Here is a 124,135-nt window from a genome sequence, read left to right as displayed (position 1 = left end):
CTACAAATCAGAAACCAACTACCTTGGAATGGTGACGTCATTTCAAAATTGTACAAGGAACGAGGTTCATGTCGATCGTGTTCGAAACGCCACTGCCTGCGAAAAATTCCCCAGATAGAACACTGCATGCCAATTTAATAATAAACATGAATAAGTGGTTGAGTGTAAATAGAATTGAAATGAAATAGGGTTTAACGTCCCACTGTTTTGCTCCGACTGGGCTAATGAAGAAGGGTTTATATGCCATATAATGTGCCACACTGATCAGCAGTGAATATTCCTCCGACAAATTAAATATTACAGAGATATTAGACGACTTTCGTAATCTTCTGTGAAACAGATTGACAATGTGCTATCAGGGGAATTTTGTCCGAACAGTGGCGCTACGGCTTATTGAATCCCAATTGTCAATGTTTCTTTTACGTGTACGCCAATGTGTACACAGGACCTCGGTTTTTCGTCCATCCGAGCGGCTATACACTCTCCCTTGCCAGGACTGCAAGGGGGCGGGGGGCGATGAACTATTTCGACCAACACCGGGATCAAACACGGGACCTCCAGCATAGCGAGCCAACGTCTTACTTACTGAGCCACCGCAGCTCCCTACACATGAATCGATGACGCGTTCATTTCCGTACCGATGGGAAATTAGACATTTTTTCTACCTTTATCTGTACATACAATATAATTGACAAATTAATTTACCCCACGATTTTCACGGATGTTTGGCAGACTTTAATATGTATTTCATTTTTTTATTTCTATCATTACATGGCAATTATTTCTGTCTCGTAAACCGAGATTCAATCCAGTAAATTCTGATTCTGTTTATTTAATATAGGAAATATAACGAAATTGGGTTTAGCGTCCGACGTTCTTGCAACAGTTGGTCTCATCTCATTGATGACGGGCATACGCCATGCTTTGTGGTATTGGGGTAATAATATTGCCTACTGTTATCGAATTCGAAAGGTGAACGTTTTTTTACATGCACATCCACGTGTACATCAGACCTAATTTTATCGTCCCATTGGAACTACTATCCATTGTTTCTTCCCTTTTGCGCCACTGACGAGGGGACACCACACTGAAAACTCGATATCGCAGGAATCGAACCTGCGACGATCTGGCTAGTGAGTCGGTGCCTTAATGAGCTGCCTTGTCTCTCAATTTGATATAGGCAGGATTTTTTGTTTAGTGAAATCAACCTAACATTTGAACGCGTTTTTGACATAAAAGTCCAGGGGGTGGGGGGGGGCTCACTTACGTCCCCCACCTCACCCACTTGCGCAGGAAATTTTTTTGAAAGACTGAATGTAAATGGTGCTTTGCTTACCAATTCTACAAAAACAACATAATAATTCAAGACTAACACGAAAAGCCCCCCCCCCCCCTCCCCAAAACCATCCGCACTCTCCAAACTAGTTTAGAACATTGACTACCATATTTGTTTCATATCACAAATTATATTAACACTTCTACTTACACTTGCCCGAGTTCTCGTCACTGTATGACAAGGGTGAACTAGTAAGGGACCTGGAAGTATCGTTGGCACTGAGGCCGTCGGTCGGTGGGTTGTGTTTGTGTTTGTGTGAGTGGGGGTGGGGTGGTTGAAAGGTTTCTGTTCTCGCGTAGTTTGGGGACCTTTGTGCAGGTAGTCTTGATTTAGTAAGATTGTCACACTCTAAATATTTACTTAAACACACATTATGCAAGAGCTAAATACGATTAGTGCAGGTCTTTCTTTGGGCCTGAAATGTTATATAAACTATTAATTAGACATTTATTAACATGAAAAGACCATAATCACTTCTCGAGGCCACCTTATGTGTAGGATCTGAATCCGATTTGCTGCTTAACACTCATTGACGATTTAATCCAAAACTGGATAATCGAGACTATGTTTTTTATCGTACCGAAAATTCAAACGCTAATATCTCGGTTCAGAGTAAAGTAATTTGACTGAAATTTTCAGCTGATTCCCTTTACATTATCCAGTTTTTAAGTATGATGGTGAGAACTGTCAGTTCTTTATCTATTCTTCCATAATGCCCCTTTAAGCTAGAACATACGTGCTTCTTCAATTAAGTCAGTTAACACTTGCCCGAATTCTCTCCCCAGGTACAGTACACGTGCTTCATCAATAAAGTCTGCTAACACTTTTCTGCTCGCCGTGTGTACAGGACTCGTGCTTCTTCAATAAAATAAGCTACCATTTGCCCGAATTCTCGCCTTGCGGACGGTACACGTGCTTTTTCATTAAAGCCCTTGCAACTAACAACACTTTGATTTGTTGCCTCACAGGCGCCACCCCTGTGAGAAGACCGTCTTAATTATCCCAGTTGGTGCAGAAAAGGATTCCCTAGTTTCGTCCCACTGCTAAAGACCCCTACCTACAAGCGAATTATTGATATAAAATTGAACCATGTGTTAGTCCCGAAAAGACATAGTTTGTGTTAAAGTAGCTAAGTCTCTAACTCAATATCATCCAAAATCTTCAACATTGAAAACACGATTTATTTGTCATATTAAATCAACATTCATGTTGTGATCTTACCGGAAAAAGATGGGCTTTTGATATCCAATATTTAAGACAAAATAAACATTTTACCATTGGTACACGAATCGTGTACCAAAATGCGCTTCAGCCCCAGTTGTATCAAGAGACTCAAGGGACGAGGCTAGACACATTGCACCAAATCAAACGGCGTATGTAGACTGGAATAACCAGACGCTAGAAATTTGCACTAGCTTGAGACTGCTGGCTTATTTCGCCGAACATAACTGATTTGAAATAGGAGTAAAAACGGAAACCATTAAATGTAAATCAGTTTATATACATTCATATTACAGTATTATATGCGTTGCGACCCACTTTTGTCAATTTCTAGGTCCCAAATGTTAGCGATTTAGCTCCTTTAAACCTTATCTCCCTCTCTCTCTCACCGAAGAAAGCTAGTTGATTTTAATCGCAAATTATAGAAGATCACGTGACGAGTGTATATAGACGATGTAAATGAATGGTGATATGTTTTGTCGGTGCTGGCTGTGTTGAGTTTGAAGGGGTGATATAAATAGCCTAGGTTTCAGTACTCTGTTTAAAGTTCAGACAGTCCATGTAGAATATACACGATGTTATAGAATCTTATATACTCGTGTTATAAACTTAATCTCTATTCCTATCTCACTTATAATCGTGTATTCCGACATTGCCAGGAACCATGTAAGACTATCAGGAACCGACTCTATAGTAGTGTAAATTCCATAGGTCTGGAGTACATATAAAAACGTTAGAACAAAGAAAGCACGCATTCTGAATTATGGGATAAGAAAATGATATCTATAAGAAAATGTAGAACCGCAGGAATACCAGGTAGGCCCTAATCGCAGCTTCACAAAGTGTAACCAGATTCGTTTCTTTGTTCATAAATTGGCGAGTCATTCAGATATAAATAACTGATAGTCATTTCACAAATAAATGGGACCTAGTATCAGATGTTCTAGCTATAGTAAACGTTCGAAGATTGGGTGTGAGTTATAGATAGCAAATTGGACAGGGATTACGGAAGTTTTTCTTTCTTTTACATTGTTAATATTAATGATACTCTTATTAGACTAGCAGGAATGTTATTGATAAATACCGGGAACTGTTGAAGGGTTAGCTCGTGCTAGTGTTTCTATATTCGTGTAAATAAAAGAAAAGAAACCGCGTGTGGAGTTGAGACTGTCTTACAAAACATTAAAAACATATGCAATAGTTACAGCCGGCGAATGTCGTCAAGATATATAAAGAACTAGCTTATATACAGAACTGTTATATTCTAATATTATCAAGACTGCCATGGGATATAAAAGCGTGCATTAAAACAAATAATTTCAAACACGGCAACAAGGCTACTAGTTTCAGTCAGAGAATGCATTCAGGCTTCGTGATATACTGGATAATATTATCAAGGAATAGAAACGTGTGTATTAAAACAAATAATTTCAAACACGTTTTTTAAAAACAGAAGATGAATGCGTTCAGGATACAGAGAGGTTCTTATAGAAGTATTTTCCAATATTATGTAGACCATCATGGAATAGAAAAGCGTGTCTTAAAACAAATAATTTCAAACACGGCTACTAATATCAGCAGGTGAATGCATTCAAGGAATAGAAAAGTGTGGAGTCCAGTTTGTCTTTAAAAATCATTTCAAACACGACTACTAATACCAGCCAGTGAATGCCTTTATGGTAAAAGAAACTTCACAAAGTTTTACCTTTGATCTGGTATAATATGATACAATCACGACGAACTGTCACTTTGATAAATAAATCTTAGAAATGGTATCGGGTGGTGTTTAACATTTTCCTATATAGTGGCGTATATCCGGATCATCAAAATCTCCCATTGGACACAAGACGTTCAACATGCACACCATACAATAATGGTAAGAAAAATTTAAAGTTTTTCAATTTCCACGTATTTTAATTGATCTTATTTTTACATGATCTTATTTATTGTAACTTGTAAATCTGTATAATAGTGTGCGCGCCAATAATTCATTTATTGTTTTCTTTTGAAACTATTGACCGTTTCAATTAGAAACAAAACAAAACGCAACAGAGCACATCACACACCACCACACAACACAATAAAACACAACATAGTAAAACACACCACAAAACACAACAGCACAGCACCACACAACAAACAATAGATAGTATCAATGCAATTATTCAAACCGATTACCAGCACCATGCACACCATATACCACCACATCGTAACACACACCACCACCACCAACATACACCCTCACAGGCATTTTAACTCAATTTCGCACCATTTCGGACAGTTGCTGCAATAGAAATGCCGACAACGGTTTATGGTCGGTCTTGACGTAAATTATCCCCCAAAAAAGTCCCAGTCCGAAATCCGTGTCCAAATGGGTAAAAATGGCCGCCAGTTTTGACTGGAAAATGCCAATTTGTATTCACTTATCAAAAAATGACCAAGTTTCGGAGTAGCTGAATCCATTTCCATACACTTTTTATACGCCCACATTTTCATGTGGACGTATATTGTCGTCGCCCCTGTCCGTCCGTCCGTCCACAATTGTTTGTGAACAGTCTACAGGTCACAATTTTTATCCGATTTCAATGAAACTTGAAATATAGGTTTATCACCCTAAGATCTCGGTTCCTTTCGATATTGGCATCTATCGGACCGTAACTTCATGGATTATGGCCCCTGATTGCACGAAAAATCACGTTTTTGGCTTGTGAACACTGTAGAGGTCACAATTTTCATCCGATTTTGTTGAAACTTGAAATGTAAGTTTATAACCCAAAGATCTCGGTTCCTTTCGATATTCGCGCATATCGGACCGTAACTTCCTGAATTATGGCCCCTGATTGTACGTAAAAACGCGTCTTTTGGATTGTGGACCCTATAGAGGTCATAATTTTTATCCGATTTAAAAAACCGTATTATTATATCCCCGTTAAACCCTAAGGACGGTCGAGTTCGAATTTCGTGAAAATCGGCCAAAAACTGACAGACAAAATGGCCGCCCTTCGTTCTCAAATAGCGTAAAAATATGGTATATCAAGGTTGTGGACCCTATAGAGGTCACAATTTTTATCCGATTTTGTTGAAACTTGAAATGTAAGTTTATAACACAAAGATCACGGTTCCTTTCAATATTCGCGCATATCGGACCGTAACTTCATGAATTATGGCCTCTGATTGTACGCAAAAACGTGTTTTTTTGGCTTGTGGACCTTATAGAGGTCATAATTTTTATCTGATTTAAAAAACCGTGTTAATATATCACCGTTACACCCTAAGGACGGCTGAGTTCTAATTTCGTGAAAATGGACCCAAAACTGACAGACAAAATGGCCGCCCTTCGTTCTCAAATAGCGTAAAAAATATGGTATATCAAGGTTGTGGACCCTATAGAGATCACAATTTTTATCCGATTTTGTTGAAACTTGAAATGTTAGTTTATAACACAAAGATCTCGATTCCTTTCGATATTTGCGCACATCGGACCGTAACTTCATGAATTATGGCCCCTTATTGTATGACAAATCGCGTTTTTAGCTTGTGGACCATATAGAGGTCATAATTTTTATCCGATTTAAAAAAACGTTTTATTGTATCACCATTAAACCCTAATGACAGTTGAATTCGAATTTCGTGAAAATCGGCCATAACTGACAGACAAAATGGCCACCGTTCGTTCTCAAATAGCGTAAAAATATGGTATATCAAGGTTGTGGACCCTATAGAGGTCACAATTTTTATCCGATTTTGTTGAAACTTGTAATGTAAGTTTATAACCCAAAGATCTCGGTTCCTTTCGATATTCGCGCAAATCGGACCGTAATTTCCTGAATTATAGCCCCTGATTGTACGAAAAATCACTTTTTTAGCTTGTGGACCCTATAGAGGTCATAATTTTTATCCGAATTAAAAAACCATATTATTATATCACCGTTACACCCTAAGAACGACTGAGTTCTAATTTCGTGAAAATTGGCCCAAAACCGATAGACAAAATGGCCACCCCTCGTTCTCAAATAGCGTAAAAATATGGTATATCAAGGTTGTGGACCCTATAGAGGTCACAATTTTTATCCGATTTTGTTGAAACTTGAAATGTAAGTTTATAACGCAAAGATCTTGGTTGCTTTCGATATTTGCGCATACCGAATTGTAATTTCCTGAATTATGGCCCTTGATTGTAGGAAAAATCACTTTCGTTTAGCTTGTTTTCTATCCATCTCTCGAAAATGTGGGCGTATACTGCCTGGCAGCCGCTGGTTGAGATTAGTTATACCACGGAGTCAATATTGGGAAATAATCCCAGATGGCGATCAGGGTTGGTGGAAAAATTCGAATTTTACAAAATGACCACATTTGGTGTCAAAATATACGTTTTGGAGGCAGCTGATTCAATTTTCAACACATTTTTTTTTTATCTTGGTTCACCTGGGTCAAAATATGTGGAAATCCCATTGGGGATTATCCCATTGGGGATTTGGGGAATAAGAGTAGACGAGTCTGCCTCAGATCTAATACGATGGCATTCATCAAGCATCAAATAAATTTGATTTAGGCGCTCTGGCCGACCACTGCTCACTACGGAAACAGCGTAGCAATGACTAGCAGCTATGACGAAATGGGCCACTTTCAGCCCACCGTGGGTGCAGCGTTGTAGGCGTGGCAAATTTATTTCACAAAATGATTCAAATGTTGAGACACAGCAGATGGATACAGTATCGCCTGTTTGTCAGATATGCAGTGAACCAGTGAAAATGACGGAAAGATTGGAGGCCGACAATAATGAACCCATTAAGATTCGTGCTCTAAGTTCATTAATGATCGGAGATAACAAGACAGAGTAAAACTCGGTGTAAATTTTGACAATGAGCCAAGTGCGTGCTAGGGCCTCCGAATGGTAGAAGCTATTTGACGTCTATGTGAGCCATGACATACCATACATTGACAATAATTTTTGGTTTAAAGGGGTTATGAATAACTCCTAAGGATCTGAACATGAACATAGTTAGGGCAATCAAGAACTAAACTACTTGTGAGTTAAGGAAAACCATCAACAGAGACTGGTATTCCTTACAAAGGATACCTGCCAAGTTTCATTCGATTCTGTCCCCTAATAACGAGGGGAGCGGTAGGGGTAGGGGGTAGAATTGAAAGTAGACTGACAACACCAAGAACGAGAAGACGACCAAGATACACTTAAAGCCAGGACAAGGAAGTTACTGGTGACAGATTAAATGTCAATAGAGTTCGTGGTGACGGTTATGCTAACCCGCAAAAACGTTCACGCCGCCCGTGGTGACGGTTATGCTAACCCACAAAAACGTTCACGCCGCCCGTGGTGCAATTTTCCTAAATACATTCAGATAAATAAATAAAACTCAGACAAATTAGTTGATTCTGAATATTATGGAAACATTAATCCGGTTGTGAAATCTATCCTGGAAGGCTTGCGTGGAAACCAGGGTCTGATTGAGCTTGTCTGGGGACCTTATATAATCGATGAAAAACGGACATATTCAGAACGTACATTGAGTGCGATTGGTTTGTAGTATCTCTGGATTTGGTTTGAACTAGAGAAGGGTAGCAGAAAGGGGATTCAATGTTTTCATTAGGGTGGGCATTTCTTTGAGTATTTCAGGTATCTCTGTTGAAATTCGAGGGAACGTTTTCGGAACATGGTATGAAATCTCATCAACCATTTCCAGTTCCTTTTGATTTTGCATTTATGAGGGCAGGGTAGTGTAGTAATATGTAGGGAAAGAATTTGTGCTTTGAAACATCTATGTAAAATAATATTATGGTGTTGATTAATTATTCAACCGGGTTAGCGCTGACCACCTTCCACGTCTGACAAACGACCCATGGTGCTACATATCCGATTTGGTAGCCGCGACAGGATTCGACCTTCAAGGGAATCTACATATTTGATTTGGTTTCCGTGATTAGAATCGACCTTCAAGGGAATCTAGATGAAAACATATTCGATTTGGTTGCAGTGCCCCGGGATCGAGTACCCTGGAAGAATTTGTCTAGAAGAAAACCCGTGAATAATCCAGAAACTAAAAGAAATCTGGCGGACAAATTGGTGGAAATATTCTTAATTGGGTAAATACATTTTTCCAAAAATTGAACATGCTTAAATTTGTTTAACAGACCAAATAATACTCATTAAAATTTAAATTATTAAATAAGGGTTATAACTTTAAACGTAGGATATAGGATACAAAATTAAGCGTGACATGTTAGTCCGGGAGCTAGGTGGGTTTTGTTCAACAAGGAAGGTGCGGAAGGTTTGGTATGCTAGTGGTGTATGGCTGGGTTAGGAGACCCCAGAAACCCAATTCTTAAGTTGGGTGTGGTAGGAGGAGCCACGCATAGTACCCCCCAAAATGGGTTTATTCAACATGGAAGGTGCAAGTTCCACTTCAATGGTATTTGATAGAGGAATGTGCCCTGAATTAGGAAATATAACTTAAGAATGGGATTTTTGGTGGAAAGGTCACTTAAGAAGAGATCAAAGGTCACTAATAAGCAATTTTTCAATTTTACTGAAAACGATTTTTCCATTTTCTCGTGATCTATTCCAAGTATATTGCACAAAACTACATGGACATTTTTGATAGTGCTAGGAGCAAAAATATGAGACATAAAATAAATAAAGTTTTAGCTAAAAGTATGAAATAATCTCACAAATAACGAAAATATCACACGACCCCCATCGGTAATTAAAATGTTAGGAAAGGCAAATGTCTTCATCAGAGGAAGCAGTGTCAAAGTCATCATCAGAGGTATCCTGCTCATATTGCTCAATGTCCTCTTCAACCAATGACCCCCGGAGTTCAGGACCATTAAAACGCATGATTTCATTCTGTCCTTCTCTCAACTATCTTCTGGCGATGGGTGCTGGGTAATTCCTGATTTATCAGCGTTTCCCAACATCTTTGCGACAAAAGATGTCCCTTTTGATTTGTAGTGAAACTTCTGATTCGCAAGGAGGACTCCTGCTATCATCGATGCCCTTTAGGTTCTCCAGAAGATTTTTACATCTTGCCTTTGGCCCTTTGCGTCTTCTCAAACACGATGTAGCGATATCATTCACCGTGCAGATGTATGGTGCTAAGCGAAAAGCAATCTCCTCACTCAACAGGCATCGCTACACCGTGTTTGTGAAGACGTAATTGGTCTACGGCAAGATGTAAAAATCTTCTGGAGAAACTGAAAAGGGCATCAATGGTAGTATGATTCCTCCCTGCGAAACAAAAGTGTCACTACAGATGAAAAGGGCATTTTTGGTCGCAAAGATATAGGGAAACGCTGATAAATCAGGAATTAACCAGCACCCATCGCCAGAAGACGGTATGAAATCTTATGGTTTAATGGTCCTGAACTATGGGAGTCATTGGTTGAGGAAGACATTGAGGAATGAGGAATCTGATGATGCTTAATTTGATGGAGGTTCTGGTTGATCAAGTCTTGACTGATATCTGCAATAACATGACATAGATCTATGTTTTAAATGACTCTTAGTATGAAGGAAGTGGGCGGTAATTAATCAGTCTTACTATCAGAGATCAAGAGGAAACTTAGCATTGCGGGCATATTGCACCGCTTGACACTGATTTTTTAAGGTTATTGGTCACATCTGCTGTTCTTAAGTTCATTTACCACCTAAATATTCATTCTTAAGTTAGTGGTTGTGAATCCTATGATCATTCCCTACATTTGACACCTTGTTCCAATGTCGCACCTTTCATGTTAATTAAATTTCTAATTACGGGTCATTCGGTGCAAACCAGCATTATTCTCTTCTTAAGTACACTGACCACCAGATATTTCATTCTTAAGTTGATGATAATGATTTCTGATATCATTCCGTACAATTTAGGCTTGGTTTCTCACTCGCATCTTTCATGTTGATAAACATTTTAATTACCGATGGGGGTCGAGTGATATTTTCGTTATTTTTGAGATTATTTCATACTTTTAGCTAAAACTTCATTTATTTTATGTCTCATATTTTTGCTCCTAGCACTATCAAAAATGTCCATGCAGTTTTGTGCAATATACTTGGAATAGATCACGAGATAATGGAAAAATCGTTTTCAGTCAAATCGAAAAATTGCTAATTAGTGACATCTGACCTCTTCTTAAGTGGCCTTTCCACCAAAAATCCCATTCTTAAGTTATATTTCCTAATTCAGGGCACATTCCTCTATCAAATGCCATTGAAGTGGAACTTGCACCTTCCATGTTGAATAAACCCATTTTGGGAGGTACTATGGGTGGCTCCTCCTACCACACCCACCACTGGCGCAACTTAAGAATTCGGTTTCTGTGGTCTCCTAACCCAGCCATACACCACTAGTATGCCAAACCTTCCATGTTGAACAAAACCCACTTAGCTCCCGGACTATGCAGTTTAATAATTTATTTAGGAATGTCAAATTGGAGTTATCTTAATTTAAAGTGGGCCTATAGTGAGTACGTCATTAAATTTTAGGTATCTCAGGAATAACAATAATACGGAATAGGGAATACAATACAGAATGAATGCTGTCTCCGAGTTTAGCAAGAACTGCAGAGCTAAAATGTAAAATTTGTGAGTGATTACCTAAAAATGTTTTTAGTTGGCGTTCTGCTGGCTCGTTAAAATTCGTGTTTGTGATGTTCATTTAGCTATTAGAGCTAATATGATTTTGAGACCCTAGTCCATAAGTCCAAAATCATGGTGTTAGCCAGGTATGGCTGAAATAAGTACAATGTAATTTAATCTTTGAGTATAAGGTTAGATTTCAATAAGAACAAAATAGAACCCTGTAAGTCGCTAATAGCGTTTAGGGAGTAATTAAAGAATAAAAAGGAGTTATATGACCTTTGAGTATAAAGGTTAACGTTTTGGCAGTATTGATTATTATGCCTTGTCAATCAAAGGTGTGTGTAGACATTTAAGATAATGACTCGTTGAATTTACGAAATTATCGAGAGTGTCATTGAATTAATGTACTATGATTTCGTATAGTGTTGCTTTAAAATGTATAATCCTATATAACTGCACGTGTTATTTTGTGTCATTAAATTGTTTGCTTTAAATTGTTCACGCCAGGTGGATTAAAAATGTGTAATCGATATATGTCGTCTGCTCTACAGAGTAAGTCACGTGACTTCAGTGATTAGTTGAATGAAACTATGAGGGTTGAGATATGCACTATGATAGAATAGGTAACGGCCGGCTTGTTTCATACATTGTTGTATTTGTTTTAGCTCACATACAAAATTAATGAGGGTAGGTCACAAAGGTGAGATTACCGGTAGTTGATGTTTGTGTAACTTTGATGATGTTTATACAAAACCGGAATTATAAAAAAGAAAACGCAATTATAAAATTGTAGATTACGAGTTAAGATCAAGAGGTCAAACTTAGTTTGTAGATTTATAATGTAATACTATTTTAGCATTCTGATGATTAAAGAGACACATCATAATTTATTAATAATTAAATACAGGGTTACCTTTAGATAACAGTAGGAGTAAATAATAAGATTTAAGAATAATAATGTTAAAATAATATTAAAATAAAGTTTTAAATTAAGAATAATTAATTCTTGGTCTGATGGCAATGACATGTTTTGATTTGACGGATGAAATGTCCCACCAATCATCACGGTAGAGCGAAGAAAGTTCTTGTGACTAAAGATGACCTCTGCTTCAAGAAAAGAAAAGAAATTATTATTGAGAATTGTGATAGTTGGAATAGACCAATAGAGATCCAAGAAGAAGAAATGATTTACCAAGTGAAACTGAACTTTAAGTGTAGTGTTATAGTATTTTGAAATTAGGACACTTGAAGATTTAATAAACAATTACAGTTGAGATTTTCTGTGTTTAAGTCATTGAATTGCAGTGTTTAGGACATTGAAGAAGTTTTGGAGAGCATTTGCATGCGATTTTTGATTTTTGTTTATGTGTTTTTCTTTGATGACTTTGTTTTATGATTTTATTGAATGGTAATCGTATAGTAATCCTAAATAGTTGCACGTTGCATGAATAATTATATAATTATATGGATGTTGAATTAGAAAAATTGAAAGTCTTCATAGTCTCCTAACTAATAAGTAGCACAAATCCTAAAGTAGGGGAGGTAATGTAGTAATATGGAGGGAAAGAATTTGTGCTTTGAAACATCTATGTAAAATAATATTATGGTGTTGATTAATTATTCTCCATTGCTAAGGTATAAGTTAATTCTAAAACGCAAATTCAAATTGGCTATGAATATTGTGACAATAACAAGACATGAGGTCTAAAGACAAAGAATAGAGAAATATTATGGCCGGAACAATAGCGTTTTCTTTCATATTGTTGATTCTAACTTCATAACCAAAAATAGAGAAAGTATGCTGGTTGTTTAGATACGTTAACGCAGTTAACATAATAGTATGATAGTAAACATGATGGTCATTTGCATTTTTTAAGGATAAATTGTTATTGTTTGAAATACACGTGGTAGGAAAGTTACCATTTCATATTTGGCAAGAGTGACCAATCACATGATTAATTACATAATAATTAGCCAATAGAATAATTAATGGGTTTGAATCTGAGAATATATAATTAATAGAATGTGCGCTCTAGGGTAGACAGCCATGTAGTTCTCGTAGGGAGAAGATGTAGGAATCTCCATCAGCAGACTCGCGGAGTCTGCATGAGAGCGAATTAGAAAGAATGACTTTATTATGCTAATTGTAACTTTGTAACCTATATGTAGCTGCACATTTTAAGTGCTCTCAAAGTTTGTTAATTTGTGACTAAACTGCTGGATTATCATTCTTACTTTTTGGATATCGTGTGACATAAGGATACTTAGAGTATTATGGTGAAATAATATTACCTAAAAGTTTTGTAATTTGCGTGGAATTTGAAGAAACTTGTAACAATTTGTGATTTTGATATAATCTCAACAGAATCTGCATGACATTAGTTCACTTAATTAACTAGTTTCAAAGCTGTCTTGATAAATCTACTCACTTCACAATATATTCTCTCACTCTATTTTGGTGGTGTTTAGTTCAGTATGATCACATACTCAGTAAAGCAACGCATGGATTTAAATCACTCACCTACTGTTCGAAAAATACCTTACTCTACATTTGATTACATTAAAGATATTGGAATCCTGAAAAGACATGTAAATATGTCTTAAATTGGGTCTTCTAAATGCTCAGTCTATTATAAATAAAACAGCTTGCATATTTGATTGCATTCTTGAATACAAATTTGATATACTATTGATAACTGAAACATGGTTATCTCAAGTAGGTGATGAGGCTAAATGTGTTGAAATTACACCGCCTGGATACACTTGTTTTCACTCTCCTCGACTCACTGGTAGAGGTGGGGCATAGCTGTTGTTTTCAATGACAAGCTTAAACTTAAAACTATAAAATCAGCAAAAACGTTTTCTTCATTTGAACACTTGACAGTAACTATAAAATCAACATCACAGACGTTAAAACTCGTTTGCATTTACAGACCACCCATTTCAGGTAGAAATCATTGCACTGATGCAGAATTTATTGATGACTTCTCTGGGCTATGTGAAGATCCTTACCACGATGAAAACACCCTTATTGTCGGGGATTTTAACGTACATTTTGACTCTCCGAACAATGTTCTCACTAAACGTGTCTGTGATCGTCTGAACATTTATGACCTTAAACAATTAATTACTTTGCCGACACACCGCTCTGGTCACACCCTTGATTGGGTTCTATGTCGAAATACTAATCTTGTACAAAACATTGATGTTGTCAACAACCTGATCTCTGACCATTCTCTGATATCTTTTAATGTTAACTTTCCAGAAACTGTGAAGCTAGCAAAAGCAATACAATATAGAAATTATAAATCCATAAATTTGGACAAATTTAATGAAGATCTTAACAAGAGTTCACTTTTCAATAACTTAACAGCTGATGATGTTGATGATATGGTTGATTTATATAACACAACCATTTCTGATCTTGTAGCAAAACATGCCCCGATTCGCACAAAGAACATTAGCCGTTCACTGAATACTCCATGGTACGATGAATCAGTACAAGACATCAAACAAAAGCGTCGACAAGCTGAACGGAAGTGGCACAAAACTGGACTGACTGTGCATAAACAAATTTATATGCAAAATTGTAGAGATTTTCAGAAATGTGTTTCAAATGCCAAATCACATTACTACTTCACAAATATATCCAACAGTGCTTCTAATCCAAAGGTGTTGTTCTCAACCCTAAATAAACTTCTGGTTACAGAAAATAAGGTGATTCTTCCTGTTGGAGAAGACAGTACTGTGGCCCAAGAGTTCAGCGATTATTTCATAGACAAAATAGCCAAGATTCGTGATGGTCTTGGTTCTTCGTCTATTAACCGTACTGAACAACCCATAGTCTCAACACAGTTCATTAATTTCCAATCTGTTCAGCCAGAGCAGCTCAAGAAAATAATTCTTTAGTCCAAACCTCACACTTCCTGTTGAGTATCCTTGATACTATTTTACCAGTTCTGGCTAAAATCGTCAATAAAAGTCTTCAATCGGGAACGGTACCACTTAGCTTCAAAACGGCAGTCGTTAAGCCTTTAATCAAGAAGTCATCGCTTGACCCGCAGCTGTTGAAAAACTACCACCCTGTATCTAATCTAACATTCCTCTCAAAGATTCTAGAGAAGGTTGTCAAGCAGCAATTAATTGACTCCTTTGACCAGTCCGTGCTCTTTGATGATTTTCAGTGAGCCTATCGCCCCGCACATAGCACTGAAACAGCTTTGGTTTGTGTCATCGACGCTTTAAAATCATCCGTCGATTCAGGAAGTGTCAGTGTACTAGCCCTTTTAGATTTGTCGGCTGCTTTCGACACAATCGACCATAGCAACCTACTTGACCGACTGAAGACTCATTACGGAATAGCTGGATCTTCTTTACAGTGGTTCAGCTCATATCTAACCAGTCGATATCAGTATGTTGACATTAATAACTCTTCGTCAAAGCAAGTCCAACTATCCTGCTTGGACCCCTTTTATTTACATTGTATACAAATTCCCTTGGAAACCTCATCGATAGTTATAACATTCAGCACCATTGTTATGCTGATGACACACAGCTGATCGATAAATTTGACCTCAACACTGTCAGCCAGCTCTCCACAATTGGTAATTTGGAAAGTTGCCTAAACGGTATTAAGAACTGGATGTCTCCCAACATGTTAAAGGATAACGACGACAAAACTGAGCTTCTCTTTATTGGACCTGATCACAGACTTAAAACTTGCATCGTGAAATCTCTCAAAATAGGAAAATCAGATATTCCGATATCAAATGTTGTGAAAAATCTTGGCGTGTTCTTAGATTCAAACCTCAGTTTTAACTGTCACATAAACAATATCTGCAAAATTTGCCATTTTCATCTTCGAAGAATAGGATCAATTCGTCATCTTATACCCGAAAGTGCAGCCGCTGCACTGGCTCGATCATTCGTGCTGTCCAGAATTGACTACTGCAATGCCGTACTTTCTGGAGTAACAGATGAACAAATTTCCAAGTTGCAAAGGATCTAAAATCGTGCTGCACGAATTGTGACTAAAGCCAGATCAAAATCACACATCACTCCCATCTTAAATATTCTTCACTGGCTCCGAGTGCGCGAGAGAGTTAACTTATACCCGAAAGTGCAGCCGCTGCACTGGCTCGATCATTCGTGCTGTCCAGAATTGACTACTGCAATGCCGTACTTTCTGGAGTAACAGATGAACAAATTTCCAAGTTGCAAAGGATCCAAAATCGTGCTGCACGAATTGTGACTAAAGCCAGATCAAAATCACACATCACTCCCATCTTAAATATTCTTCACTGGCTCCGAGTGCGCGAGAGAGTTAACTTTAAAATTTTAACTCTGACATACAAAACGTTACATAAAACGGCACCAAGATATCTTCAGAATCTCTTGTCACGCTACCAGCCAAAAAGGTCACTGAGATCCGAGAATAAATTATTGTTAGATTTACCGATTTATAAGATGAAGAAATTTGGTTCAAGGACTTTTCAGTATGATGCATCAATTCTATGGAATTCGCTACCACCTTCCATTCGAAAATGTAAAATACTGTCTATCTTCAAATCAAGTGTGAAAACCTGGCTGTTTAGTCACTATAATTAACCCACATGAACACTTTCATGCGCCTAGAGCATCCCCAAGTGGGATGAATTGTTGCGCAATATAAATTTCGTTATTATTTATTATTATTAGCTATAGCTACCCCGAAAATGTATATTTTGACACCAAACTTAATCCTTATGTAAAATTCGAATATTACCGTCAAAACTGAACGACATCTTGAATAACCCTCTCGTAATTATTGACTGAGCGGTAACGCTTGTCACAAAAATATGTATGAAAATGGATTCAGTTCCCCCGAAAACGTATATTTTGATACCAAACTCGATCATATTTTGATAATTGGGTGGAAATCGGAATTTACGAGCCAAAGCCGGCAGCCATTTTGGATTTTGGAACTAAAATGCCAGTAGGGATCATTAACAGCGGGGGGAAACTGGAGAAAAACACAAGAGGTTGGGCAGGCTACCCTACTTCACGTACAAAGTGGGAATTGAAACCACGCCACTTGCACCAATGACAGGCCTTATGATCTAATGCGCGCGTATTAGACAATTCGCCCCCACCCGACATTTGCATCAAATAACCAACCAAATGAAATGACCAGAGAATAACGTCCCATTTTCATATCAACCGGGCCAATAAAGACGGACATACGCCATACAGTGACAGCATCGTTTGTGTTTAACTCTTCATGCAATTCCAAATGCCCAGTTTTCTTTACCCCCTTTTTCTGTTCTCAAGAGGAAATGGAAGAAAAGGGGAAAAGCCGTTCACGTCGACATTATGTGCCAAAATGCACTATATATTATATGTCTCACATGCCCATAATTTTAATCAGTTTATGTTGAAAAACGCTGTCGGCACGCACAAAAACATTGAAGCAGGCGAAATACATGTCACTTGCAAGCTGTCAATCAAACCACGTGACATAAACAATTAGCCATGTGGCGTGAATTGGGGCACAGCGTACTGTTCAGTTTGAGTGAATTTACGCGACGGCTTTGTGTACTTAACGTTAAAAAAAACATAAATTCGTGTTTATAATATCCTAAAAACAGCCCATTTGATCACATTTTTGGCCAAAGGACGACGCGTGAACACAATACAGCAGTAAAGTTATGCCAAATCTGTATGCTTACTATAGAGCCCTGTGAGCGTGTTGAACCAACTATGTCACTTCCGGTTTGAATAAAAATTAATTTCTTACTTACAAAAACCTTTTTGCTTGTGTTACAGAGGGGATTATTTATCAATATATATTTAAGATTTATGGAAACCTTGTTGAAAATCGTTGGTCTTCCCCTTTAACCCACAATCTCGTGACCTAATCTTATTTATATCTCAGCGACCTTGACAAAAATTGAGCTGGCCTTAACTTTTAGATTTAGCCGCGTAGTCTGTTAACAGCTTGAAGCTTCGCCTTTATCGTGAACTCGCATAAAAAACCCACGCAACTCACTCCACCACCCTTCTGCCCAGTTGCTTAAAGCAAACTCGGCTCAACTCTATTTTCATCGCCAACATTTGACAAGTCTGACTCAGAATTATAATGAAATACATTTATATTTTCTATCTGGGTAAAACCAGAAGATCTGACAACCCATTTTGTCTTGAAATAAATCTAACACGGTTTATAATTTGCGTATTATTTTATTAACGTATCATTCATTTTATACGTATGCTTATTTCTTGCCTAGAAGTCCACTAGTTAGTCCACCAGTTAGTCCACCAGTTAGTCCCCCGGTAAGTCCACCTGTTATTCCACCAACACCACCCAGCATGCCACCTGAAATATATTAAATGTATATTATTATATAAATAGTGAGATTGTTAAACTTGCTGGACAACTGACTAGATATCAATTAATTGTAACCTGTCTCCTTATTGATGTGACGTAGTAAGGCAATTAAACTTTCTGGAATGATCTACTTATTATCATGTACATGTACAGAGAAGTTAGGGCCAACTATGCAAGTTCAGTAGAAAGGCTGAAGTCACCGGTTTGCCCATTTAGTTGAAATTAAAGTTATGGTCAATTGTGCAAGTTAAGTAGAAAGGCGTCGCTAAAAAGAAAAAAAATTAAGTGAACATACGTCACTGTGTTTCAATGATGTAAAACTTGTACATTTCTAATAGGTAACATTTACTTAAATTTGATCAAAATTGATTCTTGGCATAGTTGGTAATTGTTTAATACTCTTTATGATTTATTTATAGGTATCAATTTGATATTATTATTATATATTTTATGTTTTAGTATATTTTTATAATTCCATTTCCCTGATGGAAAGTACTCAATGGTTACTTTATATAATTTAAGAGGCAAATCAATACAAAGACTTTTAATTTTATGTGCAAAACATAGCCATTCTAGAACAGGGGACTACAAAAGTGGGTTTCGTACAAAAAATGCTCAAAGTTAGGACCAATTGTGCAAGTTAAGTAGAAAGGCTTAAGTCCCTGGGTTACCATATAGTTGAGATTAAAGCTGATAGACATTCTAAATTTACTTATATTCTTCTATGCAACGGGAAAAGTAAAACTATGAGGGAATATCTCTACAGGTATTTATTAAAGACCCTTTAGCTGAACATAAAATTGCTTTCCTTCTATAAACAACTGCTTTTTCACAGTATAACTAAATTCTCCTGTAATCCTTAACCAAATTATCGTCCGATATAATGTAAAACTGATGAGCACATAGCGAGTCATTTTAGTTAGGACAGCCTGAATATTGAAGTCTTATTTTATGTTTGGCCAATATCAAAGAGTTGTAGTTATTTTACGTTATACTTACCCAGATTAAGACCTCCAGATCCACCAAGATTTAGAGCACCATTAAGGTTTAGGTTCAGGAGGTTTTCAAGATCAATCATTGCTTGTATTCCCAAAAGATTAACTTCTATGCCATTGCTCTGAGCCTCATTTATAGCGTTAACCATTGCCACAAAACTAACATTTTGTTCATTAACAGACAACATACCGTCACCTGTAAGATATATGTACATAAATCATATTATCTCGAGAACATACCCCCTCTCTCTCTCTCTCTCTCGAGGTGAAAATATCAAACATTAAACGTCAATGTAATTCAATTTGGTTAAAACTCTTACCGTCAGCATCAAAGTCTGCTATAATCTCCAATGCAAGGTCTGTCTCTATGTCAAGAGCCAAAGCTAATTGCGCAGCCGAAATCATATTCGTCTGAGCTTCAGTATTTTGAGCCAGAACCATGGCCAGGGTTATTACCAATAATGAAAACATCCTGTAATAGAATATGTAAGCCACGTCAACTCCTCAAACGAGAACTGGTATCAAGTATAATGGACAGAATAGGAATACCTTGTATCGTGTACAAAACTCGTCACTAATTGTAACTAAGTAGAGCGATAGTTTGAAGCTAGATTTACATAACATAAACAATTTTAAAATGTATTTAACGGTAATTTATCTATATAATATTCAATCTTACCTGTTGATTGTAGATTTGTATACAATGGGGATACTGTTCTATGTTGTATTCTGTGCCCACATTTATAGTAAATCAAGTGATAAACAATATAATTACCTATCTGTAGATTTCACATATCAAATCAGGAAACAACACCTATCACTAACGATTACGTTGATTAAAATAAGAGATTAGATCATTCTATGTTAATAAATTGTTGCAATTGAATGAGGAAGTCGAGGTGACAATAATAATGGATAACATTTAAGTTTTCACTTTCAAATAAAAGATTAAATCATTATCTCATGAATATCTCATGTTTTAATGGTTTTGTTGGATATCTATATTATTATCAAATATATGACCAACACTATAATGAGGAAGTTTGATTATATTGTGTAAAATAAGATTCGTTATCTAGATCTTGTCAAGTAAACCAAATTGATTTCCTTATTTGAAACATGTGTTACATTTAATGGAATGGAAATTATAGATACGCAATAAACATACGTGTAATAGAAAGGGAAGGGATTTAAAGTATCTTTCGGAAATATGAGACTGACACATGGTTGTTTTTTGTGGTCCATCTCTATGCAATGACATTATGTATGAATAATCCCAAGACAGACGAAAAGTAATTTAAAATGTTAAAATGTTATTAAACCAGTGTCGAAATCGGTTTTTGTCGGCATACCTTTCATCATTTCATCGTTTACGGTAAAAGAAAGCAACGCAGCTTTACGGTTACATACAGACTAACGTGTACGCACGACTATACGCTGTTATAAGGTGCAAAATGTATATGTTATTTGAAATGACATGAAATGAAATGGGATTTAACGTCCTACTGTGCTGCTCCGACTGGGATAAAGAAGACGGGTATACGCCATACAGTGTATAAGAGGGACGTTTTGCCAAATGCGTTGTCATTTGCCAAATTTTATATACGGTGCAGCACTGAACGGACCGGAGTAGATCTAATTCCTTCATACTATACACAGGGAATCGAGTGTGATGTCATCGCAGCCATCTTCCAATGGTGTCAGGATATCAAAAACCGAAATCCTCCAATCGATGCACTATTGTCCAAGGAACAAGCATGTCAAGTTTCACGTCGATCGTATTCGACTTGGCGGAGTCTTGGGCTTTTTCTGAGGGCGTCGCACCCCCCCCCCCCCCTCCCAAAAAAAAAAAAATAATAAAAAAAACCGACAATAACAAGATGAATAGCGCATGGTGTAAAGAAAGACAAAATCAAGATTTTATACAAATATTTGAGTATCATCTACAAGACAATGGAAAAGCGTGAAACAGCATGATAAATCAATTTCCGGTTACGTAACTGATTCGATTTCGCGTGATTGTCATGCATAGGGAACAACGCAAAACCGTGTACCGAGTCAAGCCGCTACAGTTGAATATTGCACGGAAATGTATTTACTATACATCTGTGCTTGTTATTGTGCCAAGTAATTCATCACTTTAAACTGGGGTGTTCATGAAACAGGAAGTATAATATTATATGTCAATTGATTTATCACAGTTCTTCCTAAAATTAATTTAAAACAAGGAAGCCAATTTAGATTACTGCTGTACAATTTATAGGGGGCCGACGGGGCTCAGTGAGTAAGACGTTGGCTAAACTGTCGATCCAGTGTTCGATCCCGGTGTTGACTGGGTCAGTTCATCACGAACTGTTTACTGTTTCCCACCCGTAAAGGAACTCATATTAGTTGAAATTCGAAAGAAAGAGTAGGCCGTAGCGCCACTTTCCGTGCAAAGTTTCCCTCATAGCACACTGTACGTCGTATGTCCATCTTCATTAGCCCCTTTGGTGCAGAAAGGTAGGGCGTTAAACCCCATTTCATTTCATTTTATTAAAATATTTTAATTTAATTTTGGATGTGTTAATGTGATGTGCATTTCACCCATGGATAGCACACTGCACGGCGTACGTAAGTCTTCATTAGCCCCTTTGGTGCAGAAAAGTACGACGTTAAACCCCATTTCATTTTAGGTCCAAGAGATTTTAATTTAATTTTGGATGTGTTATGTTATGATGTCATGTAATTGTTCTGAATCACGTATCTCAACAGCTAATATTAATGTCCCATTGCGTCGTTTCAGCCAGGCGCTGATTTAAGGGGTCCCCACAACCCAACAACCCTAAAGATCAAGTAAGCGACCCGTGGGACAAAGTCCTCTAAGTTCCATATCAGAGAAATTGTCATCATTCTTCCCTCGTCTGCCATATACCTCATCACTATATTCAAGGTTACATTGAACCGTTAGTAGTGCTATTAGTGAGGGGGTCGTGGGTCGACTGACTGTACACATGTTTTGTCAACTCTCACAAAACAGGCGAAATTGACAGACAAGCCTCGAGATTCTGTCCAATTTCTTTTTCTCTCGTTTACGAGATTTTATTCCCATTTGCCATGACACTGGCTAACATTAAACAATTAAAAACTCAGTTACATATTACACGTTGCGACCTTCCATACCATTATGACATCATTCTTCTTCTCCTCTGTGTTCTTATACTATCTCTCAGCACTATCATATTCGCGGTTATAGTGAAGCGGCCATTTAATAGTAACGCTAGTGCGGGGGTCGTGGGCGACGGACTATCATAATATAGTTTAATTTTATTTCAATAATTCGTTTGCATCTAGGCGTCTTTAGCATGTATGTATCAAGTGGACGTTAAACCTCATTTCTCATTTCTCTTTTTACTGAATTGTTTGCCTGTGTCTTTTAAAGTAGGATGTTTTATTGAATAAGAATATCAGATTTTAATTTCACAAAATAACCTTGGTGAAATCCATGGACCAAACGGAATACTACTGTGTCCTAGTTAAGCTCATTGGTCAACTTAGGTCTAATATCCCCTCTAGTAAATATTTTAAATAATATTTTGATAAAATAAAATATCTAATTGAAAGGGAAGGGATTTAAAGTATCTTTCGGAAATATGAGACTAACACATGGGTAATGTTTGTGGTCACGTGATCATTGTTAGGGATTCGAGAATATCTGCCGTTTGGCTTTCAAGAGAGAGAAACTGGGTTTAAAATCCACCAAACATCTAACACCAACAGATGCACACGCCTCTGCAGCTGACAGCCAGTAGGCCTATGGGAGAGAGAGAGAGAGAGAGAGAGAGAGATGGGGTTTAACGTCCACTCGACACAAACTAGGTCATTTCGGGACTAACATATGGTTTAATTTTTTTAGTTCAATAATTCGCTTGCGCGTAGGGGTCTTTAGCAGTGGGAGGAAACCGGAGGACCCGGAGAAAACCCACGAGGTTGGACAGGCGACCCTACTCCTTGTCACGTACAACCGGGGAATCGAAACCCATCCAGTTGACTCAATGACAGGTATGATACAGCGCTCGCGTGCTAACCATTCGGTCATCTAACCCCCCAAGAGAGAGAGTAACGCGCACTTGACACAAACTATGATATTTCGGGACTACAAATTCTTGGGTTTCAATTATGTGGAACATTTGGTAAAATTACTAGTAGTCTGGTGCTAGTGTAATATATAGTATAGTCTGAAATGATTAAAGTCTGTGTCACGTGATACAATAGTAGTGTAGTGGCTAGTGTAATATATAGTACAGTCTGAAATGATTAAAATCTGTGTTTGATACAATATAGTAGTCTGGTGGCTAGATAGTACAGTCTGAAATAATTAAATCTGTGTCATGCAACACAATTAGGAGTTTGGACAAACTGTGTGATTTGGCGTTTTATTACAACTAAAACCATTCAAACCGGGATCGTCCCGTTATGCCCCCTCCACCCCCGCTATTGTTCTCATGGTAGGAGTAGTAGAGCATGGAGATTATTAAATACTAAAGGGATTAAAACTACAGCCCGCTTCACAAAAATGTGGTTTACAATACATGAGGATACATGAGTGGTTTGGAACTTGACGATAGACCGAGGTCCCGTGTACACATTGGGTGCACGTAAAAGATCCCTTGGCAGTTAAAATTCGATATAAGAGTAGGTTGTAGCACCGCCGTCCGGGCAAAATGGCCCTCATAGCACACTATATGGCGTATGCCCGTCTCCTTTATGCCAGTCGGGGCAGAACAATAGGACAATATACCCCATTTCATTTCATTTCTCTGGATTTTCCAGTCTGGTTTCCTAAGACGGAGGGCTTCGCAAGGAAAAGGCGTCCAGTCGTTCGGATGGTACGAAAACCCGCGGTTCACCCGTGTACATGTTTGGATGCACGTTAAAGAAGCCTAGACAAGAAGACCGACTTAAATCATTTCAACAATTCACGATAAATAATAGTTAACACTGCAGAACAGAACAGATTAGACAGATAATACCTTCACTTGCAGGTAAATTACACGTACATTGCATTCCTGCACGTTATATACATCAACTATTGATATATAGGTTTATTTTACTACAACTCACGTTCAACTATAGATATATAGGTTTATTTAACTCGAATAACCCACGTTTAACTATTGGGATACAGGTTTATCTAACTAAAATCTGCTAGATGCGAGAATTTACCCCCTCATCTATTTCCCTCTTAAAATAAACAACAACCCAACTAATAATCAATAATTTAAAGCTAAAACCAAGAAACAAATTGTGCAAGGTTTGTTTTCAGATATCGCATCGTACCAACCCTTTCCAAGCAAGTAAAACTATCAACATTTTGTTATTTATTTATTGTTTTGTTAATCGGATACATGAGTCGGTCAGACGAACAGGTCGCGATAAATAAACATCACAAAGAACTGGGAATGATTTTATGGACAAAGTAGAAGTCGCTAAATATTCCAGGAATTCCTTCAATATAGAAAATCCACAAGTCTATTTGTCTGCCATTCTTTAATATGACATCATATTGATTGTACTTCTGTTAAATCAACTGGATATAAAACGGTGGGAGATTTTGTAAACATTTCCTGAATGGCGAGTTGTTGAGTTCGACGGAGATCTGTTTAGGAATGTGGACTGATAGGTGAATGTTTAGCAACCCGACATTATCAAAATATTATTTAAAATATTTACTAGAGGCGATATTAGGCCTAAGTTGACCAATGAGCTTAACTAGGACACAGTAGTATTCCGTTTGGTCCATGGATTTCACCAAGGTTATTTTGTGAAATTAAAATCTGATATTCTTATTCAATAAAACATCCTACTTTAAAAGACACAGGCAAACAATTCAGTAAAAAGAGAAATGAGAAATGAGGTTTAACGTCCACTCGATACATACATGCTAAAGACGCCTAGATGCAAACGAATTATTGAAATAAAATTAAACTATATTATGATAGTCCGTCGCCCCACGACCCCCGCACTAGCGTTACTATTAAATGGCCGCTTCACTATAACCGCGAATATGATAGTGCTGAGAGATAGTATAAGAACACAGAGGAGAAGAAGAATGATGTCATAATGGTATGGAAGGTCGCAACGTGTAATATGTAACTGAGTTTTTAATTGTTTAATTTTAGCCAGTGTCATGGCAAATGGGAATAAAATCTCGTAAACGAGAGAAAAAGAAATTGGACAGAATCTCGAGGCTTGTCTGTCAATTTCGCCTGTTTTGTGAGAGTTGACAAAACATGTGTACAGTCAGTCGACCCACGACCCCCTCACTAATAGCACTACTAACGGTTCAATGTAACCTTGAATATAGTGATGAGGTATATGGCAGACGAGTAGGGTTGTAGGGTTGTGGGGTTGTGGGGGGGGGGGGCCCTTAAATCAGCGCCTGGCTGAAACGACGCAATGAGACATTAATATTAGCTGTTGAAATACGTGATTCAGAACAATTACATGGCATCATAACATAACACATCCAAAATTAAATTAAAATCTCTTGGACCTAAAATGAAATGGGGTTTAACGTCGTACTTTTCTGCACCAAAGGGGCTAATGAAGACTTACGTACGCCGTGCAGTGTGCTATCCATGGGTGAAATGCACATCACATTAACACATCCAAAATTAAATTAAAATATTTTAATAAAATGAAATGAAATGGGGTTTAACGTCCTACCTTTCTGCACCAAAGGGGCTAATGAAGATGGACATACGACGTACAGTGTGCTATGAGGGAAACTTTGCACGGAAAGTGGCGCTACGGCCTACTCTTTCTTTCGAATTTCAACTAATATGAGTTCCTTTACGGGTGGGAAACAGTAAACAGTTCGTGATGAACTGACCCAGTCAACACCGGGATCGAACACTGGATCGACAGTTTAGCCAACGTCTTACTCACTGAGCCCCGTCGGCCCCCTATAAATTGTACAGCAGTAATCTAAATTGGCTTCCTTGTTTTAAATTAATTTTAGGAAGAACTGTGATAAATCAATTGACATATAATATTATACTTCCTGTTTCATGAACACCCGAGTTTAAAGTGATGAATTACTTGGCGCAATAACAAGCACAGATGTATAGTAAATACATTTCCGTGCAATATTCAACTGTAGCGGCTTGACTCGGTACACGGTTTTGCGTTGCTCCCTATGCATGACAATCACGCGAAATCGAATCAGTTACGTAACCGGAAATTGATTTATCATGCTGTTTCACGCTTTTCCATTGTCTTGTAGATGAGACTCAAATATTTGTATAAAATCTTGATTTTGTCTTTCTTTACACCATGCGCTATTCATCTTGTTATTGTCGGGTTTTTTTATTATTTTTTTTTTGGGGGGGGGGGGTGCGACGCCCTCAGAAAAAGCCCAAGACTCCGCCAAGTCGAATACGATCGACGTGAAACTTGACATGCTTGTTCCTTGGACAATAGTGCATCGATTGGAGGATTTCGGTTTTTGATATCCTGACACCATTGGAAGATGGCTGCGATGACATCACACTCGATTCCCTGTGTATAGTATGAAGGAATTAGATCTACTCCGGTCCGTTCAGTGCTGCACCGTATATAAAATTTGGCAAATGACAACGCATAGTTGTTCGGACGCGAAGAAAACTCGAGATATTAGCGTGTACGTAAAAGAACCCTTGGCAAAACGTCCCTCTTATACACTGTATGGCGTATACCCGTCTTCTTTATCCCAGTCGGAGCAGCACAGTAGGACGTTAAATCCCATTTCATTTCATGTCATTTCAAATAACATATACATTTTGCACCTTATAACAGCGTATAGTCGTGCGTACACGTTAGTCTGTATGTAACCGTAAAGCTGCGTTGCTTTCTTTTACGGTAAACGATGAAATGATGAAAGGTATGCCGACAAAAACCGATTTCGACACTGGTTTAATAACATTTTAACATTTTAAATTACTTTTCGTCTGTCTTGGGATTATTCATACATAATGTCATTGCATAGAGATGGACCACAAAAAACAACCATGTGTCAGTCTCATATTTCCGAAAGATACTTTAAATCCCTTCCCTTTCTATTAGATGTATGTTTATTGCGTAACTATAATTTCCATTCCATTAAATGTAACACATGTTTCAAATAAGGAAATCAATTTGGTTTACTTGACAAGATCTAGATAACGAATCTTATTTTACACAATATAATCAAACTTCCTCATTATAGTGTTGGTCATATATTTGATAATAATATAGATATCCAACAAAACCATTAAAACATGAGATATTCATGAGATAATGATTTAATCTTTTATTTGAAAGTGAAAACTTAAATGTTATCCATTATTATTGTCACCTCGACTTCCTCATTCAATTGCAACAATTTATTAACATAGAATGATCTAATCTCTTATTTTAATCAACGTAATCGTTAGTGATAGGTGTTGTTTCCTGATTTGATATGTGAAATCTACAGATAGGTAATTATATTGTTTATCACTTGATTTACTATAAATGTGGGCACAGAATACAACATAGAACAGTATCCCCATTGTATACAAATCTACAATCAACAGGTAAGATTGAATATTATATAGATAAATTACCGTTAAATACATTTTAAAATTGTTTATGTTATGTAAATCTAGCTTCAAACTATCGCTCTACTTAGTTACAATTAGTGACGAGTTTTGTACACGATACAAGGTATTCCTATTCTGTCCATTATACTTGATACCAGTTCTCGTTTGAGGAGTTGACGTAGCTTACATATTCTATTACAGGATGTTTTCTTTATTGGTAATAACCCTGGCCATGGTTCTGGCTCAAAATACTGAAGCTCAGACGAATATGATTTCGGCTGCGCAATTAGCTTTGGCTCTTGACATAGAGACAGACCTTGCATTGGAGATTATAGGAGACTTTGATACTGACGGTAAGAGTTTTAACCAAATTGAATTACATTGACGTTTAATGTTTGATATTTTCACCTCGAGAGAGAGAGAGAGAGAGAGAGAGAGAGAGGGTATGTTCTCGAGATAATATGATTTATGTACATATATCTTACAGGTGACGGTATGTTGTCTGTTAATGAACAAAATGTTAATTTTGTGGCAATGGTTAACGCTATAAATGAGGCTCAGAGCAATGGCATAGAAGTTAATCTTTTGGGAATACAAGCAATGATTGATCTTCAAAAACTCCTGAACCTAAACCTTAGTGGAGCTCTAAATCTTGGTGGATCTGGAGGTCTTAATCTGGGTAAGTATAACGTAAAATAACTACAACTCTTTGATATTGGCCAAACATAAAATAAGACTTCAATATTCAGGCTGTCCTAACTAAAATGACTCGCTATGTGCTCATCAGTTTTACATTATATCGGACGATAATTTGGTTAAGGATTACAGGAGAATTTAGTTATACTGTGAAAAAGCAGTTGTTTATAGAAGGAAAGCAATTTTATGTTCAGCTAAAGGGTCTTTAATAAATACCTGTAGAGATATTCCCTCATAGTTTTACTTTTCCCGTTGCATAGAAGAATATAAGTAAATTTAGAATGTCTATCAGCTTTAATCTCAACTATATGGTAACCCAGGGACTTAAGCCTTTCTACTTAACTTGCACAATTGGTCCTAACTTTGAGCATTTTTTGTACGAAACCCACTTTTGTAGTCCCCTGTTCTAGAATGGCTATGTTTTGCACATAAAATTAAAAGTCTTTGTATTGATTTGCCTCTTAAATTATATAAAGTAACCATTGAGTACTTTCCATCAGGGAAATGGAATTATAAAAATATACTAAAACATAAAATATATAATAATAATATCAAATTGATACCTATAAAAAAATCATAAAGAGTATTAAACAATTACCAACTATGCCAAGAATCAATTTTGATCAAATTTAAGTAAATGTTACCTATTAGAAATGTACAAGTTTTACATCATTGAAACACGGTGACGTATGTTCGCTTAATTTTTTTTCTTTTTAGCGACGCCTTTCTACTTAACTTGCACAATTGACCATAACTTTAATTTCAACTAAATGGGCAAACCGGTGACTTCAGCCTTTCTACTGAACTTGCATAGTTGGCCCTAACTTCTCTGTACATGTACATGATAATAAGTAGATCATTCCAGAAAGTTTAATTGCCTTACTACGTCACATCAATAAGGAGACAGGTTACAATTAATTGATATCTAGTCAGTTGTCCAGCAAGTTTAACAATCTGACTATTTATATAATAATATACATTTAATATATTTCAGGTGGCATGCTGGGTGGTGTTGGTGGAATAACAGGTGGACTTACCGGGGGACTAACTGGTGGACTAACTGGTGGACTAACTAGTGGACTTCTAGGCAAGAAATAAGCATACGTATAAAATGAATGATACGTTAATAAAATAATACGCAAATTATAAACCGTGTTAGATTTATTTCAAGACAAAATGGGTTGTCAGATCTTCTGGTTTTACCCAGATAGAAAATATAAATGTATTTCATTATAATTCTGAGTCAGACTTGTCAAATGTTGGCGATGAAAAATAGAGTTGAGCCGAGTTTGCTTTAAGCAACTGGGCAGAAGGGTGGTGGAGTGAGTTGCGTGTTTTTTTTTAATGCGAGTTCACGATAAAGGCGAAGCAACAAGCTGTTAAAAGTCTACATATCGTTTCGGGGCCTAAGGAGCGATAAGTAATGGAATTAAATGATGTTGAACGTCCTACTTTTCTGCACCAACCGGGTTAATGAAGAACGACATGCCCGTCTGTCTACTCGTCATTGTATTTCAAATGTGTCAAGGATGATTTTAATTGCTGGCCAACTAGCCACTGACATACTTGTTTTTAGCTACGATTGGGTGGTGGAGGTGGGAGGGGGGAATTTAGTTTCACCTGGCAAACTTAATTTCTTTATCATTGTAACATCTTAAAAATAAGTTAATTTAATACTATTAGGAGTTATTACACATCTACAGCCCAATCTACTGAAAATTGATACTGACATTCATAATTACGGTGTATTACTTCTGCGCAACCCGAATCAGGTTATTATTACTTTGATTGGCTATTGTACACGCGGCCCCGCCTTTATGTGTTAAAGACATCTAATTTAAAATATCGGAGAAAGCAATCTATTATCGCTTATATTTAAAATGAGGGGATTTGTACCCGTGTCAGGTAGGATTTACGCTTAAAGGACAATATTGGTGTCAGCATTATCACATATGTGATAGAACTGGTTCAACACATTCCAAATATAATTTTAACACAATGCTACGATAGATGCGTAATACAGTTTTCAACAATCGGAAGTGACGAACGCAAAAGGAAAACACGAGTTATCCCTCTTCAAATTGGTCCTGAAAACGAAACTTTTGCATCAATATGAAATGAAAAAAAACATAAATACCTATGCACGGCCCCCACTACCCCCCATATCAAACTTAGTGATGCTCACCCCACCCCTGACAAGTTAGTGATGCTCACCCCAACTCTGACAAGTTAGTGATACTCACCCCACCCCTGACAAAATAGTGATGCTTAGTGATATCCGGTCTTGAAATGACATAATTTTAAATATCATGGTTTGTAGGACAGCCACGGTTGCTCGGTGAGTAAGATATTGGCTCGCTAACCCGTAGGTCACATTTTCTATCCCTGCGTTGACCGAGAAAATTTATCGGGATTGTCAGTGGTGCAGGATCGAGGGCCTAGCAACGGACAACGTATAGTTGTTCGGATGGGACGAAAAATAGAGGTACACATTGGCGTGCGCGTAAAAGATCCCTTGGCAGCTTGAATTCGATATAAGAATACGCCGTTTGAAGTGGTGGCGGTGACATTAAATGAATTATTTGGTGCAATAACAAGCAGAGATATATAGTAAATAAATTTCCGCGCAATTTTCCACTGTAGCGGCTTGACTCGGTATCGGGTTTGGTTTTGTTCCCTATGCATGACAATCGCGCAAAATCTGACCAGTTACGTAACCGAGAATTGATTTATCATGCTGTTTCACGCTTTTCCATTGTCTTGTAGATGATACTCAAATATTTGTATAAAACCTTGATTTTTCTCTTTCTTTACACCAGGAACTGGTCCCTATGCTCTATTCATCTTGTTCTTGTCTGTTGAGGTGGGTGGGGGGCGCCCTCAGAAAAAGTCCAATCCTCCACCAAGTCTTATACGATCGACGTGAAACTTGACATGCTTGTTCCTTGGACAAAACTGCGTCGATTAGAGGATTTCGATTTTTGATATCATGACACGATTGGAAGATGGCTGCGATGACATCACACTCGATTCCTGGTGCATAGATAGTCGTTCTGACGGAACGAAAGACAGCAAATATAACTTGTAATATTTTTACATTTTTTATTGTAATAGTCAATGTTTAGGAAAAGATAAATTTCTGAACAATATTATAATTTATTGCAAAAGTCAATAATAATATATTGTATTACAATAGTCAATATTATTACATTTTATTGCCAATGTCAATGTTAATATATTTCATTATAATGGTCAATATTTATCATAAGTTAACTTGCTGAACAGACACCTTTTGTTTCCACGTGTAAACTTCTGTGCGTGCATTTTTGTTTTTCATATTCACACCTGTAAAAATTAAAATGCAACATTTTGATTTCTGTTTCTAAAATTTATTAATTAAATAAATAATCAATTGTAATGCTCTTGACAAGTCTTGGTAGCTTATTGCTAAACTATACAATTCAAATAGTATCAGTATTCTCCCTTCTTACATCAGCCGTGGTAAAAAAGTAAGATATGCTATCCCATTGTATTCAGACGACACCCAATGGGTGGGATCCATAAGCGAGCTGCCAGAGGGGTAACGATGGTCGTACAAACCTACTTCAACGGTTTGGAAGTGGCTGTTTGTGAAGCGAAGGTTCGTGGCTTGATAACGTCTAGTCTCGTGATTAGGGATTACCTAATACTACTTGTACCCAGGAGCAAAGCCTTTGGAATGATTCTGTGAATGGTCCGCGGCAGCACCATTGGGCACTTTACCCCAAATATGTGTGTGTTAGTTGTATTTTACGTCCGCTTCCACCGAGGTGATATCGCATACAAGTACCCCAAATAGCACGGTTGTGCCTTGTATAAAGGAAACGAAGTCGGTAAAACTTTCTTAGTTGCTATCCTATTTCCAACCTGCGTTAACGAGTATCGCACGTACCACTGGAAAGAGAGAGAGAGAGAGAGAGAGAGAGAGAGAGAGAGAGAGAGATAAATGGGTTTAACGTCAACTGGACACAAACTAGGTAATTTCGGGACTAACATATGGTTTAATTTTATTTCAATAATTCGCTTGCGCGTAGGGGTCTTTAGCAGTGGGAGGAAACCAGAGGACCTGGAGAAAACCCACGAGGGTGGACAGGCGACCCTACTCCTTGTCACGTACAACCGGGGACTCGAAACCACTCCAGTTGACTCAATGACAGGCTTTATGATACGGCACGCACGTGCTAACCATACGTGCAAACCATATATGCATAACTTATTTACAAGTCGGATAATTTAAAGGAGGCAATATTATTCACAGTCTTCGACATTGCAAACACAACTTATTGGTCAATTTAAATCAGAATATCCAATATTTAAGACAAAATGAAGATTTTAACATTGGGACATGAATCGCGTGCCAGAATGCTTTCGTGCGCTATTTGTAATGAAGCGACTCGGTGAACGAGACTAAACATATCCCATGGGAGAATACTACCGGTGTAGACTTTCATTCAATTTCGCCGAACAAAACAAAAACGATTGAATGTAAATCGGTTTATGTACATTCATATTACATTGTTATATGCGTTGCGATCCATTTGTGCCCATTTCCAGGTGCCAATGAATAGAGAATTAGCTCCTTTAAAATTCTTTGAAAACTTATAATATTGAGAAAGTGGAATCAGTGTATGGAATATTAGTCAGAAATAATTTCATTATTTACAAATGATGAATTGAGAATTGATCAACATTTGGGCTCCAGTACGCATGTGATAGAATATTTAGATGGGTATTTATTTTTAATCCGATGGAATCCAAGCCGGGAGATAACCTGTTGTTGATATTTTGTTTCCATAATCAAATTGAATATATTTCAGAGTGGACTAAGCCGTGGAAATTTGATATTTTCGAACAAATGCAAATGACAATCTCTGACTTTAAGTTGACCAACAGGAAACATATGTTACAGTAGGAACTGTTCATACGTTTAAATGTTCTTCTATTCGTGCTGCTCCAACAATTCAAATACGATAGATACGAAACGCGAGATGTTAGTTCATTGGCCTCTTGCGCGTCTGTTGAAGGATTGATATGATGTCATAATTCTAAGATGGCTAAGGTGACGTCAAGGACCATAATGATTGGTTGAACATATTTAAATACTACTTACATGTTTTGATAAGTGACGCCATCTGTGGCACACACTTCATCAATTGTTGTGGGACATTCCTCGTGAGAAAGTTGAATACAGAGATAATCTAAAGCTGCTTGATCACCATTAAAACCAGGCATTGTCTGATTAGTACTGGTTGGTGTACAGCTACCTTTATGGGCTATATCTGTATGGATACCCTTGCATCTGGCTTGAGTATAGTCACATCTGTGTAAAAACAAATTCATATTAGCTGGGACCTTTTCAGGTATTTCAGCATGAGCAGGGTATGGGGAATATACCGATGGTGGGCCCAGGTGGGATACAGCGTCTGTTTAATTACCCGAGAATTTTATAATGTTCAGATTAAATGATGTATAAATGTTCATGCTAAAGGGAAAGTAATTATATTTCTGTTATTCGTCTTGCAAGTAGTGAGTTCAACGATTAGTAAGGAAGGACGGAGAGATCGTTTGGCGTAGCGAACGTTTGCAGTCGGCCAAATCCCCGAGAACACGACACCCATCAATTTTGTTTTAAAAAACCCTTTCCATTTGAATTGTAAATATCAGGCTGTAAGCAAATTTTCTGAGATTTATTTACCGACCTAAGCTACAGAAAAAAAATGCGAACTCTGTGGAGGTACTGAAACAGATCCACGAAAGGGTCTGGATGTTTGGCAATACGAGGTGTCAAATTTGCCTACTCTGAGATATTAATGTTATCATATTCTTTGAAATTGGGTTGGGGGGGTAGGATGGTCGAATGGTTAGCACGTGTGTGCTGTGTCATTGACTGTCATTGAGTCAACTGGCGTGGTTTCGAATCCCCGGTTGTACGTGACAAGGAGTAGTGTCGCCTGTCCAACTTCGTGGGTTTTCTTCGGGTCCTCCGGTTTCCCCCCACTGTTAAAGACCCCTACGCGCAAGCGAATTATTGAAATAAATTAAAAAACATATGTTTGTCCCGAAATGACCTAGTTTGTGTCGAGTGGACTTTATACTCCATTTCTCTCTCTCTCTCTCTCTCTCTCTCTCTCTCTCACGTTCTGTAGTTACATAAAATGTGTAGTAACCCCAGATCCCCAGATCTCCAAAACAACAAACCGGGAGTAACTAATAGCGAATGATAATTACGGCCTGCAAGTCGAAGGCTATTTTAAAATTCTTGCTTATGAGATGTGGTAAATAGCCACAGCCGTCAAGTACTGATAATTATTCGTTTAATTCCTAAGTAATGTAGGTAACATCATTCCATGACGAGGAGGTCTGGATGTAGAAGAAGAGATACTAAAGAGATGTTAAAGATAACTGACTGGTTAATGTTACACCCACCGTACCACATTCCATGACGAGGAGGTCTGGATGTAGAAGAGATACCACATGTTAAAGAAAACTTACTGGTTAATGTAGGTAACACCATCTGTACCACATTCAGGGACTTTAGGAAACGAAGTACAATCTCTTTCTAATAATCTTCTACAAAAGTGCGAATCGAGACGACTACTAATCTGACAATTGGCAGCTATTAATTGAAATAAAGAAAACATATTATATATAAAGTTCTTTATATTTGATGACAATAAATGAAATGAAATAGGGATTTAACGTACTACTGTCCTGCTCCGACTGGGCTAATGAAGACGAGCATACGCCATTTAGTGTGCTGTGAAGGAAAGTTTGGCCGGGAAACGGCACTACGACCTACTCTTAGATGGAATTTCAACTGGCAAGGTTTCTTTAACGTGCACGCCAATGTGTACATTAGACCTTATTTTTCGTTGTCCCTTACCAGGCCCTGTTTCCTGCACCACTGACAAGGGGGGACCACGCCGGAAAATCTGATGAACTTTCTCGACCAACGCAGGGATCGATTTCGTAACCTCCAGGTTAGCGAGTCAACGTCTTACTTACTGATCCACCGCGGCTCCCGACGTCCATAACCACATCACATCAGCTGCCGATAGTGTGCCTTCTTATATTCTTATTCAAAATATATAAAAGCATGGGATTTTTATTGGGGGAAATGTTGACGAGAAAATACATTGATAAATTTACCTGAAAATGCCACAAGTAAGAAAATAATTGGTAACATGGTGTCGTGATCTGTAACAATAGCCAGTGTCGTTTATAAAGTGAACACCTTTTTTTTTTTATCTATTTACTGATTCTAGTTTTAAGATAAGATAAAGCCAGAGATCATGTCTTATGTTGTAAGACAAGGGATCGCCATAACCATTTAACGTGGCCAATGTCATGAACTTGGGCCTAATATAACGAAAGAAGGACGGACATTGATATCACCAGCAGCCCAGAATGAAATGAAATAAAATAAGATTTAATGTCCTAGTTGTGTGCACTAACCATTGGGGGGGGGGGATGATGCCTAAGTGAGTAAGACGCTGGTTCGCTAGTCTGCAGGTCGGGATTTTCCGGTGTGGGTTCCCCTTTTCAGTGGTGCAGGACGGAGAACCTGACAAGGACAGCTATCTAGCCTTTCGGATGTGACGAAAACCCGAGTTCCCTTGTATACATTGACCTGTACGTAAAAAATCCTTTGGCAGTTGGAATTCCTAGCGCCACTGTCCTGGCAAAATTTCCTTCTTAGCACACTGTGTTGCGTATACCCGTCTTCATTATTAGCCCAGTTGGAGCAGAAGAGTAAGACGCTAAAATCCATTTCCTTTCATTTTTGGCCTGCCCTTGCTTTAAGGGATATCGTATCAGGACAATGGCGTTTTCGCCTGTGCTTCATCGACTTCCATCTGTCAAGAGGTCGGCACAACGAACTACATACATCTTCCAGACTACCCCATCTGCCAAGGGGTCGTCACAACGAACTACATACGTCTTTCAGGATACCCCAACTGCCAAAGGGTAGCCACAACGAACTACATACATCTTCCAGGTTGCTTTGAGGGAAATGTTGGCAGGACAGTTTGCGTTTCAATGCCAATTGACATGACTTATTTACGTGTACACCGAGCATCGATATTTTTTATCCCACCCGATCGACTAGACTGGCATATTGAGAGAGAGAGAGAGAAATGGGGTTTAACGTCCACTCAACACAAACTAGGTCATTTCGGGACTAACATATGGTTAATTTTATTTCATTAATTCGCTTGCGCGTAGGGGTCTTTAGCAGTGGGAGGAAACCGGTGGACCCGGAGAAAACCCACGAGGTTGGCTGGCATATTGAAGGCGGTGTAGTATATTGAAGTTGATGTAATATATTGTGTAGCATATTGAAGGTGGTGTAGTATATTGAAAGTGGTGTAGTAAATTGTGTAGCATATTGAAGGTGGTGTAGTATATTGAAGGTGGTGTAGTATAGTGAAGGTGGTGTAGTATATTGTGGTATAGTATATTGAAGGTGGTGTAGTAAATTGTGTAGCATATTGAAGGTGGTGTAGTATATTGAAGGTGGTGTAGTATATTGTGTAGCATATTGAATGTGGTATAGTATATTGAAGGTGGTGTAGTATATTGACGGTGGTGTAGTATATTGTGTAGCATATTGAATGTGGTATAGTATATTGAAGGTGGTGTAGTATATTGTGTAGCATATTGAATGTGGTATAGTATATTGAAGGTGGTGTAGTATATTGTGCAGCATATTGAAGGTGGTGTAGTATACTGTGTAGTATATTGAAGGTGGTGTAGCATATTGTATAAGATATTGAGCATGTTGCCAGACAAAAAAATACTGAACATCAATTACTGTCAAATCCTTCACACACTGATCGTTGAATTTACATACTTGTCAGACGAACAGAACATATATCAATATACAATATTGCTGTTAGTCTTTTCCATATCATAGTTAGACAGATATTGTCTTTCTTCTCCCATATCATACTTAGTGATGCCCCCCCCCACTCGACAAGTTAGTGATGCTCACCCCACCCCTGACAAGTTAGGGATGCTTAGTGATATCCGGTCTTGAAATGACATAATTTTAAATATCACGGTTTGTAGGACAGCCACGGTTGCTCGGTGAGTAAGATGTTGGCTCGCTAACCCGTAGGTCCCGTTTTCTATCTCTGCGTTGACCGAGAAAATTTATCGGGATTGTCAGTGATGCAGGACCCAAGGGCCTAGCAACGGACAACGTATAGTTGTTCGGATGGGGCTAAAAATAGAGATCCCGTGTACACATTGGCGTGCGTGTAAAAGATCCCTTGGCAGTTGGAATCCGATATAAGTATACGCCATAGCGCCGCTGTCCCGGCAAAATTTCCTTCATAGCACACTGTTTATATGACCGTTTTCATTAGCTCAGCCGGTGTAGCACCATGGGTCTTCTGTCTGACGTGGAGAGCGGGAATATGTCGGAAACTGGTCGCCACATCCTACATACGACCCATGCATCTTTTCTTACTACATATTTCTGTAGCCTTGTGATCGTCTAGAATTCGTCTCTAGCTGTCCTTACTTCTGCTTTACGTTGTGTATTTACGTCTTCCAGTTTCTTAAGACGTTTGTCTTACCAGGAATAATAATGCATAGTACACACTATATATGTGAATATGTTTGAAATTACTAACTTGCCAAAGATATTAATTAATGAAATATAAAACCATCTTATTTCAAGAGCAAAAATTCTAGCAATATTATTACACCGGAGCGGAGTAGTACTATATTATCGTAGCAACTCTACATCTTGTCAAAACTTGAAACCCCATAACTTCGTTGAGAATAAAGTTATTTTTTATTATCTATTTTTGAACTACTATAGCGAGAAAGACATGTTATATATCTAAATATATAACATAATACGTCTTTAAAAAAAAAAGAAAAAAACAAAAACATTTTGGGATAATGTCAGCTTTTTGTGAGATTTGTCTGATACAATAACACCCCAGTCGATTTAAAGATGGCGGGATGTCAGTCCCCTGTTGATTCCCAGTTCTTACTTAGAAATGTCAAGTATGTATTGTAAATATCATTCTATTAACTTGACTATTTATAGTTTTGAGATAGACACGTGTAGGTGTAGATGTTATTATACAATATCTAAAACAGCTCGGGTTTCCTCTTACTGTCAATTTGATATTATTAATTATTATTTTTATTATAGAGGGGTTGTCAACAATATTAAATTATATTTTACTGTCTCTCGTGGTGTATTGATTTTGTGTCGTCTTTGTGATATTGTGAAGTCAATGTGACTCGGTGAATAAAGTGCTGGCTCGCTAACAAGTGAAATGAAATGCCAGTATTTCACTAAGGTATCCCTACTTTTCATTTTACCGACCTTTTATTTTCTGGTTTTCCGATCGTCGCCGTTTTTCTTCTTGACTATTTAGACTCAAATAACAAGTCACTAAAACCAATTTCCACACACTGAGCGCCCTGCCTTACGCTCACTTCCTTTCAAACATCGAACGTGGTATAACTGACCCTGACGAAAATTATTATTACTATTATGAACTGCAACGTTAGACAGGAAGCTCTTCGAGTAGGAATTCGTCTTGGTGTCTTGTTATTCGAGTCTAAGTAGCCAACAAACAAAATGGCGACGATAGCAAAAACGTACCTCTCACCAGTAACTAAAATGAAAAGGTTTTTTTTTATCGATTCGGCTGAAATTTAATACGAGGTCATCTGTAGTCCCCTTTAACGTCCCCGAACCCCTTGACAATTTCAAGTACCTACCACCACAGTAACTGGTACGTTACTGGACCACTATCAATGAAATGGGGTTTAAAGCCCTTCTATTCTGCACCGACTGGAATAATGGAAACGGGTATACGTCATGAGTAGTGTGCTATGATGGAAATCTTTCCCTGACAGCGGCGCTACGACCTACTCTTATACCGAATGCCAATTGTAAAGGGTTGTTGTACGTGCACGCCGGCGACGAATCTGAACCTACGGACCAGCGAGCCAGCATCTTAATTGAACGAGTCACCGTGGTTCCGGCTCGCTAACAAGGATGATCTCCAGGGATCATGATGGCCACGATGTCCCGGGTTATATCTCGGTCTTGGCTAAAGCAATGGCGCATGATGTAAAAGAAACATTGCCAGTTGGAATTCGAAACAAGAGCACAACCCAGCCGCGCTCTCCGGACAAATTTCCACTGCTGCACACTGCTTTGCGTATACCTCTCTTTATTAACCCGGTTGGTGCAGATAAGTAGGACGTTAAACCCCATTTCAACTAGTCTGATGAAATCCATGTTTCTAATTGAAAACTACCGAACATTATGCGACATTTAATAAATAATTTGTTTTTCAACTCCAATAGATTGAGATGTAAGGCATGTTTGCAATGGCTGATAAAGACGGTATGGTATTTTGAAACGGGTGTTTGTATTGGCTGATAAAAGCAACATTCGGTCGATTGATCAACATACGTCACATACATCGGAACACCGAACAATGGTATGTCCCATATTTACCTCGAGTGCAATTAGGTCAACCCCCGGATACCTCACTTTCCTACCGTTTGAAGTTAATCACATTCTAAAAAAGGAGTTAATCTGGTTGCACCCATTCCTGCATGTTTTATATTGAAAAACCAAACAAATCTAAGCTAAACGTGTGATGTTAAAGATACCATACATTGGTTTAAACTGCCGATGAGTTAAGGATGTTTTTGATCGATCGTTTCAAGTTTTAATAGTGTCATTCACTCGTCGATTCTCTGCACGTTTAACATTATGTACTAGTTTCATACACAGGTCTTCTAATAGATTACACTATATAAAGTACCTAGATGTGATAAAACTAAAAACTTTCATCAAAAAGATTCTAAACAACAATGTTCACATGTTGGGGACACTTATACGCTCAGGTTTTCCAAGGCGACATTCCGCGAGTCCATAAATCCTCAGTGATTTAGAGTTCGTCTGTAAGATGCAATGCATACAATTATGTAATCGGCATTAAAGTTGTATATACAAAGAACGACACAACTTTAATTCCGATTGCATAGAAATATGAGCACAACAGTAAAGCTGCACCACTTTGTTTCAAGGTAAACGATGAAAAGATAAAAGGTATGCCGACAAAAACTGATTTCAACACTGGTTTAATAACATTTGAATATTTTAAAGTACTTTTTGTCCGACTTGGGACTATTCATAAATAATATCATTGTATAAAGATGGACAGTATAATATATATATATATATACACAACGATACAACTTTAATTCCGATTACATAATTGCTGTTCATAAAAACGGTGTTGAGATATAATGTATTGAATAGCTGTTGCTGTTCATAAAAAATGTTGACTACGTCATTCAAATGTGATGAATATCAGTGTCCCGCTCGTGTACTAATTGGTGCGCAAGAACCCCTGAATAACCGACAACACCGCTGTCCGTGCAAGATTCCCCTTGTTAGCATTGTAGACGTGATCATAACCATATGGTATAGTCCCAATTATAGCGAAATATTGTGTTGATATTACAAAAACTTTCATAACGACGCAGCTAGTGTCATACTTCCATTACGACATGAACTACACAGCTAGTGTCATACTTCCATTAAGACATGAATGGCGCATCTAGTGACAATGTTTCATAACAACATGAATGACGTAGTTAGTGACAAACTTTCATTACATGCAAGACGCAGCAAGTGGCAACCTGCCATTGACGCAATAACGGAGCTGTAATGATCGGCATGAATTTCTTCCTCTATGACGTTTCGGTTGTCCCGAATACAGCTGTTTTATAATTGAATGCGATACGGCGAACATGATCGGAAGGGGATCTTTACAACGGATAAAGCCTGGCATTTTATCGTGAGGTATTTTGAGATGTTGGCTGGCAACACATTTTCAAAAATACTCGACCCCGCATGGCATATTATTGATAGGCAAGACAGACTAGGGGACACCGAAATTACTCTCGGAAAGAAAATTGAACGAAACGGACGATAATTAATCTTCTGAAAATATAGTACGTCATTTAAGGATGTGTTCGCATGCATTAGCACATATTTACAGACCCGAGCGACATCAAAATTACTTCTTCGACTATTTTTTATCGCAAATTAACTGAATTAGAAAACACGGAGGAAATTATATCTCGATTAGAACTAGAGAGTGTAGGTTTTTGATCTATAATTAGTCGGAGTCTAAACTTGGCACAGAATCTATGAATGAAAGTCTTGGGAGTCTTGTATTGATTTATTGACTGGTTCCAATGTTGGTTTTCTCTAATCTCTAGTAAATATCTCAAGACATGAGACGTTACAGACGACTCATCGCATAGCAGACGACATATCGCACAGCAGACGACACATCGCAGGCAGTCTTCATTATCCCAGTCGGGGCAGAACAGTAGGACGTTAAACCCCCTTTCCTTTCATTTCATTTTACATCGTACAGCAGACGACATCTCACAGCTGACGACATACTGGCCAGCGGACGACGCACGCGTCCCGCATACGTTCTAAATGAATTGTGATTGACTCCCGTGGATTAACCATTTTTAAAGGTAGGTCCATGATTACACTAAATTTATACTGATTTGATGTTCAATTCAGGATGGGGCGTTGACGTCCGCAATAAATGTACTTGAATATTGATGTGGCCGTAGGTGACAAGATCTCTTCATTTAAAACTTAAAATAAACGAAAAATGGCCTAAAAACACATATTATTAATGTAATATGAATGGTTATAAAGTGATTTACTTTTTAAAGTTTTTTTTATTTAGTTTTTACTGTAATATCGTGAAGTACGCGAACAGTCAAAATTGAAAGGTGGTTGTTTACGTCTGCTTAGTTGTATGTTTATTTGTTCATTATTATTTTGTCGTTTGTGAATCATCCATTTTAGGTTATCTCCGCATTGTCTTCTGGGATTTGATTATTTGTTCATTACAAATGTCGCTCGAAACCATTACGTCTATAGAGTACACGACGTCGAGTACTGATTCTGAGATGTTGATTATGTCTTAAATATTGGATATTAGGAATCCATATTTTCACAGTAAGATAATACTGATTGAATTGGGCCAATATTGAATTCTAATTCGTGTTTCAATTTCGAAGATTATGTAAAAGCTGACTTAGAGAGGATCAGTACTTTTAACAACCATTAACAAATAAGGGGAGGGGGGTGAATGATTTACACGTGCGCGTTAAATCATAAGGTCTGTCCTGGATTTAAGTGGCGTGGTTTCGATTTCCCACATGTACGTGACAATGAGTAGGGTCGCCTGTCCAGCCTCGTGGGTTTTCTCCGGGTTCACCGGATTCCTACCACTGCTAAAGTTCCTACGCGCAAGCGTATTATTGAAATAGAATTGACCCATATGTTAGTCCCGAAATGATCTGGTTTGTGTTGAGTGAACGTTAAACCCAATTTCTCTTTCCAAAATGGGATGTACATGTAGTTGTAAATTGACGTACTGTTCAAGTTTTGTCTACGGACTGGGCTAATGAAGAATGTCAAGGGTTCTTTACGTACACGCCAGGTTTTCGTCCCATCCGAACGACTTTATGTCCTACACGACTCGCGCACCGGAACAACGCCGGTAAACCACGAAGAACTTTTTAGCCAACACGAGACATCCAGGTTAGCGACTAATGGGTTTTCATGTTCAGGCAATACAGTTTATTCTGGAACCAACATAAGATCTAATTAATATAAGTGGAGGGGTGTATGTTTGTGTAGGGGGGGGGGGGGGGTAGGTCTAAATATTAAGACCAAATGCAAATTTGGTCAAAGGTCACGAGATGTAAACAGGGAGAGCGCTACCCCTACACTTATCCCTAGACTTAGTCCCAGCCCTTACTCTAACCCTAATCCACAATCTCGTCGACAATCAAGTGCTCTAACGCCTTTTACATCTGGCGACCTTGAAGAAATCTGAAGTTGGCCTTCATATTTAGACCTAACCAGGAGTCGGGTGTCGAAGGAGATAAATACGCGACTTCAAGTAATTTCATCTTAATAAAATCGAATGATATAATTAGACCCGTGTGTATTGACATGATATAGATATCCATATTATTTACGCCAAGAGCTTTCTATATTTGGTCGGGTCAGTCAGGATATGAATTTAAAGACGATGTCTTTCTGTTTGATATTAGGTAGGTTGGGTTGCCGAATGGTTTAACAAGTGCGTTTTAAATCATACGATCTGTCATTCAGTCCAGTGGCGTTGTTTCGTAACATTTAGTAGGGTCGCCTGTCCAACCTAGTGTTGTTTTTTTTTCGGATCCTCCCACTGCTTAAGATCCCTACGCCAAGCGAAATATTGAAATAAAACTGAACCATATGTTAGTCCCGAAATGAGCTAGTTTGTCTGAAGTGGACATTAAAAGTAGAGGATATTGAAACGCAAATACCTATGCAGGTTGCGATATGATAAATAGTCATGGATATTTGACATGCTTTGAGAGTATGTTCACAGATAGCGCCATACACGTGGGAGGGGTTCATTGTCAAATTTGACACTTCAAGGAAGAGTTGATGAAAACTGCCGCGTGCTGGTTTATCTATCCATGTTTGCTTTCCTATCGGTTCTTGTATAAGATTTACTGTTTAGCGTATCTTTGCTTTAGTGTGTTCGTCGACGTCAACTTCAATCGACAACACTGCAAGAAAGATAATTAAACGTCTTACTTTTCTGCTCCGAGAGGGCTTATGAAGACGGTATTAGCTTTGATATTTATTGTTTATTTCTTGCAATGTCTGTGTAGTTTGTGTTCCAGGTTTGTCTTATCGGGTTTGTTTGTGCGTCTTGCGGTCAACCTGCACTTACGTTAATAGAAATAGTGAGTAAAACCACAGCTAAATTTGTGATAACAATTATATATATATATTTTTTTACATGCCCTTTCCCCGTCGCACTTCATTTTGTTATAAGCACGGCGTCTTAGTTATTTTTTTGTGATTTGATCCCTTTCCGACAATGGAAACTCATGCTACTTTATCACCCAATAATACATTCTACAGAAGATATCGCTTGTGTGATAAATTTCATAATCTACTGAATTTGATTGGTCAGTTAAAAAGAAACTCTTTTTTTATTTTGAAAGAATAGTTCATTTTTTTTTATTAAAAGTAACTTCTTTTTTTTTTGTTTAAAAATGAACATATTTTTATTTACTTGACCTTGATGGTTAACTTGCTGTTGAAAAATGATGTATCACCATGCTGTAATGTAATCAGGTTCAGTAAAAGTGAAATCTATAACAAAGAATTATATTTATTTATTTTTGCATGTAAGGAAGGATTGGGTGATAAATAAAATCTCCTACTCGTCTTTTTTGATATCAAAAAATATCAACACTCGTCGATAAAGTAAAAAAAGACTCGTAGGAGATTCTCTATATCATCTACGATGTATATGCAACATCAGAGAATATCTCACTGCTGACGCTTGTAAACTACTTAACCCGGGAGCCCAGTGAGATTTAATCAAAATATTGAGTCCAAAAGGTTTGAGGTCTACAACACAGAGTTTACCCCTGGATCATTTTGGAAAGCCAAGTCTTAAGTTTTGTAACCTGTGCATATACCTGGGTGCGCTCCCCCTAACCCTCCCATATTTAATGGGAGTTAAAATTCAATGTCCATCTACAATTTTTTGCAAGTGTTTCACACTTAACACTAAGAAACAGAATGCATTACTTAACAGCATACAATGTTGTGCTAATGCTACTTTAGAGCTTAATTAATTAGCACTAATTAGTGACCGTAATTAAAATTTAGAGTCCATAACTGAAACAAAGCCTAAAAGCTAGCTAACCAAGTCATGAAACCAAAAATATCACTTAAGAGCGACAAAAGTTGAACAAACCTTGCTTAAGACTCGTTTAAAGGTGACAAAGGACAAAGGTCACTAACGAATGACCGTAATTAAAATTTAGAGTCCATAACTGAAACAAAGCCTAAAAGCTAGCTAACCAAGTCAGGAAACCAAAACTATCACTTAAGAGCGACAAAAGTTGAACAAACCTTGCTTAAGAGTGGTTCAAAGGTGTCAAAGGTCAAATTTTAGATCACATAATGACGTTTGAGTGGATTGGATTAAATTGTCTTGTCCGGGATTATTTTTCTTTCTAACACCATTTCTATGAGTTTCACTGCACAAAATGACTGCTTAAGAGCATGGAATGCTGTACTAATGCTACTTAAGAGCTAATTAATTAGCACTAATTTGTGACCATAATTAAAATTTAGAGTCTATAGCTGAAACAGAGCCTAAAAGCTAGCTAACCAAGTCAGGAAGCCAACAATATCACTTAAGAGCGACAAAAGTTAAACAAACTTGGCGTAAGACTGGTGACAGGGGTCATATTTTGGGCCACATTATGACCAATCAAATTGCTGATCCTAAACATAAAATGCGCATCTTTGAACTCCATCAAGCCATTCACATAATCAACACCTACACCAAGTTTAAAAATTCTACCTCAATTAGAAGAGGAGTTATTGTGTCCAAAATGGCTTGATGAACAGACAGACGAACAGACCCATTTTAATAGTTCCCTGCTTTCTTCGAAAGGCGGATGACAATAATGTTGATGTCAGCAATAATTATGCACTTGAAAGTATGGCAAAGTTATCAGTACAACAAGGAATTTTAAAATTGAAGGAGACTAAACTTCCTTTTAGGCATTTTTCGATTTAAAGAAGTAATTCCAGACATAGTTCAATGAGTGAACTGTTAAAAGGGTGATTAGCTCTATTCTTTTGAAGAGACGAAATTGGGTCGGAAGTAATTCCAGACATAGTTCAATGAGTGAACTGTTAAAAGGGTGATTAGCTCTATTCTTTTGAAGAGACGAAATTGGGTCGGAAAGTACATATTATTAATGTAATATGAGTATAAAGTAATATGCCCAATTTTGAATTTGTTTTATTGTATATTCTAAGTGTTATTGTGAAAGATTGGATAAAGAGCTGACACTTCGCGCTATAATGGTTAAAAATAGATAATGTCAAGAGAATATGCTGAAAATTTCAGTACAATTGCTGAACTCTGAGTCAAGAAAAAACTCATTTCAATAAGACTGTAGACTCAGTTGTCATTGTTAATGTTGTAACGATAATAGGCAAGTCTCGCTTATCCATTTTTACAGTTAATCACCAAGCATTGTTGAACAGCAGATCAGATTTAAATTTGTGTAAAATCAGGCCCATCAGATGTTATTGAGGGTTGATTATGGTCTTGTCAGGTTAATACATGTCTAATTAATAGATCAACATATAACTAATGAAATACCTGCAACTGACATATTTAGCTAATGTATAATACATGTTTATTATGTTTGGTGAAATACGCGAATAATTCAAATTGAACGGCTTGTTTTGTTCTGTTTTAGACTTTAAATTACTTTCGCATTGTCGATAATGTCTCAGGTGTGTGCTTGTTAAAATTAAAGTATTTATTTATTGTGGACTTATCAATTAGTTTGCGAACAAATTTTCTTATCAACACCCTTTTATTTAACAGAACACAGTTTTTATGGGGAAACAATCACAGGTTACTATAGCCTACATCAAGCTTGACAGTACTAGATCCATATTTACAATCGTTAACAATATAATATTATTACAAAAGATAAAAAGCATACAGTTAACGAGGAGACAGAAATGTATGGAACACAATGATGACAATACAAATATTATATCAAAATAATTATCCACTTCGCATATATATAAATAGAAGTAGCATTGATGGAATACACAAATCGAATATTGTAATTAATCACAGCTCTAAACTACTTTTGATATCTAAAAATTGTCATGGGTCGGTCGCAGGGATTGTATGCCTCCTTTAAGAAGCATCTCTGGTGTTGAAATCGCCTAAAACACCATCACATTCCGAAATCCGTGCCTCACTCCACAGTAAATCTAATTTAGAATTGGAAATATTTAGGAGCGATTATCCATAATAGAATGAAAATAGATGAAACAAGACTATTAGCCAACAAAAGTATCGCATGTATGTATGAATGTATTAGTTGTGTGTACATGTATGTGTTTTCTATGTTATATGTATTATTAAATGTATACATGTTGTCCTAAATGGACGTTTTGATGCAATTAACATCTTATCTAGCACAAACATCTTGTAAATATAAGCAAGCCGGTCTTGATAGACTGAAAATAACCTTTTTTTCCCGTAAATATCCATGTAAAGGAGAACACAAATGTTTCGAATCGTATATGGACTAATTCATAATTTAATTGTCTGCGGTTTTTTTTTAAAACCAGAGAGTTATCCAGTTCTATACTTCCATTCTCAATATTTCGAATAAATGGAGAAACTTAACAGTTTTTGCATTTCATTTCCTAGGAATGAGTGATTCGTCACATAGTTTTTCCGCGTCAATTTAGGGCTAGCAGAGATAAGCAATTTGATGGGTTGATTGCTTAATTGGTCTTAATGTGGCCCAAAATATGACCTTTTTCACCAGTCTTACGCCAAGTTTGTTTAACTTTTGTCGCTCTTAAGTGATATTGTTGGTTTCCTGACTTGGTTAGCTAGCTTTTAGGCTTTGTTTCAGCTATGGACTTTAAATTTTAATTATGGTCACAAATCAGTGCTAATTAATTAGCTCTTAAGTAGCATTAGTACAGCATTTCATGCTCTTAAGCAGTCATTTTGTGCAGTGAAACTCATAGAAATGGTGTTAGAAAGAAAAATAATCCCGGACAAGACAATTTAATCAAATCCATTCAAACGTCATTATGTGACCTAAAATTTGACCTTTGACACCTTTGAACCACTCTTAAGCAAGGTTTGTTCAACTTTTGTCGCTCTTAAGTGATATTTTTGGTTTCCTGACTTGGTTAGCTAGCTTTTAGGCTTTGTTTCAGTTATGGACTCTAAATTTTAATTACGGTCATTCTTTAGTGACCTTTGTCACCTTTGAACGAGTCTTAAGCAAGGTTTGTTCAACTTTTGTCGCTCTTAAGTGATGTTTTTGGTTTCATGACTTGGTTAGCTAGCTTTTAGGCTTTGTTTCAGTTATGGACTCTAAATTTTAATTACGGTCACTAATTAGTGCTAATTAATTAAGCTCTTAAGTAGCATTAGCACAACATAGTGTGCTCTTAAGTCATGCATTCTGTTTCTTAGTGTTAAGTGTGAAACGCTTGCAAAAAAATTGTAGATGGACATTGAATTTTAACTCCCATTAAATAAGGGAGGGTTAGGGACAGTGCTCCCAGGTATATGCACAGGTTACAAAACTTAAGACTTGGCTTTCCAAAATGATCTAGGGGTAAAATATGTGTTGTAGACCTCAAACCTTTTGGACTCAATATTACGATTAAATCTCACTGGGCTCCCGGACTAACTTGTGAGATCATTGATTTTATCAAGGATTGATTATTGTAATAGTTTACTCTCTGGAATCCCACAAGCACTTCTAGCCAAGATCTAGAAAATTCTTAATACGGCAGGCCGAATAGTGACAGGGACACAAGTTTGATCACATCCAGAATGTGCTAGCTTCTTTACACTGGTTACATGCTGAGACCCGAGTCAAATACAAAATACTTACATTAGTGTATAAATGTCGCAATAACGCAGCTCCTCAATACTTATCTGAACTCTTATATGACTACAACCCTATTAGGTCACTTCACTCTCAAAATAAACAGTCACTAGTTGTTCCAAGATATAATTTAAAGTCATATGGGTATAGGTCTTTCAGATCAGCTTGTCCTATATTATGGAACGAACTTCCACTACAGATCAAGAATCAGCAGACTTTTAATCAATTTAAGTCCGCACTAAAGACATTCATGTCTCAACAGGTTTACCAGTAGAGTCATTACTAAAAACGTTTTGAGCATGTGTCAACAGGAAGACGACTCTATATAAAACCTCGTTATTATTATTATTAAGCTTTCATATTACATATGATATTGTTTCTGTTACGATTATTATTTTTTTTGGTTATTTTCCCATAAATTTTATATCTCAGAATTTAACCATGGGATCTTTCTGAAACTTTGACCCCAAAGAATGGGTGGTGGCTATGGATTAAAACCATTGTCAAACCTTTTTATGAATTTGAAATCACCGAATTTTTCGAATGATATAAATTGACCTACATAGCCCTAACTTTGAAAACTTCTTTAAAATCTGAACGATTTTCTTGAAATTTGGAATGTAAGTAGATCATAACTTATCACCCCTTGGAGAAATTAAGGATCAAATAATTGACAAAAATCGACAAAATATATGTCAGATTGCCTTGAAATTAAGGATCAAATTTTTGAAAAAAATCGACAAAAGATATGTCAGATTGCTTGAAATTCTTTATGCTGTGTTAGCTAAGAAATTATTGATGCGTATACAAAATATGAAGTCTATTGATCGAACTGGAAGTGCCACCATGAAAAATCCCTAAGGCTTTTGCGATATTTTACTTACAGACTTGGGAGTTATATTTTCTGAATCCTTGAAGTTCAGAGCAGAATTTTCAACTGATGAAAAATAGGGAAAAATCTTCATTAACAGTAGGGGTGTCACAATAAGACATTTTTTTTACAAATCATTTCAGGCCAGCAATTTCCAGAGGCGAAATTGCTAGCTGAACACGATTTTTAGAATTTTTTTTATCTATGACGTCATTTTCGGTTGGGGTTTGTCTGATTTCCAAAATGGCCGCCAAAAGTTGACGTAAAATGAATTTCCAGATAGGATGGGTGATTTTCATGCAAGGTATGGCTTGTAATATATCATATATAAGGTTTTTGTTGTAATTGAACTGAAAAATAATCTCTAAAACTAGTTTCCCAAAATCCAAGATGGCTGAAATTCAAAATGGCGGCTAAAATGGCCGATTTGTCAGATTAAAGTCATTTCACAGTTTGATTTGGTTTGTAATATGTAATCTAAAGGGTTTTCACTGTCACTGAACTTAAAATTAATCTAAAGAAAAAAAGAGTTTTCAAAATCCAAGATGGCGGAAATTCAAAATGTCGACCAAAATTTATCTAAAATGGCCGATTTGTCACATAAAAGTCATTTCACTCTTTGATATGGTTTGTAATACGTAATTTAAAGGGTTTTGAATGTCATTGAACTTAAAATCAATCTAAAATAGAGTTTCCAAAATCCAAGATGGCGGAAATTAAAAAATGGCGGCCAGATTTTCTCTAAATTGGTCAATTTTTAAGATAATCGTCAATTTTCTGTTTGATATGGCTTGTAATATGTCCTCTATTAAGTTTTCAGAGTCACTGAATTTGATAATTGTAGATGATTGTTTCAGAAAAAAAAGGGACAATCACCAATCTTTCTATTGGATTGGTTTATAATAGCAAATTGTAATAGTTTTTTTTAGGGCAACTGAATTTGATCTGACCCAGGAATCTACCTTAATCTAAAGAAAAAAAGAGTTTTCAAAATCCAAGATGGCGGAAATTCAAAATGTCAACCAAAATTTATCTAAAATGGCCGATTTGTCAGATAAAAGTCATTTCACTCTTTGATATGGTTTGTAACACGTAATTTAAAGGGTTTTCAATGTCATTGAACTTAAAATCAATCTAAAATAGAGTTTCCAAAATCCAAGATGGCGGAAATTAAAAAAATGGCGGCCAGATATTCTCTAAATTGATCAATTTTTAAGATAATCGTCAATTTTCTGTTTTGATATGGCTTGTAATATGTCCTCTATTAAGTTTTCAGAGTCACTGAATTTGATAGGGGGGTTGGATGGCTGAATGGTTAGCATGCGCGTGCTGTATCATAAAGACTGTCATTGAGTCGACTGGCGTGATTTTGAATCCCCGGTTGTACGTGGCAAGGAGTAGGGTCGCCTGTCCAACCTCGTGGGTTTTCTCCGGGTCCTCTGGTTTCCTCCCACTGCTAAAGACCCCTACGCACAAGCCAATTATGTAAATAAAATTAAACCATATGTTAGTCCCGAAATGACCTAGTTTGTGCCGAGTGGACGTTAAACCCCATTTCTCTCTCTTTCTCTCTGAATTTGATAATTGAAGATGATTGTTTCAGAAAAAAAAGGGACAATCATCAATCTTTCTCTTGGATTGGTTTATAATAGCAAATTGTAATACTTTTTTAAGGGCAACTTAATTTGACCTGACCCAGGAATCTACCTGTCAATAAATAAACCATGTGCAGAACTTACCAGTCAGCTAATTAGAATTTCAAAGAATTTAACCTTAAGACACAATAAATGTAGCTTAATTGTTTTTATGCATAAAACCCCCATAACAATACAACGGGGCCAACTGACGCATTTTTAATTTCATCTCCTTTGTCTTTGCACCATTTTACCGGAGTGAGAATCATTTGTGGTATATCCAGTCGTTAAGAATTTAAGTTCTCCTATTCGTTCAGAAATGGTAATGTGGTCCGTTTTTGCATCGAAGACTCCGTGTCCAGTAACTTTTGTGGTATAGTCTAGATGTTGTATCCACAGGTCATTTTCGTCAGTTACGTATTTCACAACAAGTTCTACATGTAAGAACAACACATAAGAAAAGAGGAAATCGTGGGGGATGACTTTAGGGATACCTAGTCGTAAATGCATTTCCAATTATTTTCGTGATGATTATTTTTAACTTAGAACTTGGTGTGCATTACATTACAGACGAATATGATCTGTGGATACCATACCACACAAGTTGCGGACACAGAGACTTCGATGATTCATTTTACACTTTTCACTTTATGAAATACATGACTGACAAATATGAATTCATCTGTCCAGATGATACCACAAACGGTTTCCGGACATAAGTCTTCTGAACAAAAGTTAATAAATATTGATATTCGTCAAGCAGTGTGCTATGAGGAAAATTGGCCCAGACAGTGGTACTATGGTGTACTCTTATTTCGAATTCCAACTGTCTAGGGTTCTTGTATGCGCACGTCAACGTGTACATATAAACCTGGTTTCTCGAGAAGCCCCCGGTGCTGCATCCTGACAAGGAGAAACCACACTGGAAAATCCTAAGGTACTTTTTCAGCAAACATAGGGATCGAACCCCAGATCTCGTTCTTAGCGAGTCTTACTCACTGAACCACTATTTCGAACCATTTCTGAATAAACAATAGATAAATTCTTAACAACTGGATATATATACCTCACTGTTTTGCTGGAATAATATTAAATCTTGTTTATGTGAGATCCAGTATAACAGTTCCAGTTACCATCAAAATAACTACTACTCTTTGCTATTACAAGCCAATCCCATAGGAAAATTCACGATTGTCCTGTTGTATTTTTAAGCAATCATCTACCATCTTCAAAATTCATTTTTGATGTAATATTCATTTTCAAAATTCATTTTTGAGGTAATATTCATTTTCAAAATTCATTTTTGAGGTTATTTTCAAGTTCGTGGACTTTGAAAACCTAATAAAGGACATTATTACAAGCCATACAAAACCGAAAAAATGACGATTATCTGAAAAATCGTTCATTTTAGGAAATTCTGGTCGCCATTTTGGATTTTGGAAACTCTTCTTTTGAGGTTGTTGAGTGACACAGAAAACCCTTTAAATCGCATATCACTCGCCATATCAAACTTAAAAATGACGATTATCCGAAAAATCGACCATTTTAGGGAAATTCTGGCCGCCATTTTGAATTTCCGCCATCTTGGATTTTGGAACCCCGTTATATTTAGATTAATTTTAAGTTTAGTGACACTGAAAATCATTTAAATTACATATTATAAATCATATCAAAGAGTGAAATGACTTTTATCTGACAAATCAGCCATTTTATATTTTTGTATTTATTGATGTCAGTAAGATGTTACTATGGAGAACGTAAATTTCAGATTATACATTCCAGACTTCGTAATTGTAAAAGTGCTCTAAACTTCCATAGATTTTTAATGCATATTTCACATAACCCGACATGCAGTTGTGGTCATACTCAAGAAGACAGCGACCATTATTTTCTGCACTGCCCAAATTATTCGTCTCAGCGTATCTCAACATTAAATACCCTCCCATTTAAATCCATAAATACAAAAGCGTTCCTATATGGCGATACCAACGAAAGTAACCCGTTCAACAAAGTGAGTTTTAGTAAAGTTCACAAGTATTTAAAACTAAACAAGCGCTTTGAATAGATAAGGTAATTGTCAGGCGACGATGATTGGTGTTAAATAGTGATGATGACGATGACGATGATGATGACCATGAAGATGATTTATTTATTTATATACTAGAAGAATGCCCGGCTTCGCTCGGGGGTCATAACTCCGAAACCGGAAGTGGTAGACTAACGCCACCTGGCCTATGTTACTCCCCGGTATGAGCTACCCCTATACCCCAAATTTCAGACTCGGAAATGACAACGTGAATGATGGATCAGTCGAACGACAGAGTGAATGACAGGAGTTTTCCAGTCGAATAATAAAAATAATGGCAACGCTGGTCATAGCATATCTGTTTATAATATATTTCATATAAATGTTTATACACGTATTTGAAAAATACATTTAGGTCTACGTGTAATGTTGAATGTATAAATTCGGAAATGTTTTGATCTCTTGAACTGTATTATTTAAAATACACGATTAACGTATTAAATTGTAAATAATGAATCAAGCCAAGACATGTATTAAATGTTTTATTGAATTGGAATAGAAACTGAAAACAGATTAACACCCTGTGTGAGATATTTCATTCAAATATTGTGAAAGGGTTGGTAATAAAATTAAAATTGTCATTGTGTCATTTTAATAACATTGAATCGTCCTATTCTGTTACGTAGTCGTCTCAACATATTGTTGTCATGGGTTACTTCTGCTAAACAACTCAATAGAAACGAGTAAAGTATTATAAACGAAATTATGTCTAAAGAGTTCTTCATGACATGTATTGACTGTAAGACACAAAGCGTACAGGATCTAAGTGTGATGTTAAAGGTCAACACGTAACTAGTGAACTGATAAATATTGTACAATTTATCTAAAGAGTACATTTATGAAAACGTGGTACTTTTCTGATATCTAGTTAAATTAACACTTACCCAGATCTTGGCATAAGCATGACTTAAAATGATCACGGCTAAAACACTTCCGTGCGAATCAAGAATTCTTTATGTAAGAATAGAGCTTTATAAGACCGTAAATGCACCACACATTATGTCTCCATAAGATGGTAGCTATATCAAACTTAAAAATGACGATTATCCGAAAAATCGACCATTTTAGGGAAATTCTGGCCGCCATTTTGAATTTCCGCCATTTTGGAACCCCGTTATATTTAGATTAATTTTAAGTTTAGTGACACTGAAAATCCTTTAAATTACATATTATAAATCATATCAAAGAGTGAAATGACTTTTATCTGACAAATCAGCCATTTTAGGTAAATTTTGGCTGCCATTTTGAATTTCCGCCATCTTGGATTTGGGGAAACTAATTTTAGAGATTATTTTTTCAGTTCAATTACTAAAAAACCTTATATATGATATATTACAAGCCATACCTTGCGTGATAATCACCCATACTATCTGGAAATTAATTTTTCGTCAAATTCTGGCGGCCATTTTGGAAATCAGATAAACCCCAACCGAAAATGACGTCACAGAAGTAAAATAATCTCATAAATGTCTTCAGTGACAAATTTTGCCTCAGAAACAACCCGACCCCAAATTTTGTTCCGATTGTGACACCCCTATTAACAGGCTTTTAAATAAATACAATAGGCCGTAGTATGTTCAATTCGTCTCCTATTTCTGAAATTAATACATTTCGGCTCATGGTCTGGCGCATGGTTGAATTTTTGGTATTTGAACATTTCAAAAATTCGAATTTCGCTTTTGACAAAGTTGTTTACGAGTGAAAAATTCCCATTAATGACTTGAAAATAATTGAAGTCGGCCGCCGTTTCCCGAATTCGTCTCCTATTTCCGAAATTAATACATTTCTGGTTAACCTCCTTCCAAATATGGGTGGTGGCTTTGGAGTCAATATATTTTCAAAACGTTTTACGAATCGGAAATCACCTAAATTTACTGATGATAAAATTGACCTTCATAGCTGTAACTTTATGACTATTTGATCTAATTTACTAATTCTTGTTTCTTTGAGTACCTGAAACATTTACTTCAAATCTGCTACTTTCGATTTTTGAAATTCGAATTTTACGTCATTGACTTTCCATCCCGGAAGTAGGGACCAATATGACCACTTCTTGAACATTAGTACGATTTTCATGAAATTGGGAATGTAAGTAGATCTGGTTGATCCAACTTCAACGATACCATTAAATATGCTCGAACTTATCTCCCCTTGGAGAAACTGAGGATCAAAGTTTAAAAAAAAATAGACTAAATATAGGTCAGATTGCCTTAAAAGAAATTTCTGTACTAGCTGAGGAATTACTGATGCGTACTCAAAATATGACGTCTATCGATATAACTGGAAGTGCCATCATTTTGAAACGTGAAAATCCCTAAGGCTTTTGCGATATTTTACATACAGAATGGGAGTTACATTTTCTGAATCCTTGAAGGAATGCCTAAAAACGTTCAGAGCAGAATATTGATTTAGGTCAATTGATGGTCACCATTTTGAATTGAATTTGAAAAATAGTGAAATATCTACATTAACGGGCTTGTAAATGAACACAATAGGCCGTAGTTTGTTGAATTCGTCTACTATTTCTGAAATTAATACATTTCTGGATAGCCTGGCTCAACGTCGAATTTTTGGTATTTGAATATTTGAAAATTTCGATTTCCCTTTTCACATTTTCCGTGCCGACCATATTGCTTACGAGTGAACGATGCGTATTAATGGTTTGGAAATACTTGGAATAGGCTGTTGTTTCATGAATTCGTCTCCTATTTCCGAAATTAATACATTTCTAGTTAGCTCCCTTCCAAGAAGGGATGAAGGATTTAGAATCAATATATTTTCATAATGTTTTACGATTCCGAAATCACCGAAATTTTACTGTTGAAGAAATTGAAGTACATAGCTAACTTTTTAACTTTTTCATCTATTTTACTAATTCTTTTTTCTCTAAGTACCATTAAATATTTACTTTAAATCTGCTATTTCCGATTATCGAAATTCGAATATTACGTCATTGACATCACATCTCGGAAGTAAAACCAACATGACAACTTTTTGAACATTAGTACGATTTTCATGAAATTAGGAATGTAAGTAGATCTGATTGATCCAACTTCAGCGATGTCATTAGAAATTTCTAAGTTGTCTCCCCTGGGAGAAAATAAGGATCAAAGTTTTAAAAAAAATCGACAAATTATAAGTCAGATTGTCTCGGAAATTTTTATCTGTACTAGCTAAGAAATTGCTGATGGATACACAAAATGTGAAATCTATGGATTGAACCGGAAGTGCCACCATCTTGAAATGTGAAAAATCCCTAAGGCTTTTGCGATATTTTACTTGCAAACATGGATGTTACATTTTCTGAATCCCTGAAGGAATGCCTAAAAAAACGTTCAGAGCAGCATTTTGATTTCGGTCAACTGATGGTCACCATTTTGAATTGAATATGAAAAACAGCGAAAAATCCAATTTAACGGACGTGAAAATAAACACAATAGTCCGTAGTGTGTTCAATGCGTCTCCTATTTCTGAAATTAATATATTTCATGATAGCGGGGATCAGGGTCGAATTTTTGGTATTTGTAAATTTCAAAATTTCGAATTTCGCCTCTGACCTTTTACTTACCAGCAAAGTTGTTTACAGGAAAATTTATGTCTTTCATTTTCAAAATTTACTAATTTAACCTAAATATTTGAACAGCTGAGGTCAATCTGATTCAAAAAATATTATTTCCGTTCAAAGTTATCTTATTTAATTTTTCGATATTTTCCTGCCTTTTTTGTAGTTCTTTCTCGCCATTTTCATTTCATTTTCTCATCCGTCCCATTTTTAAACGGCTTGATCCATTTTTCTAAAACTTCTGGAAAGGGAGGTCATTACGATTATAGCAATACACGTTTCAGTTATTTCCTTTTAGTTTTCAGATTATTTTTTTCCCCCGGGTGCAATGTTTCTCACTTTATTTAGACTTGTAACTTCGCGAGTTTTTGACCGATTTCGATAATTATTTGTTCTTGGTTTTTTTTCTTTTAAGATACTTGATATAATGCATGACACGTGACGATGAATATGAAAGCTTTCATATCGGCATGGGACAGTAGCAGATCTAGTTATTATTATTATTATTATTATTATATACGTGAAGGGGGTTTGTAACAGTGGAAGGAAACCGGAGGACCTAGAGAAAACCTACGATGTTGAACAAGCAATCAATGACAATAATGAAATGATGTTTAACGTTCTACTGTTCTTCTCCGACTGGGCTGATGAAGACAAGCATACGCCATGCAGTGTACTACGAGGGAAATTATGCCCGGACAACGGCTCTATGGCCTACCCTTATATCGAATTCCAACTGCCAAGGGATCTTGTACGTGTACACCAATGTGCACACGGGACCTCAGTTTGTCCCACCGGAACGTCTAAACAGCTGATCTTTCTTGGCCAACACCGGAATCGAAGCCTTATGATCCAACCGTCTTCATTAGCCCAATGTGCTGTGCACCCAACCATAAATATTGCCCAACCACGTGGGTTTTCTCCGAGTCCTCCGGTTTGCTCTCGTTGCTAAAGACCCCTACGCGCAAGTGAATTATTTTTAAAAAAAATGAATCATGTGTTATTCCCGAAATGACCTAGTTTGTGTCGAGTGGATGTTAAATCCCATTTCTCTTTCCAAAATGAGATGTAGTCTACCGACTGGGCTAATGAAGAATGTCAAGGTTCTTTTAAGTACACACCAGGTTTTTGCACCATCCGAACGACTTTATGTCCTACACGACTCACACACCGGAACAACGCCGGAAGACCACGAACTCTCGAGAACATACTCTCTCTCTCTCTCTCTCTCTCTCTCTCTCTCCATAAATATTGTTTTTCTCTCTCTCTCCATAAATATTGTTTTAAGGTCTCTTAAAACACAGATCCTATTTCGTTTCGTTTTTTATAGTTCAAAATTTCGTTATATAACCCGCGTTCTGGTTGATGTGAGGGATTAGCCAATGAAACGGTCTGTTACAGCTAGTTTTTGGCGTGCAGTACACGGAACTGTGGGTAAACCACTAGAAACGTCAACGCTGATTGATTAATCAATGTCTGACGTCATAAGGCCAAAAGCCGCACGTATGACACCTGACGCGACCTTTCACTGCAACCGGTCAGATCTTCATGTAGTGTAGGTCACCGAAAGTATATAAAAAAACGAAACGAAATATAGATCTCTATTTTAATCAGATTGGGTGTCTTAATTATAAGTTTTGGGAGGATACCTATTAATCCACCCCTCCAACTATCACGGCATTTATCCTAAAGTCACGTGCCCGAAGATGGACAAATTTACCCTTGCTGTTTAAATACTTGATAACGCAGTGCAACAGACTACAGAGAATGTTATCCATAAATAATATCTTATTTATTTGAGTGTGTCCAAATGACTAACTGCCATTCAAAGAATACGAGACGCAGTATGTTTGATAGTGGTCCAGAATAATCTGGTATTGAATCAAGATGATCGTGTCTTTTCCTGTAACCTGTAATCTAATATAATCAACCAGTCAATACAATCCAATCGCGTTAAAGTCTAGTCAAATAAACCGGCATTCTTTACTAATACATGTAGCTTTAATCGTGGGAGAAAATAAAAAACACACATTAAACTGGAATTATATCGCATCAGAGAGAGAGAGAGAGAGAGAGAGAGAGAGAGGAGGATATTGGTCTAGCTTAAACCCTATTTTTCTCTGTGTCTGTTTTAATCAGCACAATGTTACTTGTTTAATCTAGGTCGTCGACGAGCGAGATTTAATGTCAACTCAATACAAACTAGGTCATTTCGGGACTAAGATACGATTCAATTTTATTTCAATAATTAACCTGTGCGAAGAGATCATTCGTAGTAGTAGGAAACCAGAGGGCCAGGAGAAAACCCACGAGGTTGGACTGGTGATCCTACTCCTTATCATATACACACGGGGAATCGAAACGACGCCAATGACAGACCTTATGCTCTAAAGTGCACGCGTTTAACCATTCGACCACCAAATACTCCCCAAATCTTATCAGCGAAGAGGGAGGGGAACGGGAGGAGGGGGGGGGGGTCTCTATTGTTTACAGATACTATTTATTAAGCACGAAGGCTACGTTATATGATTGGACTACTAGTGAAGCTCTTTTCCATTCCTTAAAAAAACCTTAAAGTGATATTAACACTTTCATGATGTAAATTAATGTGCTTTATTATATATATCAGTTTAAACATCTGAAAAACCTAAACCTACATCACGAACATGCGATGATGACAGGTCTCTAGTCTATAGTTTGCGATGATGCGGGGACTATATAGTGTGCGACGATGACAGGTCTCTAGCCTATAGTGTGCGATGATTTTGAATATTGACCAGTCGAGTATTTTAACTAACAGCGTCTGTATTATAGTAGTTGATTGAATATATTGTAATATGAACATAGGTCTGTAATGGTGTAACGGTAATGGCCCAATAAAAAAAAAACCAACACCCACACATTAAACTATCAGCGATATGATAACCTAAAATAGAATAAAAAAAAAACCCCACACATTTAAAAACTATCAGCGATATGATAGGCTAATAAAATAAGGTGTTGACCCACCAAAACAGGTCCCTTTGATTTTCCCGGCTACTTTACCCATTTTAGTGGTGTGGGATTATTGGCTAAGTTGTTCTGGTGATACGAAAAACGCTTGCACAAAAATGAACACTGGTCAATTAAATTATTGGAATTCAACGCCTGTAGTTTCCGGATATAATTTCCTTCATAGCACAGTGCGTGGCGTATGGCTGTCTTCCTTATCGAGGACAAAGACAGCTGTCTAGTGGCTCGGATAGGACGAAAAACAGAGGTCCCCTGTACACATTGGCGTGCACGTAAAAGATCTCTTGGTAGTTAGAATTCGATGTAAGAGTAGGCCGTAGCGCCTCTGTCCGGGCAAAATTTCCCTCATAGCACACTGTATGGCGTATGCCCGTTTTCATTAGCCCCGTCGGAGCAAAACAGTAGGAGGTTAAACCCCTTTTCATTTCATTTCCTTATCGTGGTTGGTCTAAACGTGGAAAATAGCTTTAATTTTGTATTTAAATGAAATAATGAGAGAGATGGATGTAATAAGAGAAATAATGAAGGTTAATTTTCTATTTTCAGATGATACACAACGTAGAAGTCCGGGTGCTAGCAGACACGTGATGATACATCACAGATCATGTCGTTCTTGACCCGTAATGGAGGGTCACAAACGACCCCGGGTGTTCTTCAAGTTCCTCGCCGTATTTTTGTTCGTAACGATAATTCTTATTCTGTACTACAACAACATCGAACGTACGCATAGCTCCACCTCAACACTTTTCCAACACCGACCCCGTCCAGGGAGGTTAAAATCCCTACCAATGTATGTCCGGTCAACCAAGATCCCGACAAAGTTTACTGGAAAACTCGTTAAAGAACGAAGTGGTTCGGATGGGAATACTAGAAAGCATTCAATGGTGAAAAGAAAATCATTTAACTATACATTTAACTACGTCGAGGCAGTAAATTGTAAAAAAATGTTAAATGGCAACAAACCGGAATTGGACAGAGCTACATCGTTTTTATCAAACAACTACAGGAATTCTATTTCGAACACGTGGTATTTCGTTAAAACCAAAAACTGTGACAGTTTCATCTCTGAACGTGGCTACGTTACTGATTCTCTGACGTCAGAGGAGAGAGATTTCCCCATAGCTTACAGTATCTTGATGTTTAAAGATGTCGAACAATTTGAGCGATTATTGCGGGCCATTTACCGACCACAAAACTATTATTGTATTCACGTAGACGCTAAGGTCACAGAAGACATCTATAACGCTGTGCGGGGGATTGTGGGGTGCCTTGACAACGTGTTTATGACCCGGAAGTACGTGGACGTTCAGTGGGGCACGTTCTCCGTGTTGGAGCCAGAATTAATTTGTATGAAAATGTTGTTTAAATATAAAAATTGGAAATACTTTATCAATTTGACAGGACAGGAGTTTCCATTAAAGACTAATTATGAAATTGTTAAAATATTAGAAACATATAATGGCGCTAATGATATGGAAGGAACCGTTAGAAGGTAAGTATAATGATTGCGACAATGATCTCGTGTTTAAAGATACATTATAGCAAGAGCTAAATATGCCTTTTGTAGGTTTTTATTTTGGCTTCAAATGTTATATAAATTATTATTTAGACATTTATTAACATGGCAAATCTGAATAAATTTTTCAATATATTCATTTTTCATTATCTATTTTTCAACGACCAGTTCTTTATCGAAATCTTATATAATGCATCTTTAATATTCAATTTCTAACCAGTGCCTGAATTAGATGATGATAGGCCCTAGGCTATTCCACGGTTGAATCATCTAAGTCGAGGATGGTGACGGATGTTTAAGACTACACTGCGTGTAAGAAATATGGAAGAATAACGTTGCCATTATTATTTCAATGTTCGCGGTCCAAAATGCATTTTAGTTTTACAATTTGCAATTTCCATTGCTCCACAATACTAATATCACAGTGTTCGAATACAGAGAGAGAGAGAGAGAGAGAGAGAGAGCATATTCCTGAAGCAATGGCCCGAGAAATTCCCCTCTGACCATTGCTGGATTGGCTTCTGATACTAGAGCTCTTAACGGAGTGTGTCTATTCTTCCCGTTCAATCAAATATATCCCAAGTACAGCAACATGGCAGCCAGTCGTTTAATCTGGGGTCTTCCCTAAAACTTTGGACAGTGATTTAAGGTATTAAAAACGGTGATACCATTGTTCGTCTCCAAACAGTATTGTTTACATTGTATCCATGTTGATAGCCGGGGGTGTGGGTAGCCGATGGTTAGCAAGTGCGCGCTGTATCCTAGGGTCTGTCATTGAGTCAATTGGCGTGGTGTCCAACCTCGTGAGTTTTATCCAGGTTCTCTGGTTTCCTCCCATTGCTAAAGACCCTACGCGCAAGGGAATTATTGAAATAAAAATGTGAACCAATTGTTATTCCCGAAATGACCTAGTTTGTGTCGAGTGGACGTTAAACCCCATGTCTCTCTCTCTCTCCCCCCCTCTCTCTCTCTCTGTCTCTCCATACTTCTCGCAGTGTTTCGTTTGATTAGGGCTAAACACCCCCCCCCCCCCACACAACGTTCAAATACAGAATACACTTTTCACTAGTACAAAATACAGTATAAAAGAGTCCCCATTCTGCATTTTGCATTATAGACAAATGTATTTGGGAACCTTCATTATAAAACATATATCTTATATTAAACTACGACGAACCTCATTTGCATACGGAAAAAAGTGCGGACTAGGACGGGAATTAATGATAATGAGCATTGTCCACCAAGGTTAAGCAATTTCATTGGTCGAGATTGTCAAAACTTGATTTCATTGGTCGATATATTGGAATGCAACAACTTTTCTGCTAGTAGAGATGCACAATTTCATTGCTCGATTCTTGTGAAATTATAACTTTTCTTATTGAGCGAGAGTGATGAAAACTTGTAGCAAAGTTTCATCCTATCAATAACTTGACTAAGTTTGACGGTGCGAATGTTCTGCTTAGGCTAAGCAGTGATAAGCGATTTGATTGCTTAAGACTTTGGAACATAATAACTCTACTTGTGTAGATGCTGAATATCTTGACTAAGTTCGACGATTAACATTTTGCACAAAGACTGCATGGAGAAATTTGGTGTATAACCTTACTACATCAAAACCTTGACTAAGTTCGATCATGGGCTAAGAATAAACAAGTAATTTGACTGGTCAGTGATTTGGGACACTATATCACTGAGAGAGCTTGATGAAACTTGATGCATAGCCCCACTACATCAAAACCTTGAGAAAGTTCGATCATGGGGTAGGTATAAGCAAGCAGATCAGATAAGATAAATGTGCAATTTATTAATATTATGAGGTGTTTTTACGGGGTGGTGGGGGTAAGGTCAGTGCAATCAGTATCACTGTTGGCTTGATATTTTTTTCAGGGGCTGTTGGCCTGTTTTGGACCTCAGGAATAATGATATTTATAAATCAGTAATAGACTAACATTAATTTATTCAATTTCAGGGCTAATATAGCCAGATGGTCTAAAGCAGGAGTCTCACCACCCCATAATATACGACCAGTTAAAGGTTCCGTTCACATCGTGGTTAATCGAGACTTTGTAGATTATGTCCTGAACAACAAAACTGCCACAGACTTCCTGGAGTGGGTAAAAAACGTTGACGTACCAGATGAAACTTATTTTAGTAGTCTAAACCACAATCCACAACTTGGTATACCCGGTAGTTACAAAGGTAATATGGAACTGATATGAGAGAGAGAGAGAGAGAGAGATTGGTGGACGAAATGGGGTTTAACGTCCACTCGACAGAAACTGGGTCATATCGGGACTAACATGGTTCAATTTTATCTTAATAATTCCTTTAGTTTTTAAGGACCCAGAGAAAAACCGAAAGCAAGCCACTTGACTCAATGACAGACCTGATGATATATGATATAACACGTACGCGGAAAAACATTCGGCCTCCTAATCCCTCAGAAATGATATGAAATGAAATGGGGTTTAACGCTCCACTTCCTTTTCATCGGGGCTAATAAAGGCGTGAATGGCGTTGTGGTGACCGAACAGCGGCGCTGCGCCCTCTCTTTATTTCGAATTCCCACGGACCAAGGTTCTTTTACGTGTACACCTACATGTACACAGTACAAAGGGTTTTTATACGCCCACATTTTCATGTGGATGTATATTGTCATCGCCCCTGTCCGTCCGGACGTCCGTCCGTCCACAATTGTTTGTGGACAATCTACAGATCACAATTCTTATTCGATTTTGAAGAAACTTGAAATATAGGTTTATCTCCAAAAGATCTCGGTTACTTTCGATATTGGCATATATCGGATCGAAACTTCATGGAGTATGGCCCCTGATTGTACGAAAAGTCACGTTTTTAACTTGTGAACACCGTAGAGGTCACAATTTTCAAAAACGTTTTAGTATATCACCGTTACACCCTAAGGATGGCTGAGTTCGAATTTCGTAAAAATCGGCCCAAAACTGACAGACAAAATGGCCACCCCTTGTTCTCAAATAGCGTAAAAATATGGTATATCAAGATTGTGGACCCTCTAGAGGTCACAATTTTCTTCTGATTTTAATGACACTTGAAAGGTATGTTTATAACACAAAGATCTCGGTTCCTTTCGATAGTGGCATGTATCGGACCATAACTTCATGGATTATAGCCCCTGATTGTACTAAAAATCATGTTTTTAGCTTGTTGTCCCTCTAGAGGTCAATTATTATCCGATTTAAAAAAATACGTTCGAATATATCACTGTTACACCGTAATGTTTATTGAGTTCGAATTTTGTTAAAATTGGGCCAAAACTGCCGGACAAAATGGCCGCGCCTCGTACGCAAATAGTGTATAGCATCTAGTATATCAAGCTTGTGGACCCTCTAGAGGTCACAATTTTTATCCGATTTTGATGAGAGTTGAAATACATGTTTATAACCCAAGGATCTTGGTTGCTTTCGATATTCGCGCGTATCGGATCGTAACTTCCTAAATTATGGCCCTTGAATGTATAAAAAAATCACGTTTTTAGCTTATATAATTATGTGAATATATCACCATTACACACTAAAATCTTGGTTTCTTTTGATAATCGCGTATATCCGAACGTAATGAAGGTTGAATTCGAATTTCGGGAAAATCGAAATGAAACTGCCCGACAAAAAATCCGCTCTTTGTATACAAAAAATCCCGTTTGTTCCATCCAATAGACTAGACACTATTCCGTCCTACACCACTAACAATGGCAAACCACTCCAGATAACAGCAAGGAACTTTCTCGGCCAAAACCGGGATTTAAACGGGACCTCCATGTTAGCAAGCCAGTATCTTACTCACTGAGCCAACGCGATTCACAAAACATTTTGATATACCTAGCAACAGTTATATGCCCATCTTGATATACCTAGTAACAGTTATATGTCACATCATGATATACCTAGTAAAGGTTATATATATCACATCTTGATATACTTAGTAAACGTTATTTGCCACATCTTGATATACCATGGTTGTTATAAAGGTAAGTTTTGAACTTCTGTGGTGAAAAATTCTACACAAAGCCCCCAAACCTTGTCATAAATGGTTTTGGAGCACAACCGGACAGACCCTACCATAATATGAATGACGGGTTCGATCCGATAAAGTTTCCCTGGAGTTTTCGGCGTGTGTATGCTTGTCAGTGGAACAGGAGGTTACCACGTCCGGGCGGTGCAAATTCGAAGTCCCATGTTCACGTTACCAGTTGGAATTCGACGAAGAGTCCCTATAAAATGGCCCCATATAGCACAGTCCATGGCGTTTTTGATGCAGAAAAGTAAAACGTTAAACCATATGTCATTTTCTAACTTAACAATAATTTTTTTCAGAATTATCTGAACTACTCAATGCTTTATCCAACACCCATGTTGGTGTCTATTTAAAAAAAAACAACCAGATATTTTTGTAACATAAATTCACGATCGATCACGATCAACATTTTATACGTTATTTTGTTTGATTTTAATTTGTTTCTGAATTTTAATTTCAGGTATTCCAGAAACCACCAAAGATAAGAAACCATTCCTGGCTCGGTTTAAAAACTGGGGTCGTGAGCCGTTTGATTGGCCGTGTAGAGGAAAGCGAGTTCGCCTTATTTGTATATTCGGTATGGGTGATCTCCCTTTATTGGCACGCCGTAAAGAAATGTTTGCTAATAAATTCTATTTAAACTTTGAACCATTCGCCTTGGATTGTTTAGAGGAGTTGCACCATAATAAAACACGTGACGAGTATCTGGGATTATTGAAATTTAACACTAGTTATTATCAGGGCTTGGATTTTATTAAAAATAAAATATGATAGACAGACAAAACGTGAACGACATATGAATGAACGATGGATGTATGAAGAATGGTCTTAAAAATGAAGTGTGATAGACAGACAAAACGTGAAAAAACAGACAAATAAAGAATGAATGAATGGTATTATGAGCGGTGATCTTAGACGGAATTCCCTCTGACATAAATCAATCATCCAATCAGTGGCAGCACATGGAGTTTCCATTGGACAGAAATTCCCGGCGAATTTGAGGTATTTACTGGATAAGGAACACGACCGAAAGAGATGATTCAAAACAAAGCGATTGTGTGGGTTGATCCACAATGACAACCCGCACATTAATATGAACTTTTATCACATTTCCATTACAGTATTTGGAAGGGTCTTTAGCAGTAGGAAGAAACAGGAGGACCCGGAGAAAAACCTAAGAGGTTAGACAGTCGACCGATTTTTTGTCACGTACAAGTGTGGAATCGAAACCACTTGACCCAATGACAGACCCTGTGATCTAGCGCGCAGGCTTTTAACTATTCGGTCACCCAATCTCCTTGGAGTTATCGCCCTTTGATTGACTGAAGACAGATAAAGTATACCAGCCCTTGCTTTTGATGTGAAAACTTATTACTCATTCAGTCAGTATGGCATATAATTTTTTTAAAAGTGTGTTAATAGTTATAGTGACAGAAGGCCCGACAAGCAACGCATAGTCTTTCCGTGGGACGAAAAACCGAGATTCCGTGTACACATATGATTGGCGTGGGGGCTAATTTACCTCATAGCACACTTTATGGCGTATGCTCGTCTTCATTAGCCCAGTCGGAGCAGAACAGTAGGAAGCCAAACCCCATTTCATTTTATTTCTATTTACAGTCCAACATCAATTCATGTTTATTATTCAATTGTCGAATTTTGGTGCATGTGTCGATTTGTAGAAACTATAAAAATCTATGAAATCAAATATTTTCCTGTATCGGTTGGTGAACTTTTTAATATTAATTTATATCATCGAATGAATAATGTAAGATATTTCTTATGTCTAACCTTGAAAAATAGCCCCTTCAGTGTTGAAGCAGAATAAAGGCCAATAACTCTATTTTACCCCACACTCAAAGGACAATATTGGTGTGATAGAACTGGTTAAACACTTTCCAGATATGATTTTAACACAGACGTCATTGCTACTATAGATGCTTAAGGAAGATTGTAAGAAACGGAAGTGACGAAAGCAAAAGGAAAACACGAGTTATTCTTCTTCTTTTTAACTGACTGAAGTAACGAGTGATACCAGTTACACGGATGAATGTCTGCTCACTAATAATTCCTTGTTATATGAGACTGTGGGAGGATATCTGGCAATTCAAAAAAAAAAAAAAAAAATAATAATAATAATAAATAAATAAATAAAATATTGACTGCAATATTAAACCACAGGCCCATAACATTTTCTTTTAACATTCCAAACTTTCTAACCACAAACAGCCCAAAATGTCACAATCATCCGAATAAAAATATTGAATGGGAGTTGACTGTTTAGAGTCTTTGCTAGGTCTGATGAAAGGAATATTAAGGCAGTGACGTCATTTTAGTAAATAGGGACACTACATGCATGAGATCAGGGTAGACTATATACTAGTTTTAGTTCCTATAATAAATGTCGCCTTTCACCATTGTCTTTTTGTTTTCAAATGCATGTGGGGTTAGGTTTAACGCGTGCACGTTGGGTCATAAGGTCTGTCATTTAGTCAAGTGGCGTGGTTTCGACCCCGCGCGTGTACATGGCAAGAAGTCAAGTCGTCTGTTCAACCTGTTGGCTTTTCTCTGGGTCCTCCGGTTTCCTCCCACTGCCAAAGAACTCTACACGCAAGCGAATTATTAGGATAAAATTCAACCATATGTTAGTCTCACAGTTAGATGTTGAAAAATTAATATATTGAAAATGTAATTCAAATTACTTTATTTTGAAAGTTATGATATATATTCTTAAAATACATAAGAATTAAATAAAATATACGAGATAACTATTAATATTAATATAAGATAACGTAGATAGACGGGCTTTATAGACATTTTATGTATATTATTAATATATATTTATAATAATTCCTGTGTTTGTGTAAAGATTCTTATACGAGATAAATATTAATATAAGATAACGTAGATACGGTCTTTAAAGATATTTTATGTATGTTAATATCTATTTATAATAATGAATAACAGTGTCTGTGTATAGATGCTTATACAAGATAACGTAGATAGACGGGCTTTATAGAATCTGTATATTAATATTCATTTATAATAATGAATTACAGTGTTTGTGTATAGATGCTAATACAAGATAACGTAGATAGACGGGCTTTATAGATATTTTATGTATATTAATATATATTTATAAATAATGAATTCCTGTGTTTGTGTATAGATGCTTATACGAGTTAAATATTAATATAAGATATAGACGGGCTTTATAGATATTGTATGTCTATTTATAATAATGAATTCCATTGTTTGTGTATAGATGCTTATGCGAGATAAATATTAATATTATAGATATTTTATGTACATGTATATTAATATATATTTATAATAATGAATTCCAGTGTTTGTTTATAGATGCTTATACGAGATAAATATTAATATTAGAAAATGTAGACAGAAGGTTTTATTGATATTTTATGTATATTAATATCTATTGATAATAATGAATTACAGTGTTTGTGTATATGAGGTAACGTAGATAGACGGGCTTTATAGATATTTTATGTATAATAATGAATTCCAGTGTTTGTGTATAGGCTTGATATATTATTACTATTTTTTTCATTAGTAAAATAAATGGGACTATATATTGTTTCAATCTTCGGTCTTTCTATAAACAAAGTCACAAAAAACGCCTTTGGGTTTATTTATTTAAAACCATTTTCATGACTATTTAACGAAATGGTTTTAAACGTTCTACTGTTCTACTCTGAATCGGCTAAAGTGTTCTATAAGGGAAATTGTGTCTGGACAGCAGCACTACGGTCTACCCCTATATCGAATTCCATTTGCCAAGGGTTCTTGTATGTGTCCGTCTTCATAATTAGCCCAGACTCGGAGCAGAACGGTGGGACGTTAAACCACATTTCATTTCATTTCTTTTACGTGCACGCCAATGTGTTCACGGGACAGCAGATTTTTGTCCGATCATACGTTGTCGATTGCCAGGCCCTCCGTCCTGCACCACTGACAAGGGCAAACCACGCCGAAAAATACCGATGAACTTTCTCGGCCAACACCGGGATCGAAGACGGTACCTCAAGGTTAGCGAACGAACGTCTTTTTTTTTCTTGTAGATATATTTATTAACAAAATATACGAAATACATAATTTATTTCCATTCTACAAAAATAATATCACAGGATATTTACAAGTTATATATATATATATTAGCACAACCGCATAGCTGCACTACTTTGTTTCACGGTAAATGATGAAAAGATAAAAAAGGTATGCCGACACAAACTGATTTCAACACTGGTTTGGGACTATTCATAAATAATGTCATTGTATAAAGATGGACAGTATAGTATATTTATACAATATATATATATATAAATATATAAAAATAGTTAAAACTAGAAACACGTAGATCTAGCAAAGCATGAACGCATTCATCTTTAATCTTCAGATTAATCGGAAGATTAAAGATGAAAGCGTTCATGCTTTGCTAGATCTACTTGTTTATAGTTTTAACTATTTTTATATATATACCGGACACTGAGAATTTGAAATCATTTTAGCATAAAAATATATACACACATACACCCTTACATACATTTACATACATAATATACATGCAAATAAAAGTATATTTTTCGGTTGATATATCATTGAGAATATATCTATTTTCTTTAGGTGAAAATTTACCTGTGATGAGTAATAATAAAGTATAGTGAGATCGACTGTCGTGTTAAAATCACGTTAAAGAAACCCGCGGTTGAAAACATATTCCATATTGTAAAACGTTACGCTCTAAACCAAAATAAAATCTATTTCTTACACGCTGGGCCGGCCACGTTTTCACCTAGCTCTTTAACAGGTCATTTGGCGCACTCTATAGAGGTGTATGGATTCTATACCTGGGTTCTCGACTGAAGTGTCGACAAAGCAGCGGGCGCACTCGACAGAGTTCCATGGATTCCATACCCTACGCCTGGGCTGGAATGCCAAAGTTTTTAAAATTTAAAATTGTCGCTCTTGACCTTGCCCTACTTTGAATAAAACGTAATTTCATCTGTTTTAGTATATTTTAAATGCCTTCCTTTGTCACTATGCCCATTGAGTCATGTGGGTATACATTCGTGGAGTTGGCTCCGGGTATCCCAGAACCTCTGTGCATCACTGCTCCAAGAGTGGCCGTTCATCTTATGGGTTTTACAGCTGGGGACAACAAAGAGGAGCCGATCGACATTAAGGTATGATATTATCAAATTAATGAAATAAATACTTTCAAACAGTTTCAAAAGTAACAAACTGTTCTGAATTGCTTACCTGAAGCCGATTATTGCCAAAGATGTTGCTTAAAGTCCACTCGATATTAAGATATGGTTCAATAGGGGTCATCAGCCATGGGGCTAAATCGGAGGACACGGAGAAAACCCACGAGGGTGGACAGGTGACTCCAGGTGTTATATACCATGCAGTGTGCTATGAATGGAATTGAACCTAGACATCTGCGTCTTTGAGAGAGATAGACTAGGTTATTTCTGGACAAACGTATGGTTCAATTTTATTTAATAATGCGCTTGCTCGTAGGGGTCTATAGCAGTGGGAGAAAACCAGAGAGCACCCGGAGAAAACCCACGAAGTTGGACAGGCGACACTAATCCCTTTCGTATACAAGCGGAGAATCGAAACCACCTCACCTGACTCAATGACAGACATTATTATGGTTTAACGCTAAACCACTAGCGACCCCCCCCCCCCCCAACTGCGTTTGTGCCTACTCTTCATCGAATTCCGACTGTCATGGAATCGTTGACGCGAATGTCAACGTGTACCCGGGCAACTAGACGCTGCCATGCACCACGGCCAAGGGGAAACCACGCTGTAAAATCTCGAGGAATGCTCTTGGCCAAATACCGGGATGGACTCCGTAAGAAATCCGATCTAAAGCTCACGCAAAAAAGAAAACATTCGTCCACCCAACTCCCCCACCACAGATATAAACCAATCAAGTGAACGACTCCCCATGTAGGTAAATAATGAAACGAACGTCTGCTTATCAACGAAATTACCGACAATTATGGTGTCAAAAAGAAATATGGCGGTTAGTATCGTCTAATTATTGGCTAATTATTAATCAATTAATCACCAGTATTAATTAAGACCGCGACGTTTCCCTTTAGCGGATCCCCCGCCTTCTCAGTCATTAGATAACTAAGCAGGAAATCACCTGGCGTGAAGTGATGTAGCGCGTCTAATGATGATGAGGTGTCGGTGGCGTAACTATAACAGTTTACCATGATATATAAATCCAACATTTTCTTCATCTCTTCACTTTCACGTGAAGTCAAGAAAACATACAAACTAAAAATGCCGGTCATTTCAGTTCTTCTTATCACCATAGTAACCATCCTCAACCAAGAGGTTCAAGGACAGGGTTTCCCGTTTCAAATGGGGGCGCGCAATGGTATGGGAATGTTCGGTGCCTCAATGTGGGGATCAAATCCTGTGCAATCTACATCTTATATGACTTGTATTGGATCAACGGCTACAGATGACGAAATGAGAATAACTTTCTCTGATGCCAACCAGAACGCATGGAGCAATTGGGGAATGGCGCAACAAGAGGAACTGGAAATGGAGGCGAAAATATCTGCCGGTATGAGTTCACCGATTCATGGTCACTTTCAACTAGTTATTACAGAAAACGGCCACATTGAAGGTTTCTGTGACGCTCAGTTATTGGGTAACATCATCAACACAAACGTGAATCAACCAATGGGTGTTGCTCTATGGTTCAATGCCGGCCAATCTCGACCATCCGGTGTAATTGGACGAGCGTTTAGTTTAAGCCCAGGACAAACCGTCTCCATGATAGAAAGTGTCAGCAACATCGATATGGATCGTTTGGCCGGAAGTGGTATCGCCATGTGTCCTAGTAACCAGGTTATTGGTACACAGTGTATAAATCCTATCCCACTCTGCTGTACTCTAACTAAAGATAGCAAACCCGCTGAAGCTCTACCTAACACCATGATGCAAGGTAAGAATGTATTCTATATCACCACCATTTATTTTTAGCAGAAACAGTGGTGACTCAGTGGGTGAAATTCTGACTCACTAACCAAGCGGTCGTGGATTCGCTCCCTCTGTTGGCCGAGAAAGTTCCTCGGAATCTTCCGGCGTGACCCCCTCCCCTCCCCTTGTCGGTGGTGGAAGACGGACGGTCTGACAAGGGCAATGTCTAATCGTCTGGATAGTACGAAAAGCCGCGTATCCATTGGCGTACACCTGACAGGTAGAATTGGAAATAAGAGTAGGACGTAGCGCTGCTACAAGGGACAAATTTCTCTCATTGCACATTGTATAGCGTATTGTCCGTCTTTATTAGCCCAGTTGGAGCAGAAAAGTGGGATGTGAAATTCTACTTCATTTCCTTTCAGATTGAATGCTGCAGGGTTTAACGTCTGGCTTTTCTTGACTAACTAGTGTGCTAAGAGGGGAGGTTTTTGACCTGGCAGTGGCGTTTCCTCCTACTCGTCATCGAATTCCAACTCTCACAGTTTCTTTTATGAGCACACCAACATGTAAACAATTAGAGCTAGGATTTTCGTCCAGGCTGGAAAATTCCGAGAAATTTTCTCGGCCAACACCGGTACGCACTGGGTGCAAAAAAGTAGAAAGTTAAACCCCATTACATTGCATTTCATTAGCGCACAGTTCTAAGGAAGGGTGCCATTTTTACTTACACTGGGGAATGGCTAAGGTCAATAATGTCAATTATCCAGTCACTCATGCGTCACTTGAGAAGCCCCTAAATCCTAGTGTCGAGATGAGTAAACCGCCCCGCCGGTGGTCATTAGGTAAATTAAAAAAGGAATGTCTATTAACCAGGCATATTCAAGAGCTAAATAGTAATCTGCCTACTGCACGTCTTCCTGTGGGCCTTAAATGTTATATAAACTATTAATAAGACATCTATTAACATGGCAAGGCCATAATCAACTCTCGATGCTATCGGATGCTTTAGATTTTCAAGCGATTTAAAAACGATTGGCGGTTAATGATTTAATTAAAAAATGGATAATCGAGACGCTGTTTACTATTGTAGTAACGGTAGCAGTGACAATCGAGACTCCGCTATTCTCCAAATATCCCTAACTTAGTTCAACATATTCCCTTCGCATTATCTATTTTTAACTATTATAGCGAGAACTAGCAGCTTTTGTTTCATCTTAATCTTACATAATAATAATTTAATAATAATTTGCGACCATGTCGCAATGAATCTGTTAAACTGTTTGACCTCAGGGCGAGGTTCTTTTTAATTTGTGACGATAAATTTTGACAGATAATCTAATAATCAATTACCTACAACAGTCACTCAAGGGAGGTTTCAACACTGTCCGCTTAAAGATATGTTATGTAAGATTTAGATAAAGAGCTGGTATTTCTCACTATAATAGTTTAAAAATAGATAATGAAAAGGGAATATTATTTATGTTGAAAATTTCAGTCAAATTATTTCATTCTGAGCTGAGCTCAGTTATCGTCGTTTGAAGAACAATGTAGTCTCTACTGTTATTGCTACCGCTGTTTTATGATAATATCCAAAGTCTCGATTATCCACTTTCAAATTAAATTATTAACTTCCAATCGTAATTAAATTTGTTGAGTGGCTAAGTGGGTAAGACGCTGGCTCGCTAGCCTGGCGGTCGGGTGTTCGATCCCTGCATTGACAGAGAAAGTTCATCTATATTTTCCGGCGTGGTTCCCCCTTGTCAGTGATGCAGAACGGAGTGCCTAACAAGACAGCTGTCTAGTCGTTCGAATGGGATGAAATACTGAGGTCCCGTGTATACATTTGGCGTGCACGTTAAAGATCCCTTGACAGTTGGAATTCGATATAAGAATAGGCCGTAGTGCCGCTGTCCGGGAAAAATTTCCCTCATAGCACACTGTATGGCGTACGTTCGTCTTCATTAGTCCAGTTCGGAGCAGAACAGTAGCACGTTAAACGCCATTTCATTTCATTTTATTTCATTTTGCACACACAGGGCTTAGAAATAAGATAAAAAGCGCGTGTCACACTCCTTTGACTATTTGAAACAGAGAGTGGAATGAAACGAAATGGGGTTTAACGTCCTACTGTTCTGCCCAAACTGGGCTACCGAAAACGGGCATACGCGATACAGTGTGCTATGAGGGAATTTTGCCCGGATAGCAACGCTATGGCCTACTCCTATATCGAATTCTAACTGCCAAAGATTCTTTTACGTGTACGCCGATTTGTAAACGGGATCCCGAGTTTTTGTCCCAGCCGTACGAGAAGAAACATAGAGTACTAACATTTTATGGTTATATTTAGATCCCGCCGATGTTCTTCAAGTTGCCCATATTCTATAATATGTCAATGCCAATACCATTTGTTTTTTTTTATTGATAACATATAATAATAGAAAAGGTGTCACCCCATTCTGCACAGAAAGAACGATCTACTTGAAATTCCGAGAAATTTACCCGGCCACCATTTTCACTAACTCGTCTGGTTTAAAGAAGAAGAAAGTCAAACCTCATTTCATTTTTTACATACAATGCCAGTTGTTCAGCATTCTCGTTATCCCCCATTGGTATCGGTCCGTTTTACTCCACTCACCTGTGGGTCCATCCACGGGTGAGACGCATAGTCAAATTATCCGCCCTTGGTTCTTTAACATCTGGTTCCACTAAAGTGATATCGCAAACATCCGCCCATTTCTATTGACCAATCGATTGGGCGAAGGGAAGTAACTCGCATTTTATTGCAACTAGGATTATTGTAGTGAACTACGTTAAGACTGGTATGTAAACTGTTTGGTATTAGAATCAAGCTACGATCAAGGACAGATAAATTGTATTCGTGAAAACCCAATGGACGGACCCAGAGGTGAGTGGAGTAGAACTGGGGATACCGTCGTACTGTTCTCCACCGATTTGGGTAATGAAGACGGGCATACGCCATACAGTGCGCTATGAGAAAATTATTGCCCGGTCAGCGGCACTACGGTCTATTTCAACAGTCAGGGTTCTTGTTACACGCACATGAATGTTTACACGAGACCTCGTTTTGTCGACCCATCCAAGCCGCTATACGTTGTCCCTTGTCAGACTATCCGTCCTGCACGTCTGACAAGGGGACACTAAGCCGGACAATCTAGAACACGGGACCTTCAGGTTGGAGGGCCTCTGCCTTACGCACTGAGTCACCGTGACTTCTAATAACCAAGGAGATATGTGATAAAATATTTCGATTGTAAAACATATTTGAGAAATTCATCTTATGTCTGTTTTGTTTATTATAGGAACCCCGATGGGTGGTATGTTTGGAAGCGGACAGATGGGTGGTATGTCTCAAATGGGACCGATGGGACCGATGGGACCAATGGGGCCAATGGGCGGTATGTCACCAATGGGAGCTGCTGGATCCATGGGACAAATGGGTAATGCCGGATCAATGACTCCTATGGGAGGAATGCAAGGAGTGGGTCCAATGAACGGTATGGCTGGCAACAACCAAGGTATGCAATCTGTAATGGGAGGACATGTAGGTGGCCCAACTGGACCCATGGCAGCTCAACAACAGCAACACCAACAGCAGCAGATGGGATCAAACACCGGGAACATGATCTTCCCTGGCGTTAAAAAATAAAACTGCTAAAATTCTTACTATGGCTGGCTTCCATTCGTACCAACAATAATCGTTCTTCTTACAAATAATAACTGTAATTTTGACCAACACCAACCGTAGCTCGTACCAACACGAACCGTAATACTGACCAACAACTGCAATACTCACCAACACCAACCGTAACTCTTACCAATACCAACCGTAAATCTTACCAACAACTACAATACTTCCCAACACCGACCGTAAATCTTACCAACAACTGCAATACTTCCCAAGACCAACCATAACTCTTACCAATTCCAACCATAAATCTTACCAACACCAGCCGTAAATATTACCAACAACTACAATACTTACCAACAATAACAGCAATTCTTACCGACCATAACTGCTGCTATTACCAACAACAACTAGAGCTTTATCAACAGCTAGTGTGTTTTTATCAGTAACAATAATATTTCTTATTGACACCAACTGCAATGTTTACCAACAACCATCGAGTCTTATCAACAGAAACCACAGTTCCCACCATCCATCACTCCGACCCTTATCAACAGCAGCTACAGTTCTCACCATCCACCACTCCAACTCTTATCAACAGAAACCACAGTTCCTACCATCCGTCACTCCGACTGCTATCAACAGCAGCTACAGTTCGCACCATCCACCACCACTCCGACTCTTATCAATAGAAACCACAGTTCTTACCATCCACCACTCCGACTATCAACAGAAACCACAGTTCCTACCATCCACCACTTTCAGTGTTTACCGACAAAACAATCCGAAACATAAATTCCTCAAAAACAACCACCTCGATTCCAACAACGACTACAATTATTAACAGCAATACTTATAACTCTTACCAGTAACACAGGTAATTTAAGTCATACCACAGCTGACTCCTACATATGATTATAATTGTACCAACAACAACAACATTAATATTATGGTCTGTAGCTAGCAGCCATAACAACCCTTTACCAACACTGAACGTAGCTACCCCAAACCTTGCACTGATATCAAGATAAAATAAATGTATAGTGTATCAGCAACAACATTATTAATACTACCGTCTGCAGCTTACCAGACTTAATGTGCCTACCCCAACCTGACCCCCATATCAAGATCTAAATGAATTCATGTTAACAACAGAAGAAGTGTCTAGCGTTTACAAAAAACCCATCGGACAATAATATCTGCTTACACAAGCAACAAAGACAAAAGCTCAAGATTAAATACCAGCACAAAAATAGCAAGCATAGAGATGCGTCAATGCCACACAGCTGTGAGAAAATCACAAACAGATGATGGCGTCGACATCCACCAAGACCTATCGGACATCAAAATGGCTTAAAACGCCAAAACCAAATCCATGAAAGTTTTCCATTTAGAAATAATTCTAGGTTTAAAAAATGTTAAAGATGCACTATGTAAGAGCTAAAGCTTTATATTGCAAGTCTTTCATTTAGCTTTAAATGTTATTAAAACAATATTTAGCCATTGATGGACATGGTAAGCCTATAATCAACTCTTTAGGCCATCGAATGACCGAGATTTAAATGAATTTAAACATCTGTGAGATTTAAAAAATTTAAGGATAAAATTGAAAAGTATCGGTTATCAAGTACCGTTGCTACGATAATGAACGAGCTGTGCTTTATACTGAAACAGGCATGAGATTTTCAATATATTCTTTTTTCATTATCCATTTTTAAAATAGTATAGAGAGAACGGCTAGCTCTTAACCTTAATCTTACATAATGCATCTTTAACTAGTCTGTGCATTAAACCTTTTTAACGAGAAAAAGTATTCAAAGTATTCCTGGCCTACATTTTTCTTCAGTTTTAGTGTGACCACAATTTGTCACCAAGTGATTGTTCAAGATGGAGTTAGCGTAAGCTTGGTTTGATTCCAAACAATCTGTTAATGAAAAATAAATGTTTTACATTATATTTGTTTTGTAAATATTTCAGAAAATGTATTTTTATGGGAAGGGTGAATATATCTGGTATTATTTATTAAATTATATATTGAATGAAAATTCATTTTGTTTCACTTATTTCCTTTTTGTTTAAAAAAAATTCTCCTGGGTTTCCCAACGTGGCGTCCCTAAGGCTGTGCAGATTGGAGGGCTTAGCAAGAAACAACGGCTAAATGTAATTAGGGTCCGTAACAGAATCGTTGATAGTAGGAATTTGTCAAAGAGTAGGTCGTAGTGACGCTGTCCGGGCAAAATTTCCCTGATAGCTCTCTGTATGCCGGTCTTCAGTGGGATCTTAATGCGCCTCAACAGCTCTCGATGTTCTCCCAATGCGCCCAAGTCGCTATCACTGCGCTCTCAATACGTTTACAACTCGTTCATTGAACAGGTGAGGCAAGTTTACCAAAAAGCCTCATGTGACCAGGGCATAAGTACAATGAATCCTCTGCCATACCCACGTGCGATCACACTTAGCACCCCCACTTCCAGTTTGAAAGCGTGAGTCAAAGCGCAGCTAAGTTTCTGAGAACGATTTAGTAACGCAGTGGAAACTGTCAGGCCGAGAGACATCCTCGGTATCTCCAGTAGTCTCATTCCGTTCTACTCCACTATACGTATTCAAATTATCTGGGAGGTCGGGTGTTCGATCCCTGCATTCGCGGAAAAAGTTCATCCAGATTTTCTGGCGTGGTTTCCCATTGCCAGTGATGCAGGACGGAGGGCCTGACAAGGACAGCTGTCTAGTCGTTCGGATGGGGCGAAAAACCGAGGTCCCGTGTACACATTGGCGTGCACGTAAAAGATCCCTTGGCAGTTGGAATTCGATATAAGAGTAGACTGTAGCACCGCTGCCCGGGCAAAATTTCCCTCATAGCACACTGTATGGCGTATGCCCGTCTTCATTAGCCCAGTTTAGGAGCAGAACAGTAGGACGTTAAACTCCATTTCATTTCATTTTCAAATTATCTGTCCTTGATCGTAGGCCGATTCTATGAATCAATCAAAACAGTTTACAAACCAGTTTTAGCCTGATTGTTTACGTTCACAACAATATGGCGGCTTGTTTGATGCATCACGATGAGAGTTACTTCCCTTCGCCAACTTCCTTTGTATTTAACGATTTTTTTTTGATTGGTCGACATCAATGTCAGATGATTTGAATACGTTTCTCCCCAGTGGATGAACCCAGGGGTTAGTGGAGGTGGAACTGAATGAGATCACTGGGAATACCGAGGATGTCAGAGAGAAGGCCGGAGTTTAATTGCACAACGAATTTATAGCCACCATACTTTCCCACTGGAAAGATTTGACATTATGTCTTGGTTAACAAGGCTAGTAAACGCCTCATGATTGTTCTCGAACTCGTAGGGATTAACGCCGGGCTATTGTAGTCGCGATTTTCCAGTTGGGATGGTACAACACCCAACACAAATTCTGCCATTGATCAATTATTTGGAATATTAAGGGAGTCAAGGTGGCTCAGCGATTAAGCCGTTGGCTCGCTAACCTAGAGGTCCCATGTTCGACCCTGGTGTTGGTCGAGAAAGGTCAACGGGAATTTTCCGACGTGGTTCCCCCGTGTCATTGATGCAGAACAGAGAGCTTGACATCGTACAACGTATAGTCGTTCGGTTGGGACAATAACGTTTAAAAGAACCCTTGGCAGTTAGAATTCGATATAAGTGTAGGTAATAGCCCTCTGTATGGCGTATGTCCGTCTTCATTAGCCCAGTAGGGGGCGTTAAATCCTATTTCATTTCATTTGGCAAATTCAGACAGCTGAGTAATTTTATTTTGTTTATTCGAAATCTACTTCAACCGTATTTATTGTAGTTGTCTCCCTTTCTACATCGAACCCAGAACAAACAAAACCCATAGTACAATTATTTTTGCAACATTTCACTTAGCTTACAGGGGTCTTTAGCACTCGGGGTGGGGGTGGAGTGAGGGTGGTTGATGAGGGTGGTATATAACGCGTGAAATCACAAGGCCTGTCATTGAGTCAAATGGCGTGGATTCGAATCTCGGCTTGAATCTGAACTTGCCGAAATCTACAGGTGGATTCGGATCCTGGCTTGAATCTGAACTTGACGAAATCTACAGTTGGTTTTAATATTTAGATCTTACAGCTGTGAAGACAAGTAAATGGATTTTTGAACTACAAAAACGATACGTAATAGGATCTGCGTTTTAATCCGATTGTGTCGATTGTGAGCCAGAAATACACACAAACAAACACAGAATCTAATTTGAATTGTTTTATCAATTATCTCGTAACATTTCTAGATACAATTCTCGACTCTTAAACTGACTGACATTCTCTTATCTTTTATTTCAGTAAAAACAAAGGCTTAAAATAAAACATCCATATATATACCTGAAAGGTTATTACTAATAAAAGCATTGCTTATCTTTTCAGCAAGGAAGTCAATTTGATTTGAACGTCTGGCTGTGGAATGTTGATAATTACATATCATTAATGCTTTTTTTAAAATTCTTATTGAGTGCGTTGTTAGGGTAGACCAATTTGGATTTGTGTTTTGGAATGTTGATATTTACAAATCATTAAAGATACATTATGGGAGATTAGATAAAGAGCTGACAGTTCGCACTATAATAGTTAAAAACTAGATAATGTAAAGGGAATTTGCTGAAAATTTCAGTCAAATTGATCCAACCTGAACCAAGATTTTAGCGATTGAATTTTGGCCTAGCCTGGATCATCATTACTAACGTCTGTACGATAAAAAAAAACATAGTCTCGATTATCCATTTAATGAATAAATTATGAATGGAAGTCGAACAGGAAATCGGAACCTAATCCAGTAAATATCACAGGCTAGCGTTGCCTTCGAGAGTTGATTATGGTCTGGATAAGTTAATTAATGTCTAATTAATAATTTAGATAATATTTCAGGCCTAAAGAAAGACCTGCAATAACCAGATTTAGCCCTTGCATAATGTATGTTTAATGTTATTTTTAATTCTTATCCCGTGCGTCGTTAGGCTAGACAAATTCGGATTTGTGTTTTCAATGAAAACGACTAGACGATGTTCTTTGCCATGCACAGCCACCCTGTTCCATTGATAAGGGTGAAATAATGCTGGAAAACTTCCTCGACCAACACCGGATTCAAACCAGGAATAAATTAATTAATGAGCTCAGAATCAGAAAGGTTTAGTCCCTTTAATGTCTCATTGTGTCATTTTGGCCTATAGAATCCATGGTAAAATACAATTATATTGAATATAATAGGAATATCAGCCCAAAATGGTTCAATTCCGTTCAGTATTTACAAAGATATGTCGAATTGAAATTTCATCGATCTGTGCTGCTCGCTATACATTAAGCCCACCGCCATTTTGTTGTTCGCGAACATAATTGATGGGCATGTTTTTAGTCCGACAGAAACCGAGCTGGGAGGTTGTTTAGCGTTGGTATGTTGATTTTGTTTTCTAAAATAAATATTAATTAATCAATCTGAGTACACATTGGCGTGAATTAAGCCATGAGAAATGGGATATTTGAGCGAAAAATGCAAATGACTTTAAATGGAAACAAACAAGTAATCGTCAACAAATAATTTTATTTCTGCATCACAGGTCATGTTTTATTTACAATATCAGGAATTAAAATATAATTGAGCATTAAATATGGCAAGTAGAGATATAACGTGTCATCTTAATTTACATAAAAATACAAAACATTCTCATATAATAATAGTAATAATAACAAGTTCCATTTGAAACTGGGACCGGGCATGACATCATTGCCGCCATCTTGAAACAATGGCGTCATATGACGAATCAAAGTCCGTCAATCGATACACAATTGTCCAAGGACGAAGCATGTTAAGTGTCGTGTCGATCGCACTTGAATTGGCGAAGTCATGGGCTTTTTTGAAGGGTATCGCCTCCATCAACGAAATGGTCCAATAATAATAACAAATAATAATAGTAGACTATATAGAACAATACTGAATTATAAAGCTGACACAAATAAGTTACAAAGTTTTCCCACGGGGGAAAAACTGGTGATGTCCACATTTATGCTTTTGTTCGATTACTTCCCCATGATTATACCCCTTGGTCCATCCTTTCTTCTCCATAAATATTGTATGGAACAACTGGACATGTCACTCTCTACAGAGAGTTTTTTGAAAGGCATAAAAGGAAAAAACTGGTGATGTCCAAACCATGGTCAGTCAAATCAAATGCCCAAAATACACCATAGGAATTCTATGGGAGTGTGCACCAGCTTAATTAATGTTCTCACTAAATGCATGATTCTTCATAGAAACTTGCAATATTTTAAAAAAAACTCTTCTAAACTGAAGAAATGGGTGTTTAAACTGGAAACTTCCATTTACTCAAAAGTCAAAAAACGTGACATCACCAGTTTTCCCCTGGAGTCTTCATTTGTTTCATACACAGCATGAAAAGAAACCTGAGGTAATTTAGTAATTGAATTCTCTGCTGAATTAAACAACAATAGGTTCTATATGAAAACAAATGAAATGAAATGGGTTTTAACGTCCTACTTTTCTGCACCGACTGGGGCTAATGAAGACGGGCATAGGTAACACGGTGCGCTATGAGAGAATTCTTGTCCCATGAGGGGCGCAACGGTTTACTCTTATTTCGAATTCAAACTGCGCAGGGGTCTTTTACTTGAATACCAATGTGTACAGGGGACCTCGGTTTTTCGTCCAATCCGAACGACTAGACAATGTCCATGTCAGGCCCTCCGTCTGTATTATTAAAGTCACATAAGGAAATGTGTATTTGCCTTCAGGTGCATCGAGACAACTTTAATATTGCAATCGATTTAAATAATTGTAACTAAGGCTACCTGGACATTGGCGTTAATGAGATAAAATCGATACCAAGCCACCAAAGTTTTGTTTTATATGGAGCTTTGAAATAAATAAACGATTAAATATATAATATATCTTTAGGCGTCATGTGAATAAGGCTATAGTTACAAGTGAGGTATTATTATTATTATGGAATTAAAAAACACGCAAGATAAACATATAAATAATTATAAGATTATCAAATCGCCTGGGTTATTGGAGAATGACGTCACATTAATGGTGTTATTTAATGGAACACGCAGCAAATACTGCATATCTAGACACTGACACAGCAAAGTAACAATCCCAGGTATAGGGATTGAAGGTCCAGTGCTATATGAAACCCTTACAAACTTTAATACGGTGAAAGTTTAATCTCTTAATATTAATATCAGTCCAAAATGGATCAATCCCGTTCTGTATTTACAAAGATATGTGGAATTTAAATCGCCATCTTGTATTGGCAACGGAGAAACAGGATAAGCCTAGCTTCAATCCGATTTAATCTAATCCCGGGGATTTTCTTGCGTTCGTGTTTTGATTTCGTTAAATGTTAAATAATCAGACTGAGTACATATTTAGTGTTTATTAAAGCCGCGAAGAATTTGATTCTTTTTTTTTCGGCGGTAATGCATCGAGCCTTGAATTAGATGTCGTGTGAACATAGTCTAATTAATGCGTCAAATGTCTGATAATGTTAGCTGCGCCAAATGTCTAAATCTTTTAGCTGCGTCAAATGTGTTACACGATAAAGACCAATGTGCCTTTAACATATCTATATACTAGAAAACGTACATAGACATTATTTTTAAAGATTTTATGTGGCATTATCACTTATAAGAAGAAGATAAATGTTTCCGAATTCACAATAACCGCAGATGTATTTAATTATCGAACATCCAAGCTCTACCCTACCTAGAGTAAGGCATTGTGCGTGAACGTATGTTATGATGTGAACGAATCGTTATGAATTTCAACACAAAGATTTACCATACAATCTTCATTGTGGTCATTGTATTACATTCTCAGTATAACATCATTATCAACATTGTATTAACAAATCATAATACAGAACTATTCAATAATTGTATAGATTGCATGGTCTATAAAGAACTACTCAGCGGTTTTATAACCTATATATTACTATTCAACGTTTTTATAGCCTACATAAAACTATTCAACGGTTTTATAACCCATAATTTATATTATTATTCAACTGTTTTATAGCCTACATAGAACTATTCAACTGTTTTATAGCCTACATAGAACTATTCAACGGTTTTATAACATGTTTATTATTATTATTCAACCGTTTTATAGCCTACATACTAATATTCAATGGTTTTATAATTCACATATTACTATTCAACGGTTTTATAGCCTATATAGTACTATTCAACGGTTTTATAAACCATATATTATTATTAAACGGTTTTATAACCTACATAGCACTATTAAACGGTTTTATAACCTATTTATTATTATTCAACGGTTTTATAGCCTACCTATTACTTATTCAATGTTTTATAACTTATATATTACTATTCAACGGTTTTATACATCATACAGAACTATTCAATCGTTGTCTACATCATAATCTACATACATGTAGTACTATTCAACGGTGGCATACATTGACTATGTGTTAATAATAAATAATGCGGTTATCACACACAACATGATTTGTATAGTTATTTTATACAGATAAAAACGAAAAATATATCAATTAAAGGCCCGCATTCATTGTATAAAGAGATAACTTGTTAAAGGCCACGAAGAGGTTTTAGAGAAAAGAAGGTACACCTATTTCATAACACGGATGTTAACGCAATACCGGATGTGGTGTCATTTCCGGAATACACGCAGTCGGAATCATAAGCGACTATTTATTGAAGGAATCAACAATTTCGGATAAAATTTAAAATGAATGTAGATGGAATCCAGTATTGAATGAGGTAAAAGTAGGGTCGTGTAAAAAAAACCCTGCAAATATAATCATATTCTATGCACACACAACATATAATATGTAATCAAGGCTGACCAACATTTTAAAAAGTAATCAAGGCTGAATAACATCTAAAATGTAATCAAGACTGGACAACATCTAAAATATAATCACGACTAGACAACATCTAATATGTAATCAAGGTCGGGCAACAACTAATATATAATCAAGACTGGACAAAAGCCATTAAATCTTCAATCCCAATAAAATCTGAGGTACAAAATCTTAAATAGAGGCAATTTAATGGCGATGCTAACGTCAGATCAACGTGACTTTGTAATTGGTGTTCTATGGTCGTCATAGTAATACTCACTTCCGCGTAACCAGTCGAAAAAGTTGTAATAAATATTGGCCTTTGCCTTTCTAAAATAAACGTCTAGACCACTATTTTTCTATTCATATCCGATATACTATTATAAATCCAATGAAATGGCAAGTGATAAGGGAGAAAACTACACAAGCATGTTTGCTAAAATGACAGGAAGTGGCGTTTTTAAGAGATACAAAATATATTATCAGAAGCCGGAAATATAAAGTTTCTGATCAAAAGCTCAGATTCACAGATTATTAGCGAGAGGCATATTTAAATTACAAAAAACACCACTGTTGCTCCGGCAGCAGCAGCTGTTTGATTTAAACAATATAAAAAATATAATTTACTCATTTAACACAATCAATTGAATACAGTATAAGCTCCAGGAATGGACGGAAGTGTGTTATTCCTGCAATAATTATTGTCCTTCAAGTTAATTTCATATATCGGGAAACAAGGCTTGGTAATTACTGAACTGTGTGGCCTCTTTATTTAACATAACGAATGGAAACCATGAAAACAATGCGATCATTACAGTAGCCCCCCCCCCCCCCCCCCGAAAAAAAATTGCCGACCATAGCCATAGCTCTAAAATACCTACTGTAGACTGTGCCAGGTATGCCCCCCCCCCCCCTAAAAACTTCCACTGCCCCTCCGAAGCTAGCAAGCTGGCTACGGGCCTGACAGTAGGGCATTGGAGTGTGCGAACTGCGTTGTTACACAGGGTAAGTAAATACTATTTGGTCTGTATGACATTATGTTACATGTGGTATGGCGGTGATGGGTAGGGTGTGGTGTGTGTGGGTGTGTGGGGCATTACAGTAGAGCATTGGAGTGTGCGAACCGCGTGGTTACACAGGGTAAGAAAATACTATTTGGTCTGTATATGGCATTATGTTACATGTGGTATGGCGTAGGGTGTGACGGGTGTGTGTGTGGGGGGGCATTACAGTAGGGCTTTGAGTGTGCGAACCGCGTGGTTACACAGGGTAAAAAAATACTATTTGGTCTGTATGACATTATGTTACATGTGGTATGGCGGTGATGGGGTAGGATGCGGTGTGTGTGTGTGTGTGTGTTGGGGGGAGGGGGGGGGGCATTACAGTAGGACATTGGGGTGTGCAAACCGCGTGGTTACACAGGGTAAGAAAATACTATTTGGTCTGTATGACATTATGTTACATGTGGTATGGCGGTAATGGGGTAGGTGGTGGTGGGGGGGGGGCATTACAGTAGGGCATTGGTGTGTGCGAACTGCGTTGTTACACAGGGCAAGTAAATACTATTTGGTCTGTATGACATTATGTTACGTGTGGTATGGCGGTAATGGGGTAGGATGTGGTGGTGATGGTGTATGTGTGTGTATGGGGGGGGGGGGGGGTACAGTACAATCGAAACTAAAATATGGTTCAATTTTATTTCAATAATATGCTTGCTGTGAGAGGAAACCGGGCGACCCAGGGGTTGGACAAGCGACCCTACTCCTTGTTGTCACGTACAAGCGGGGAATCGAAACCTCCTCACTTGACGCGTTAAGCTATTCGGCCACCCAACCACCCAACCCTCCACTAGTGATCATACGGCCTGTCTTTAATTTAATCCCACATTTGTACGTGACAAGGAGTAGAGTCGTCTGTCCAATATCGTGCTAAAGACCCCTACGCGCAACAGGATTATTGAAATAAAATTTAACCCTGTGTTAGTCCCGAAATGACCCAGCTGTGTCGAGTTGACGTCCCCCCCTTTCTTAGTTCGTTTCATCATTTATACCATTGGTGTTGTTTGTTTGGCGTGACTGTGATATGATTTCAATTTAATGTTCATTGATCCTCTATGGCGTGACTGTGATATGACCTAAACTATCAGATTTTCCAAATCATCGTCTAAATAATCAGCTTCCTGCTTGGCTAGCATGTATTCTTTCTTTAAATTTGTTTTTCTCTTCTTAAACTTACAATAACAACACAGCGTTACTATAGTAACCACAATCACAATCAACACAACAGAAGACGCAATTATACAAGTCTCAAAATGAAATACCATTGGACATCGACACACTTTATGACTTCCATGTCTATTAAGGTCACAGTCTACACTTGTATCAAAAGGCCCGTGGGCCCGCTGGACCAGCCAGATACTATCTAACACCTGACCGGAAGTAACAGCGATTTGTTGCCAGTGTAAATGACTTGTGTTGTGTACATGGAGCTTACCGTAAGAATTATCGTGTGTCTTGGAATTATCGATAAACGCTGACCAGGATTCTGAAAATATAGAGAGCATCAGACATTAACTAAAAGATCGATTTTAATTAGAGAGAGAGAGAGAGAGAGAGAGAGAGAGAGAGTGGTTTAACGTCCATTCGACACAAACTAGGTCATTTCGGGACCACCATATGGTTCAATTTTATTTCAATAATTCGCTTGCGCGTAGGGGTCTTTAGCGATGGGAGGAAACCGGAGGACCCGGAGAAAACCCACGAGGTTGGACAGGCGACCCTACTCCTTGTCACGTACAACCGGGGATTCGAAACCACGCCAGTTGACTCAATGACAGGCCTTATGATACAGCTAAACATTCGACCATCCCCCCCCCCCCGATTTTAATTATAACATTAGAATCAGAAATAAATACTGAACATTCGCTACTGACGTTTCACCCACAGATTAATAGATTAGAAATTACAATAAAATATAAAAAAATGAATATAAATTATAATGTTCCTTAGAATAGGGTTATACACCCTTTAAAGGGAGCTAACTGCTTCAGTGTGGAGAGAAACAACTCGGCGACAGAAATGCCAGTGAAATGTTTCAAAAGTTATTTTGGCAATCGAATCTACTGGCGACAATGCTATACACATATTGTGCACGGAGTAGAGTGGGCACATATTGTTCTAAAACCTCTCACCACTTCTCGCACCATAAGTTGTTATTCCGTATCGATGGGTGGGTGGGGGGATAGAGAGAGTTTAACGCCCGTCTTCATTTCATTTCGTATCTACTATAATGAGCGAGATGTTTTATAAAAATAAAAGAGTTATTGATCAGACACCAGAATAGCTCTTGATCTGTTTTAATGATAATATAATGAGACAGTTAGTTGAGCTATTCTAGTTGATTCATCTAGATGACGTAGACATTGAATGAGGACGAAGATTAGCTTGATAATCGAGAACTATAATATACCCCAGGCTTCATGTCGATAATTATACACTATGATGTTTTCATATCGGGAAATGATACTGATTGAGATCGAACATCTACCTTATTAATGAAATGGAATGGGGTTTAAAAACGTTTTACTGTTCGGCTCCGACTGGGCTAATGAAGACGGATGCCTTTTAAAGTCGAACGCCTGTTGTGTCTTATATTTGATTAATTATCTAAAATGACTTCAAAATTACACATCACCAAATAACAAACCATGCCATGCAAGATACGCACAGATTTTGCAAGAGACGAACAGAGAACGAGCTAAAAAGAAAAGCGATCTATCGTACGATCAGGGGCCATAATCCACGAAGTTAGGAAAGGAGAGAGAAATGGGTTAACGTCCACTCGACACAAACTAGGTCATTTCGGGACCAGCATATGGTTAAATTTTATTTCAATAATGCGCTTGGGAGGAAACCGGGGGACCCGCAGAAAACCCACGAGGTTGGACAGGCGACCCTACTCCTTGTCCTGTACAACCGGGGAATCGAAACCATGCCAGGTTGACTCAATGACAGGCTTTATGATACAACGCGCATGCGCTAACCACAAGGAGTGGCCATTTTGTCTTGCAGTTTCGGTCCGATTTTTACGAAATTTGAACTCACCATTCATTACGGGGTAACGGTGATATATTGAAAGTTTTTTTTTAATCAGATAAAATTGTTATTTTTAGTATAGAGGGGCCAAAAGTTAGAAAACGCAGGAAATTAGGGTCCGATTGCCGATTAGGGTCATTAGGGTGTAACGGTGATATATTTGAACGGTTTTTAAAATGGAGTAAAACTTGTGACCTTAAGAGGACTCACAAACAAATTAGTTGACGCCCAGACAGACAGGGGCGACGATAATATAAGTCCACGTGTTAATGTGGGTGTATATATATCATTACGTCTATAATTATCAAATAAAGACATCGGATATGACATTATAGGGGAGTTATCAGAGCCACACGACTATCCTTTTCTGTATTCACACAGACACGGATTTACAGGGCATGCAGGCTTATTATCATAGAAAGAACACGTGTTTATAAAGAATGGCTGACGGTTACTCGGATGATGTCATAGCCGGCATCTTATATAACTTGCTAAGTAATGTCGTTTTGAGAAATTTTGAAACATTGAATAAAATACAAGACCAGTGGCTGCCAGGCAAGATACGCCCACATTTTGTAAGAGATGGATAGAGTACAAGCTAAACAAAAAGCAATTTTTCCTACAATCAAGGGCCATAATTCAGGAGGTTACTATCCGATATGTGCGAATATCGACAGGGCCCAAGATCGCTGTGTTATAAACATGCATTCCAAGTTTCATCAAAATCGGACCAAAATTGTGATCTCTAGAGGGTCCACAACCTTAATATACCAGATGTTTCCACTATTCGCGTACAAGGGGCGGCCATTTTAGTCCGACTTCCATGAAATTCGAACTCAACCGTCATTATGGTGTAACGTTATTTTAAATCGGATAATAATTGTGACCTCTAATGCGATATTTCGTACAATCAGGGGCCATAATTCAGGAAGTTACGATCCGATATGCGCGAATATCGAAAGGAACCAAGATCTTTAGGTTATAAACATGCATTTCAAGTTTCATCAAAATCGGGTAAAAATTGTGAACTCTAGAGTGTCCACAAGCTAAAAACGTGATTTTTCGTACAATCAGGGGCCATTATCCATGAAGTTAAGGTCCGATACATGCCACTATCGAACAGAAACGAGATCTTTGCGGGATATACCTATATTTCAAGTTTCGTCAAAATCGGATAAAAATTGTGACCTGTAGAGTGTCCACAAATAAATTGTGAACGGACGGACAGGGGCGACGGCATAATACGTCCACATGCAAATGTGGGCGTATAAAAATGAAAACGGTTAGATGACTGGCGTTCACTAATTCAAAGGTATACAATATTACTAAATAGATATTGTGAACCTAGATTTCAGTTCTGTCAGTAAATAGATGGCAATAAACCTAGCTTTAAGTGTTATCAGTAAATAGATAGTTTCAACCTAGCTTTAAACATGCATTATGCAAGAGCTAAATCTGCCTATTGCAGGTCTTTCTTTAGGCCTGAAATGTTTTCTAAAGTATTAATTAGACATTAATTAACTGATCCAGGCCTTTATCAACTCTCGATGGCATCAGATTTCTCCGATATTAAATAGATTAGAATGTTTCAGCGATACTTTGATTTAATCAAATATGGAGGACCGAGACTTAGCTTCGATCAACCAGTACGGTGGTTAAAATTATTGCACACGTCTGTCAAACCTTCAAAGGCTAATAACTTCGCTTGCAATAGAGTAATTTGAATGAAATTTTCAAATTATTGATTTTACATCATCTACTTTCGAACTGTTATGGCAAGAATGATTAGTTCTTTATCTAAATCTTACATAATGTATCTTTAAGTGTTATCAGTAATTAGATAGTATAAACCTAGCTTTAAGTGTTGTCAGTAAATAGATATTGTCAACCTAGATTTAAGTTTTGTCAGTAAATAGATACTGTTAACCAAGATTTAAGTTGTCAGTAAATAGATAGCATAAACCTAGCTTTAAGGGTTGTCGTTTACGTATTGTTAATAAATAGTGTAAATATAGCTTTAAGTTTTATCAGTAAATATATATTGTAAACCTAGCTTTAAGTTTTAAGAAAAACATATCATACAAAACAATAGGACGTAATTAGTAATGGCTGATTGACAAACGATAAAAAAAATAATAAAAAAGCCTGTAGAATTAACAAAGCAAGCGTAAACGACTGTCATTCAATTTGATTTGAAATAATTCATAATTACAACAATTTGTATACAAATTGAATATAAATCACTTTATTTTCATTCATATTATATTAATAGTGTGCATTAAAGCCAGGCGCAGACGGGCAACTTTTCGAGCAACTTTCTTGCAACAGTGAAATCGCTGGTCGTTGAAAGAAAAAATCGCTCGTCTGCGCCAACGGGCAACAATAGTTGCCTGCTGTTGCTCCGAGTTGCTTTTCGTTGCCAAATATCAAACATGTTTGATATTCGACAACAGAAAATCGCTCGTGGCCGAGAAATTGTTCATCTGTTGCTTCAAAATTGCTCGTCTGCGGCGGAAGGCGACAACAGGCAACAAGCAACTGGTTAACTGTCATGTGATACTTCAAGATGGAACAGCTAACAACATTAACATGGTCCGTGGAGATGGAAGACATGTTGGTGGAAATGTGGGCTGAGCGGCCAGTATTGTATGATGAAAGCTCAGCCGAGTATTCGGATCGTGCAAAAAAACATGGCTGTCTCAGTGAACTGGCCTTTCACTTAGAAACGACCGGTAAAATATATTTGTTTTTCTCCGGTACTCGTTGCCAGTCAGCGCACACGGGAGAACTCGAGTTGCCAGTAGTTGCCTATTGCAGCAAAAAGCGATGAAAAGTTGACCGTCTGCGCCAAGCTTTAGACCCATGTTCGTTTAATTTAATTTTTCGAAAGAATAGAGCTATTGTCCCTTTTAGTATGTTTAAGATCACAGTCGATGTCGATGATCACGGATTAGACCTTCTTTGTCTGCGGTCATTTCTAAAATTTTCCGCTGGATTTATCTCTATACTTGATCATAAAATATGAAGTAGTGGTGTGTTGTAAATCTTTATTTAATGGTGAATATAAACAAAGTTATATAAACAATGTTTTACATATATAAGACACGTGGTCGTCATGTACAGGTCAAACTCATTGCCATGACATTAAACGACAAAACAAACACCTTACTATGAACACGATTATACCGGTTTAGCGGTGGGTTCGTTTTGCTCGTTTGCTAAAACCGCCAACTGCCAAAATGCGTCAATTTGAACGAGATTGAAGGATTCGCTAAAAAAATAAGAAATATGTTTCCTGATTTACTTGAGCGAAATCAAATAAAATTTGTTATATCCACGTATTTTAGAATTTGGTACTTCCCTTATCCAACTGTACAACTTGCCCGATGGGTGAGCATACGCCTATTTATAGTGTTTAAGATTTGCATAGAAACCATGCAACCCAAGATCATTTCAGACAGACGGCAACAAATTTTAAATGCAAATTTGTCAAATGTGCAATAAGGCGAAAATTTCCAATTCGGTACTTTTAGGCAGAAGGTAATACTAATAAGTACGAGAGAGAGAGAGAGAGAGAGACTAGATCATTTCGGGACTAACATAATATGGTTCAATTTTTTTTTCAACGATATTCGCTTGCGCGTAGGGGTCTTCAACAGTGGGAGGACCCGGGAGAAAACGCGCAAGTGTTAACCATTCGGCCACCCAATCCATCAATAAGTAATAGACAGACCTGAATACAGTAAACTGCTAAAGTATCAAGTACAGTTTGTGTATAAAAGCCCAAATAAGTTAATCGAAAATAAAGTATATTATAAAATTAAAATCGGGAATATTTTTCACATATTTACCAGCTACATTCTATTTCAAAGTCGAAAAAATTATTCATGAGGTAGTTGGTAAATATGGGCTTTCACTCTCATGCAATAAAAATGATGATAAAATATTTCTGATTTTATAATATAATTTTCGATTATAGGCTAGTTTAGAGAGCTATAATCTGACGATGCTAGTTAAAAAAGGACATGTGGCTTTAAAGATGCATTATGTAAGAGCTAAATCTGCCTAATTTACGACGTAGATATTTCGTTTGACCTCAAATGTAATGCAAATCCTTAATTAGACATCTATTCAAATGCCAAGCCAATAATCACCTCACCAGACAATCAACGATTGCTAGTTAACGATTTAATTAATAAATGGATAAGCGGGACTTTGTTTAATATCGTAACACTGGTAGCAATGCCAATCGGGATTACACTATTCTCCAAACGATCGTAACTCCAAAGAATAATGAATTAATTTATTCTTTAAATGGCATTTAGTAATCAAATAACACACTATTTATGGATAACAATTACTGTGGTTTATTTCACTGCGACGTTTCAACAAGATTTCACAAGTCGTTATCAAGCATATAACACAAATAAATAAAATGAAAACAAAATGGCTATATATATATATACACGAGCAGTGCGAACCATCCAATGGGATGCAAAATCAGCAAGCATGAGCAACTGTCCCAAGCCGTTAATTGTGAGGCCTTTGGGTATGAGGTCAATGTCGCTACATCTCATTAAAAAGGTAGCACTGTTGTATGTACGTATATACTTATCTTCACATTTACATATTCTTTAAATGGCATTTAGTAATTGGAACATAATCAAATAACACACTATTTATGGATAACAATTACTGTGGTTTATTTCACTGCGACGTTTCAACAAGATTTCACAAGTCGCAGTGAAATAAACCACAGTAATTGTTATCCATAACTAGTGTGTTATTTGAGAATGAGTTAATTTGATTGAAATTTTCAACATAGGCGTGCGATCCAGGGGATGGGGGTTAAGGGGCGCTGACTTTTCGGGCAGAAATTTTAACTAAAGATAAAATCCAAATTTTAGTAGATACTTCAATTTTGATTGGCTAAGCACTACAATCAAGTCTAATATTATCCAATCAAATTACTAAAATTTGGATTTTATCTTAGTTAAAATTTCGTGAAACGGGCCCCAGAAGTCAATCCAGCAATGGTCAGAGAGGAATTTCTCGGGCCATTGCTTCAGGAATATGACCTAAAGTAGGCTATAGTCGACCACACTGAACTTGCTGTATTCACGGACTGGAACAGCAGGAAAACGCGTTTGGGGCAGTTAAGCTCCGCTCCTTCGCCTCTCACAGATGACAAGCATCGCCATGTGTAACCCGAAATGTTTTCGGCAATTTCAGGTTCTGCACCTCCTTAACGTTCATCGAGCCTGCACGCCTATGGTTTTCAACACATTCCCTTTTCATTATCTATTTTTAAAGTATTATAGCGAGAACGGTCAGCTATTTAACTAAATCTTACATAATGCATATCATTAACATCTACTGCACAACCCGGGCTAAAGATGACAGAAATTCTGTACAGTAAGATAAAAAACAATCTTCGTTTTAAAACCTTGAAGGGTTTATAATCCTGTTACCTGTGGTGGAAGTAATGTGGTGAATAGGTATTAATTAAATATTTTAGTGACAAATTTGACCCTTTGGCCAGACTATCATTACATCCTGGTCTAAACAGTGTTTTATAATATGGTCTAACTAGGTTGTTTTTGTAATATTCATGTTCGGTGACCCTTTGTGAAGATTTTAAACATGTACTGGGTTTAATTTAAATGTCACATTCCGGAGTGGATTACATAATTTTAAAATAAGTTAAGCTTTGTTGTCATTTTCCTGGGGTCATTCAGTACCTAGGATCAGCTTTCTAACATCGTGCACAGATTCCCTTTCGGAGGGTTGGGTGGTCTAACATTGATTTAACGTGTGCGCGTGAAATCATAAGGTCTAACATTGAGTCAAGTGGCATGGTGTCAATTCTCCACTCGACTGTGACAAAGAGTAGGATCGCCTGTCCAATCTCGTGTTTTTTCTCCAGGTCCACTGTTAAGGACTCCCTAGACGATAGACGATACTTGAGGACTAACATCCCGTCCCCCCTCCGACACTTAAATACTATATCTCATGAAAATGAAATCGGGTTTTACGTCCCACTTTTCTGCACTGACTGGGCTAATGAAGATGGGCATATGCCATGTAGTGTGCTATGTGGGAAGTTTTACCCGGACAGCGGCGCTACGGCCGCGGTTTTTGTTCCCATCCGAACGATTATACGTTATCCATTTCCAGGTCCTTGTCCTGCACCACTGACAAGGGGGAGACACATCGTAATATCCCGACGAACTTTCTCAACAGACCCCTGGATCGTGCGAACGTCCTACCCACTGAGCCACCGCGGCTCCCCGCTAGTAACATCCATTGATATGAAATATACATGCTAACTACTTAAGTATGACGAAGCACGATTTTATCTTTTATTTCAACGTGCACCATTTATAATACATTATAAATCAAAACTGACATTAACAATCTACTTACCTCCCATTCTTGGCTCTTTATCACGCCCTTCATTACAACCACCAGCACCGGATATGACGTGTACCGGGGCACGTGGATTGTTGTAATCAAGATTTATGGGTTGCCGTTTGTACATCGGCCAAGATCGTTCGTAAGAATGCTCATGACCTTGAAGTATAAGGTCAACTCCCTGAGAATAGAACAGATCTTCAAGCCTGGAAGGACAGTTGAAGAGGGTTTATTACATAACACAGATATAACATGTTATTACTCACGTGAAAATCAAATAAACTCCAGATATTGTTGACTCTCTGTTTGTTGTCATAGATATAATCAAAATATTTGCTACTTATTAAAAGTTCGGCATTACTCATACCCATGAATATCCATTAAGTTTTATAGCCGGCCTACACTATTTTATTATTAGCTATTTAAAGATGCAGTATGTAAAAGCGACATCTGCCTATTGTCATATAGCTCCGAGTTACCTATCGTGAACGATACAGAATATGGTCAAATGAACGTCTTCTTAGCTCACCACAGTTGTTATACAGACTTGAACAATGAGATATAGTATTTAAAGATGATCTAAATCGGTCTATTTCAGGCCTTTTATCTGCTTCAAATGTTATATAAATTTTTATTTAGACATTTATTCAATTGACAAGCTCATATTCAGCCCCACTAGATCACCGAGTAGGGCTTTGATTTTAAGTGGATCAGACTATCCCCGCCATTTTATCCATTAACCTTAAAATGGACAATCAAGACCGTGTTTATTATTGTAGCAATGTCACTCAAGACTACGCTATTCTGGGCAAAACTTCAGACATTCACAACTTTGCACAGAATAGTAATTTGACTAAACTTTTCTTTCCATATATTCATTTTTCATTATATATTTTTGAATTATTAAAGTAAGAAAGATAAGCTCTTTAATATCTAAATTATACATAATACATCTTTAACGTGACCGTCGAAGATATAAATCGGTATTTACAGTTTATTTGTTAATCCATAAAGATAAATCTATATTATATAGATATAAATCGGTATTTACAGTTTATTTGTTAATCCATAAAGATAAATCTATATTATATTTTAATATATATTATGCTAATTATCCAGAACTGGCCTAATAAGAGTAAGATAGTTTGAGAGAGGATTCGTTCAATCTGCCTATTTCAGGTCTAGCTTTGGACATATATTCACACTAGCCCATAATCAGTTATGTGGACCATCAGATAGCAGAGATGTTGAATGGTTTAGAAAACTCACGCCTACATGGATAATAGAAACGTTGTTTATTAACACAATCCAATATTACTGTTGATATGCAGAATTGTGAAGTGAAAATTGGTGGACACCAACATTGTCCTTTAAGATGCTTCTATGCCATTGGTGGATTGAACGATTTATCCTAAATTTAAAACAGAGCCTAACTTGAACAACGCAACCACCTACTGACGGTTTATTGGTAATTAGTGGTGGAATCGTACTTTAAAAATCCCACGGGTAAGATGTTGCAGACTATTAAAGGGACAATAACACTCTTGCTGGCTTGACAGCTCCAAAAAATAAAAAATAGCCTTATTCTAAGTACTAGATGTCTTAGTGTCCTACCTGTTGTGTAAATTATCCATTAAATCCTATTTTACTTGTCCAGAGGGTTCAAAAATATTTTTAAATCCAAGTCACATTTGAAAAGCTTTACGTCAGGCTTTTCAAATCATTTAGTTGAATTTTTCCAATTTTCTAAATTAGGTGTGTTAAAATGAAATTTGTATCATCAATTAATTGGAATATTGTAAAATAGTGCAATTTGTTGACCAGAATAAAGATTGGGACATATTATTCAGTTACAACAAGAGTGGTATTGGGCCTTTAAGGCCCGGTTTTGCACCGGTTAGTTGCGGCCCTACATTATTGGACCTTGAGGCTTGAACTGTTATGGGGCGTAAAAAACAAGGCGCGGTATTGCAACAGTCGGTTGTGGACCTACAGTGTTTTAGAGTTGAGGTGTGAACTGTTATTATAGGGCCTAAAACTATTAAGCAAGGTGGACTATATCGCTTCTGGCGCCCCTTTAGAATTAGGGACCCTGGTGATTAAACTTTATTGGTTTTATAGTAGATCCGCCTCTGGTGCACCAGTGGGGGATAGCATAGAAAACTTACCCATATCTCACCCAGCCCCTCATAAATGAACCGGTGCAATCGTCACTGTTTGTGTTAGAGCAGTACATTGGTCGATGTCCCATGGCAACAATCCATGGACGCTTAGAGCGATTTTGATTTGCTCGGATTAAATCTTGTAGTAACCAATTATATTGGTCGCACACAAAATTCTGATCATGGATAAAGTATACTTCTGTCGAATAACTGAAATATAACAAGAATAGTGTGTTGTTTTGTTTTGTTTATATTAGAATAAATAAATAAAATCGTTGATAATTGAATGTCTTTATGCATCGAAACTCTTGTCGTGCAAGACGCGTCATTTCCATTAATCTTTTGAATCACATACTGGTAGATAAACACACGTCTATGGATTTTTAAAACAGTAGTTGAATTGGACTTACCTAATAAAATGGACTAGTCCAATATCATAACTATAATACATTTGTTCTAGTGGAATAGGCCATCGAGTATTAGGGGTGCTAAAACGAGTAGCATAGTGCAGGAAATCCCCATGGAGTTCTGTAAAAGAAAAGGATATACTTATGGCATCAGATTTAGTCGGGTAGAAATATCAAAACTGCTAAAATATAATGGGTAATGAAGAGCGGGCGTATAAACACCGCTGACCTGGCTTAATTGATCTTTTCATCGACTCTGCCCACATTAAGGATTTGACCAGTCAGCACCGATCACACGGATTATGCTTCTTCGACTTGGACAAACCTTGCTCACACGGACTTCATAACACCGATATCCGGTATCCGACAGGTTAAAGGGTTGTGTAGTGTTCATATTCCCGAAACCGACAACTACGAGACGTGTCTTATAATGGATAAAACTATTGTCGACTTCACACCCACTGCATGGCATACCGACACCAATTTCCTATGCTACCCCGTTTCCATCAGGTACCCCGTCTCTCTCTCTCTCTCTCTCTCTCCTATATTTATCGATATCGCGTGTTGACCAACTTCCCCAGCCTACGCGTAATGAATATTTAACAACGTTGGTTCGTTCTAAGTACAATCATTTCAAACTTCAATCAAAATATTTATAAAATTTTAATACGCTCGCCGATTATCACTACAACACTTCAATATGGAGATTTAAAATGTCTAGTGCACTACTAGTGGTCCTTATAAGTAGTTTCTTTAATGGTGGTCGTTATAAATAGGTGGTTTAATAGTGGTCGTTGGAAGTAGGTGGACCAGTTGTCGCTAGAAGTAGGTGGGTTAATATCGGAGGACCACAAAAATAATATGTTTCAAGTTGGACAAAAAGGAAGCTTCGGCTACTCTCGAAGCACAAAATTACCAAATCTTTTGCGTATGCCCAAAATGCGAAATGAGGTGGTACGGCCTTTATAGAAATACGCACATAAAGATGGTGAAATTTGTACCTTTCTTGTCCACACCCGTGTCGAAGTTTCTGAATAGTTGATGTCGAACGTGTCTGAATTATAACCACGGTTGCTCCGAACTTGACTACGGATTTTAGGCCTAATATAAATCACTCGAAAGTCGTTTCGAGTGCATAAAGAAGTGCATAAAGAAGCCTCCTTGGGGTTATAGTCCCCGCTATTACAATAAAGCTAAGTTTAAATCTCCTTGGGGTTATAGTCCCCGCTATTACAATAAAGCCAAGTTTAAATTTCTGGACGTTCAAAAACAGTACGGAAAAAAATCATATCATTTTACATATGTACTGTTATTTTTAAAACTGAGGTGGTCGGTGCCCTTCCAAAATTAACCCTATTACAACAAACCAAAGTTATTATTTCTGGAACTGTTTGTTATTAAAACATCGAATGTCGGTTCCATTCAAGATCTGGTTCCTGTTGATAGCTTACCATGATTTCCTGGAGACGTCATATAAGGTAGATAAGCTGATAGATTTTGTATTTCTCGCATGAACTGATCACCGATCTGAAATCAATAAATACGATATTATAGTCACCTGGTAATAACAATGTCAGATTTAAGGTGAAAAGAGGCCTTAGGCTATTCCACTAACGAGGCCTCTCCCAAACCCTCATCCTTACGACTAAAGGAAGATGAAAGAGTGTTTTAAAACACAAAAATTATTGGAATGATGACAGGTGTTTATGGCCACAGTACTAAAGATCGCGACGCGCAAGCGAATTATTGAATTAACATAGTTTGTTTCGACACTCGCTCAACTGGCTTTTTAGTTAAATGTTACGTATGAAACTGTTCGCGTACCCTTACATCGATATATAAAAATACTGTGTTTTAAATCGATAAACTCAAGCTGAGAGAGATTGATTTAAGTCAATTATTGTACAATTATCAATAAATCTATAAAATAGTTCATGGTTACGTTTCATCATGTCGTTGGGTTAAATACTATCATATCGATTTAATACTCACGGATGTCCGATCAAGCTAGCCATTGGCAGTCTACTGGAATTCGAAATACGTATAGGCAGTAGCGCTACTAACTGGGTAACATTTCTCCTATATTATAGCGTATTTACAAAGTTATGATAAATTGAAATTTCATAGATTTATGTTGCTAGAAGTATAACAAGACGCCACTATCTTTTATTGACTGCTTCGTATAGTTTAAGTCAGATTGAATCCAAGCTGGGCGATTATCTAGCGTTGATATTTTGATTTTTGTTTTCTTATTTTTAAAATTTTAAATAATCAAACTGAATACATATTTAGCGTGTATTAAGCCGTGGGAAATTTGATATTTTAGTGAAAATATAAATGACGCATCGAGTCTATAAGGGAAGAAAAACCGTGGATTTATCAAGAAGCAAGCTCTACCTTTACTGGTGCAGAACAGTAGGACGCTAAACCCCATTTCATTTCATTACGTTTTTGCATGTTACTTGGATAATTAGCATGCAATGATTTATGTTATCCAGTCCTCCATAGTAAATTACGCGGAACGATTACACTCTCGTTGTTGTTGTTCTTAGTGTTTAACGTCCGCTTCCACCGAAGGTGATATCGCAGACAGGTCTTTTTTTATTATTATTATCTTAGCGCAGGAGGAAACCGGAGTACCCGGAGTTAACCCACGAGGTTAAGAAGGCGCCCCCTATCTCTAAGCCACATACGCTCACACCAGGAATCGAAACCACAGCCGCAAGCCAGAGGTGTCCGCCAGCTAGAGGTCGAAGCGTGGCAATCTAGACCACTAGGCCATCACAACACTCTCGCAGTTGGGCAGATTAAAAAATCAAATCTACTTACCGCGCCCCCATCCGTGTATAAATCATAAGCTAGATCTCCTATATGCCAGATACACGTATATTTACTGGTTTCTATCTCTTCTTGTAGTTTACTTATAGTTTCAAGACCGACACGTGCACCCATATCACCATATACCAACACAGACATGGGGGATACCTGTAATACCACAGGAAATGGAAGTGGAGTTAACTAGGAGTAATGGGAGAGAGAGGGAGAGAGAGATATATATAGAGAGAGATGGGGGTGTTAACGTCCACTCGACAACAAATTAGGTCAATTCGGTTTTTCGTCCCTGGCACATTGCAAACTAGCCTCCTGTGCCACTGACAAGGGGAAACCCAATCTGATTGAAATACCGATTTATATTTCGTTTCGTTTTTTTTATACTTTCGATGGCTTCAACAACATGTAGATATGACCAGTTGTAGTGAGAGGTCGTGTCAGGGGTCACACGAGCAGCTTTTGACCCTATGACGTCAGACATTTGATTAACCAATCATCATTGATGTTTAAGTGGGTATTTGGAAATACAACTTTTGCTTTGTCTTCGCTGCGGATGCCGTCTCCACCAACCCAGTCGGAACAGAAGGACGTTAAACCCCATTTTATTTTATTTCATTTCATTTTGCTGCGAATGTCTAGCCACAGACCGTTCCATTGACTAATTATCCCTCACATCAACCAGAACGCGGGTTATATAACAGCACATCTAGATCATAGAGTAGTGAAGGCAAGTAAAACGAAATTTTTGAAAAAAAAAACGAAATGAAATAGGCCATGTTTTTTTAAAACCAGACTGGAGCAAACGGGGCTGGAAAATCCCTAGAACCTTTTTGGTCATCTTGGCACATTCTGGTTGGTTCATGAGATACAGTGGGCTCCTCCTTTAATGCAATTCGTTAATTATGTGAAATACTCTACTGAGATGGGGTTTGGCGGCCGAATGTTTTAATGTTTTATCGCGTGCATTCTAGATCATAAGGTCTATCATTGAGTCTATTGACGTGAATTTGATTCCCCGCAGGCATACACAATGATACAATACAGTACTACTTAGAAACAAGTAATAAAGGAATATTATAAATAAATAACAGCACTATACACAAAGAGTTGGGTTGTTTTAAATCATAGACAGCATGAAAACAACCCTAAAGCAAGTTAATAATTCAATCCTCTGTTGATTTAAAGAACAATAGGTTCTGTATGAAAACAAATAAAATGAAACAATCTGATTAAAACACAGATCCTATTTCGTTTCGTTTATTATAGTTCAAAATTTCGTTCTATTTGTCTGTCCTACACTAGGATCTAGAAACCATCTGTTACGGCGAAACATCAACGCCGAGTGATTAATCAATGTCTGAGGTGATAGGATCAAAAACCGTTCGTACGATCTCTGACGCAACCTTTTACCACAACCGGTCAGATCTCCATGTAGTGTAGGCCATCGAAAGTATAAAAAAAAACGAAACGAAATATAGATCTGTATTTTAATTAGATTGCCATCACCGGGCGAGCGAACCAGGAGCTTCCGAGGGGAACCGAGCTAAAGTGTGTAGCCAGTCAAACTGAGACGACATTATTCTTTTTTTTGTGGGTCCCCACTGGATAATCAAAATGCTATGATTTATGTTACCCAGCCCTTTCCCATAAACTAAATGAATTATATATTATCTGAAATGTACACTCACATATTGAGTCTTTATAGTTGTAAAGTTATATTGGTTACTTGAGATGATGTTTCTGTTCAAACACCGTGTTGATATATAATATCTATATTCGCTGCCTTCTTCTAAATTCTGATAAAAAATAATAAAAAGAAAACACAATTAATGGTTATAAATGAAATGAAATGGGGTTTAACGTCCGTTCTGGATAAATGGTTATATCATGGTAGAAATAATAATGTATATTCAGTTAAATGCAACACTGCCTTCTTCTAAGTTCGGGGGGTGGGCGGGGGGTGGGGGTAGAGAATGGTCTTAGGCGCACTTTAGATCAAAATTGCTGTCAAGTAGCGTGGTATCGATTCCTATCTTGTACATGTCCAGCCTCACGAGATTCTAAATGCGCCATTGACATTTGTCGCTAAAAGTTCAAATTTCGAACGGCTTAATCCACACCGACATGTAACTCAAATTGATTATTTAACATTTAATTATAAAAACAAAATCAAAATACCAACGCTAGATAATGTCCCGGTTTGGTTTTAATCGGATTTAAAACAGGTCTATCATTACATTTTCGTGGATAACAAAAGGGCGGCGGGATTATTGCACAGCGAGCAGCACAGGTCGATGAAATTTCAATTCCACATATCTTTGTTAATACTGAACGGAACTGAACCATGACAATGAAAAAAAAATGATTTGGCTGAGCTTTGGCCAGCTGAAAATGTCCATGGATGCCATGTCGACAATCTTAAAATGAGATATTGGATGTTAAACGGTGTATATATTCTGTTTAGCCTGGAGGTCGCGGATTCGACCCCAGTATTGACCGGGAAAGTTCGTCGGGATTTTCCGGCGTGGTTTCCCCTCTTGTCAGTAGTGCCGAACAGAGGCCTTACAAGGACAGCTGTCTAGTCGTTCGGATGAGACGAAAAACCGAGGTCCCATGTACACATTAGCTTGTGTATAAAAGATCCCTTGGCGGTTGGAATTCGATATAAAAGTAGGCCGTGGCGCCACTGTCCGGGCAAAATTTCCCTCATAGCACACTGTATGGCGTATGCTTGTCTTCATTCACCCAGTCGTAGTAGAACAGTAGGACGTTGAACCCCATTTCATTTCATTTATTCTGTTTAGTTGACAGGTTGTGTGCCTTACCTGTAGTACAGCTTTGTGTATAAATGGCAAAGCGTTGTAAGCATCGACGGTCAGCTGCCGAACTGTACTGTAGGATTTATATGATATCTGATCGCTAATTGATCTATATTCAACCCAACTTGTTGTATTAACAGGGGATGACCACATGACTATCATCTTACTATAATCATCACCTAAACTCAGATGGATCTGCTCTGGTTCCATACATAATTTATCTGTAATATAATGCAATATAACATATAACATTACAATATCATATTATATCTGTCATATGATACAATATAACAATACAATATCATAATATATGTAATATAATGCAACATAACATTACAATATCATAATATAATGTATTTGTAATATAACATTACAATAACACAATATATATGTAAAATAGCATTGCAATATCATAATATATATCTAATATAATATAAAACATCTTGAAATATAATACAAAACAACATTATAATAACATATCTGTAACATAACATTACACTATCATGATATATCTGTAATATTACACTAATATAATATTGTATCTGTAATATAACATAACAATACAACATTACAATAACATAATATAGCATTTCAATACATTACAATATCATAATATATCTGTAATATAACATTACAGTATCATAATATATCTGTAATATAACATTACAATAACAGAGTATATCTGTAATAACATAACATTACAATAACATATCTGTAATATGACATTACAATAACATAATGTATCTGTAATATAAAATTACAGTACTTATTGTTAATATACATATTAATTTAGAAATTCTAAAACACCTTCAAATAATATCCCTTTCTTACGTTATTTTGGTAGTCAAACTAATTTAAGAAGAAAGTGTTTCAAACGTTGTTTTTTTTTAGTTGGTTTTTTTTTAGAACACGTGGGTGATTTTCATTTAGAGCAATCTGTCTATAGTATATAATATCATGTTTCACAAATATTGGACATGATTGGAGTTATATATAGATTAATAACCTTATTAAAAACCCTATACGTTTATTTTTATTACATTTTAGTTTTTAAAATATACACCTATTATATACTCTTCAAAAAAGTAGGGGATATTGAAATGCAAATACCTATGCAGGTTGTCATAATATGATATATAGTCATGGACACTTGACATGCTTTAAGAGTATGTTCACAGATGAAGAAGTTATCGCCTCAACAGAACCACTGAGCTGCACATGCGACACGCAATAGCGCCATACACGTGGGAGGTGTTCATTGTCAAATTTGACACTTCAAGGAGGGGTTGATGAAAACTGCCGCTTGCTGGTTTATCCTATCCACATTTGCTTTCCTATCGGTTCTTGCATAATATTTACTGTTTAACGTATCTTTGCTTTAGTGTGTTACGTTTAATTTGATTGGAAGACGTGTTCGTCGACGTCAACGTCAACCGACAACACTGCAAGAATTGGCAGTGACACTGCAAGAGGAGTGGGTCAGATTGCCCCAAATCGTGATTGGACGGGTGATTAGGAGCATGCCACGACGAATTGCTGAATGTCTGAGGATTGGTGGAGCAATTACTCATTATCAAGACAAAAAATAAAAACGTCTATTTTCACCTTTGACAGTGTATCTCTTTGCTAGTGAAATGGAGTCGTCAGATAAGCCGCCCATATGAACTGTTTATGTTCATGTGTAGGCAATTGATCTGTTATTAACATATACTGGTTACCTCTAATAAAAACAGCAGTGCATTTCCGCAGTTTTGTATTGTTTCTGAATATCCCCTACTTTTTTTGAAGAGTATATATAATACTGAAGTTTATAGAGCAACCGATCCAATAGCCATATCCTGTTCTAAAACCGAGATCCCGCGTACACAAGAACTGTTTGCTCTTGGAATTCGAAATAAGAGTAGGTCGTAGCGCCGATGTAGGCGCAAAATGTCCCCCATGCCTTGACTTTATGTCATGCTTAACGTCCGCTTACACCTAGGGTGATATCGCAGAAAAAAACCCACACTGCTCGGCATATGCCTTTATGGGGCATAAAAGTAGGACGTTAAACCCCTTTAATTTCATTTTATTTATATACATGTCTCCCCAACTTGTAATATTCCATGCACGTAATACAATTTAACTATGATATGATTTTAATAATACATGACACATATGCAAGATGGCGACTACTGAATAAAGCAAACTAACACACTATAATAGGTAAACGTATTTTCGAGACACTATGCAGACATTGTAAAACTTTTGGGGACTATCAAATTACGTATATATAAGAGCGTACACGGGTGGCCTAAAGACATAAACACTATTAAAAATTAATTGATGAACGTAATTGACAAATCACATCTCGAGAAACTGCTATAATAAGAGACCAGGTGTCCGGAAAATGTATGAAATGGGATTTTACGTTTTACTTTTCTGTCCCAACTGGGACAACGAAGACACACACAGCGCATGCAGTGTGCTATGGTGGCAATTTGGACTGGACATCATTGGTACAGCATACACGAACCGTAACAAGTGGGAAATGCTAGAAAATAGATAACAATCACATTACCGTATTCAAAATCCCATACACTTGATCGAACGTGTTTTTTTTTTACCATGTGACCGAAAACTCGGGTATTATTATTTTTTTTTTTTGGCCCAAGAAATGTCTAAAGTGTGTGTCGTAGTTATTATGAATATACACAGCGATTGACGAAAAAAGTTAGACGATTTTCCTACAGACGGACCCAATGTTTATTTGGCCATGTTATCGGAAACACGGGAATTATTTGTTTTTGCCTGACATAAAAATAGATTCTCCAACATGTACCGAGTGGAGTCAGATGTTCCGGAAACACTGAGGATACCTCGCCTAAAGTTTCTCATTAAAATACAGACTATACCCTCTGTTTCTAGTTCCTTTATCCAGCGTTTGAAAGACCAAGAAATGTTATTACATATGGCTAACATTGTCTCTTAATAGTACATTTGATCACGATTTTAACATCAGGTTTACTAAAACCACAGGTTTGTATGAAATTGAAACCTTAGTAGGTCTAGTGTTAATATAGAAAAAAGAGTTAAAATGCTTAAAGAAAGTACTATTGTTTAATTGTGTACAGGTTTTGCTTGAGCTTTTCAAGACATACAATAACAATCTTTACTGATTCTCCAAATATGAAGAGTATTACAGAACAATGAACAATTTCAACAATTCGCAGTACCGGAGTTCACAAAGCGAGAGAGTCATTTCGGGACTAACATATAGTTCAATTTCATTTCAATTATTCGCTTGCGCGTAGGGGTCTTTAGCAGTGGGAGGAAACCGAAGGACCCGGAGAAAACCCACGAGGTTGGACAGTCGACCCTAACCTTGTCATGTACAACCGGGGAAACGAAACCACGCCAGATGACTCAATGATAGACCTTATGATACAGCGCACACGTGCTAACCATTCGGCCATCCAACTACCTATGAACATAATAATAATAATAGTAAACAACTAATAAGTTGTAATGTAACCACATACAATTATTATTGTAACTATAGACAATTAATACCACAGTGTCACTATGTAAATAATTATGTATAAATTGTTGTATTTTGTCCATATCTATACAATTACATTAGTTTCACCGGTTGAGCGATAAAGAACATTAAACTGTTTTTAAACCAGTGTTGTAATTAGTTGTGTCCGCATAGCTTGTGACAAAGTACTTTATAACTTTCATCAATTGAACGATTATATAGGTGCTTAGAAATTATTGGCCTCAGCTGGTTTTTGATAATGACTTTTCAACTCTATATACTTCTGTTTAGTCACGTTTTAATTAAACATGCAATTAATCCCATATGTCATTTACAAACTACATATTATGATCTGTGTTCAAGCTCCGTATGACATCAAATGAGTGTGCACTGGTCAGTAAGCATACCATAACGTGATATTGTCGGATGCTGTATAACCAGGAGTTTGTTGACGAGCGGGGGCGAGACGAGAGACAGAGTGAGGGGGGAAGCGAAGAGCAGAGACCGGCGTATGGACTCACTCGTTATGGATGTCTTAATGTATCATGTTATATCGTTTATATTCTCGATGTAGCCGTTTTTTTATACCTGATCTGAATAAATGATATATTTACTAAACTAATATCTGTTATCACTAAGATAGTGTTACAAGCTTTTATCTTTTCATCGTCGGAAATGGAATAACATTACCTTAGATTTTTGTACAGAGGCGGTCTCACAGATTTATCGAAACAGTTCCCTACCACACCCACCACATCCATCACCAATAATAATTATAAGAATTTATTGAACTTGTACAGCCCCCAAATCCAGCTTGTAAATCTGCTCTGTGGCGCTTGTACAAAATGAATATATTATGTGATAATGTAAAACAATATAGATAGAAAATCATAAAAAAAAATTAAAACATTTGGTAAAATAAGATAATAAAATTTTAGAAAATAAAACATTAGGATACAGGTATTTGGTAAATGAGATACAGACGCACAAAACCTTTATTTATCACTGTACCCAAAATGGATAGTTAAAAAAATCCATAATACACATAAAGAATCATTGAAACAGCAAAGTCACAGAGGAGCAACCACATAATTTCAACTCTTACATCCCTAGTCTAAACTATCGCAATCATTTCTACTGGTAATACAGTTTTATCTTTACCCCAGGTCGCATTGATCTGACTTGCTTCATTTACAATCAATAAGAGTTTTACAATTAACATGGGAGTGCCAATGGAGTGGATAGAAGCTTGGATTAGAATTTAATTGTCTGGGTCTCCACGGAAAGTCATTTCCCAAACATCACTTAATGAATACTCAAAGATCACCCAATAGTTACTCAAATATCAATTATTAATTTCCCAAACAGCATTTAATAAATACTTAAAGATCACCCTAATAGTTACTCAATTATTAATTTCCCAAACAGCATTTAATAAATACTCAAAGATCACGCAAAGATACATTATGGGATATTAGAAAAGGAAATGAAATGAAATGGGGTTTAACGTCCTACTGTTCTGCTCCGAAACTGGGCTAATGAAGACGGGCAAACGCCATACAGTGTGCTATGAGGGAAATTTCGCCCGGGCCGCGGCGCTACGGCCTACTCTTATATCGAATTCCAACTGCCAAGGGATCTTTTACGTGCACGCCAATATGTACACGGGACCTCGGTTTATCGTCCCATCCGAACGACTAGACAGCTGTCCTTGTCAGGCCATCCGCTCTGCATCACTGACAAGGGGAAACCACGGCGGAAAATTTAGATAAACTTTCTCGGCCAATGCAGGGATCGAACACCCGACCTCTATGCTAGCGAGCCATCGTCTTACCCACTTAGCCACATGATCCCCATTGGATATTAGATAAAGAGCTGACAGTTCTAACTATAATAGTTAAAAACTAGATAATGTAAAGGGAATCTACTGAAAATGTCAATCAAATTAATCCACCCTGAATCGAGAATTTAGCGATTGAATTTTGGGCGTAGCCTCGATCATTATTACTAAAGTCGGTACGATAACAAACATAGTCTCGATTATCCATTTTTTGATTTAATCAGCAGCAGCATGCCAGTAAATATCGCAGGCTAGCGATGACTTCGAGTGTTGATTAAGTTAATTAATGTCTAATTAATAATTTACATAACATTTCAGGCCTAAAGAAAGACCTGCAATTGGCAGATTTAGCTCTTGCATAATGTATGTTTAATTGTTACTTAAATAATCAATGAATATTTTCTCAAATGTCACTCAGTCATTAGCCAAATACAATTTAATAATTTCTCAAACTCCACTTGATAATTTCTCGAATTCCCCTTAATAATTACTCCAATGAATAATTTCTCAAATATCACTTAATAATTACTCAAATATCACTTAATAATTACTCAAATATCACATAATAATCACTTAAGTTCTATCACTTTATAATTTTTCAAATGTCACATAATAATAATAATTTCTTAAATTATGATTCACCCTAGGGCTGGCTACAATACGATATCTACAATATATGTAGGGAGTGATTTACCGTCAACTCGAAATATAGCGCACGTGTTAGACCAAACGGCCACCCAAACAAAAGTTATATCGATAAGCTAAAAACCTTTTGTAGTATATTTTGCTAGCACGGAATAAAATCATTAATATTGTCATTTATGTATATCAACAAATAATTCATATTAATGATTTGTTGATTATCTTTTCATATAATATTCAATACCAATTATTGTGCTTTTTATTAACGTGGGGATATGGATTTTATCTTTGATTGTGTATCTACATTTCGAATCGTGAAAGCGAAAATGCGCCTTTACGAATAACAGCCGAAAACCAGTTAAGTGGTGGGTTGGGTGGTGAAGGTGTATTTACCTAGACTTTATTGGATTCTAGACATCCGACCATGAGTTACGAAGACAAATCATAAATTTCAGAAATATTAACTTATCTTCCAACCTATGGTGTTTGTAAATATACGTAAAATGAGAGAGAGAGAGAGAGAGAGAGAGAGAGAGAGAGGGGAGGGTTTAACGTCCACTCGACACAAACTAGGTCATTTCGGGACTAACATATGGTTTAATTTTATTTCAATAATTCGCTTGCACGTCGGGGTCTTTGGCAGTGGGAGGAAACCGGAGGATCCGAAGAAAACCCATGAGATCGGACAGGCGACCCCACTCCTTGTCACGTACAACGTGAAATGAAATAAAAACCAACGAGTTTTTAAGGGGATATCCGTTTTAAACATATTTATAACAAGTATAACGATTGGGCAACAGTTACAGAAACTTCCTTTTCAAGTACATGGATTTTTCCAGATCTCAAAACAAAGAAGAGAATCAAATAGAAAATGAAATGAAATTTAACACTCTACTGTTCTGCTCCATACAGTGTGCTATGAGGGAAATTTTGTCCGAACAGCGTCACCACAGCCTACTTTTTTCTCGAATTCCATTATTTCATTTCATTTTGAGCGTTGGTTATTTATAACCCATCCCCGTTATCCCCAGTGGTCTCATTTCGTTCTACTCCACTATACCCTGGGTTCATCCATGGGGTATTTACGTTTCGAAATTATCTGCCCTTGATCGTAGCTTGATTCTACGAACCGATAAACAAAAGCAGTTTACAAACCAGTTTTAGCCTCATTGTGTATATTCACAGCAATATGGCGGCTTTGTTCGATCGATTATGAGACGGTTTGCAAGACATTTAATATAAAAGAAGTGACATGCACTCAAAAAGATGTCATAAAACATCTTTTTGATAGGAAAGTTGTTTTTACGTCAATCAAAACAGGCATTGTCAAGTTGTTATGCTATCAAGCGTATTGGGCGATATAAATAACACAATCATCAAGTGCAGATAATTTGAATACGTGTCTCCCCAATGGATGAACCCAGGGTATATAATGGAGTGGAGCGGAATAAGATCACTGGAGATACCGAGGATGTTTATAACCATCGGCATATTGTTTCATTATTTATTCAAATCATAATAATGTCAATAAATGTCAACATCAATACAATTATCATTAAATCCATATTACGTATTCTGTATTCGGCAAAACTATAATCATGACGTCCACGTTTCTCTTCAAAGAAAAAGCCAGTGGTAACAGAATCCATCATCAATAAACATCAAGTATATACCCTCAGATATCTAACTCTATGTAAATTATTAATTAGAAATTTACAAGTATTAACACAAGATCATAATCAAGTTTCGATGCTATCGGATGGCTCCGATTTTAAGTAAACTGGAACGGTTCCGTCATTTAATGATTTATTTTAAAATTTTAGAAGCGAGGCTAAGGCTTTAATAACCAGTTCCGTGGTTACGATAATAAAGAAGCAATACACACATCTTGTCAAAACTACAAACATTGATAACTTCGTTCAGAATAAAGTAATTTGAGTGAAATTTTCAATATCTATTTTTGAACTATTATAGCAAGCACGGCCACTTCTTGATCTAGATCTTAGTATCTTACATAATGTATCTTTAAGCTTTAGTGGCCCTAATCCAGGTATGACCCCAGAGGGTAGACGGGTGGTCCCGTGCGCCCTACAGATCATAAGAATGTTAACTATGCGAGTTTTGTTTTATTGGTCCAGTGTTTGGGCGTAGCAAAATAACCCTAAATGTAAGCTGTGTGTCTAATGTCCGTCTTGCAAGTTGTGCAGAACAGTATGACGTTAAACCCCATTTCAATTCACTTCTCTCTCGACAGAAGGAAGGAGGTTTGATGGCCAAATGTTCTAATGCGTGATCTAGACCCAACTAGTAGAGTCACCTTTTCATCCACGCGGGCTTCCTTCCACTGTAGAAGACCCCTACGCGCAAGCAAATTAGTGAAATAAAATTGAACCGTAGTCCCGGACAGTCTTAGTCATTAAATCATTTTATGTAACTAAATTGTTGCAATTGAATCAGGAAGTCGGGGTGACAATAATACTGGATAACATCTAATATTTCACACTCAGATGTTATTACAGGATAGGATTAAGGCACAGGCTAACTAGTCCATAACCTAGAGCCCCGCGCTGTTAGGGAATCCGCGTAATCATTCTAAGTGTTTCCCTAAAGTCTCCCTTTGCTCAATGAGCAACGGGTCGGGTAACAGCTTGAAATTTCTTATATTATAGCAAAGTCTAAATTACTTATTTTATGGCTTTTCTTGGTAAATAAAATAAAACTTTTACAGTATGGAAGATTAAATAGGCCTATACTTTGCTGTGTTTTTTTTGTTTTTTTTATTATTTTATTAAGTAGGAACCACGGTTTCTAAGTGGGTAAGACGCGGACTCGCTAGCCTGAAGGTCACGTGTTCGATCCATACATTGGCCGAGAAAGTTCATCGGGATTTTCCGACGTGGTTTCCCCTCGTCAGTGGTGCAGGGCGGAGTGCTTGACAAGGGCAGCCGTCAAGTCGTTCGGATGGAACGAAAACCGAGGTCCCGTGTACACATGTAAAAGATCCCTTGGCATTTGGAATTCGATATAAAAGTAGGCCATAGTGCCGCTGCCCAGGCAAAATTCCCTCATAGCACACTGTCTAGCGTATGCCCATTTTGATTAACCCAGTTGGAGCAGAATAGTAGGACTTTAAACCCCGTTTCATTTCATTTCATTTTTATTAAGTAGAATTTACAGTACAGTATACTAATAACAATAACAGATAGTTGCACTTATGTAACATTTTTACTTAAAATAGCCACACTTTATGTGTTGCTTGTGGCTTATATCCAGACTTTCATTGCTTATATTAGGGCAAATTTGCATTGAAATAAACAGTTACGAAACCATAGTTGCACTTAACTGGGTTTTGCTTATATCCGAATTGCTTATATCCGGACTCTCTACTGTATTCGGAATTTCTACACCCGTTATTTTGAAGCCATAGCAGAGGCATAGACGTTGAAGCATCATTGCAAAATTCACAAAGCTCAGACCTAGAAAAATAGCTATGTAATTGCGTGTTATGTTAGATCTCCTATCTAATATAAACTAATGCAATACATGCAATGTATAATGTACATACATACATTATGCCACTGTTATTTCTTTTGATATTTTGTATTTGATGGATAGATGGATGCTTGACGTGTAATAGCCCCCCCATGAAATATGTTGGCCTAGGGCCCCACAATATACAATTCTGTTTTCAGTTCCAAATAAAAGATTAAATCATGTTTCAGGGGTTCTTTTGGCTATAATTATCATCAAATATATGACCAACACTATAATGAGAAGTTTGGCTATATTGTGTAAAATAAGATTCGTCAAATATATGACCAACACTATAATGAGAAGTTTGGCTATATTGTGTAAAATAAGATTCGTCATCTAGATCTTGTCAGATAAATTATATGGATTTCCTTATTTAAAACATCTGTTACATTAACTAAAATTGAAATTAAAGCGACGCAATAAACATTTATCGAGTAGAAAGTGGACGTGATTAAAGTATAGTATTTCGGAAAAATGAGACTGGCACATGGTTAATTTTTGTGGTCACGTGTGCATTTTTAGAGGTGATAGTTCCCTCACCACCGCTTAGATCTGTTTCAGAAGGCCACGTTCAGATTTCCTCACGGTCACGAAATGTAAACAGGGCTAGCGCCAACACTGTACACGGACATCGATAATAACACAGATATTAAAGCAGTTAGGAAAGCATATCTTAGGAACCCGCAAGCATCCAGACGGACGAAGAAATCCTCAAATTACTCGACATCTGTCTGAGGAGGAATGACTTCACATTCAACGACCAACGTATACCTCCAGTCTTCCGGAACTGCGATGGGAAAACGATTTGCACCAAGTTATGCAAATCCCTTCATGGCGGAGTGGGACAGGGAAGTTTTGCCACCCTGCCCATTAAAACCAGATTTCTATGGACGTTTTTTAGATGACGTTCCATAGTCTGGACTTACACACTAGACGAATTTTGGACGTTTTTCAACATTCTGAACAATCATCATCCATCTGCCAAATTAACCGCAAATGTAAGTCATAACAGCATAGATTTTCTTGACACCACCGTTACGTACAAACAATACATAGGGGACACCATACCGGTCACCGGTCAGACATAGTCACCAAAAAAAGACACGCCAATATTGAAACCCCAGAAGAAATTAAAACGTTTACGCTAACAAGAGAAAAATTCTGGATTGACAAATTGAAAACAACAGCAACCCCCCCCCCTCCCCCTTAGGTTTGAATATTCATACGGCTAGCGCAATAGCCCCCTTTGTAGTCCCATATAGCACAACAGCAGCAAGTGCGTCCAAAATCATCAGAAAACACTATACTGATCTGCAGGAAAATCACCCCAAAATCTTCACACAGAAAATTATAATGGCATATTATAAAAATAAATATCTGAACGACATCTTAGTGCACAGTAATTAGACTAAATAAGACAAGTCCTCACCCTAACCCAAAACAAAAAAATATATCAAACCCTAGCCCTAACCCTTAGTAAATAAAATCAACTATATATAAGAATCTCTAGCCCTAAACCGGTGATAGTGGAACAAACACATTTTTAGAAAATTCAATTTTTTAGTAGGAAACACACTAATGTGGCTCTCACCCGAGAGCCTCAAATTTATTCCAGAATAAATACCAGAATACAACCTAAGGAAGACCACCATGACGCCACCAACACCAAACACAGTAAAACCAACTTTGTATATAAAATTAATGTATTGTATGTATTTTTTTATATATATAAAACTAGGAAATATCACGTACTAAATTTTCATCCTAGGTCAGTGCTTATGTGGAGACTCAACCATTTAAAATCTAACCATGTTTACTTCTGGGGGTTGGGTGACCGAATGGTTAGCACGTGCGCGCTGTATCATACGGTCTGTCATTGTGTCAACTGGCGAGGTTTCCATTCTCTGGTTGTACGTGACAAAGAGTAGGGTCGCCTGTCCAACCTCTTGGGTTTTCTCCGGGTCCTCCGGTTTCCTCCCACTGCTAAAGACCCCTACGCGCAAATAAAATTGAACCATGTTTTAGTCCCGAAATGACCTAGTTTGTGTCGAGTGGACGTTAAACCCCATTTCTTTCTCTCTATGTTTACTTCTAGTGACCTTGGGGAAATCCGCAGGTGGCCTTCTAAACTAGATCTGGGCCCTGTTTCTCGAATTTTTTTTACTAAAGATATAATCCAATTTTAGTAGATACTTCAATTTTGATTGGCTAAACACTTAAATCAATCTAATATTATCCAATCAAATTACTAAAATTTGGATTTTATCTTAGTTAAAATTTCGTGAAACAGTCCCCAGATCCCCACCACCGGACGCCCATTGATGTCATTTGGCTTATCGGAATTTACGGTTGACTGGGAATAAAAAAAACATATGTTGATATTGACATGAAGTCTATAGTATAAATAATGTATAATTGGATCTGTATGTGTATATAACAATAATATCTTAATTAAAAATGGGTTATTGTTATATTGACCCATCTAATGACCAGCTTATTATACCATGTATTATTATTATTATTACACTTTACTTAAAGCGGCATTATGTAAGATTGGGTAAAGAGCTGAAAGATCTCGCAATAATAGTTAAGAACAGATAATGTAAAGAGAATAATGTTGAAAAGTGGCACTAGGTAAGATTAGATTAGATAAAGAGCTGACATTTCTCACTTTAATAGTTCAAAACAACAGAATGGAAAGAGAATATGCTGAAAAGGGGCATCAGGTAAGATTAGATAAAGAGCTGACAGTTCCCACTATAATGGTTCATAAATAGATAATGAAAAGAGACTATGCTGAAAGTTTCAGTCAAATTACTTCACTCTGGGCCTAGATATTAGCGATAGAATTACAGGCTGGCCTCGATCGTCATTACTAACGTTGTTACGATAATAAACAAAGTCTCGATTATCCATTTTTAAAGTAACCGCATCCAAACGAAAAATATTTGAAACCACTAAATATCTCAGGCATCCGATGGATTCGAGGGTTGATTATGGTCTTGGTTTGTTAATAAATAATTTAGATAACATTTAAGGCCCAAAGAAAGACCTGCAATAGGCAGATTTAGCTCTTGCATAATGTATGTTTAATAATTTAAATATATCTAAAACCCAAAGAAAGACCAGCAATAGGCATATTTAGCTCTTGCATATTGTATGTTTAATCATTATCTTCTAGACCATCGTTTCTAGATCTCATCGCTTTCTCTAACTAATTGACTCAGATTGTCCTAATCCACGCAGAACATGGCGAGAAAATTAAACACTTCTCTCATCGTCGTTTACAAATATTATGCTTAAAATGCAATATAGGTTTAAGTATACGTCTATTCTGTGGAACCTTAAAATTGAATAGGGGTTTAAAGGGTGTATATTTCTATTCTGTGAAACCTTAAAATGCAATAGGGGTTTAAAGCGCGTATAGATCTATTCTGTGGAACCTTAAAATGCAATAGGGATTTAAAGGACGTATAGATCTATTCTGTGGAACCTTAAAATTGACGAAACTAGGTCTATAAAATCATATTAAAGTAATATCAATGTATATAAAGCGATTTTTGTAATTTAAAATCAATTATGTTCGGTGAAATGCGTGAACAGTTCAAATCACACGACAGTCGTTTGTGCCTGCTTAGTTCATTCTACACGACTTTTGTATTATTATTTTGTCTGTAAATCAGCCATCACTAAAATCTGCCTATTGCAGGTCTTTCTTTAGACCTGAAATATTTTCTAAATTATTAATTAGACAGTAATTAACATATCCAGGCCATAATCAACTCTCGATGGCATCAAATTTCTCCGATATTAAATAGATTAGAACAGTTCAGCCATAATTTGATCTAAGCTAAAAATGGAGGAGCGAGACTTAGCTTCGAACAACCAGTACGGTTGTTGAAATTAACGAAATTTTCAAATTATTCATTTTACATTATCTATTTTCGAACTATTATAGCAAGAATCGCTAGCTCTTTATCTAAATCTTATATAATGAATCTTTAAAAATTGGATAGAGGAATCCAATATTTTCACATCAACAACAAGATAACAACATCAACATTAATTGAAACGGACCAATATTGAATTTAATTCGTGTTTTATATTTCGAATATTATGAATATTGAGTTAGAGGTTTAGCTCCTTTAAAGTTCCTGTTTTCTATACGAATGGAGACGGGTATATGCCACACAGTGTGCTTTTATGAAATGATATGAAATGAAATCGGGTTTAACGTCCTATTGTTCTACTCCGACTTGGTTAATGAAGACAGGCATAAGTAATACATTGTGTAATGAGGGAAATAAGTACAGCGGCGCTACGACCTACCCTTATATCGAATTCCAACTGCCAAGGGATCTTTTACGTGCACACTAATATGTACCAGGGATTTCGGATTTTCGTTCCATATGAACGACTATACGTTGTCCCTTGCCAGGCCTTCTGTCCTGCACCACTGACAAGGGGGGACCACGCCGGAAAATTATGCTTTGAGGAAAACTCTGCTCGGGTACCGGATTTTCCAACTCGATTTCCAACTGTCAAGGGTTCTTTTACGTGCACACCCAACACGTACACCATTCCTGTTCAGGCCCTCCGTCCTGTTCCAATGACAAGAACAAACCAGACAGCAAATTTCCGAGGAACGGTTTCGACGAACACAGAAATCGCATGTCGTGTCATACTCATGGAGTCATCGTGGTTCCCATAACAGACCAGACCCCAGAGGAAAGTTCATGTCCCCTCAAACCTGCACCAAGGGCGCCGACAGATACCAACAGATTAATATTATCTGGAAAACGATATTTCGTCGTTATGGCCTTTAAGTACTTGACCCGTGTGATATTTAAATAAGTGATATTATCATATCCGACATATGTTCCGGTAAGAGTAAACACCATTCACCATTTCTCTTTAATTTTAATATCTAAAGCGACTAAATATTTTAAAATCAGGCCCCGGTTTCACATGGATAAATAAATACAACGAATTCTACTTCGGGCACACAATGTATAGAACTTGTCCCATAATTAATTGACATAACACATGTCAATATTTTATTGTATGTTTTTACCTAACATTATTTATTCAATAAATATTTACATATTAGTAAGATACAATATATAATAAAATGCCTTGCGAGGAATAGCGTTAAACCATAGGACGATAAACCAAGACCCGTGTACAAGTTGGCGTACACGTAGAATAATTCTGTTTCTAGTGTTTCTGTTAATGAATCATGGTATTATCAGATGAATAGCCCAGCTGTCATCGCGCTGTATTTAAATACTAACATTAATGTATTTTTGATCTCCTATTCAACAAATCCATACATAACTCCCCGGTTGTACGTGTCAAGGAGTAGTCGCCTGTCCAACCTCGTGGGTTTTCTCCGTGTTCTCCAGCCCCCCCCCCCCCACTGCTAAAGACCCCTACGCGCAAGCGAATTATTGAAGTAAAATTGAACCACATGTTAGTCCCGACGCGAGTGGACGTTAACACACACACACTCTCTCTCTCTCTCTCTCTCTCTCTCTCTCTCTTTCTCATATACATTAGAAAGATAAAATATTTTATCATGTGATGTTGAAACTATAGTCTGTCGCCGCAAAATTGTTCGCCTTATTTTAACTAAAATAAAACCCTTTATAAAACGTTTGTTGTTTTAATGGATCAGATACATAGCTATGTGCAAAGTTTTGTGTTTCTAGATCAAATATATTTCTCATAAACAGTGAATTAAATTTGAGTAAATTCTTTAACTTAAGTTTGAGAATGCTTTGTGAAATCGGGGCCAGGCTTGTTTCCAAATCACATAATTATTGTCAATTAATGGTGGGACAAGCTCTATACATTAAAATTGTGTGCCTAAAGTAGAATCCGTTTTATTTACTTTAAGCGCATTCACAATACTATATGTATCTATTTATTTACATTAATTTACTTACTGTCTATTGCGGTAGGTACACAGATCAAAGTTGATACCTGTAACATCAACAACAGGATAATACGTAGAGAATTCATCGTGTTAAACACCAGTGCATCCCTTGTCAAATTGTCAGTAAACTCTGAGTATTTATCCCCTTGCTTATTACCAAAACAGATCTTCCTGTATTTGTCCGATGTCAGTAAATGAAACGGGGTTTAACGTCCTACTTTTCAGCACCGACCGGGATAATGAAGACCCATCGACAGTAAACTTCACGTATGTACAACTTATCGCTTTAAGTTGTAACCAATACAAGTCTCGATTTGTTTTTCCTGTATCTCTAGTTTATACAACCCCGTCTTACACCACTGTCTATTAGGCGTATTGTAAATGTATATTTTATTTGTTTTCACAGACCAGAGCGTTGTATAAAAATACTCTTAATTAGTAACTATATCGGATAACTATATTAGTAATCATATCTTTCAATAAGGTTACGGTCCTGGAGACATTAAAGCAATGTTTCACAGATCTAGGCGTTCTATTGAAATACCTTTAACTGTCCGTTATCTGCTAATACGATTTTATTACTTTCAATAGTTATGACTCCGATGGTTTACATTCCTGGACATGTTAAAGCAATTCGGAACACTCGCACGTCTTATTCCATTTTGTCACCAATCAGAGCGTTCAACTTTTAACTGTCCTGTTTACCGTCCAATCTGGAGACGTGTTATCGAATCGGAGCACTCGCACATTTAATTCAATCGTGCTCAATTCTAAAAGTGCACTTTTAATCAATCGCGTTCCATTTTTTTTATTAAATGGCCCATTTATTGCATCATCACCACAAGGCGATGAGACATAGTGTTAAAAATAATCATTACATCGATCCCACAAGACACACCTGTAAAACCGTATAATATAGACACATTCCATATACCACGGCGTATATATGTAATATCATTGCTACCTGGCTGAAGTTACAAATTAGCTGAAAGACACCAGAACATATTGATAAATAATGCACAATGCTTCGCTCTTGCTTTACACTGTAAAGATATGTATTTAACGTATGTGTAACTGGTCGTATCCAACTGACGAGAGTGAAATCGTTATACATGTAAACACTCGTGTAAACACTAAATCCCTTCACTCTGCGACATAGTCGACCCTACTACTACTATCAACCATTTTACATGCTTCACTATACAACCGTGTATACGGGTTGAAATCTAAATCGAAGAGGGCGTGGTCAGCGTTAGTAGGCAAACTTGCGTGCAATGTTGAATATATAAATCGTCTAATGTATTTTCTACTGAAGTTGTTTTTAGAAACGATGTTAACAATATCAGTAGGTTCCTGCGCATTGATCCGTCAGTGACATGAATAAATATAAATAAACGTTATTATAATTAAAGGTATGTGATATAGGATTAAGCTGTTTACATTGATCGGTATTTTTAATTTCGCCTGTAAGCCAACTCAATCAATCTATTCGCCGTTATACAGCCGCGGTTTATTATGTGAAAGCGGGAGAAAATAAATCAGTAATGAACTGAAATATACCGGTCACAATTCTATGGAAGTGTACTCCACTGTGCGTACAGGCCTACCTGCATCATTTTAACTTCATACGTCCGTATACAGGTGTCAATTCTATGGCGTACAATTACGGCTTACTTCATAGTATTGTGACCTGTATACGGACGTATGAAGTTAAAATGGTGCTGGTAGGCCTATACGCACATTGCGGAACTATGGTCGCATAGTAGGTTCATCCGTGTACAGATTGACGTGCACGTAAAAGACCCTTTGGTGGTCGATATTCGGAGAGGAAAGGTGGAAACAATCTAAGTGCATTGTATATGTAACTAATGATAGTGAAAGAATATCATAGACTTGTTCCCCCATTTCCTTTTCTCTCTGATGGGATGCGGGCAGAATGGTCTGAATGTTGCGGTCTATTGAACTTTCCCTCTGGTGGCGTGGAAAGTGGGTTTAACTGCGGTCATTGTGACGATGAAGGGCGGAGGTTTCTGACTGACAACATGGGTGGAAAGGGGTTTAACTGCGGTCTTTTTGACGATGAAGGGCGATGGTTTCTGACTGACAACATGACTTGACGACGAAGGGCGGTGTTTTTTGCATGACTTGAATGGGGTTTAACTGCGGTCATTGTGACGATGAAGGGCGGTGGTTTTTGGCTGACAACATGACTGGAATGGGGTTTAACTGCGGTCATTTTGATGATGAGGGGTGTTGGTTTCTGACTGACAACAATTGTTGTTTTGCCTAACATGCGTGTTTCTAATTTCAATTTCTTGTTCCAGCTATCTGTTATGTTTCGTAAAAAAGTAGTCTTGATTATCCCGGCCTGTCAATCAGACGTAGAATGGTCGGTAGACTCGTTTAGCGAGACTAATTTCAAAATAAGGGCACGTAACCTATTTTTTACTCACAAGTGCTCGGATCTTATGGCCGACACTCGTAACCATCTTTCAGTGTATTATTTATGGATGGTTAAATGGTCATAGCTTTTTAAGTACAACATGAACGTTTATTTAGTGACTTTAAATGTTCAAAACTGATTTAAGGCTTGGTATATATACTCTTTAAAAAAGTAGTGGATATTCAGAAACAATACAAAACTGCAGAATTGCACTGCTGTTTTTATTGGAGGTAACCAGTGTATGTTAATAACAGGCCAATTGCCTACACATGAACACGTGAACATAAACAGTTCATATGGGCGGCTTATCTGACGGCCCCATTTCACTCGCAAAGAGATACACCATCAAAAGTGAAAATGGACGTTTTTGATTTTTGTCTTAAAAGTGAAAATGGACGTTTTTGATTTTTTGTCTTAATAATGAGTAAATGCTCCACCAATCCTCAGACTTTAACTCGAGTATTACGAAACGAATATATTGTTTTTTGTAAGATTCAGACAAAGACCAAGCATTTTTCACTGTTCTTTTAGGGGTATATGAATGGTAATAATATTAGTGGGATGCTTGATACTGGTGGGTCTAATTTTCAAACTACAAACAGTAAACTACGGAGATTCGGAAAGAGCAGAATTGTGAATTCAACATACATATGACATGATGGGACGGAGCCGGGGTGGCTCAGCGAGTAAGGCATTGGCTCGCTAACCTGAACAGTTGGAATTCGATAAGCCTTACCGCCGCTGCCCGGGCAAAATTTCCCGCATAGCACATTGTATGGCGTATGCCCGTCTTTATTATAGCCCAGTCGGAGCCGAGGAGTATGGCATTTCACATCACATGATAGGTACAAAACTGTGACACTAGTGACACAGAAAAGCGTGCCGTGGTAAACATTTGGATAAAACGTGCCTAATCCTCAGACATGGCTATACGCCGTGATACACACCGCATTGTAGAATGATAATCCAATCTCTAATATAATATAATCATCAACATTTGTATATTAACACACGTGATGACGTAAACCTGTACTTCTATAGCACTTCATACAATCTTGTTGATACTTGCCTCGTATTTAAAGTCCCATTGTATCATTACGAATCTCCTGCCAACCACAATATTGTGAAGTTCAAATAGGAATATCAGTTAAAAATTGTTTTAATTCCGTTCAGTATTGACGAAGATATGTTGAATTGAAATTTCGTCCATTCATGAGCCCGCCGCCATTTTGTTGTGGGCGAATAACATTGATATGCCTGTTTTAAATTCGACTAAATCCAGTTATCTAACGCTGGTATTCTGATTTTGTGTTCTCAATTAAACTTTAAACAACCAATCTCGGTACATACCATATTCCCAAAACAATGGCTAGAGAAATCCCGCTCTGTCCATTGCTGGACTGGCTCCTGATACTTGAGCCTTTGGGGGAGTGTGTCTTCACGTTCAATCAAATCTATCCCAAGTACAGCAACATGACAGCCCTTCGTTCAATCTGGGGTCTTCCCTAAAACTTTGGTCAGTAATTTAAGGTATTAAAAACGGCGAAAGTATTGTTCGTCTCCAAACAGTATTGTTTACATTGTATTCGTTTTGATATCCCCCGTTTGTCACGCAATTAATTTTTCTGCAATAGGAGCAAAAAAAATCGTGAGTCATGACATAACCTTATGTAAACATATTTGGTCCAATTTGGAGCTGTTTAAAGCGTAATGATACTGTTACGCAGTTAGCTATTGGTTGTTAAGTGGGCTATTGGCCAGTCATAATTTGGAACAGAAATTTGCTTCCTTTACAGCAGTGTTAAGTGGGATTAGGTACAATCAAACGAAACACTGCGAGGAGTATGGGCA

At 37.3% G+C, this 124,135-nt stretch overlaps 2 protein-coding genes and 2 long non-coding RNA genes across 8 annotated transcripts; 1 reads left to right on the top strand and 3 right to left on the bottom strand.

Annotated features, from left to right (window-relative positions):
• The first annotated feature begins 3,158 nt into the window (after nt 1-3,158).
• LOC126829367 (beta-1,3-galactosyl-O-glycosyl-glycoprotein beta-1,6-N-acetylglucosaminyltransferase) lies at nt 3,159-69,743 on the top strand. Of its 3 annotated transcripts, none has more exons than XM_050559182.2 (4): nt 3,159-4,433; nt 61,120-62,065; nt 64,059-64,288; nt 66,600-69,743. In XM_050559182.2, the coding sequence occupies exons 2-4, from the start codon at nt 61,197-61,199 to the stop codon at nt 66,908-66,910; spliced, it is 1,410 nt and encodes a 469-aa protein (XP_050415139.2). In that variant the 5' UTR covers nt 3,159-4,433; nt 61,120-61,196; the 3' UTR covers nt 66,911-69,743. The 3 variants fall into 3 exon arrangements, with proteins under 3 accessions (XP_050415139.2, XP_050415138.2, XP_050415140.2); XM_050559181.2 differs by lacking the exon at nt 3,159-4,433 and adding an exon at nt 41,701-42,379; XM_050559183.2 differs by lacking the exon at nt 3,159-4,433 and adding an exon at nt 60,620-60,645.
• Nucleotides 18,349-20,347, bottom strand: LOC130013994 (uncharacterized). Its single transcript, XR_008788969.1, has 4 exons — nt 20,191-20,347; nt 19,832-19,983; nt 19,516-19,707; nt 18,349-18,504 (listed from the first exon to the last, which is right to left on the bottom strand). It is a non-coding gene; the product is annotated as an uncharacterized LOC130013994 (long non-coding RNA).
• Nucleotides 34,009-49,681, bottom strand: LOC126829383 (uncharacterized). Of its 3 annotated transcripts, none has more exons than XR_008788970.1 (4): nt 49,415-49,681; nt 45,004-45,083; nt 35,321-35,444; nt 34,009-34,148 (listed from the first exon to the last, which is right to left on the bottom strand). It is a non-coding gene; the product is annotated as an uncharacterized LOC126829383 (long non-coding RNA). The 3 variants fall into 3 exon arrangements; XR_007683373.2 differs by having other exon boundaries at nt 45,009-45,083; XR_007683372.2 differs by lacking the exon at nt 45,004-45,083.
• Nucleotides 69,744-87,478: 17,735 nt separating the features above from the next.
• Nucleotides 87,479-104,566, bottom strand: LOC126829364 (acid phosphatase type 7). The gene is made up of 8 exons (XM_050559179.2): nt 104,374-104,566; nt 103,237-103,344; nt 101,546-101,701; nt 100,168-100,243; nt 98,720-98,837; nt 98,316-98,519; nt 96,160-96,353; nt 87,479-88,183 (listed from the first exon to the last, which is right to left on the bottom strand). The coding sequence occupies exons 1-8, from the start codon at nt 104,527-104,529 to the stop codon at nt 87,774-87,776; spliced, it is 1,422 nt and encodes a 473-aa protein (XP_050415136.2). The 5' UTR covers nt 104,530-104,566; the 3' UTR covers nt 87,479-87,773.
• Between the last annotated feature and the right edge of the window lie 19,569 nt (nt 104,567-124,135).

Source organism: Patella vulgata, chromosome 8 (assembly GCF_932274485.2).
Source record: "Patella vulgata chromosome 8, xgPatVulg1.2, whole genome shotgun sequence".
Taxonomy (NCBI): Eukaryota; Metazoa; Mollusca; class Gastropoda; family Patellidae; genus Patella; species Patella vulgata.
This window is presented reverse-complemented; position numbering and strand designations above follow the sequence as displayed.

What these genes read in the sequence shown, in the direction of transcription:
- LOC126829367 (XM_050559182.2), top strand. Translation starts at nt 61,197, where the DNA reads ATGGAGGGTCACAAACGACCCCGGGTGTTCTTCAAGTTCCTCGCCGTA. An exon ending in ATGGAAGGAACCGTTAGAAG is followed by an intron (nt 62,066 to 64,058) that starts GTAAGTATAATG and finishes ATTCAATTTCAG; the next exon opens with GGCTAATATAGCCAGATGGT. An exon ending in TATACCCGGTAGTTACAAAG is followed by an intron (nt 64,289 to 66,599) that starts GTAATATGGAAC and finishes TTTTAATTTCAG; the next exon opens with GTATTCCAGAAACCACCAAA.
- LOC126829364 (XM_050559179.2), bottom strand. Translation starts at nt 104,529, where the DNA reads ATGATAGTCATGTGGTCATCCCCTGTTAATACAACAAGTTGGGTTGAA. An exon ending in TACACAAAGCTGTACTACAG is followed by an intron (nt 103,345 to 104,373) that starts GTAAGGCACACA and finishes ATTTTTTATCAG; the next exon opens with AATTTAGAAGAAGGCAGCGA. An exon ending in TATACACGGATGGGGGCGCG is followed by an intron (nt 100,244 to 101,545) that starts GTAAGTAGATTT and finishes TATTGATTTCAG; the next exon opens with ATCGGTGATCAGTTCATGCG.